This window comes from Besnoitia besnoiti, chromosome I, assembly GCF_002563875.1.
Source record: "Besnoitia besnoiti strain Bb-Ger1 chromosome I, whole genome shotgun sequence".
Classification (NCBI taxonomy): Eukaryota; Apicomplexa; class Conoidasida; order Eucoccidiorida; family Sarcocystidae; genus Besnoitia; species Besnoitia besnoiti.
The window spans coordinates 80,412-200,137 of NC_042356.1; the positions used below are offsets into that span (position 1 = coordinate 80,412).

Here is a 119,726-nt window from a genome sequence, read left to right on the forward strand (position 1 = left end):
TGACTTGCACACTGCATGCAACGCAGGGCAGGACATGGTATAGGAGTCCTCTCTTACGACTATGACAACTTCAATTTTCACTTCCTCGCAAAGACGAGGTTTGCGGTTAGCATCCCCCCTTCCCGTCAAAGGGTGGATCAATGTTCGCTCCAGTGGGTCGAGTTGACGACCCAGCAAACAAAAAGAAGAACCTTCTTTTCCAATGTTACGGTCGGTAATCAAAATGCTGTAAAACACCCACCACTCCACAAATGAGGGGCCCCCGGGCAGCGGCTGGACGGGGACCCGGAGACTTCGGTGGCCGTCAAAACGAACAGGAGTCTCCTTATTCTAACAAACCGAAACAGGCTTCCCCCAGGAGACCGACCGAAACAACCTTACCTGCGGTGCCCGCCTGGTGTTTAGAAAAGGAGGGCACACAAGAAAGAGAGCAACAGAAACAGATTCAGACAAAATGAATGAGAATGGGAGAAGAGGGTTGCAAGAGTACAAGCGATGCTCAAGGGGGGAAAAGGTGGGCTCGAGGCCACGCCAGCACCAGAGGGTACCACAACCTTGTGCAAGAGGCACTATCTTATACTTCGCCATAAGATATGCCGACCGGACTCGGATCTCAACATAGCGGATTTTCTCACTTAGAAAGGGGGTCATAACTATCGCCGATACGGGCGCGGAATCAGGAGTGAGCCACGAACACTTCACGCAGATGATCCCGTTGGACGAGGTGAGGCGTGCATGCCCACACATCCGTGAACGGATTGCTTGACGAAGGAAAGTTTTCAATACCGATGCTGCTGTCATCTGTAGCGAGACTCAGAATCTTTCGTTCGGAAGCAATGCCAGATTTGAGGAGAGCACGCGCAGTCCTGGCGACGTCCAGATAATATGGATAAGCGCATAGCCGTGTGGACAGAGGTGTTCTGCCAGGACACCGGTCAACCGTCCTCTATACATCAGCCGCGTACAAACCGTGCAAGTCTTTGTTTTCGTCCATTGTAAAGAGTTCACTATACTAACGTGAATGCTGCACACTGGGCGCATACGTAAGCAAGCGAGTATACGTCCCAGATTTTAACGTAAAACTAACGAAAGGCTGAAATTCCGAAACACACACAGACCGCATCAAACGCGTGGCAGGTGAAACACACCACGTAAGAGCTAAAGGGTGCAATTTTTATATCAGAGGCTTGCAAGATTTGAAGTGCCTCCCCAGCTACCCTCTTCCCGCAGGGGTCACCAAGCCGCCAGACCCCGGAGGAGGCTGAGCCGAGAAACAGAAATTTTTTTTTAAGCGTGTTCTCGCACCGGGCTCAGATGCGGCAGTTGCAGAGGAGTTTATTCGACCGGTTTTTACGTATGCATTGAATATATTTCTCGAGAGTTCGAGATCCCGGGAGACCTTGCTCAGTCAGAAGCTGGCACTGCTGTTTATCACTTGATCCGCATGCCTGGTGGTAGCTCAAGAACTCTGTTCGGCAGACTTTCTGTGTTTCCATTTTCTTTTCAGAACATGTGGCTCCGGCATGCGCCTGCCACACGGCACTGAAGGCATCACGCCCTCGCACGCATGCCCATGTGCACACGGGTTACACCTGTGGTCTTGAGATCGTGGAATCTCGCTCTCCTGATGTCATTCACTCAACCCATCGATGTGACCTTAATGAGGCGCTAAACAGCTCAGCAAAGGAAATGCCACAGCCCCGAATCTCTAAGAGCACCGAAGTTTCATTGCCGACGCCGTGTGAGCCAGCATTCCTTGATGCAAACTGCCAATAGCAGTTTTTGTGTCCTATCCCGTGGGTGCGGGAGAGTCATGACTGGCCGTGCGGACGAAAGTCGGTCGGATAAGAGGGGGCACCTTACGAAGCTTGGGGAGCGACTCTACACTTTTTGAGGTCTTTGCATTGCTCAGATAAAAATGAGGTTGCACAATAAATGAAGCAGCGTAGCGTTAAGGCTAACAGTGACGAAAGAGGAGCCGCATGGAACACGTGTGCGCTACTTTTGTCCAACGTATTCCCATTCTTGCTTCACTTTTTTTGGTTTCTTGATTCGCTGAATTCTTGTGATTTCTTTCGCCCCGGCACTTAGAAACCGAACCTTGTCAGGGATGCGGGATTATCTAAGGTCTTTAGTATGTCAAGGAATCCACTTGTCTGGGACACATTCGAAAACCCTTATTTCGATTATCGTCTTCTTTCTTGTTTTTGACTTCTTGGAAGCTCACCTTTTCACAATCAATGCCCCGTGTTCTTTGAGCAGTGGTGCCCATCGTATATGCCGGTGGATGACATACAGACAAGTCCTTCTTTGGCCTGCATCTTTCCGCAGAAGCATAAGTTGCATTCCTCGCCAGAGGATACGACACAGAGACAGTTCAATTTTCCTACTTGGTGCTATACGCCTACTGGAAACGGGGGGAGACTAGTCGCACCGTGAGACAGCAAGCGGAGGTAAGCTCAGTGTGGCAGACGCAGGCCGACCGCCACAGCGCCTTGATACAAGTCACTGAGCGATAGGAGACCTAGTAGCGGTCTGGCTCACGATTTTGGTCCTGGTACGAACAATCGACAGAGTGTAGCGTTTCTAGTTGCAATGAAAACCGCGTCCATAGCTCGTTTTCATACCTGGGCCGTGGTGCAGACTCCCCACGTTTGAGCCTTCATTCGTCTTTCAAGCGGGGAAGCCACCGTTGGTCCAATAGAGGGGCGACGGCGGCAAGCAGAGTAATATCGATGACTGGACTGCGGGAGACGCCAGCCCAACTTTTGCCTCATGCGTAGGCCGATAGCCGGATGCTCACGAATTTAGCCAAGTGTGCGCGCCTGTAGGCACGCTCCAAGAGTGGAGAAGGCCTCTTCGTTGACAGCTGTGCTTGGGCAGACTCGCTCAGTGCATGCACACTCGCATGACACGCCTCAAGGTGGAACTACCTGAAGAACTTGATGAAACCCTGGCTGCCGTTCGGGAGTCACACGCATCCCGCCTTTGCAAACCAAGGCGATCTGTATACGAAACTGAATAGAATGGCCTGAATTCGTACGGTGCCTAGTGCTCTCAGTAACCATCCAGCATACGTCGTAGGCCGACGAGCTGGGAGGGCCCTGATAAGGGCGGCAAGCAGCAAAGAATAAGAACCTACCGTTCCGAATTAAATTCTTTTGACGCACTCCGCTTGCATTTCAAGCGGCCTCTAGCCATGGCCAGTCCTGCAAATTGCAAGAGTCTTCCCCTTCCACACATCGTGCTTTGGGTCCACGTGTGATGCAGGTGAAAACGCTTGGCCGCACCCTTCCACGATAGCGGCTCAGTAATCAAAGCCGAGCTCCTCCCTTTTTGCGGAACACGAGGCTCTTGTGCCGAGAAGCCTTTCAGCGACCCAACGATTGCACTGACTCGCTCGACCTCTCCCAGGTCCAGCAGCTATGGGTAATGAACAAGCAGCGCTGGAAAAGCCTCAGGACCGTTTTGTTGAGAGGCCACCCCCGGGGTCTCAATGCTCTCAAGAAAGACATAAATCCGGAAACGCAATAAAAGCTCCTGAGGCACGAAAAGGAGTAGAAAGCCACGGACACGACTCCGTGCACACCAGTCCCGCTGACAATCCGCTGCACACAGGAGAGGACCCATTCTTAGAGGGTTCTGACAGGCCACACCGGTCGGCAGGAAACACCAAGGACAAAATGTGGGATGCAACAAGAAAAACAGCAGGAGTAGGCGTTGCTCCTGTGTGCGCTCGAAAAACGGGCAGAGGCTGCGAGAAAAATGATGCAGTGGGGGCTGCCGAAAAATGGGGGCCTAATTCCCTCTCACGGGAAAATGCAGATGGCGAAAATGAAAAGTCCCCTTCACTAGACAACGCTTTACCCGCCCTGCTGCTAACGAGGGGATGTGCACTCGGTGCCTCGACGACCTACAATGCCTCATTTGCTTCCTTTCCAACAAGAGACGCGAAGCAGCAGTCAAAAGGACCACTTGGTACAGAAACCGAAGGCAACGACTGGAAGCCAACCACCACTCAAGTTGTTAAGGAAACAACCGACTTAGATAAACACAGCCAGCCGCCGGCTCGGACGTCGTCACCCACAAAAACTGTTTATCCGTTGTCGACCCTTCTGAATGTGTGGAAACAGTGCAACAGCTTCTCAGGAAGGAAAACGAAAGTCGCACAGGAGGACGCGTCTGGGCAACCGGAAGAGCCTCAGGGCGGCCCCCTAGAAGACGCAACCCCTTTGGCTGACTGGCGACTGTGTGAGCGAGAGGCGTACTGCGAAAGCAGTCCCCCGTCAGCGCATCGAGGCTCAGTAGGTGTCTCTCCATTAGCTGGCACTGTGACCCCTGCCGGGCAGCACTATCGCATGATGTCCGCTACGACTGGAGCCGTCGGGACGTCTCCCAGTGGGGTAAGTCCAGCGCCTCGTCGAGCCCTCTGCGTCTGCCAAGACGCCGCAGAGATAGAGGCCACCGACCCTGTCCGGCTAGGCCGGGGAGGAAGCATTTGCAAGACTATTGGGGTCTCAGCTATCAGCGTCGCGTCTTGAACAGCCACCAAACCACGGAAGCTTCCGTTTGACCTCCTCAGTGACTGACCCAGAGAGCAGGGATGCCTTGTCTCTGCTTATAAGATTTGCGTTATACAGTTCTGGATCCCTGAGCATTTGTAGATGATGCGCGTTCGACCGCCAAATGTGCCCCAGTTCTTTCCTCTCCTGCACCACCCTCCCCGTGGCAGCTGACCTCGCGTGAATTCCTCCAGAGCTCCTTCCTCAACTCACATGCAAAACGCACTAATTACCTTGATCCAGACACAACAGATCCAGTGAATACTCGCACCGTTAATCAAAATGCCCCTCCGTTTCTTGTCTGTCCTGCATGCAGATGCCAGTTTTGGCTTCGTCCCCACTGACTGGTTTCCCCCTCCCGCCCCCTCCCCCGGGTTACCTGGCGCTTGGGGAGGTTTCGCCGCCCCATCGAGGACTGAGAAGCCCGCTGTTTGTCCCTTCGGCTTCCTATCATCCGACCCTTCGCAGTCCGACGGGGAAGCAGGCGGGGGCGCACGACTTCCGAGGCAGCGGGTGGCCGAGCAGCGTGCCTCTGAACCCACTCGCGCCCGCGTTCGAACCCCAGCAATGTTTTCAGCAGCAGATGCAGCTTCTCCAGCGCCTGCGAGCCGCATCCACTGCTAGTGGGGCCACAACATGCAGCGTGAAGAGCACAGACGGAGGGCCTTCGCTTCTCAGTTCGCCGTTGCTGCCGGACAACCGGGCTCCAGTGGGACGAGCTGTCTCCTCCGTTTTTCCCCCACAGCAGCACCCGGGCTCTCCCTTCCTTCGCTGGAGCAGCACCGGCCCTTCTGTGGCTCACAGCCGCCCCGTGGCTTCGCATCCTCGACTGGCCCGCCCAGGGACGGGAGGACTCAGCGCAGAAGTCGCAGACGTTTTTTTTCCTGGAGGCATGCTGCCGCGTGGCGCCCCGACTCCCGTCGCTCGCGAGTCTCCTGTGCCTTTTGGCCCAGGACCCGGCAGCGGAGGGGCTGGATCGTGCTGGCTGGGCGGCAACCGCAGTGGAGCCCAGACTTCTGCCCGAGGCCTGGACGAGGGACTGGCAGAGGTCTTGGATCCTGCTGAGGCAAACAAAATGCTACTCCAGCTGGGTCGCCAACTCCGGCTCACACATCTGCAGATTCAGGTGGTGGTAAGAAAGGCAGGCTCGGCGGGGCTGCGCCTAAATGACCTCCCCGCAGCCTTCCTGAAAGAACACAATGCCGTGCTCGACATCAGGAGCCTGGGCCTTCTTCAAATACGGGAAGTGATTGCAGGTATGGGTCGTTCGCTCGTGCTTCAGACGCAAGAAGAGCCCCCCTTGACGGGTCGAGAGGCGAGCCCAGTCGCCCCAAGGACAGAGGGAGACGCCTGCACTGGAGCGACTTCGGCGTTGCCTTCTTCGTCTTCTGCACTTCCCTGTTCGAACGCCGTCGCCGCGCCCGAGAGTGCAGAGAGCGGGGCGGCCGAATCGAAGTCCATAGAAGGCGGAGGCCCTACTCAGGGGACAAGCTCATCTGGGGAGACACGCGAGAGCAACGGTGCAGCACACAGCAAGACGACCAAGGCCATCTATTCGTCCTCCTCCCCCTCATCCAATGCACTGGCTTGGGACGACGAGTCGCGCCTGACCCTGAAACTGGGAAAGCCGCTGCCGCCAGTGATGAAGGAACTGCTTCAGCACTTGCTGGTCTCGCTTGTCGCCGACGCTCTGCACCACCTGAGCCCGGCGCCTTTCGTCGCTGCGCGCCCGGCTTCCTTCAACTCCCACCGCGGGCTAGGCAACCCGTCGGAGTCCTCCGCGCAGACGCTGTCCCCGGCCACGACCATAGGACCAGCGGGGAGCTCCCCTCGGCTGTTCCCCGCCTCGCAGTCTCCTGCGATACTATCTCCCAGCCCGCGAGACTGCAGCCATAGCGGCTCGCCGGCGGTGCCCGCCTGCCGCTCTCACTCAGAAACCACGCAAGCCATCACGGGGGGCGGCAAGGAGGAGGAGCCCCACCGGGGCCCGAAGGCAGCCGCTGTGGGGGCGCCGGAGTGCGAGGTCGGAGCTGGGGCAGGCATAGTAGCCGGTTCCCCCCTCCTCAGCGGGGCAACAAGCAGAGGAATTCCGCTCCAGTTGCTGCCGACCCTGTGGCAACTCAAATATGGGCTCCGCTGCAGTTTGTCCGCAATGCTTGAGACGTGCGGCTACACGTCGCTCAAGGCCTTCATTCTCGAAGAATTGCCTTGCCTCCGTATCTGCCCCCTTAGCTCCCAAGTAATTCTCTGTCTGACACCGACGCCACCCGCGCCTCTCAATCGCAAAGATCCCATCAACGTTACGCCTGTTCCATCTGCGGGCAAGAAAGGCGACCCCAGCGGACACAACACGCCTGTCCCCCCGTCGGGGCACGAGCTGCCTGCGCAACCCAATTCCACAGAGGCCAAAGGGGCCAACTGCCATGAGGGCCTCGGGCCCCCCAACTTGGACGCGCATCAGCAAGGCGCTACCACAAGCCCCCTTTCCTCAGTCAAAGCCAATCGCTCCACACTCGACGCCGTTGCCGCGGCGGCTGCTGCAGTCCAGGCCTCGGGGGTGTCTCTTCCGACGCTTCTCGTAGCCCTCTCCTCTTCGTTCCGTCCTGCAGCCCGCGGGTTTGCGGCCGGCGCGCTGGCTGAGGCCGAAGGCGACTGTGGGGCGCGGCCCATGACCAGTCTGCTGACTCAGCACATGTTGCGCAGGTTCACGCGGCAAGATGCACCATCAGAGCCTACAGAAGAGAGAGAAAACGCCACAGCATCCGCCGCCTCAGGTCTTGGAAGAAAGCGATTCCAAGACACCCAGCTGTTCAGCCACCAGGGGATTCAGACAGACGAGCGTTACCAACAGCTGCGAAGCGACGAGAGAAGGAGAACACCTCAGGTGCCCGCAGGGCAGCATCACCGTTACTCAGACTCCCTGGTGGAAGCCCTGGCGAAGACAGCTGGAGAGAGCGCGGTCAAGAGCGTGCTGTCGCGCCTGCATCCGCCCCCAGGACCCCACAGATCCTCTGCGCTCATGCCTCTCCCCGTCGTGTCTGGCGCCAAAGGAAAACCTATGGGATCGCACGCCGACACGTCACACTCCGCGAGTTTGGAATTCTCCTCCGACAAGAGTGTGGGCATGCTGCCAGCCCCATGCGCGAATTCCTCTCAGCTGCCGATGGCGTTCGCGACCGCCACGTCGGGGGCCCGGGGGCTCGTGTCGCGTCTCCATCTCCACCGGATGCTATACGAAGTCATCGCGATGGCATGCGAAAAGAAGGGTCGTAGGTGGGCGCGAGGAGAGGATTTGATCGAGCTGGAGGAGGAGATGCAGCAGTCTGAGGCATCCGCGTGGAAGGGCCGAGGCCCGCGTCCTGCGGGGCTCGGGGAGGCGCGCGCATGTCCGCTGGCGTCTCTATCTGACGTTCAGACTAGCGGAGCCGAGAAGGGAAATCCGGCAAAGGCTGCGTCGTTCTCGGCGTTTACGTTTTCTGCCTCTGCGGGAGCGCCCTCCAGGGAGTGCGAGGCTGCCGAAAGCGGCCGGCGGTCGATGCCGCCTTCGCTGTCCGCAGAGTTCTGCGACGACAGGGACGGGGACGACGAGGAAGACAGCAGCTCCAGTGGCGAAGAAGACCTGGAAGACCGGGCTGGATCCACGAACGGCTTCGTGGGCGCCTCGCTCGCGAGCGCGGGAGGCGACGCCAAGGACGTGGGGAAGACGGAAGGCGATGAAAACGTGGAAGACGCGACGCACGGCGGACCCGATGGGGCCATGACCGATGCCAGGCTGCTCAGGCGTCGCCTGAAGAAAAGGGAAAAGAAGGAGAAAAAGAGGAGAAAAAAAGAAAAGCTCAAGGCGCTCGATGAACACGAGCTGAAGCAAAAACGCCTGCTGAGTCTTGTGGACCTGCTGCAGCTCCCCCCGTCTCCCTCCGCGACTTCGCCCGTCCCCCCGTTGGCACCGCTGGCGCCGTCTCCGGCAGGACGCGGAGACTCGCTCGTCACCCCCACGTCGCGTGTATCTCTTCCGCAGACGCCATCGCACTCTAAACAGACTGACTCAGCGCCTTCGTCCCCCTGCCCTCTGAGTCGCCGCGACGCCGACAGCCCTTCTCCCCCTGAAGACCCCAAGCAGGGTCCTCCAACTTCACCCCCCCCTTGCGCGTCATCCGCCGCCGTCGCAGCAGCGCCCACGCCCCCCCCCGGCGAAACGGAGAGCGTCTCCGCAGCTGTGCTGGCGGACTCGAACCCTGCAGACCCGGTGGACTCGGCCAGCAAGGCGGCGGAGAGTTTGCTCCCGCCTCCCGAGTCTCCGCCGCCCTGTCCGATATCGCAGATTCTTCTCTCGCTCTCTGACGAGGAAGTCGCGGCGGAACTACAGCAGTTCCACAATCGCTCGGTCGGCGTGCTGGTCTCTGCGATAAAAGGAGAATGGGAGCGGCGCTTCGGGCCCCACACGCCTTCGCTGCAGGCGTACATGGAACACTTTCGCGTGCGCCAGCTAAAGTCGCTTCTCCTTGAGGTGCCCAACTTGCTCATTCTCGGTGCGGGGGGCAACATGCGCGTCTCCACGCTCGAGCACGCCATGAACTTCTGCAACCCTTTTCCGCCGCCGACGACAGTCTTCCTGTCACACACCGGCAGGAAGGTCACGCTGCCGCTGACCTTGACGGCCCCGAGCCCGCTGCCCTGCTTCCGCGCCCATTCGTACACGCATGAGGCGAGCAGCAACTGCGCGCTGACCCTCCACCGAGACGAGGCGGCAAGGGCTAAGGTAAACGACCGTGCCCGCAGTCTGCGGGGCCCGAAGCGCGAGAGTGGAGGCGAGCCCGAGGAGCCCAAAGGCCGCTGGAACACCGGGCTGGACCCCTCAGACCTGACGGGGTCGGGGGCCCCGCGAGATGGAGAAGAAACAGAGGGCGAGCGCGGCGCGGGCAGGACGCTGAGCGGCGCAGCGCGAGGGGCACGTAGTGACCGCGGAGCAACCGAGATGTCGATGGACAATGCATGGCGAGTCCAGGGGGGTCGGGGAGAGGCGCAGAGCGTGGAGCACGGTGAGGCGCGGAGAGACGAAGGGGCAACGGGAGACGGGGGAAAGAACTCGACACAGAATGTAGACTTCGCCTACAAACAGACGACAGGCGGGAGCGCAATTGGAAACGGATATTCTAAGGCACCCCTGCAGCTGTCGCCCCGTTCTCGAAACGTCATGACGACAGACATTGATGTCGCGCCTTCGGTAGCCCTGCCCTCTCTGTTGTCCTTCGGCGCGTCTCACCAAATCCCCGCAAGCGAGGCGGCCGACGCTGCTTTCTGCAGAAGTGCACTCCGCCCGGCGCTGGGGCCCCGAAGCGAAGGCCAGCCGCTCGTCGCCCCACCCACGGTGCACGCAACCTCCACTCGCTTTTCAAAGCATGATGGGCACCACCGAGTGAGAGCAGAGACCGCGGAGACCCTCTGGAAGGCGGCTCTGATGCGAAGGCACGCTGGCGACGGAACGTCCGGGTTCCCCTTGGGCCCTGCGAAACTCCAACCTGGCTATCGAAAGTCGTCTCCCGGGCTCGTGTCTCTGTCCCGGTCCGCCACCGAGTCTATTCAGGGCCCTGGTACAGCCCATAACTCTTGCAGAGACCCCATGCCGTCTTCTTCCCTGGCTCCGACGCCTCAATCCCACACTGGTAGCTCTGCCCACTCCATGTACTGTCTTTCCGGTACCCCAGGGCTGTGCTCAGCAGGGCCAGCAGACCCACGCAGAGGGCCCGCATTTGCGTACATGCTGAGCAAGAACGGGGAATCTCCGGCGGCGCCTCCCTCGGGGCTGGGCGGGCCTGTCGGAGGGCCCTCGCTGAGTTCGCTTGCAAGCGCCTCCAAAGGGTTTTCCCCGGAAACGATGGCGGGCATGGAGAGACTTTTGGCGCGTTTCCTTCTTCTTGACCCCACAGCCACCACGGCCGCGGCTGCCGTGGCCGCTGCGCTCGCAGCGTCACCTCCGACTCAGGGCCTCTCCAGAGTCGCCGCCGCGGCGCGCCCGCCAGCGGGCCCCGGCAACGCAGTTTCGGCACTCTCCTGTCTCCTCACGCCCGCCGTAAAAACCGGACACTGGCTGAAGCGCGGGCCCGAGGGGAGCCAAAAAGAAAAAATCCTGAGTCTAGGATCAGAGAGCGGCGTAGGCGACGGCGAAGACTGGTGCAGAGGGGGATTTCCCCACGCATTAGACTCCAGAAAACCCGCCATGCCTTCCTCGGTTGCTTCCTCCTTCGCGAGGCACCAGGCTCTGCCGGGTTGCCAAAGCCTAACCCGCGGCTCGCTTTCATCCTTCGTCTATCCTAGTCTCCAGCGCCTCTCGAAGGCGACGAGGGACTACGCGCCTCTCGAGGGCCCTGGGCCCGAGGAGGGCGCGGGGGTCCAATTGCCCCGGCCCGCCAGCCTCCCGCCCCCATCGCAGTTGCCCCCGGGGCTCGCTGGTCCGTCGGTGGCTGCCCCAGGCGCGGCTGCCCCGCCAGCCTACCGGAGCTCTGAGGCCGTTGCGAGAGCTCCAGAAGGCCACGATAAGAGTGCTGGGCACCGTCTGAGTGGGCGTGACGGCCCACGCATGCACTCCGGGGCCCTGCCTCGCGCGCATGCCCCAGCTCCCCTGGGGGGGACGCGACTTGTGCCAGGGAAGCAGTCTCCGCGGCTCCGCCGGAGGCGCCACGATCAAATCGCCGCTTCCTTGTCTGCATCGAGATCGTCGTACGAAGTCCTGGCAGAGTCTGCGCACGCGGCAGCCGCGGGCGGCGCGTTCCCGCCTCCCGGCGACAAGAGGTCGGAAGTGCTTGCGATGGACCAAGGCCCTGAAGGCACTGCAACCGCGGGCGGCAGCGAGGCGAAAAGACGGCCGCGGGCGATAGAGGGGTTGAGGGAGGCAAGGCGGGCCGGAAAGAAAGCTGCGAAAACGCTGCAGACGAAACACTCAGTGCCGCCGCAATCCCCAACTGCCCCCCACCCTGCCGCGCGCTTTGCTAAGCCAGCGCTTCGGCGCAGAGGGGGCGTCTTCGAACCAGAGACGCGGGCGCCGTCAGATCGTCAAGGGCCTCCCGGCCTCTCGGGCAGCGAGCCGCTGCATGGGAGAGGCAAAGGCGACCCAGACGGCCGCGAGGCAGGCGACGACTCAAAACGAAAGAGGGAGAGTTCAGCGTGCTTTTTGGGCCATGGCAACGAAGGCGATGCAGGCCTTCCAAAAGCGTTGGATGCGCACAATCGAGAGAAGGGGGATGTCGCTGCAAACGGGGGGCAGGCCGCTGCCGCATCCATCGCCCCGCTACCCTGGAGCGACGCCAGGAGCCCCTCCGTCCAGGCTCCAACGAACAAGAAACGATACACGCCGCGCAGCTTGCGGCCGCTGCGGAAGCACAAGAAGCTGTCTCGCACGTTTCAACCGCTTGACGCCTCTTCTCCTTCCTGCTCGCCGTCCCGCCCCTGGGCTTCCTCGTCGTCTGACAAGAGGCTCGACGACGCATCGACCTGCACCTCACGTGCGCAGCCCGCTTGTGAACCCGCTAGCTGCGAGGCCGCAGAGAGACAGGGGAGGACGGCGGAGACTGCGATTTGCAACGGAAGTCGCGAAGTGCCAGCGCCGACGGATGTGCACGTGCGTGGGGTCGGTTCGAGCCTCGAGAGCCAGGTGGGCAACGAGGACGGCGACGACGGCAAAAACGCAACGACCACGGAGCACACATTGGCAGAGAGGACAGTCGGGGGCGCGGATGCGGGAAGGGAAGCCCCCCCAGGCTCAGGAAGAAAGGAGCCCAGCGGGGACGAACACGCGCGGCCCAGGCTTGGAGAAGAGACGCCAGACGATGTCGAGCGGCGCACGATGCGGGGGGCAGACGAAACACGCCCGGGGGGACTTGGAGGCCATCGAGCCGGCCTCCGCACGCACAAGCTCAAAGTGAATCTGCCGTGGACGCGCCTCCATCCGCGCCGAAAGACCGACCGCCCCTCCCCGCGATCTGGGCGACGCAGGGCGCACGACGGAAAAACAGAAGCCACGGAGACAGACGCCGACGCCGTGGGGAACAAGGCGCCCGTGCTGGGGCTGCCTCCTGCGTCGCCTCTCAGCCCCGCCAAAACGAGGCGCTCGCCAGAGCCGAACACGTCTTCTTTCCTCGCGTCTTCGAGTACATTCAGGGCGCTTTCTTCCTCTTGTTCTCCGCTCTGTGAAAGAAGCCCTGGCGCAGCTGCTCAGTTTGTCGCTGGGGACGCTCGCGCGCAGACGATGACGCCCGCCGGCAAAGATGAGTGGACGGGGCGGCTGAACCGCGAAAACCGCCCTGGTCTGTCAGCTTTGAACAAGCTGAGGCGGGAGCCCCGGGGGCGGATCTCTCCACGTGGCCCAGGGGACAGAGAGAGAGGGCAAGAGGAGACGAAATCAGCGGGGCTGACGAGACCGGCTTCGCACGCCGGCGGGCCGCCGAAGGACGGGAGGCTGTTGGCGGCTCAGGCGCAGGGAAAAGGGAAAAGCCGCAGGAAGCATCGAAGCGTAGAGCACCCTGGAGCCGTGGACTATACGGCGGCCTCTAAAAAGGCCTCGCCTGCGCAGAGAGCGACTGAGAGCAACACCGGGACGCCGCAGTGGAAGCCCAAGGCGTCGGGCAGCTAGACGCCGCCGCCGTAACGGAGCCGCGCCTAGATGCCTCCCTCACCCTGCCGATGAGCGAGGGGGACATTTGTGGAGCGAGGGAGGACAGAAAGACGATATAGCCCATGACCGAGGGGGGGCGTGGAGGACTTGAGACCCCCAATTCTGGTAAGGGTGGGGAACAGATTGCCGCGTGAAAGGGGCCGATGCCGCCCTCCTGTGTGCGGTCTCTTGTATTGCCTACCCCCTACACGCGACTCCGTTTCCTCAGCTGTAAGTCGCGCTCAGCGCAGAACTCGATTCCTGCATCAAGGCTAGGAAATCAAAGCTGCGAATGGGGCCGGTACACTTGTCGTCGCGAATGGCTTTCTGACTAGCTCGTGAAACGCCCCTGCGCCTTGTGATGACACGCACAGAGACCCTGCAGTGAGTCTTCTATCTCCTGGTGTGTTAGAAAGGAGGTGCTTCAATTGGTTTGTCGCTTCTTTTCAGTGTGAGTGTGCTCGGGTAGCGATCTTTTCGCATCAAGCTAGACTGAGGGATGCGTCGGCTCCTGTTTTTCACTCGCCGGACCGCGGGCTTCTGCTGCTCAAAAAAAGCATGCGCTTCTCTGTTTTTCGAGACCGTCGGCGAATGCGGAGAGTTCTGCGCTCTTTTCAAGGCCTCCGGCTCCCTATCGCTCGAGCTGATCTTACCCGTTGTGAATGCCCGCCGGCCCCAGACGGTAGAAATGAAGGCGGATGTATGTTCGGCGTGAGGAGGCGACTCTGTGTGTGCGTTCCGACTCAGCGGCGGTTGAAACCCCACCAGAGACACACCCAGTCGCACTTTAGCCTCGCGGCTCCGTTTTTGGATCTCTTGTCTGGCGCAGAGGACGAGCCGAGGGAAAGACACACTAGAGTGCATGCGCCTCCCAAACCTTTTTCAAAAGGAGCAGGGACGCGCGGCGCGCGACTGTTTCGTCTCTAGCTCGAAAATAGGGTCACACGATACACGCGTGCTGAGCGTGCCTTTCTCGCGCGAGGCAGTCTAGAGAGGGGCGCGCGTGAGCCCGTTGCCCTTTCCGGGTCACACACTAACAGGGACCAACAGGTGCCCGAGGCCCCTATTGTGTGTTGGGATTGACAAGAAAGCAGGTGAAAATGTGTCGTGCTTCGTTTCTTTCACACACGCACGCCACGTGTGCTTTGGCTCCATACGCATTCCCAGGCACCTTGAGAAACAAAACGTGCGCTCTAAAAATCGCGTTGCCTCCCTTTTTGTACCGGAAGTGAAGAGAACACTGTCTCGATACTCGTCGCTATCCGCATGTTTTCGTAGTCCTCTGCGTCGTGCAGAAACGCTCATCTTGGTCCGCCGAAAACACACACGAAAAAGTGTCCAATGTTTTGTAGACCAGCGACAACGAACGGCCTGACGCTGACGACTCTCCTTCTCTCCTCAAACAAGAGAACTGAGTTTCGTTCTCCCTCATTACCTTCTGTTGCCATCTGCCTGTCTCCTCCTCTTCTTCCCCGTGCCTGGCTTCCCACCGCCTTCGCCTCTTTCTCTCTCCCGCGGCGAGGGGAAGCGGCGGCACTTCTTTCTGAGTTTGTATTCCATCAGACCTCTGCACGGGCATGAGCGTGGCCAAGGCACTTTTACCGTCCGCAGCGAAACTCCTGCATGCGGAGCTTTTGCCGAAGGGGTCTCTCATCACCGCGTAACCGCTCTTCATCTCGTTGCGACGCCAAGGAGAGTTACATCTGCGCGCGTGCCCGTTTCCCCTTTGGCGCGGAGTCCTCTTCAGCACCCACTGGCGAACGAAAGAAGCTGTTATTCCTGTTAGCGTCGTAGAGCGACGAGACGCCGTGGCGTTCGCGCTGGCGAGCAAGCTGCTTTGCTGCGCGCCTGCAGAGACCCGAGGCAGGACAAACGGATTCGTATGCATGTTCATTCTGTAAAAAAAAGACCGGGTTTGGATACGACCAGGACACGCCTCTTTTTGGGTTTTAGGCTGCCGTCTCAGCGCATGAAACCCGCAGCGAAATCTTGCGCTACCAACATAATGAAGACTTGTGCTCTAAGCCACCCCACGCGCGCTGCATGAAACGCCGAAACCCGAATCGACTCAGCACAGATGCGTGATGTCCTGACTGCCCGGCTGGGCATCTCGTGCGGACACTTCACAAGCGAAGCAATCCAACTGCCTAGTCGTGCTAGATTTCTCCCTCGTGTCGCTGTCGGCACCCCTAATTTTTGCCTCTTCGAGGTGGCGCGTACATTCTCGCTCGCTTGGACCTCGCGTTGTGAATCCGTTTCTGCAACTCCTGCATGACCTTTTCGGGGTCTCGTTGTCTCCGCGCTCTCTCCATTCTGGCGCGCAGTTCGTCGCCTACAACGTGCGGGAGCGTCGCTGCAAATGTGACCTTTATCTTCCTCCTTTTGACTTCTTCACTTGCCAAAACGGCGCGGGCAGCCCCAGACGGCAAATCGACCAGCAGGCCTTTTCGCGAGTAAGCGATGCGCCCGATATTCGAAGCGGGGGCCAGGTGCGGCGGCAGAACCTGATGCAGAAGAGACATAAGGTCTTCTTTCCGCTTAAAATGCTGGAAGAACGGGTCGTGGAAGAGAAGCGGAGTGAAATTGAAGCGCCCCGACAGAGCCGAGCGCCACGTGATTCGCTGCTGCCGCTGAAGCAGAAGCACCAAAGCCGCCGCCAGCAGACGTGGCCCATGCGTGGCGAGATGCTTAGACGCGAACGGCAGGAAGGGAGGGAGAAGGGACTGGACCTGAGGCGAAAGAAGCTGAGACTCTGCAACGCAAGCAAAATGAACACGCACACGGCGAAAGAAAAGCGAAAACGCAAATACAGCCGATACGCCGATAGGCTAGCCAGACGTCATACAGAAGAAAGGACAGTAACACAGAGAAGAGGCTCCACAACTTGGGAAGGCCGACGCCCACGACACACAAGAAGTCGCCAGCTAAAAGGCGATGAAGACAAAGATAACACACCAATGAAAAGATGAGACCACCCCTCGCGCCGAATAGTCTGGACACAGCTGCACAGCGGAGAAGGCATTTTCTGAAAATTTGCAACAGGAGCGAAGGGCGAAGGCCAGAAGGACACGCGAACCCACAACGCGGGCACTCGCGCAATCGACATGACACGCGAAAGCGTATGAACGCGAAGGGGTAGACAACGAAGGCATCCAAAGTGCACACGCAGGTAGTCGTCGGCGGGTTTTCGCATGTTTAGGTTTGAGACTATCTGCCGATTCGAATCATGAAACTGCTACCCTATTCCCCCCTCCTTTCTCTCCACCCCTCCGTACCAATCTCTCGCAGCGAATGCTGAACCATATCGTCCTCTTCGGGGGCATCGAGTTCCCGAAAACGCGCCTGGACGGTTTTCTCAAACTTCCGGAGAAGCGAGCCTTGCTGCTGCCCTCTGTCGAGGAGCAAAATCGACTCGCCGCGCTGTATGGACACACCCTGGCTGGCTTCACTCGTTTCCTCCAGGTCTGCAGTTGCGTCCGTCTGCTGCGGCTTCGTCCTCTGTTTGTTTTTCTGCCTCCCGAGGGTCGCGGTCCATGCGAAGGCGCCGCCATCCGCCGCCGCTGCCTCGAGTGGTGCCTCTGCGCTGCTCTCCTCTACTTCAGCGCCCTCCCCCAGCCACGCATCGTTCTGTATTGAATCTTCACTCTCCATCTTATCGCTGGGAGTCCCAAGTCCTGCGCCAGCCTGGACCTTCTGCCGCTTCTCTGAAAGGCGTTTGGGCCGACCCGTGCGGCCGGCACGGTGTACATACACCTCGGAGCTCTGCGGGACACCGTAGTGAACCACAAGGCCCACTCGGGGGAGGTCAAGGCCTCTGGCTGCGAGATCCGTTGCAATCAAAATCGGGAAATCACCTGAAAACCCACAACACCCCACAGGATGTCCCGAAAGATGTGTGCAATGTCGTGTTCTTGTGTGCCTTTCTGCTCCCTGTCTTCTCGCTCTGACGCCCCAGAGACACCTCTACTCGCGGCAGATTGACCCGCTTCACGACAGAGCAAACAACTTCCTTGCTTTGTTGTGCGGCTTTTCTTTTCCGAAGTTGCACCAAAACACCACAGCACTGCATTTTGCTTCTACGTCTCGCTCGATGGACGCTCCTTCTTCACTTTCGCTTTCTTAGCGCTTCCTTTTTCTTGACGTTCCCATCTAGACGCTTCTTGTATCACTGTAGCCCGTTCACACGCTTGCGTCCTGCCGCCTCGGGGTTCTTTTCGCTGCCCTACGTATGTCCGCAGTTCGCCGCTTTTTGCGGGCTCCAGCGTCGGCGCCTCCCTCACCTCGTGCGAACGCCCTGAGCGTAGCCGAGCGTTGACTCTGCGGCATGTCCGCATGCAGGGGCTTGGCTACTGGCTCCAGTAGCGGATGGTGCGCGAGGAGGCTGGCCTGCTGCCGCGAGTTGCAGAAAACGATGCCGCGGAGATCGGGGTGGGGATCCAGGAGGCGCGCTTTGAGCAGAAAGAGGAGCGCGCGAATGCGCTTTGCATCTTGCCGCGGTAGGCGGCACACGAGATGGGCGATATTCGGCTGACACGCAGAAAAGCTTGCGGCCGCGCCGCCCTCAGCGTCCGGTGAGTCTGCGGCCGCGGGGGACCCGTGGGGCCCGCCAGCGCCAGGCCCGCCCTTCGCTGGGGCCTTCGAAGAACCGGAGAACGAAGAAGAGGCGGATCGACACAAGTCGATGACGCGCAGGCTTCTCTGCGGTGACGAAGACGACGGAGACCTCCCTTCCTGACCGGCCTCGTGCCTCTTCTTCAGCGACGCGGCTTCCGCCCCCTGCGCCGTCACCCCCTCCAGGCAGTCGCCCAACCACTTGGGGAACGTCGCAGAGAACGCGAGGAGGCGTCTGTCGGGGTTCTGCGTGGCGCGGAGGATTGCCGCCACGTCGTCCACGAGCCCGCGGCTGAGGAGTTTGTCCGCCTCATCGAGCACAACGAATTTCTGGCGGTCCGCATGCAGCAAGACGTGCTTCTTTTCAAGGAGCTCGCGCAGCCTCCCTGGAGTCCCCACCACCACGTGCGCGCCCGAGCGAAGCAGGAAAGCCTCCTCGGCCTCCCGCTGGCGATGCGCGGAGGACGACGGCAAGGACGCGGAGGCAAGCGCTGACGACGATGCGCCAAAGACGAGCGAAACCTCCGTCGAGGGCGACGTTCGGAGTCTGCAGGGGCCGCTCAGTCAGTGTACAGGCACCACGAGACCATCGCGGGGGGGGGCGGGGGGGGGGGGGGGGCACGAGTGACGAATGAATCCAAACGACTCTTAGTCCCACGAAAGCCTCGCAAAGACACAGACAAAAACACCCTCCTGTATACGATCGCCGCTCTACACACACTACACGTCCAGGGCGGCTCCACCCTGCAGACCGTGCAGGAAAATCCGGTCCCTCCTCTCATTGGGGGGAGGTCCCCAACCTCTGCAACCTTCCTTCTACTGCCACCTTTAAATCCTTGTCCCTATCCTGGTGCGGCGCCTCGAGATACCATTCTTCTCTCCTGTCATCTCCGCAGCACATATTGGCGCCATTGTGTCCCTCCGTACGCGTTTATTTAATCCCAGCCGTCGTCGCCGCCACGCCTTCCCCTCCTTCTCCACTCTCCGTGTACGAAAGACGCCCTTAAGATCTTCCTCTACACCCCAGCAGCTGGCTACGCTGCCTCTCGCGGCCTCACGCTCAGCCCAGGGCTCCCTTCTCTCACCTCCACGCCTCAAAGGCGATTTGCTCGGCGAGTTCTCGTGTGGGCGCGACAACGAGAACCGGTTCAGTCCGCGGCCAGCGCTCCTCCTCGATGCGCTGGAGCAGCGGAATCAGAAATGCCAACGTCTTGCCGGTACCGGTCGGCGACAACACCAGGGCGTCGCCGCTGCCTGCAGCACTCGTAGTTGACCGAAACCGAACAACGGCACATATCGCGCATAGAAACGTATCTCTCCACAGGCACTGCATAGCATTTGAATGCTTCGTCCGCCATTCTTGACTGTGTTTTTTGTAATCCGCCTACTTGCATGCCCCTGCACATGCATGTGCATCTCTTGAAAATATAGGTGCTGCGCAACGAGGGCCCCACGTCTATTCCAGACTCAAGCAGCCCCCTGCGCCGAGGCAACATCGAACCTGAAGGCACTTATCTATCTGCATGTATGCATGAGCACACGTAGATACACACTCCAATGAGCCCATGCTTTACGTCTTGATCTTGATGGCCTGCTGCTGTAGCTGGCGTACGGATCACGGCCAGTGTGGTCAAAACGTCAAAGGGGAAACTGAGAAGAGCGTGGCAGAACGGGCGCCCTGCTCGAAGGCGCCGAGTCAGGAGCGAAGCATACCCTGCAAGACGTGGCTGAGCACCTGCCGCTGAACTGAAAAGAGAGACGACACTCCAAGGGCGCGCAGTCTGTGGACCACGGCGGGGCGAAGTAAGCCTTGCGTGCCCTCGATGCCTGCGTCTTCCACGTGCCTCAGACGCCTGTTTTTCCCGTGGGATTTCGCTTGCTTGATCTCCGCTCCGGCCTGCATGCCCACGCCCTCGCTGGGGCTTCCTATGTCGTCCACCAGGAGAGTGTCTTCTGGTGAGAGAGCCTCGGAAGACGCTTCCTCTGCGGAGGGGGCGTGGCTGCAGGCGTGGCAGCAGAAGGAACAGTGAGAGGTCGCCCAGAAGGGATGTCGGGTGGAGCGCCGGCACTCACATCCGGTTTCGTAATGAGTATCCTGCGCGGCCTGTCTGCGCTGCCCTGGATTTTGTCTCTTTGTGTGTTATCGTGGTCGCTGCCTGCTCTCTTCGTCTTGATTCGCGAAGAGAGGACATCTGCGGACCAGGCGCGGAACGCGTCGCCGTCGGCTGCCCGGCTGAGACCGTTTGAAGCGGAAGGAGTCGCCGAGGAAGGGAAAGGAGCAACAGAGTCCGAAGAGTGAGGAGGCCCGAGAGACGAAGGTAAGGGCCTGGCGCGTCGCGTCCCCTGTAGTGTGTCGCGCGCGGCAGCGCCGTCGTCGCCAGTCGGCTTTTTACTCACCCGCTTCAACGGAGCCAGAACGGGAGCCCGAAAGGTGGAGAAAAAGAAGCCAGGGGACGGGGTGGCAAGCTCGCGGGGGGGCGGGCCGCAGGCCGGAGACGACGCCGGGCATGCAATCGACTCAATTCGATGGGGGGGAGTGCGGAGCTGGCCGTGAGCCGCACTCCAGCCGCCGCACCCACTCGAGAGGAAGCGAAGGCCTCCGCATATTTTGCAGAGAGAAGACCACGGTGGATGAGTCGTCATTGCTAAGTTTGTAGATAGTGCTGCTGAGAATCCTACTCCCGTTAAGTTACCGTTGCATCTGGTCGAGTGAGTGTGGAGGGTGGCGATTTTGCGAACTAGCGCTGACTGACAGGGTTACTACCAAAAAGGCGAGCGGCTTGCTTGCCGAGGTTCACGAATTCAGGCTCAAGAAGGACAGAGTCCACGCACGCGGGACCTGAAGGCACCGCGCTCGTTGGGCGCAGTGGAACTTTTCGCCAACCACGCTTCAAATATGCTTGCTCTTCCGTCGTCGCGTACAATTTGCGAGAAGACGAAGGAGAAACGCAAGGTGCCGTCACAGATACTAAAGGCAGAACCTGTCAAGAAGATCTGTCCTGAAAAAACTATATTTCACGCATGCACAACACATGGAGACACGCGCTGTTTCAGGCCAGACATCGATCCCGGCCGCGACTTGCACGGAGACACGGCAAGCGCGGTCAGAGTGGCGCGTCGGCGTGACTTCGTACAAGGTAATTCAGGTATTGCTGCGGTGCTTTTCGCGAGACCTAGTTACTACGGCTTGTTTGTCAGAGCGTAACGAGGCGGGAAGGAGCGGGTCTTCGGTGTACTCCTGCCCCTCTCACATGCAAGGGCGTGGAACGCGCCAATCTAACCATTCGCAACTGCCGATACATTGCTATTGAAGTGAACCGAAAATACCACCGGATTGTGTCGAACCCACGAGGGCGAAAAACGTAGAATCGGCAGGCGAAGGATTACATCTGCGCAGGTAGACGCGTTTCATGTGTAGACCGCTGTTCGCCCCCCACTGCAGGGCGGCGAGCGCATCCTACGAGAGGCACCAACCACTAGAAGACCAGCACCAAAGAGACTCATGCCAAGTACGTGTCATGAAAGAGCACTGTGAGGAGATCCTTTTGCATTGCTGGAGTTTTTGGAAAAGATATTCAAACTGTCAACAGCCAGCCACCAGGTAGCGGCAGTACCCTAGCAACAAAAAATTGGAAAGGACCTCCGGGATCCTCGTCTCCGCAGCCCCTTTGCGCATCCGCCATGGGGTTCCGGCGAGCGTGCAGCAGCAACTAGGAAGCAGCCTGACTGCTTCGCATATTTTGCAAGATACACTAGCCGTACTTCAATACATGCAGCAACTAGACAGCACGCGATTCCCAGCATGCGGGCTCAGTGCGCAGTTCATTAGCAGAAAAACGTCATAGTTAGCAGTCATTCACAAGTGACGGTTAATGAAAGTGACGACAAAGACGATTGCTGGCTCGTTCTGTTGAAAATGACAAAGGAACCCCAGCAAAATCGGGCGATACGACGCGCAAGAGCCTCAGTGACGAACAAACTACACCGCCGAGGTTCGCGGTGGTTTTTACCATAAACATCCAGTGAATCTAGATGCCGAAAGAAGCGTGCCTCGATTAGGGTTTAGGGAATGGCATCAGCCTGTGACAATGGCAGGCCCACTATTTGACTGCGGGGACGTTCCCCGCTTGAGACACGTATAACCGAGGTCGTTTCTCTGGTACCGCTCCATGCGGAGGGGCGTTCGGATCGTCCGGCTGGCTATCCTGCCCCTTGTCTCCCCGTCGCAATCGCTTCGAATTTTGATCGTCGGTTCCTGGGGGAGGTGTTCTGGGTGCCACAGCTGGCGCTGCCTTTGCGATTGCTTCAATGCTAGGAACAACGAAACGCTCTGCGATGGAGAGCGCCTCATTCCACGGAATTTGTGGTCGTGTTTGAAGACCGGTCATGAGTCCCTGAGTGGCCGTTTGCGCTGCCTGGGAGGCGATCCCAGCGACAGATCGGACCGCGTTAGTAGCCATACCGGCGACGCCTGCTACGCTGCCAGCTGTCTGGTTCGCGACCTCTGCAAGAAGGGATGGAGCTGTGTACACAGGGTAAGGATAGCCTGTTTGTCCCCCATGCACAAAGGTGTATGCAGCTGGTGATGCGTATGGCTGAGCCATACCGCTGAGATAATAATCGTTCCCGCTGGAAAGTGGCGGATTAGGAACGGGATACGCCCCAGCTGGCAGCCCCGAGTAACTTGGGTGTGCTTGTGGATAGCCGGCAACAGATAGTGAAGGGTCGCCATAGTACCCGTAAGGAGCTGCGAGTGGACAGGCGCACGACAGACAAATGGCTCTGGCTAGTGCGGACCTCCAGAACACGAGCTGAAAATAAATTTCAGCTAATTGTGAAAGCAGGCCGACGTTGTAATACGGGAGAGGACAGCGAGGTTTTTCTGGTTTTTTAGAGAGCTAAGCGCAACTTGCCATTGACCGGTTTGGAGATATATGATTCGCAAATGAGGCCAAGTGCATAACAAAGTTGCAAAGTTGTCGTTTACTTACTGGTCATTGCTGAGGCGGCAGCTGCCGCGCCCAAGGCGTTGCTGACTCGGTTAACTGCGCCACGGACTGCATTGCTAGCTCCGTGAATGGCTGTCGAAACGATGGGGCGAACTACATACGCTGCGGCGGCCGAGTACAGGTTAGGGTTCTGAGCCAGGAGGGCCAATGCTGCATGGGTAGGATCATTCCACATTCGCTGTGGCGGACCTGATGCCGACGGCGGAGCTGCTTGACCTGATACAAACATGTGAATGAGAAATCGCATCTATAACTGCTGAGTTCCCTCAGGGTAAAAACACCGGAAAACCTCAACGATGTATGTGCCGAACATGAGATGGTGATAGCCGTTTCCTTCGATTCGCAATGCTGCGTTCAGCACAGCATTGGCTCACCTGCGGCAGCCTGAAGCCAGCCAGAAGGCACGGAGGCGATGAGGCCTCCTATAGTCGCCAACTTGTACGTTCGGCGCATTATCAATAGTCCCTGGAAGATTGTGGCGATGCTTCAAGGCCTTCTGGTTGAGGGTGAGCTGAGAACAATCAATGCAGCCGGAACCTGTGCGGCGCAGTGTGTTTTTCCGGCGCAGCTGCCGAACCTAGCAATGATTCAGCAAAACAGAACGAACTATGCAGAGCGACGAGGTGTTTTCACAATGTTGTAGTGCGATGAAATGGCGCACTGCTTTGTCAAACTAACAGTGTGACGGAGAAAATAGAACAGTGGTGAAACGCATTACAGTAGGACGCCATGAGTGCGGTCAACGGTCGAGACCGCAACACCGTTTGTGGGCGTCCTAGGAATGTTGTGGCCTCGCAACCTACACCAGGCGCAACGAGCATAGGCACCCGGATCCGAAAGTCAGACATATGTGCGCTCGGAACAAATCTTGCTCCAGCAAGCCGATTCACCTTCTGGAGGGCGGCGCTTGCAGGATTTGTCCGCCCAACGTCTGAATTGTCGAACTTTTTATTTCATCGCCTACACACTGCCGTGCCCACAGTCGGCACCAGATGCAGCGGCGGTTTTGCGTGTGGTCCCTCGCTTCCACGCGAATGTTACAGGGTTCGTACCCGCATTTAGAGTGCATTCGTGATTCGTCGACGGTAGCTCTGCATTGACCATCTGCAGTGAGCCGTCTTATCCGAAGCATATGGTCCGCAGTTGATAACTGTCCAGTGTCGCACCGATTTGTGCGTTCGCGATGCTAGAGTGGTCCGGAATATCCGAACCGCTCCGTTGCACCTGTCGATGCTTGCCTTGAAATCATGTAGTGCATTACCATTGTTGCGCATCGGTCGTGACCATGCCCGGCATCTGTCGGTCGAGCGGTAGATACCTGACCTTATTTCTCTGCTATGACTATTATGATTGCACGTCCTACCGGTACTAAGATTTTCAACTGTCACGAAAAGCACAAAAGAACTTGGATCCGGTAAACAAAGACCTTCAAGATCTAAATCAGTAGTCCAACTCGTAGTATGTACTCCCCAGAAAAAGGTAGTTGTCTGGATCCATGTTCCCACGGAGATCAACCGCGGGATAAAACTGTTACCCAGATCCTAGTACGAACGAATGCATCGTCATGGAAGCCATGGACCTTTGGGAAACGGTTATATCTACGCAGTTCTGGAGTTCAGTCGCACAACTATATCCCTTCACTTCAAAAATCCCAAGAAAACGAATGGAAATATCATTCTCACGACAACGGTACTCTGAGCATCTTTGTGGTTGAGTCGTATCAGAATATCCCTTCCCTTCAAAAGTCCCAAGACAACGGATGGAAATGTCACCTTACAACAACAGAATGTTCACAATACCTACAACACCTGCGAAATCCCTATTCCCGACAGGGGAGAAACCGACGACTGCGGCAGGGCCGTCCTTTCCAAGCGTCTGAGAGAAACCGTCATTCTTTCAATAAAAGGCCCATCTCCCTGGGGTCGCGAGCACATGCAGCCTTCTGGTGCACACAGTTTTGAAACGCGCCCTAGGTGGTGTTCAACGAATGCACAGCGTAATATGTAAGCAATTAATAATCACACAATATGGCGATCTGCAACAAATCCGGAGCCTTCGGCCGCCAGTGTTAGGCAGTCTTCGGCGCCCTCCTTGACACTGACGTGTCCATTTTTCATTCTTTCGTGCCTCCGGTACATGTAGTATCTGCGCAACGCAACCGCCACGAGTTGCCGGAGTCTCTGGGAGACTACAGGCTGAAGAACAGTTTCTCGGTATGCTTGCTGCTTCTGCAGTTCCTGTTGGAGCTGATGCTGCACTTGATTGAGCATGAGAGGTGGTTGGCCTTTCGGCGGCAGAAGAAGTAGATCGCGGCACCAGATATCCCTCAGAGCGAATAAGAAGTCGAAGAATGGAGGGGCGCAGACGAGGAGGACTTTCGGAGGGAGCAGCATGACCACGTGCGCAAACAATGCAGACGTGTCTTCATTGACAAGCTCCAAATGCCGCGCCATACGGCCCGCCGCGAGGAGGGATATGCGCTGCTGCCCAACAGTTTCTTGCGGCATTGCCGCAGAAGAATCGCGACACAAGGAGGAGATGCCATCAGCCGGCTGAGTTGCTCCCCCGCCTGGTTGCGACAATGAAAGCTCGGAGGCGCTGGCCTGCTCCATGCGTCCGCTAGAGTTCTGCTTCTGCGACGTGCCGTGCGCGACAAGAGAATGCGGCAAATTCCTTCGGGGGCCTGAGTCCATTGACCCCACTTCCTCCGTAGTCTTCGAGGCATCTCTGGCAGCGTCCTCTGCGTCGCCCGCCGACGGAGAGACGGGGCTGGGCGAGCTCGTGGACAAAGTAGAAGAACAAGTAGAAGTGAGTGGAGTACCTCCAAAATACTCCACGGCCTGCACCGCCTCCTCGGAACTCCTATGGCATTGGCAGTAGCGCCGCCCAGGGGCTGCTGCGGGCGCCTGCTCCCCTTCCTTTCCGTCCATGAGGCAGCCTCTGGCGCCCTCTCGGGGCGCCTCCCCTCCGTTTCCGTCCTGAGCAAACAGTACATTGCTGTACCGATGGGGGTGTGCGTCAGTTCTCTGAAGGACAGCGGCCTCGCTGCCGTGGAGGCGGCGCGCAGAACGCCCCTCCTGCTGCGCGGCTTCGCCAGTGTATGGTGCGGTGTAACTCAGCGCACCGAGGCCGCAAGCTCCTCCTGGCGGTGAATCGGGCGCGCGGAGAGCGGCACTGTGGGGAGATCTCTGGGCCATCTCTTCGTCGCTCGGCCTTCCGCCCCCGGAGTAGGGAACCCCGCTGTTGTGCCTGCTGGTCGCTAGACCGCCAGACACGGCTTGACGCCGCGCACAGAGCGAGTAGGGTTCCGCCACCGGCCCCGTGGAAGAGGCGACGCTTTGCCCACCTTCAGGCGCCCGGCTCGCCCGTAGCGGCCTCCCGTCGTGCTCCCCCCAACAGAGAGTCTGGGGCAAATGAAACCTCGAGCGAGGCGATGGCTGGCCTGGGCGCACGCCGCCGCTCCCGGGCCGCCGCGCGGCAGGCGACCCACCGTCAGGCGGAGTAGGACCGCTTCGGGCGGGGTGGAGGGGGAGAGGCGAGGAACGACGAAATGCCAGTTGATGAGAACTCTCAATCTCCTCGCCACCTGTCTCTTCCATTGGGAATGCACCAGCAAGGCCGCCATGTTCTCTTTGCTGCGCTTCGTCCTCGTGTGAAGAACGCGCGACTCGCGGTTGCCCCGTCCGGCTTTGATGATCACCGTGGCTCTCCCTGCCGGCTTCCCGCGTCGGTGGCTCTAGCTGGAGCCCCCCGCCGTCCTTCTCAACGTCAGACGCTGAATGACCTCCACAACGATCAGCTGCCTGTCCGAGAGAATATGGAGCTGGCACACCGGAACCAGGAAACGCGGAGTCCACGCCACGAGTCGTAGACTCCCTCACGTGGTATCGCCCCAAGATCCTTGCTGTCTCCGCATCGCACACTCCCCGAGCACCCTCCTCGCCGAAGCCTAGAGCCTGTCCCCGCGTCCTGATTTGGTGGATCGAGACAGTTTCCTCGCGAGGGGACCGCCCGTGCCTTTGCCTCCCGCTGGATTCCGTCGCGCGGTCTCCGGTCTCGTCCGCCGCATGGACACTCCCGACGCATCTTGGCCTTCCTCCACTTGGGGCGCATGCCATGCCAACCTCTGCGTGGAAGGGCTCCAAGATGCGGTGGCATTCGCCCACGCCATGCTCCTGCCCCCACGCATTCGGCGGCCGCGGACTGGGCAGGCTGTCCGCCGCCAGAACCGGAAAGAGAGAGACGGTGGCCTTGGCTGCCGCCTCAGCTGCCACTTCAGCTGCGGCCTCAGCGGCTTCTGCACGCCTTCGAGCAGCCACGCGGAGCGCGCGAGAGAGGGGCACCACGTCGCCCAGACAGGACAGCGCCATTTCTCTCTGGGCGCCGCCGCAGCGCCAGCAGCACGCGCCCTTTGGAACCAGCCACCAGAGCGCCGGACTGGCGTCGTCCGCCTCCTCCAGCCAGCGGTCATCGTCGCTGACGCGCCGCAGCTGTTCCTCCCTTTCTTCTTCCCACTCTCTCGAGTCTAAGGAGCGAGACGAAGAAGTCCCTGGCGGAGTGCCGCGCGCCGCAGGATACCGGCAAGTACCGGACTGTGACGCCACTGACGAAGACGGGGATTCACCCGCTGCCTCCTGTAAGAGATCGGGTCCGCCGTCTCGTCCTGCTGCGCCAATCCTGGCTTGCTCCGTCGTTCTGCATTCCTCCACTGTGGCGGGCTTGCTGGCGTCTTCCCTGTCGCCACTCCGGGGGGGATGGCCTTCCTCGTAGCCCCCCGGGCCCCCCAGCCAGACGCCGCGGCCGGCGTCCTGTGAGGCAGCGTTGTTCCCTTTCTCCCGGCCCTGACTCTGGAGGAGCTCCTTGCGTTCTTCTTTGGCATTCAGGAGCCCGCCGCAACCTCCCAGCGAACTGGATCGCGTCTGAGAAGACGCTGTGGGAACGCCGCCACTCGAGGGCGCCATTCGTTCCCAGTGACTCTGCCAGGTTTGCGCCCAGGCTTGCAGCCATGCCGTGACTTCTTCCGGAGCTGCCTGCCGTTCTCCCTGTTCGCTGATGGACCCGGGAAGGCGGTGTGAGGTGCTTGTATCGAGGCTGTCATCGTCTGTGGAGCCAGACATGCCGAGATTCGTGGAGCGCAGCGTAGCCTCGTCGAGGCGCGCTTTGCTGTTTGGACTTCCTTCCAGCTGTCGCGACGGCTTGAGAAGGCAGGAAGTTTCCGTTAAGCGATAGCAGGAGGACAGGTCCCCGGTCACCTCCTCGCGGGAGTCGTCGCGCTGCTCGGCTTCTTCACCACCCTGCTTTGAGTCGCCTTTGCTAGTGTTTTCAGTCCTTTCGTTTGGCGCTCCCACAAGTTCCTCCATCTTCCGCCTGTCCTCCGCTGCGCCTCCTTCGAGTCTGCCTGCATCTGCTTGTTCGCGTCCGCCGCCGGTCGTTGCGGCTGCACTGTTTGCATCGGCGTTTGCTGACGACGCTTGTCTTCCGCTGGCGCCAGTTCCTGCTTCTTCTTCCTTCGCTTGTTCAAGGCTCTCGCCTAGGGCCCAGCCGAACTGGCCATCTGTTCCCGGCCGGTGCAAGGCTCGCGCCTGAGAGCAAAATGCCTCATAGAGAGCGAGGCCTTGGTCTGTGTGGTGCAGGAGACTCACGGCTTCTTCACGGGTTAGGGAGAGGACATGCATCGCTTCCTCGATCTGTTTCGCTCTCACCCGGCACTCTGTGTCTGTGCACCAAGCCAGAAGGCGTTCTTGCTGCGTCTCGATTTGTTCCTGGACTTCTTGCTGCTGCTTGGAGACTTGAACCCACAACGCGTGGAGCTCGGGGGCCCCTTCGGACGGGCTTTCCTCAGTCGAGCTGGCAAGCGGAGCCTCGTCGGGAACGGCTCTCACGTGTTTCGCTGCCCCGGATGTCGTGCAGGAAGCCGCCAACAGAACGGGGAGATTGTGTTTCGCCTGCTCACTGGTATCTGAGGGCTTGGGTTCGTCGGCTTGCTCGCGGGGAAAAGACGGGGGGCATGCAGAGGGAGCAGCCAGCTTGGCAACGTTGTTCAGCAGACCGGGACGCTCCCCGGCAGCGGGAACAGTAGGAAGAGGCCGATGTGAGGCGTGACGTGGATTCACCTGTGGCGAGGCAAGGCACGGAAAAGAAAGCGCTTTCCGAGAGAGCGGCGGAGGCGATACGCTGCGGGCCTTCCACCTCGCGCCCTGCTCTCGCTCCTCTGCTGCCCACTGTCTCAGCAGCTCGCCTTCCGCACCTTCCAGCTGAGCCCTCAACAGGTCGCCCTTCGTTGTCTCGGTTCGGAGGAGCCGAAGCAAGTGAGTCTCCGTCAGGCCGCTTTCGCCCTCCTCGCATCTGATCTGCCCCGCGTGTCTGCAGAACGACGGCGTCTCTGTATCAGGCCAGCCGATGAGATAGTCCGCGTAGGCGCAAGACGCGTCCGGCCAGAGCGAGCTGATGGAACCTGCTTCCTGTTGGAGCAGGGCTGCTGCTTCCTCCAGTCCCCAGTGTTCTTCAGGGCGGCAGCCCTCGCGCTGCCAGGCCTCCTCGGAAGTCTGCTGAGCACGGGCGTCCGGCGGAGTCGGGATCTCCGCCTTCGCCGCGTCTCCCTCTCTTCCCGTTTCCCCCTCGGCCGCCAATCCACCTGCACGTTTGAAGCAAGCCTCTAAATGTCCGGAGCCTGCTTTGTGGCTGACGCCTGCTGGGGCAGGTTTGAGCAAGGAGGGCAGATGACTCGCGGATGAGTCAGCGAGCGCCACCGTCTCTCCACAGGCCGGCGACGAGGCAGACGCAGCCTTAGAAGGCGACACTGCGACGGATGGCGGTGCCTGGAAGGCAGAAAAGAACCCCGTGCTCGAGGCATTCACTTGCGCCCCGCCCTTGTTTCGTTTGAACTCAACAGCGGCCCAGCCGTGAGGGCGTCTCACCTCTTCCTCGGCTGCCGCCGCTTCACTCTCCTTCCTGTCGAGCTGTTTGCTCTCCATGGCGTCTTCCATCTGCTGCGCCAGCACCTCAGCCAGCCATGGAGTTTTTTCTCCCATCCAGCGAGTGGGCTGCGTGTCTGCTTCTCCCTGCGTTCCTCCAGTTACCCCGCTGCTCTTCTGGTCCCCCCTGCTATACTCCGCTTCCGCATTGCCCTCTCTTTCACGCCCCTCCGCTTCGCGCCCTTGTCTGGCGGTTTTTCTCCCCGGCCTGCGCGCTTCCAGCTGAGCTTTCTGCGGGATGTCCTGCTCAGTGCCCTCGCCGCAGTGCTGGGCTTTTCGCTCTCTCTCTGGTTCCGGCTCGTTCCCTTCAGCAGCTGTGGCATCTGCCTCGGCTGCTTCCGCCTCGGGGTCGATTTGCGCTCTGTCGAAGATGTTGGTTGGCAGCGTTCGGTCTGACCGGCTTGTCCCTCTTGACTCTTCTGGCTCGCGCCCGCCAACGCCGTCTTTCTGTCTCGACTGCATCGCCTTGGCCTGCAGACTGAGCAACATCCGCATCTGGTGGCGCTGGCGGCGCCGCCTAATCCGAACTTGCATTTTCAGCTGCAGTTTGGCCTCGTACTGGGCGACGAAAGCCTGCAGGGCTTTCCGCATCACGGCCGCCAAGATCTCCTGCTGCAAGTAGAAAGCGGGCGGCGGCTTTGAGTAGAGCTGGAGGTGCTGCGTATCCAGGTAGACAATTGTCTTGGACGCAGCGTCTATACACCGCAGGCAAGAGTTACAGGCAACCACCATGTCGGCCGCAGCTGCGGCAGCTGTGCCTAATGTTTCGGATGTCTCTTTGAAGTGTTGCTCGGAGCCCGCGTAGCCGCCAGCTGAGCATGCAGCAGAAGCCAGCGAAGGCTCTCTGCGTTCTCCTTTGAACGCTCCTGCGGAGGTAAAAGGGCTGTGAAGCGGGTACGGTGGCATGTCATGAAAGCCGGTGGAAGTAGACGTGCGGGTTTCAGGCGCCTGCCCGTGGTGAGGTGGCGGCAAGGCCCCGGCGTACGGAAAGACCCCAGGGCTGTGCGCAGTCGACTCCGCGGAGCAAACAGAAAGCCGACAGTCTGCGCGCGCTGTCCCTGAGCCTGGCGGAGACGTGGTGAAGGCCGCCAAGCCTCCTGAGTGGCGAGCCGGCCCGCGCAGACAGGCTGTTGAGGGCGATACAGAAGGCGAAAAAGGCGCTGCCGAAATGGAAGCATCGGTGTCAGGCGGCGCCTGGGGAGAAGCGTTGGGAGGGCAGTAGTCGCCGCTAGCTCGTCCATTTTCAGCTCGCGGGCTGCCGGCGATGCCACGTACGCCTGCTTGAGCAGAAGGCGTAACCGATGATGAAGAACCAGATGAAGCGAGCTGAGGCAAGAAATCCGAGAAGATCTGATTTGAAACCGTGGCGCTCGGCTGCTTTTGGCCGTTCCTCTCTCCCGTGTGAGCCAGCGCGGGTCGGCTTGAGATGTGCTGCGCGTCGGCAAGAGCTGCGTTGCCCGGACGCGAGTCAAAGCCTGCCGGCTGCCCTCCGCCGCCTCCGTGCCACGACGCTGCCTCTGAACTGTCACGCCGCCTTACCAGCGTCCCCCCACTACTCCCCGAGCTGTCCGCTTCCCCGGGGCTGGCGTCGTGATCTCTGGTTCGTTCCTGGCTGGGCTGCGTTCTCTGAGGCGCATGCGTGGCTAGTCCAAATCGCGCTGCCTGACACGAGTCCTCCTGCAGCCTCTGCTGGAGCCGGATCTCCTCGCGCTGGCTGGCGGTTGAGCTGGTCAAAAACGAGGCCGCCACCGCAGCTGTGGCTGCCACCACAGGGGAGGCGCCGCTGCGGTTCTGGCTAGGCTGCCCCGGCGTCGGCGAACCCTGATGGCTGCCCGGGCCGAGGGGGGGGATCGCGTGCGCGGCGTGCAGCGGCGCCTGCGACAGAGCGTGTGAGGCGCTCATGGCGCGCCACGAGCTCAAGGCAGAGTGGATGGCATGGGAAGGGGATAAGTGCGACGCAGGAGAGAGGAACGGATGCGTCGGCCCCGAGAGCGCGAACCCCTGGTCTCCGCCGCCCAGACCGAACGCGGCGGCGGGGCCTCCGCCGGCGCCAAATGCGGAGTGCCCGACAAAGTGGTGGGAGTGGAGGAGGGACGAAGGCGGAAGGCTGTGCGTGCGGGAGTGGAGATGCGGCGCCAGGGAGGACGGGTCGGCCGCGGGGTCAGGGGCGAAGAGCTGCGAGGCCGTAAACAGTCCGCCGCCGTGGCGAAGGTGCATGGACGCAAAGGGCTGCTGGTGGTGCTGCAGAAGAAGCAACTGCTGCTCTGTCAGCCCTCCCTCCCCTGGAGGGGACAGCATGTGGGAGGGCTGGAGCTGCGCCACTGAGGCGGCGTCGCGGAAACCACCCGAGGCTCCACTGCTGCCTCCGCATGTGCGCAAGGGCGACACGCCGGGAACCGCCAGCGGCATGGAGGCGGCCGGGCCGAGGCTCTCACAGGACGGGAACAGAGACACATGCCCCGCAGACGGCGGCAAGAGATGGTCCCCCGGGGCGCAGAAGAAAGACACCAAACCTCCAGCACTCTGCTCCGGGGTACCCGGAGCAAGACTCGTGAGGAAATCAGAAGAGTGCAGCGGTAGGCTGTTCACCCCGTGGCCATGCAGATAGCCAGGGTACGACCACCATGCAGAGGGAAGGAAGGGGGCTCTGTCTCTCTCCTCGGCCTCCTGCGGGGCGGCCGGGTCTCCAGCGCCTGCCACTCCACCGTGCATCTGTGGGGAGGAGGGGAGGGGACAGCTCGCGACCCCCGCCATCTCGCGAAGGCCCAACGACGCCAACGTGTTGTAGGCAGCAGGCAGCGCCCCAGACAGAGTCAGGAGTCTCTTTGAGTCCTCTTCAGCGCCGAGAAGCAGCTCCGACACCAGCGGGCTGGAGCCGGGGGCGCATGACACACTGAGCGCTGGACTGAAGAACCGCGGCGCCACCACGCACAGGGAAATATCCAGAAGAAGAAACGTGTGGACTTCCTTCAATTGACCCTTACAGTCATCCTCAGTGCTCGGCTCCCCTTCTTTTGCGATTGTGTAAACGCCCAGGCGGACGCTGACAGGCTCGAGGGCCTGGAGCGGCTCAGGCAGCAGCGCGTGCACCGGCCGTCTCGCCGTCCGCAGCGCATCCTCTTCGTCTTCCTCATCCTGTCCTCCATCGCCTTCTTCGCGGTCTTCCAAGCTCTGGTTCCCATGAGTCCACGTGGGATGCGCCTGTCCAAAGGAGGTACCTGAGCAGCCAGCAAAGGAGGCAGCGGCAGCAGAGGACACCGCAACGCGAATGTCCCTGAGTCCTAGCTGCCGCTGCACAGCAAGCCTTTCATCGTGCCCCACTCGTACGCAGGCTGTTCAAATCTCTTTAGCGCGAACAGAAAGAGCTGAGGCAGCGGGAGCGAAGAGACCAAACGCTTGTCGCTGCTCCCCCGTCCACGAGTGAGCAGAGCACGGCAGCGACAGCAGCGAGACAGGTCGCCTTTCTCCCGGTCCATAGGCACACACGTTTGAGGCCCGGCAAGGAATGAGGGAACTCTCACATTCACTTGTGCAGAGAGCCTTCGGTACCCTCTGTTTTCAAAGCAAGAATGACAGCTCTCTCCCGCTCACTCCGAGACGAACGCCACGGGAAGAAAAAGTGGGGGCTCGCGGTGTTCTAGCCTGTGCTGCCTCGGCTGTCTGTTGCAAGCGCTGCCTTCGCCGGCTGCGCCTGGATATCCTAACTGAGCACCGAGCTGTAATTTTCATTGAGATGGGAACAACTGACTCCACTAGCCAACCCTCCCTCCCGCCTCCGGTGTATTCACTCGGTACGAGCCCAGCCCACGTCTCGTTTGCCCAATTGAAATGAACTGCACGCCGACGTGGCCCCCTTGGCTTACTGTCCAGGCTCTGCGTCCTGAGGTACTCCTCCCTCCTCGGCAGAGAGAAGCTGTGGGACGAAGACCGGTAGACGGCGAGGCTGAGAGAGTTCTCCTCGCGGGGCCCCGTCGCAGGCTGGTATTGCAGGGGGTGAAGGCAGGCGCCCGCCATGCTGTGCTGGAGAGCTATTTGACCTTGCGCCAGCTGAAACGCCCGCTGCGCGCGGTCAGGAAGAAATGGCGGCTTGCGCATGTCCGCCTGTCTGGGGTCGTCGTACAGCCTGTAGTCCCCTCCGCGAAACCTCAGCGGGGGATGGTGAGGCCCAGCGAACTGCGCGCCCATGTCCTCGCCTCCATCTCGCAAACCGTCGGAGGGTCTCCTGCGGAACCCCTCTTGCAGGTCTCTTTGTGGCTCCCCGATCTGCGATGGTAGAGAGGGCATGGAGAATGGATCGACGGCTCTAAAGAGAGGAACTCGCCCGAGCGGCAACACAGCGTTTCTGCCGCCCTCGCCGCCTTCCTTCGAAGCGAAACTGCGGACAAAGCTCCCATTCGGCGTCTCCAGCGACTTTCGAGGACCGGCCTCTGGCCGCGTCCCCCCGGGGCCGCCTGCGAGGGCCGACAGCGCCCGGAGCGTGGGGGGTCGTCGGCTAGATACAAGGGCGTTGTCCAAACTGTCGACACGTTGAGCAGCAGCAGAATACGAGGGCAATGACAGCGCAAAGCCCTGCTGACCCAGTCGATGACGGGTTGGTTCGGCTCCTTCGAAGCACTCACGGTGGATGTGCCGCGGCCGGGCTCTTGTGTCCTCCTCGGAGAGAAAGACAGGGTCTCCTCCCTCGTCTCCGGGTCTGTTTCCGCCTGATGGAGCAGCTGGAAGATCTGAACTGGAACTGGCGTGGTGGTGCATCAGGACGTCTGAGAAGCGATGCAACGGCCGCGCTGGAACTGGCTGCCGTGACCGAAACGCGCCACTGTCTCCCCGTCCTCCTCGCTCACCTAGATTCCTTCTTTGGCCCTGCGAAAGTTGGAAAGGCATGTCTTTCTCTCGTCCCCCCTCCCCGGGACCAAACGTTTCTCCGCTTTTCTTGCCACCCCGAATGGGGGCGCTCAGCTTCGCAGCGACGGAGCAAGGCGGCAGAGCGAGCGGCACAGCGCCAGCAGACGCCGTGCGGCAGACAGGCGGGCCCTTCTGTCTGCCCAGGGGCGAAGGAGACAGGCGCGAAAGCGACGTCAACTTCTGAAGAAACGGCGACGCATGCGCTGTGGAAGCGACAGGCTCAGATGATGGCGAAGAATTGAGGAGCTTTCGGCCGAGACAGTAGTCTGCGAGAGCCTGAAACGGGGCAGCTGCCGGGGCAGCTGCCGGGGCAGCTGCCGGGTCAAAACCCGCCTGCAGCTCAGACATAGAGGCTCCTCGCCTGCCCGTCCCTCTGGCCTCCAGTCCTGCACCACCGGCCCCGGACACATTGCAGGCGTTCTGGTGTCGGAAGGCGGGGGAAGAGGCCAGAATAGACAGGAGAGCGGAACCGGAGTTCGCCCTCGATACGGGGGCAAAGACAGACGCGTTGGGCTCCCCAGGCCGGGAAGACCCTCGAGCCGGATGGAGAGCGTAAGAAGACGCGTAAGGGGGAGAAGATTGCTGCCGCTGGAGAACAGATTGTCGCGTCCCAGAGGCAGGGCCAGAGGAGCTGGCGCTGGTGCAGCTCTCGTGTTTCTTGAGGGGCTTCACAGGAAACGTGGCAGACAAGCCGCTTCCCGTTCCATCTTCTCTCGTGTACTGGCCACTGCGGGAAGGTCTGTCTGCAGCGGGCGAAGAGGAATAAGCCCCCGCTCCACCTGCGTACCTGCTGTGCTCCAGGGCACCTGTCGCGCCGGCGCCCGCCTTGCTCCCCCACGAGTTTGAGGTTTCGTGGCTCTTGCTCTCCTTCCGTCTCATGCTTTCACTTCTGCTTCGCTCAACGTCTACCTGGTGAAGGTTGTGAAGCCGCTTCAGCAGTCTCAGCTGCTGGCGTTGGTGCTCCGTAAGGGCGACCCCTCCAGACGCGGATGACACAGTGGATTGTGACCTAGACACCGTCGACGAGGAGGCAGAGGAGGAGCCGGCGATTTCGCCCGTTTCTCCTGAGGCGTCTTCTTCATTCGTCTTGTCTACACTGTTGCATAAGCATCGCGCTCCTGCTCCGCTGCCTTGGTCCACACGATGTGCCGCAGGCAAGGCAAAAGGCCTTTCACCCCGTGCTAACACTTCCCTGCTTCCTTGAAAAGGCTCTCTTTCTTCTCCATTCCCTGTCCGCTCGCTTGCACGACTTCCCCCGAGGTAGCGGAAGTCTCCACCCAAAGCGTCCACACCTCTGTGCCGGTGGTCTTTGCTTTTCAGCTTCTGAGAAAGCAGCACCGACTGCAGAGCCGACAGTGAAGCTGAGCCGGCTCCTCCGTCGCCTCTCGCTGCCGCGGCAGCCGATGCGGCAAGCAGACGGAGAAGTCCAAGCTCCGTGGCCGCTGTCGCTGCTGTCTGTCGCGAAACGCCAGGGCCCGCTTCTGCATACAAAGAGAAAAACCGGGACGGGGGGGGGGGGGGTATGGAGCCCGGGGATGCCAGAGGTTCAAGGCATGTGCGGGGAGAGTTGCGAGCGGAAGATTTAAACGATAGAAGGCCGCGAAAGCACTGCGACGGCCTTGCAATCCGTATTGAAAGTCTGAAGGGTGTGAACGGGGGGGGGCAGGGGGGAGGGGCGGGGCAAAGATGAAATGAACTGTGGTTCGGGCATTCGGGCACTACTACAGGATACTGGGGCGGTGGGTCAGCCGATGTCTCTGCTCATATTGAGACAGACACTCACAGATATCTATAAGTGACGGGATGAACCCAAACCTGCCTTACCCAGCTGACGAGATTAACCAGGTCCACGGCGCCTTAAAAATGTCTCACCTGGTGGCGGAGGCGTCGGAAGACCCCCAAGGCTTTGCTGCTCTCTCCGTCTCTGCTCTGGGTCTCTGTCCCTTGCGGTCGAGGCCGTGGGCGACTTCGTTCTTCTTCTCACACTCTCCCCTTGTGTCTGCGCGGGAGCCTCGAGCCCCGCCTCAGCGATCTCAGCGCCTTCGCCTTCTCGCCGGCGCCTCCCGCCCCGCTGAAGAGCCGCTTCGGCCTGCTTCTGTTGGAGGTTCCGGTACTCAACGAGCTGGCGCCGCAGGCGCTTGAGTTCGCGGCACACAACGTCGACGAGGGATTGCTTTTTCTCCATTCCGGCGTCGGGCGGCTCTTTCTTAGTCGCTCGTGTACGCCGCGTGTTGTCGTCGCCCCCTGCTCCGCCGTCAGCGGTCTGAAAAGTGTCTGCCTGGCGGCGCGCATCGGGTTTGAGAACCTGGTCTTTGAGCGAGGGCTTTCCATGTCCGGCCAGAAGTCGCTCCAGCGGCGAAAAAGAGAGCCGCCCTTTCTCCTCAGAGTTGTTATTTCCTGCCGCGAGCCAAGGCTCCTTCAGCTGCTGGAGCTGATGGCGCAAGCGCCGCTGAAAGTCGTGCTGCTGAGCCTGCTGAGCCTGCGGAGCCTGGCCGCGAGACGACGAACCTGTGGCGACGGCTGACGACGAGGCAGAAGCGGGAACAAAAGAAGCGAGAGTCGACAGAGACGCGTCAGTGTGCGAAACGAACTTGGACAGGCTTCCGGGGCCCGGAGACAGATGCATCGAGTACTCCGAGGGGGTTTCCGCATGCGCCCCGCCGCTCGCAAGTCTGCTGCATTGAGATTCTGAAGCCGAGCGCGGCAGAGAGGCGGGAGGCAGAGCCGCAGGCGCAGTTGACAAAGCCGGCCGAGGAGACAAAGAAAGAGACGAGACCGAAGAGGATGCATACGATGCAGGACGGTTTTGGAGTCCTTCGGGAATGAGCGAGGCCGCAGGCGAAGACAGATGAGCAGCACTAGTGGCTAGCAGACGCTGCAGGACATCGGTGAGAGCTTGCCGGGCGGCGTCTGGCTCTGTGGAGGTGCCTTGGGTCTTGTGCTCTCGGCCGCGCGGGCGGGAGTCGCCCTGCCTGTGCGCTTCCAAGTGCCCCTCCACCGCCCCCTCAGCTGTGCCACGCTGAAACTCGCTCCTCCATGAAGAGTGGGTTCTCCCGACACCCCTTGTCTCCGTCGTCGCGGCCGAGGCAGGTGACCGGGGGGACTGAACCCTACCCCCGCTGGCGTAAAGACCGCCTTCATCACAGCTCAAATTGGCGCTGCTCTTTCTACTCATCGGCGCCTCAGCTGTATGGCCTGGAGTTCCTTCACTGTGGAACGAGGCACGGTTCCGCCTAGAGGGAGACAGAGGCCCCGAGACAACGGCAGAGTTTGGCAAAGGGGGACGCTCCCCTGACACACCTTCTCCAGTATCCGCCTGGCAGAGCTCTGCGTTGCGCGTCTGTGAGCATTCAGGAGTTTCCCTGCTTCGAGCGCCACTCTCTGCGAAGGCGGGAGTCGCTCCTTCACCGCTGGGGCCCTGCAAATGAGAGACAGGGCGCGAAGCAGCTGAAGAGGTCTGCGGGCGACAGGCACCACCAGCGGGACTGTGAACCGGCCTGGCTTGGCGTTCGTCCGCTATGCCATCCGCGGTGGATCTCGGAAGCTCCGCCGCGTTGACTGTTTCCAGCGAGACAGAGGTTTGCTGTTGCTTCGGTTGCCGTGCTGCCCCTGATTTCTGTGCAAAGCCCTGAAGAGGGGCACAGCGCCCTGCTGGGCTGTGGGAGCGACGGCTAGATCCCTGTATCTGTAGCCCTGTCCCCTGGTTTGGCACCTCCTGTCTCTGTGAACGGGCAGGCATGACTTGGATGGCTGCGCGCGAAAGAGAGGAACGCGAGTTTTCCTGCCCCTCGCTGTCTTCTCCTTTGCCCGCATGCGCCCTCAAGGATGGAGCGGCAGCGCGTGCAGGAAAGCTGAGAGCCTCGGACGAGGAGTACGATGCGCAAGGGCCCCTCCCCGGTTCCTCGGGAGAGAATGCCTCCCCCTGTCCCTCTCCTCTTCCCTTCAGCAGGCCGCTGTTGACTCTCACCACGGCAGGCGCTTGCTCCACCAGAGAGTGCTCTCTCGGATGGGCTCGGCTGGCCTCCGTCTTTTCCAGACCTTCAAGCTCGTAAGAAGGGAGGCGCGGTGATGCCGGCATGACATCGGCCTTCTTCCAAGCGTCCCCCCCGTGTTCCGCCTCGTCGAGACCTCTCTGTAATTCCTCGCCTGCGCCGCTCTCCGCACCTTGAGAGGCGAGCGCCGCGGCTTGTGCGGAGGGATCCACAAGAGAAGGCGAAGCGGAAGCAGGCGAACGGGGATGCAAATCTCCCGCCTCTGCATGCACGTCTGTAGCAGCAGTTTTTATTTCTTCTTCCGCTTGGATGCCTTCGCCGATAACGGAGGTTCTGTTTTGCTGGCTTCCCGAACATATGACCCTGTTCGAAAAAACTTCTTGCCCCTCCTCTCGTGTGCGCTGGCATTGAAATCCAGTAGCCTCATTTCTGGGCGTGGTGCACTCTGCAACAGTACTGCCTGCGACGACCGGTTTATCCTGCTCTGCATGCTCTCCGCGGCGCGGAAAAGGATGGAAACTTTCGATAAGGACTCCGTCGTCTGCCACGCAGCGGCCGGCTGTATCAGGGGATACAGCGCCTTGGTCTTGGCCTCGCACATGCGGCTCAGAACTATCATCTTCGTATACTCCGCCACCCTTTATGAGATCACCCTTCCCACCCTCATTTTTGAAAGCGTTTTCGTCCCGCTTGCCACGCATTCGGCCCCCCTGTACCGGGCTTGCCCCCCTTTGAGTCTTGTCGCCAGGTTCCTGACGGTCGCGTGAGCGCCCGAGCTCATCTGTCCCTCTTGCGCTTGTCTCGTCTATATCCTCTTTCAGCTCTCCGCTTCGCTTTCCTGGCTTAGGCGTTTCATCGTCAATCCGATCCTCAAGACCAGGTGAGTGTGTGCCAGCTTCTCCACCTGGGGCAGGAGCGGGAGCCTGGTTCACGGCCTGTGCAGGCTCCTCGTGTGTTTGCTGACGGAGAAGGGAAAGCAATCTTTCAAAAAACGTCGCAGCCCTTGTCGCTACACGGGACATGCTGCTCTCTTCCAGTGCTTCGCTTGCTGTTTTGACAGAACTGCCCGTCTCTCTCTCCCCCGAGGACTCCCGGCTGCCCGCGGGGGGTGTATCTGCCTGGCGGCAGACGCTCTGAGTTTCCGAGGGCCCGCTATCTCTGCTTGCCGCCTGCGGCTGGCTTGCTCTGTCGGCTTTTGCCGACAGCGAGTCCTCACGGATGCACTGAGTATTGAGGCTAGGGACTGAGCCAGGCACGCAGATGGCAGAAGGAACTGCAGGCGTGGAAAGAGCGGACGAACATTTCCTCGGCAGACCAGCTGATTCTTCAGACGTCAACGAATGGCCCCCTGTGAGATCCCTCGGCTCCCGTTTGGTTCGGGAGACTGTTTTGTGCAGACATGGTGACGGCGGAGGAGACTGCAGCGGCACATCTGGGGCGGCCGCCAGGAGTCCCTCGACGGCCGTGTCTCTCTTCAGCCAGAGGCATACCCCCAGGGGGCCCCGGTCCGCCACGTCAGTATCTCCCAGATCTGCTGCTGGAGGCGCTTCGACACAAACGGCAGGAGCATGCTTCGATGCAGTCACACTCCCTACGCTCGCTTCTGCGGTTTGCATTGACGAAGAATCCTGGTCTTGCCGTGAGCGAGTGGCAGTCACTTCTGAAGTGAAAGAATCTTCAGAGGCGATCCCTTGAGGCGAGGGCGTTCCCGTGCACGACTGACTGAAAACGAGATGCTGTGGTTGTTCACTCTGTGATCGCTCTTGTGTGCCATTATGTGAGCGGCCCAGGGTAAAATCCTGCTTGTCGCCACCGGCTTTGACGGGGCTCAGAAGAGGCACACAAGGAGAGGTACTTGATGAGAAGGAGGCAGTTTTCTGCACAAGAGGACGAGTTGGAAGGAGACTTGCAGACGCCGCCGAGCCGGCATCGGTCGGCGAGGGTGGCCTTTCTGCCGCCGCTGGGGAAGGGAGTCTATGCGGAGATGTCTGTGTGTGAGCTTTGGAAGACCTCGAATTCCCGGTCGGAGACGCGTTACGACAGCTGACAGTGTTACTAGAAGAGCCTTCGGAAGGAGAAGATGGCAGAAGAGAGGAACCCGTGGGAGAGGAAAGAAGCGATGCAAGAAACTGGGAAGGAGCGTTCGCTGCAAGCTGTACAACGGCATTGGCAGCAATACATCGAACGCAGGAACAAGACTGCGGTTTCCGACAGGCGGCGCAGCCTTCGCCAGACACAGTGTCGCCCAGCTCTCGCAGCGTTTTTTGTTGCTCCTGGTGTACAGACAGAGGCGCACGCAATGAACAGCCAGACAAAGGAAAGCAGTTTCCTTCCAACGAAGACTGAACACTTTCGCTTTCTCCAGCTACCATTTGATGCCCTTCGTGTCTCTTCGGAAGCTCTTGAAATCTGTTGGTCAGATCCTTCTCTCCAAGATTTCCTCTATTTCGGTTGTCTTCCGTGAACTGTGGAACGGAAGCTGTTGAGTCTTGATACACCGCCCCGGGACCGTGGGCGTCTAGGACGAGAGCAGGAGACCGCACAGTGAGCGGCGGAACAGTCTGTTTCCTTCTGGCGCCTGCCGTGGGCGTTGTGATATGTTGATTTCGAAGTTTTTGCTCGGAGGGCTGACCTGGATGACCAACTACAGGTTTCGGTGTCTCGAGTAGGGTACCCACTGCCGGCGCCAGGGTTCCGGTCTGGAGCAGGCACGCAGAAGCGACGCGTTCATGCTCCGTGCCAGAAAGGTTTTGGTTTGGCTTTTCGCTGGTGTATGCAGATGGAAAGCTTGGCTTTGTAGACACTTCATGCCATGCAAAATGCGTACTATTGCGTACCCCTGTCACGGGTGTTAACCGTTTTGAACCTAAACCCTTTGCCCGTGGAGGAGATGGGCGAGCAAGCGTGCTGGAACCTATTCTCAGCGTGCTAGGGGGAACTCGTTGAGTAACGGGGTAGGAACCAGATAAGCAGATGGTACTGCTTGGTGCAAGACAAGAGTCTGATGGGACTTGAGTGGTGCGACGCACATTCCGCGCTTTGGGAGGGCTTCCAGTTTCCATGGCTTGCAGTCCCCTGGTTACTGCAGGTTGGCAGGTCTCTACATCTCCAGAAGCTGCCAAAGATGACTCATGGTCGATTAAAGAGGACAACAGGCTCAAAGCCTTCCTGCCTTGCCGCAGCCGCTGACTCACAGCAAAGTCATATTTCCTTAGACTATCTTGTTTGGCCATGGGGTAGCTACCGTTGCGCGGGACGCTGCTATTTGCTCCGGCAAAACTATACCTCGGTCGTGCGTCTTCGCTCCCGCTGCCAAAGACGCCCTTTCTCTCTACACTTCGTTTAGGGCCGTCGTCCACTACGGTAGTCCCTACGAGAGCTGCTGCTGCCTCGCCACAAGCGTCTTGCCTTTGCCGTTCACCGCCACCTATGTTTGGCAGCCGCCCAGCCTTCTCATGATGTGCCGATGCCCCGATTCCCCCCTGAGAAAGACACTCTGTTGGAGCTGACGCTCCTTCCACAGGACGAAGATCTTTTTGTGCTTGACTGTTCACCCGAGCTTCAGGGAGGGAGCTTTTGCTTGGCCTCGGCTGATGGCCCCGCGAAAAGGAAGTGCCTTCGGGCAGAGCACTGAATACGTTTCCGCGGGGGGAGCTTCCAGTCCATCGTGAAGCATTTTGATGAGCTCCTCTATTTTCTTCTCCTACCGAAACCACACCCTCTGCGAGGGCTCCACGTCCTGCGTCATTCTGGGAGTGGCCACGCCTATCTGAAGGAGCCGGACTGTTTCGCGGCTCGGCGTCGGAGGTGACTGCCGAAAAACAGGGACGCTGTGGAATTACGCTCGAAGGTGGGGGCGTGTGGGGAGAGAGCGAAACACCTCTTTTTCGCAGGTGCGCTTCTAGGCTCGGTGTTCTGCTAGATAATGTTCCCCGTCTTCCCTTATTGAATGAGGTGTTACTAGCTGCTGAGGGTGGAGACGTTGTGCCTGGAACGTCCGCACGAACTGTTGCCGCCTTCCACACCAAAGATACACGGCCACCCTCTCGTTTCTTAGAAGCTGACTTCAAGACAGAATGGCGCCGCCAGTTTTTTTTTTCGTGGTTTGACAGAAAAGAACTCGGTGTCAAGTGTGTCGGTGAGGCAGTGTGCGCCGTTATCAGATGGGTGGAGGGCACCACGGCCTCAGCGGCAGCAGGCAGCGGCTTGCCCTGAGATGCCGTTGAAGTTGCCGTTCCATGGGTTTGTCTTTGCCCTCGTCGGACAGCGGATGCAGACGGTTCTTCTGCATTTGTAGATTCAAAATGGAGCACGCTCCCGAGGGGGGGGCCACGCGCAATCGCCGGTGTACAGGCAGGGGCGGAGATTGCAACGTTTCGTTCCGAAGATCCTGCTGCATCGGGCGAGGGCGTGCCAAGGCTCCCACGGAACGCCCTGCGATGACTTGCCATTCCACGCCTCACTGCAGCTGTGTGCAGTCTTTCTGCTCGTAAATGTTTTGACGAAAGAGAGGGGAGGAGTACGCTTTCCTCTGGCGGGTCGCATGCCTCCGGGCTACGGCCTTCAACAGGAACCTCAGCCGACGCCGCCTCTTTTCTGGAGGCATTTCCTAGCCTGCGAGCGACACGCTGTGACACACTGCTGAAAGATTCACTCTGCTCTGAACTGATTTTCAAAGAGGGGCCGGAGGCAGGTCTGGCTTCTCCAGAGACTGTCGTCGCTTTTACAGAGCCTGTTACCGCTTCGGCGTGCCGTTTAACTAAAGAATCGCACACGGAACCCCCGTTGTCGTAGGAACCATGGGCAGCGGCTGATGCGGGGGGGGAAGGAGAGTTCTGCCTCCTCCCAGTCTGCCGTTTCTGGCGGAGTTTCCGTTTTTTCTGCTGCTGTACATGTTTCTTGCCTCTCGGAAGAAAATACCTAGTTCCCTCAGAGTCCCGCCGCCGGCCCTCCCCCGAACCCGAGGGGCTATCTGCCGCTGCAGCAGCGCTCCGTGATGCTCGCACCACAGAATGTGGTGTTTTAGCCGTTGTATCGTCTTTTGAGGACCATGCGGTTTTAGGTTCTTTCCCTGTGCGCTGTGCCACTTCTGTTCCTGAATCTTTTACGACGGGAACATACATAACGGATTTAGCCGGTCGCAGCGGCGACGAACCGCCTGGAAACCGAGGACTCGGAGTCATGGTGTGGCGTTCTTTCTGACTCACAGACGATGATGCCTTTTTTCAGGATTTCGTCGGAACGCAGGAGCAGACACGCCAGCGCCGAGTGTCCCTGTGACTGTCTGAAGTGTACTTTGGTCACGTACACCATGAAGAGTGGTATTTGGAGCGGTATTCGCATTGCTGCGTGCTCGGGTTTGCAAATGGTGTTGTTGACGAGGGGGCCCGTGTCATGCAGACAAAACTCGTCACGTGTGCGGGGAAAGGCACAACGTTGAGAGCCACTGCCGAGCGAGAAATAATTTGGAGGGTCACTAAGCAGCGCGGAAAACCCTTTCTGAAAAGAACCGACCTTCGAGGTCTGCTATATAACGATGACGTTTGCAGCAACCTCCTGTACACACAACTCTCTGCGTTATGCGGATTAGTCGAGTGTAACTGCCCTCGCGTAGGTTCTACATCTCCTCCGTAGTTTCGACACCCGCACCCAACACGCCAGGAGGAGTGTGGAACAACAGCAAAATCGGGGGTTTCCATGTGATTCGGGACTTGACTTCAAGCAAGTGTGACGTCGGACGCGTAGCCAAACACAGATTCTCTCAGACTTTCGGGCAGTTACCTCGGCGTGACAAGGACGTTCAGCATAGCAGGAAATTGAAACACAACGTAGGACATGCCGTGTTCGGTTTTTGATGAGCTGCATAAAAATCACGGCAAGCTTGAATGCGGCGCTCTGCGCTGAGACTATGCAGAATATAATGGTGGGGGGGCGCAAGCGACATCATCGTAGTCCTGTTGATTTTCCATTGAGAAACGCGACAGGCTCACAAATTGAGTCCTTCCACAGGGATTGCTGAAATCAAAAAGGAATGATGCACACGCAGTTCACGGAAACAAACAGCCTCGTCGCCCAAATAGGAATGTACCAAACGAAAGGGTTCCGCTGCAATTTCACCACAAACAAAAACGTGACGTCTCCGGAATAAAACTCGAAAGTGGGAATATCAAGTTCAGCATCCCTGGTACAAACAAATCGAGAACTGAATACACAGCCCCGTTCTCTTTCTCGTCGAGCGAAAAAGCGCTTCGGTTTTTGAATACGTTTCCCCCCTCTTGTCCTCTCTTTGGAGGGTCCTGCAGGCGCGATGCACAAATGACCGGGAATGACGACGTTCCGTCAACTATGAAGAAACTGAGCACGGCTTTCAGTCTGTATTCTCCGGGCCATCCCGACTGCATTCATACAATTTTTGCCTCGCCTTGCGCGTCGCTAGAAAGTTGTCTTCAGCGGATGCTCGCTTTTCCCGTAATTCCCATCCCTTCAGCGTTTTTGTTCCGCCATGAAACTGTGAAGCCACTAGGCGAATCAGATTGACGAGTGCATTCACTGTACATTGCCTAAATCAGCGAAGAACCCGTCCAAAACGACGGAACGTCTCGATGTGAAGTCTCAATAAATTGCTTAGGCAGGAGAGTGATGTAAATCCTAGTAAAACGAGGGCGCCAAAAACGCGCCTTCAGGCCTCTGAATACGACCGGAAGACACAGACAACAGCCGAGGAAAAGTTACTTAAGATGCCGAGAACAGAAGTCCGACACGAGAGTTAAGCCCCGTACTCGCGACTAACACACCTCAAAGGGCACCCTGACTGGGCACTCCCTTAACGCTGCGTTTACTGCTTCTGTTGAATGCCACCGGTGTCACCGTCCGTTCTCTACAGCCTGCCCTCCCCTGGGAAACGTCTTTCCGGTATCAACCAGGCTTCTTCCCTGTCTGCCTTTTCTGGGCTGAAATTTTGTCAACTTGTCTGTTTCCGCATGCCCTAACTGTGTTTCAGGTACTGGAAGCAGGGTGCGATGCCGCCAGAGGGCAGGGAATCACATGCTGCACACGAAAGTGATACAACAGCATTATCGATGCGGGGAGCACAAAGAGCGCCACTCCAAAAATCGCCGCTCTTCCGGTCTTCCGGCTGCTTAGGTAGTTGGGTGGCTCAACAAAGTGCAGAAATTTCGAAAAAACTCTAAGCACCAACTCTTTTCTATAGTGATGCGGGTTCTTTTACCGGCAAGCTTGCCAAGCCAGCCAGCATGTTCTTGCAAAGACCACTTTCATTCAGTATCCCGATACAGTTGCAAAAACTCTAACGCATCAAACACAGCAGGCGCCTCATTACCCTGCAAACGGAGACAATCCGAGTGTGTTTTACATACGAAAGAGAGCCGTCCACGTTGTTGTAACAACAAACACCGTCGGAATGTGACCGATAGAGTCGGTCGCCATCGATAAATAGCGAGAGGAAAAGTATGGGGACGGTGGGACCTTCGACAGAAGACTGGCTCACGAAGTTGATGAACTGGATATTCTGGGAATGACGGCCGTTACATGTCTGCGACGTTATTCATGTGCGCCAAATGGGCCTCCATCTTTTTCCGGTTGATAGCCTGAACAAGAAAGCCATTTCGCAGAAGGGCGAGGCATCGTGTTATTATGAATGAATATAGAAAGAGGATTTTTTTTGGGTGTACAGGGAGGTGGCAAGCTTGCATTCTGCTCCCGCTGCCACATGTGCCTGGGGCTTATCCTCAAATGGGGGTCAGCTTGACGCGTTTATCAGCGCACAACGCTTCACTGACAGAACGGATTAACCGCCCCACTGGTTTACGAAAGAAAATAACCTGCGGCACGAGAAAACACAGACAAAGCGAAACGACTGCTCACAGACGGCAGCTCACCTTCAGACGGCGATCTTCGTAGCCGTTTCCGCGGACGACGCCGTCCCATCGATAGCCTGGCAAGATGCCGAACCGGTTCCTAGGTGCATCGTGAGGGCATTTCGGCCGTTCTGCAGTATATGGCAACAGAAACACAAGAATGTATACTCTCGATGAAACGAACACAACTAAGTCGATCGCGCCTCGAGAGGGGGGGGCGGAAAAGGAGGGAGACGCACACATCATCGGAGATGAATCACCTCTTTTCGTGAGCACAATTCGTATTCTACTGTCTGCTGTACAGTAGCCCGAAAGCCGAAGCATATGGCTTGTGTTGCAGTGCTTTCCTCCATCGCTCGGATGCATGCTGATACTTCACAGCGGAAGGGGCACAGCAGATGTAGGCCCCGGGCCGCGCTGCATCTCCTCGCACCTCTGCTTTCCACTCTTACTTGTTTTCTTTGGCTGTTCAGGAGCGATCCATGGCGTTGCATGCTCGCTAGCTTTCTGAGGCACCCGGTTCACAGGGTCCTCCCACCGAGTTCGATCTTGAAGATTTCTGTCGAAGTCGTCGTCGATCTCGTACCTGAAGAAGATCGCAGACGGATAAGCATGCAACCCTGATTCGTGAATGCTCACTACTCGCTGCTGAATGCGGAACCTGATTCTAGAGGCGCGAGGTCTACGTTTCTTCCCTCATTCAGAAAACTGGCTGATGGCATAGAGGGGGAGAAGTAGCTGAGAGACTGATGCGTATACAGCTCGTGTATGCGAATGCCTCTGAGACCTCCCTTAACGGTAGTGAATGCGAGAACTGAATACGTCACGCACACAAGCATGTCACGTTAATCCATGCCAAGTCTTGCCACGTCGGCGAGTCTCAAAATCGGCATTCCTCCGCTCACCTCGTCAGTGGCTCCTGCGCGAGCTTTGCATCTTCTTGCGCCTTCTTCTCACGGGCTTCTTTTTGTACAAGGCCCCTGCCCCACTCAAGCTCAGGGGCGGGGCTGCGCTCCTTCTTGCGCTTTTTTCCTCGTCCCTCCTGAAGCACAGCAAATTGCGGCGCGGCAAAGTATGGACGAACTTTCTCAAGCTAGGGGCGCGACTCTCGCACGATGCACTCTTGGCGCAGTCTGCAAATCACCACGCACAACCTGCTCGTGTACGCGGCCTACGCATCGAGTTTACCGGGATTTCTTCTGAGGGAAAAATCGACACACTCTCCGCATTGAGAGTGTGCCACCGTCTGCTACCCAGCGCGGGCACTTCGGCGCTGGCAGCAGTGCTCACACTTCCCCCTGTTGTGTACCTCCTCCGTAATCTCAACGGCCGCGCACGCGGCGACGCAGTGAACACAGGCACGCTAAGAAGCGCACAGGAGCTGGCGCTGGCTGCTGTCTCCTCCGTTCGTACCTGGAGCTCTAGCCACTCTGCTTCTGTGATGATGCGGCCCTGTTTGTCACGGTAAACCACTTGGCGAACGGCTTCTCGTTCGAGCTGCTCTTTGGTGAGGAGGCTTTCCTCTCTCTCGATGGCGACGCCAGACTTCCTGTGAGGCGCAGGGCATGAGAGGGAGACCGCAAGCGAGATGAAGAAGAAGCTTACCGGAAAGCAGAACTAAGAACACGCAGGAAATTAGGAAGTGCGACACAGACGAGTGGCAACCAGAGGAGTCGAAAGAGAAGGCGGACACGCACAAAGGTGCACAGAAGAACCCGGGACGATACTGGGGAAGTGAACACAAAAAGCGAATAGACAGGGGCAAAAGTTGAGGTCAGCACCGAAGCGAGTCCTAGCGGAGATCATGGACGCGCACGTCCAAAACCCGTAAGGAAGGTAGTCCAACGAACGGGGAGCATGTGAGAAGCAGCGCGAGGGAAATACGTCGGGCTTTGGTTCCAACCGTACAGGCAGGAGGGCGAGGAGGCCATACCTGTAATCTTCGAGAGTCAAGAGGCCCGTTGACTTTTGCCCGTCTCGCTCATCGGGTTCGGTTCTCGATCTGCGGTCCGCACCCGCCTCTCCCGAGTCTCTCTCCCCCTCGTCCCTCTCCCTCCCTCGCTCCCTTCCAGTTCTTCGCCCTCGCTCCTCATCGTTCGATTTGCTCTCCGCTGCCCGCCGTCGCGGCGGAGAGAGGTCGCGATCTGTCCGCCTCTCAAGAGACCGCGGCCGCAGGCCCTCTCTAGCGGTGGCGAAGGATGCAGACGAAGAAGAGGATGCCGACACCGACGGTGAAGCCACAGGGCGCGGCGGGTGGTCGTGGGAAGCTGACGCATGCGCAGGTCTGCGGCGGGGGGGCGACAAATCCCCCATGTCGCTCGCCTTTGACCCCGAAGGGCTCTGAGACACTGGCATGCCGGGCTCGGATTTCATCCCGTGTACGGGACGCCGTCTCGGTGGAGATAAATCCGCTTGCTCTCTCGCTTGGGCTGAACTGGGGTCTTTGCTGGGGCCTGCGAGACCCGCGAGGTGGGGGCGCCTTCGTGGAGGGGATAAATCCTCAGTGTCTCGAGCTGCAGCCACACTTTTCGAATCCTGTCGGCTCGGTCGACGACGGGGAGAGTCTTCGAGGTCTGCGAGGGCGGTCTGAGGGCTACGATTCGCCCCTGCACTTGTACGGTGACGGCTCGGCACAGGTGCATTAAACACAGACAAGTCAACGGCGGCTCCTTCACCTCGGGCCGCCGCCGCGTGCGCCTCTGTCGGTTCGGCCGCGTACCGGTCTCCCTCCTGCGACTCTTTGTCTTCACGTGGACCCCAGGATATCGTTTTTTTCCAGGCGTCATCGACCTCGCTGCGCTCTTGTTTCGCGTGCTCTTGGGGGCACTCTCCTCGCGTCGCAGGATACTCGTCTCGCGCGTGTGGCGGACGCGCCTCCTGGGACAAAGAGGCTTCGACCCGGCCTCCGGCTCTCGCGCCTGGTGCAGGGAGACCCATTTCCCGCGCTTCTTGGTCTCGCACGATGGCGTGGACGCGCTTTGCCTGAGTTTCGTTCAGCGACACGTTGCGTCCGTCTGCGTCAACCACAACGATTTCTTCATCGGCCTGTTCAGAGCCGTCCGAGCCGAAAGCCGCTTCCTCGTCATCTTGATACGCGTAGGCCCGCCCGTGGGCCCCCGACGTCGGCTTGAGAACTCTCCCAAACTGCACCGCCTGAAGAAAGTCAGAGGCAGTCGCTGTGCGCTTGCCTCGAGTCGGAGGTCGGACGTCAATCTCGTCTAACGCGTCGTTCAGAACGAAGCCCCCGGTCACTCCGCCGCCGCTCGAAGACGGCGCTCCCGGCGCTTTTCTCCTCTTCTTTTTCTTCTTTGAGTCCTCGACAGCAGAAACGCCCCCTCCTTGGGTGGAGGCACTCCCGCCCATGTACTTCTGCAGATATCCGAGTTTGGAAGAAGACGCAGAAGGGGCGTTCGACGCAGACGAGCCCGACAACCCGAAAGCCGCAGGGGGTTTTTCCACGGAAGAATGCATGATGAAGCAAGCAGAGCAGATGTACCAGGCGAGACACGCCACGAATCACGCGGATGAAGGCAGGCAGTTTCTGAAATTCCGAAGCGCGGAGCCAAAGAAGAAAGGGTGGGCCTGTCTGAATCAAAACGGTCCTGTGATAGAGAAAAAACCAGGGCATACATCCGAATATAGTTGTGTCGAAGCAAGTGAGAGGAGTCGCGAAAAAGACCAGACGGAAGACACGCGCAATAGTAGACGTGAGACGTAATACCTAATACCCTCTTCCTGTGTAATCACGTCGCCTTCCCCATTTCTTCCGCATCCAACGTTCAGCCAGCATGATGAGTGCTCGTCGAGTTCATGGCTGGCGCCACACACTCTCACTCCTTCCGGTTGTCTGCTGGCTGTTCAAACAATAAGGAGACGTCGCCACTCGCTTGGTGTCAGTCGACTGAACTGATTCACTACGTCGTCGAGGGACCCATCTGCAACACACGGGACGACGGCTTCCGCGTGACACACGGGGTTGCCGTCCGCCCCGCTGCCTCCGCCCCCGGTCTGCGGCCACAACCGAGCCGCGTTCTAAAGGACAGAAATGAGTGGACGTGCAACATAACTCCCAGGTGTATGCAGCAAGAGCCGCCCCAGGGAAAAGATGGAAAAAGCACGCGAAAATGCCGCACAGACAAGTAAGAATCAGACGGCGGGTTAGGCCACTGCACTCCACTCGTGTTTAGGTGGAATCCCGTCGGGCTGGTAGTTTCGCTCACTGTGCCCGAAACTCGCCCAAGTTCACGAGCAATGGGCAAACTCCCTCAACGAACGCGACAGGCAGTTGTAGGCTGCGGTTCATAGAGAAAGCCTTTAGTGGCAAGTGGCAACTAAGAGTCAGTCGGAGAATCTGTCGAGCCTAGTTGCATGCGCGCATGCGCCTACGTAACCTTGAAGAGGCAGTTCGCCGACATTTCTCGGACTCCCTCGTAGCGGCCACGGGCCATCGTTTTAGCGTGGAGTGACTCGGATGGCACATGCCCGGAAGGCCGGTGGTTCAGTGATCCCAGAAGAGTGCGGAATACTCTTCGGTGTAGTGCTCACGGAAAGTCGTCTCCAGTCTGAACCGTAGCAACACATCCACATGACGGCACCAGGTATTTCTGACAACTGAATTCTTAACCGTGTAGGCTCACCCTCGCAGTACTATCAATTAGGAGACCGCGGTTGATCGCGGGAAAACTACTTTGAAAAAGTGCGTAAAGTCCGCAGGACGCAAACCGGTGCCGGTCACCGCGTGGTATTCCCTTCTGGTTTCCTTAGGCGGGTTTTGCATTTCTAATGACTACCAATTCCGATAAACACTGGATTGGTGTACAATTGTCGTGCTACATAACCCGAACATGTTCAATTGAACGACTCCTACCGATGGCTTGCCGCCACCACACCAACTTCAGTAGAGTTGCTCAATCAGTGGCTCTACAGTTCCAAGCTGCTTGCACACCGACAATCTCTTCAGGGGTATGTAACTACGAAAGAACGTTGTGCAACGAAGTTGTAGAACTAGTTACAGTTTTGATATTTACTACGTAGAATACTATGTCCATTAATCGTCACCATAGTCTACCGTAAAAATCAATGACGGTTGTCTGGTGGGCTGGGATCGAGCGTGAGCTACTGAATCATGGTTCAACGCTCCCAATAGGAACAAGGTTACAACTGATTGTAGTCTTTCTGATACGCTTGGAAAGTGGACTCCCGCACTACCTTTCTGTCAGAGGCTACATTACTTGGGGAGTCAGTTCATGAGAGGTATCCTGAGCCATTCGAGTGCAATGTCAGGGTACCACTGGGTGTGCTCTGCAAAACGTACTACATAGGACACTACGAAAACATGCTCCGATGCTATTGCTGTGGAGGTACATGATCGCTGCAGCCACCAGCTTAGAATGCACGCCGCCTTTCGGACAGGCTCCCTCCGTTTGAGTAGAACGGTACTTTACAAAGGTATCATAAAACGTTTGAGTGCAGTGTCGCAGTATCACTGCGTGTACTTTGCAAAACGCACCACATGGAACACCATGATAAACATGCTCTAATGCTACTCCTGTGTTGGTACAAGATCACTGCATTCACCGTGCTAATAATGCACGCAGCCTTTTGAGCAGGCTCTCTCCATTTAAGTAGCACTGAGCTCTATCTTGTCCACAGTCGGAAAACTCGCTTTCAAGGGCTTCTGTCATCCACTGGTCACTCCAGTCTCGTTGTGCTGGGTTTGGTACCCAGCAGTTCCCTGCAATAACGTAGCCACAGCCACGCCGAAGAACCAGTAACGCCACTCTGGTCTGCTACCGAGCGACAGAACCTGTGGCGAAGTCATGGACCGTTTTGAGGGCACCGCGGTGCGGCTCGCTTGCTGGTACAAGGGCGGCGCCTGCTCTTTTCCCGGGTAAGTCACCCGCTGGATCTCGAATTCTTCATATGCAGCGGCCCCCTGCAAAAACACAGGTTGACACACAGGCATCACGCCACGCTGACTCCACAGGGGTGCCGAAAATCATGAGGTCGTGCTTCCGAACACACAGAGCCTGTTCAACTCACGAGTCTTGGCGGCTTACGGCCTTGGCTTGGGCGATTCGCTTTGCGTCGTCCGGGATTATGGTATTGACCTGGGGGACTCGGTCGGTGCTTCGGGGGATTCGTTCAGCAGATCCTTGCCCTTCGGCGATCGCAGGCCGAATGGGGGGGAACAGCTGCATGGATGCATAGGTGGGCACTGAAGAATGCTCAAAAGTCGTACCCGCTCCCTCATTTGGAGCTGTGCCTCACCTGCTGCGGTCCCTGTCCACCTAGAGAGAGAGATATAACCAGCAGGTCACGCTTCTCACGTTCAGCGGCCCCGGCAGCCTCCTGCAAAGAAGAACCTTGGCCACGGGGACACCACGTCACTGTGGCACCGAAGGAATGACGAAATCGTGGCGGCCTGTCCCCGATGAGACAGATCCTGTTCAACGCCCGCGTCTGGGCAGCTTACGGTGGCAGTAGTGTGGGAGGCTCCGTCAGCAAAGCTGCGCATTCGGGCGGGCGCGCGAAAATTTGGGGAAACCCACTGCGCGGGACGAACACTGCTCGGCACTGGTGTACACGCGTCGGTCGGCATAGGCATGGGCTTGGGTGGTCGCGTGCTCAGTTGGGGGAAACAGCTGCACGGTCAGGACGCTGGAAGCATGGCGACCGAAAACGGTGATCGCGTGGCAAGGATGTGGATATATCGCTTGTCACTGAAGAATGCTCGAAAGTCGTGTCGTGTCTGCTTTCTCATGTCGGGCTGTGCCTCACCACGGCACCTGTCCTGGCACGGGGTAATTTCCGTACCGGCGATCATGTGTCTGATGTCCAGCGACCCCCTGCAGAAGAAAAGCAGATCCACCAGAAAGACACCGCGTTTCGAGTCAGGTCCGAGCATGGTGACCAGTTGAGGCTGAAGTAGTCCTGCAATGCTTTGATCCGCCCTCCTTGTGGCTCACGTTGAAGTTGACGGCATGCTGAGGGACCGGGGCTGTTGTGTGATATCCTCATTCAGAGGGGGGGCATCTGTACAACACGCAACACAAGAAAGGCAAAATCGTGTTTACGGTTGGGTGTCAGCAGCGAACCTGGTAGATTTCCGTGAGTCCGGCGAAGCATTCCTCGGCTGACCGGATGTGGAGCGTGCTCTATAGCGGAGTAGAACTGGTGTTGGGGTTGGCCTGGATTATTACCTCGACCTGGAGTGGCGTAGAGCTCGTGTTGACGTTCGCTCCGAAATCCATGGGAAGCCTGCAAAAGCGGATACGGTGGAGGATGCCCATTGTCTTGAAACGCCAAGAGAACGCGTCACGTGGACACGAAATGGCTGTAGACCATGCTCTCGTCTTCACTCACCTGGTTAAATGGTGGAGGCATTTGACCGTATCCTTGCACGACACGTTGTTGGACGGATTTTTTCGCAGGGGCGTGCCAACGCCGGGCCCTGATTTCCTGTGAGGAAAAAGCAACCTACCGAAGAAAGCCCATGTCTCGTGCGCAGGCTGGCGTAGCGTGTGCACGGCTACCCATACCATCCTGACTGTCTGAATGAATTAGCTAGTGGTCGACGACCGCGCGTCAGCGTGCCTCACCGTCGTCGTAGTCCTTCTTCATTTCCCACCATTTTGGCTGGGCCTCCTCCATCGTCAATTCCTGCAGGCATAGACACACAGCACAGATGTGGCGTCATCTCCTGGACAGAACTGCAAAAGACATTTCCTCCGGGAGAGACTTCAGCGAAGCCTTACCTTGCAGCAGACAAGAGACGTGGAAAGCCAAAGGAGATTCATGCTATCCAGCAGATCTTCTCCACCTTGCCGCAACCAGAATGATGGGATACGTAATACGACGTGCTGGCAGCAATTTTTCCCCGAAGCCGGCTGCTGTTTCGCCAAGGATGAATCAAGTTATATGCCAGCAGAAAAGTGCAGACTTGAGTGTTTCAGCTGTTCGCTGATGCCTGCTGATGTGCATCATGAAGCACCGGTTCTCGGACGATCTGCCAAAAGAAAAGAAACGCGAAAACCTCTTCAGCATTAACGAGTGGCTTCCCTCCACGTACGTTTCTCCCCCTTTAGTGCTGCAACAGGGAAACAGCAGCTGCGAAAACTGCACCACGAGCGATTCTGTAGGGTGGCCGAATCCAGCCGCCGCGGTTTAGTAAACTATTTATATCGGGTCCGCGTGCTGAAGCAAGGAGTGACGCGGATAGTCACCTGGGGAAGGTGAAGAGTATTGAGCGTTTCGCCCTGGCCGGCAGATGTTCTGAGAACCGGTGCTTCACGATGCGCGTCAGCAAACAACTGAACACTCATACAAGCTGGCGCGTAAATTTCCTCAGCAGTGTGAAGGCAGGGGCCTTCAACGCCAAGCATAAGGGACGCTGAGGTGCTGCTGTCTGAGTCGGTACTTTCTACGATCGACACTGGCATGACATATGTTCTGCGCGCACGGCGGAGCCAAGCGAACCGGGCTGAGTCCGAGGTACTGGACGTCTCGGATGTGGAAGGTGCAACACATCAGAGACAGCCCGTGAATCCTTCCACCTATGCACAGAACCTCTTTTGCTGCCAAATAGCGGTAGCAGGTGTGCCAGACCGGTCACATGGGTACCGGGCCATTGCCCGGTACCCATGTGACCGGTCCAGGATCTTTTGCGGAGTCATCAGGCCTCAAAATGGTGTTAACACATGTGAAGGATTGGTATAACGTCAAGCATGACATGTCATACCGCCATCGCTAGATGTTTCGGTACCCGCTAACCACGTGCGTAGAACACTGTGCTGCGTTGGGGTATAAGCCGGTCCTCAGACCAATGTTACAGTGGTACGCGTTTGATGTTTGGGCGCAAACCCTGATATATCGTGGTATCTCACTGCCATAGCGACCATATTGAGACGAGAAAGATGCGAAGGGAGCGGGCGTCGGGCGGGGCGGGCGGACTTGGGTGCAAGACACGTTAACGTACGAGAACCGGCTACCTGCTTCTTGTGGTTGCATGCTGCTGTTTCCCACTGCATGCTCTAGGAAGCCGACTGCTGCAATCGTGCTCTGGGGTAGATGTTTCATGCATCGGATGAGTTTTAGATACCATTTCCGATCATGAGCCCGCGGAACCTAGCCGAAAGTCCTGAGCGTCAACGCGGGCGTTCAGCCGGCAGAACTCAGCTGCGCGTTTTTGTCATTGTGGGCTGCGGCCATGGGTTTGCATCGGGCGACGCCCCGTCGCTCCGCTTGCTGTCGTCAGGCAGCTGTGCTTCGTTAGTCGAGATAAGCGTACTCCTAGCCCTGATTATATAGTACCATACAACTGTCTGCGTGAGAGTATTTGAGGACGCCGTCGCGGCCGTGCCCTTGGTTGTGCCACGGTGCAAAGGCGTACCACGCTACTGCACGCCTTTTGGCCTTTATCATGGAACTGCCATATTCTTGACTTTCTTGGTTAGCATTCCCGCTTATGCCGCTGTTGACCTTTGACTCGCACCGCCATCATTTTTGCACAGTTTAATCAAAGGATGTAGCTCGTTCTGGAGTTTGCCAGCAACAGCAAGCAAGTGACCTTTCTGATGCGCCGCATGCGCCCGGTAACGGGGGCCGCTCTCTCTTTTGTGTTCAGCATTTCTTCGTGGAGGCGAAGCATATTTCTTTCTGCTATATCGACAAAGTGTATCTCCTGTGCCTCCTGCAGAATAGAGCAACCTTTCGGAAGCATGTCGTCTGTCGTGCCATGTTGTTGCTTCCCGCTCCCTTTGTGTAGAGTGGTAAAAATGTCACTGGAAAGGAGAGCTAGACATTCACTGGACGTTCTCCGGTCTTCACTTCCTCCTCCTCCACCATGAATGTTTCCGTCTCGGTCCCTTCGCACTACTCTTATCGCCGGCAGCCGTCTGCACTTATCGACTGTCCACGCGAGCCGCGTGACTCACGACCTGCGACTATTCAGAGACAAAAACGCCCCAGTTCAGTTAAAAGCCTTTTGTCTCATCTTCCGCGTGCAAACTCTCTCGTTCCTCAAGGTCCCGAAAATGAGGAGACACACGGGCAGTTCACTTTTCCACCGGCGCCGTCCGCTGCGTTTGCCTCTGCGATGGCCTCCCCTCCACCTCGCAGTCCGGTGTCTTCGCTCAACCCGTGCGTCTCTCTCTTGAATGGACTGCAGGAGAGCGAGGCGCACGCTGTCGAGCGCTTCGCAGTTCTGTGCTGTCTGGAGCGGCGGATAGAAGCAGAAGCCGCCCGTTTGGCGAGGCTCCTCGATCGCATGCGTGCGCAGCGCATTCGCCTTCAGTTTCAGCAGCAGCAACCGAGGCAGTTTCGAGGCTCCGAAAGAGGTGGCGGAAAAAGAAGGTGGCGGGGCAGAGTTGACGAATGTGGCGGCTCGGAAAGCGAAGAAGACGAGGGGAAGTCCATGTCTCTTCTCCTCAACGAAGCTGGCCAGCCGCTCCCCAGCAACCCCGACGCCATACACATATGGACGCTCCGCAACCGCCTTCAACACCTCTCCAGAGGAAGCAGCCGAGCCAAGTTGTCTGCAGCAGCCAGCAAGGCCGGGGCCCTCGTGTGTCCGTCTGCCGCGACGGCGCCTGGAAAGGCTCGCGGCGAGAAGGGGAGCGAGGCCGAGAAAAAGATTCCGCAGTCGGCGGTATGGGAGCGTGGAGACCCCGGCTGGAGCAGCGCCATTCTGCGCTGGCAGCTAGAGAGGCTGAAGGTGAAGAGGAGAAGGAGAGTAAAAAAGGAAGAAGATGGAGGGGCGGGGGAAAAGGGGGGCAGTGGTGAGCCCGAGGACAGGGACGAAGAAGCTGAGGAGAGGGAGGAAGAAGAGGCAGCGGTGCGGGAACGCATGGCGGCGGCGGACTTGCGGGTCTTTCGAAGCTTCGTAAGAGAGGTGAGGAAGCAAAGAGTCGCAACGCCATTCAGGACAAGGAGAGCAGGGGGGGGGCAGGGCAAGTTACGCACCACGCGGGAGTCGCCCTGGAGTCGGGCGCCGTCTGTTCAACGCTTCAGGGCTGGTATGGCGTTGCTCGATACCGTCGACTCCAGTTTCAGCCAGTGGCACCTTACGATGCGGATCGTTCTTCTTGGGGCTCGGTACCCGTCCGGTACGGAATTACGAGAAGCGTCCTCCGTCGCTCGTGATGTCTAGTTCGTGGTAGACGGCGCTTTGCCAGTCCAGCGACGACGGCGCGGGCTGCTTTTCAAATTCCTCTCCGTTCCTCCATCACGCGTGCCCTGTTTCGTTCCCTCTTGCGTCAACTCTTCGCTGCCCCGGTGGGCTGCTCACTGTGTCTCTTTCCAGACCGGCTTCCGCCGCCTCCAGCGTGTTCGGGTGCCTGATTCCCTTTTCCACTTTGTGCAGGAGGATCACATGTCTCTCGCGTGCTGCCATTGGGTGATGCCGTTTTTCCTTTCAGCTGTGCAAGACTCTGGTCTCGATACCCATCTCTACGCACGCAGTCCGCGCGCTCTTTGACTACTGTCGCGTCCACTCGTCGTCTCCTCATGCACTTCCAGCGTCTTCCGAAGAGGCTTGGCTCCCCCTTACCCCCGGCGAAGTTCATCCCTCGAAGCTTTTGTATGCCACGCGCAGTCTGCTTCTCGCGAGTCGGCGTCTCTGCATGGGTTCTGCCGCTGCGGCGGGGGTCCATGTGCCTGCCCCTATTCCGACGCTGGCAGAGGTCCTCCGCGTTGTGTGCACAGCTGTGTCCGCGTCGCTGCCGCCGAGTGTGTCCTGGGCCTTTACGCCTGCGGAGTGCCTCACTAAATTCATCAACAGTGTGCAGGCGCGGGACGACCCAGTCTCTGGCTTCCTCTTCGCCTCTGGCGGCCACGATGCACGCGGTGCAGAGAGTTCGCTCGCAGTCGCCCCCTCGCACACTTCTGGCGTCGTCGGCTCTGGTGGTCCGCAGGTCACTGGCGAGAACCGAGGGCCGCGGCCTGCGGCGACTCCGAGCTCCTCTTCGTCCCACGCGCCTCTCGCGTGCCCTCACGAAGACGCAGCAGCACGCGCGGGCGCTCTTTCGGGACAGGACTTCCGGCTCCTGGCGAGCGTGGAGGAGGCGATTGTCCGTGGCCTAGGGCAGGTTGCTGAGGCCAGCCAAAGGACGGGGGCAGCTGAGAAGGAAGGCCGCGGAGAAGCGACAGATGAGGAGACCGGAGCGCTTCGCCGGGGTCGCCAAGCCGCGCACACAAAACCGGGGAAGAGTAAACGCGGGGAACGACCGCTGGCAAGAATGCGTCAAGAAGCCGACGCGAATGAGGCGGAAGGAGATCCCCACGCAGGGTTGCTGTCCCTGAGAGCACGCAGCAGCGCGGCGGGGGTCGGAGCAGACGCCGGATACGGCGATGGCCAGAGCGGCGCTTTCTATAGTGGAGCCACGTTGAGCGCAGGGATCCGGGCCGCTCTGTCGAGGTGCGACCAGGTTCCGATTCTCTTCTTCTCGTCACTGGTCGCGCAGCCAGTGACGCCGTTCTCCGTCTTCCAGGTGTACCTCCACCTGAAGAAGAGAAGCTCCGAGCAACACGACCTCGTCGCCCACCGCCGGTGGTGGGCGGCAGAAGAAGACGCCGCGCTCCTCCGCGCAGTCGAGTCCGTGGGCGTTCAACAGCGCGGGGCGGGCAAGTGGATGAAGGTCGCCGCTATGCTGCCTGGTCGCACCAATAACCAGTGCCGGGCTCGCTATCTCTATCTCTCCGTGGTAAGGCCCTTTTTGTCTTCTTCGGATTTCGAAACTTGGAGCTGGCCCTCTTGCGCCAGTCACCGAATCTGTATGCCTGACGCCTCCTTAGGGGTTTAGGGTTTGTTCCGGGGTGTCTTTTTTGCGGCTGGGAGGGTGTGTGCGTGTGACGGGGTCGGTCCTGCTTGTGCGCTCTCTCCACAGGAAGGGAAACGCCATGGGCTTTTTTCGGCGTTGGAGGACATCCGCCTGCAGATCCTCGTTTCGTGCTATGGCAGGGGCACCTGGGGCAAGATCGCGCGGCACCTTCGAGGCCGGACGGAAATGAAATGTCGAGAGAGGTCTGTCGTCTTTTTCCCAAAGGCTGCTTCGTGTTGCATGGTCCCTGGGATCGGCTCACGTTCGTGTGTCTTTCCTCTCGCGGCTCGCAAGCTTGCCGGCGTCTCACTCGGGGCGCCGGATTCGCTGCACCGCCTACATGTGTATGCTCATGCACACATGTGCTTAGGAGCGCTCGGGTATACATATATATATATATATATATATGGGCGATTCTCTTCTGTGTGTCTGTGAGCGACTTCTTCACGTCGTCTGAATAGGTGTCTCCATATATACACACATATTTGCATAGTGATTTGTATGTATGCGCACGAGCGCTGCTGTAGCGCTTTCCAGTGCTGGTTGTGCCGGTGCCCATTCGGCGTCTTTCTTGCTGGTGTGTACAGAAGTTGGGTGCGCCTGTCCGTGGCTTTTTTCCAGATACGAGAACTGCCTGCATGAGGAAGTCAAATCCCTGCCGTGGACAGTCAGCGAGGTCTCGCTTCTCCAGGTCGCCGCGAGCTTTTACCACCAAGACTGGAGGAAAGTCGCAGTAAGGAGGTTCTTTGTCGAACTTTAGGGACCTCTTGGCCATTCCGTTGTTGTCACGCGGCCTGTCGTGGGGCACTCGAGTTTTTGCGCATGCACATGCATCTGTGACCCTAGGGCGTCGACTTCTTCGCGCAGTGCCGACGTCGTCTCCGTTGTGTACCCCGTGCGCTGCGCTGCGTGCCGCACTACCAGTTCACGTGACTTCAGGTGTAGGCGTCTCCGTGGACATGAGCAAACGCTCAGGTTCGTCATCCACGGAGAACAGAAGTGGACTTGTGGCCTGACCGATTTCCCGTCCCCGGTCATTTTTGGATTCGCAGTTTGCCTTGGGTGCACCGCACTTTGTCCTGCCAGTCGCCAAGCGCGATGCAGGAGTTCACCATCGAGGGGGCTACCGCTGTCTCTCGCGTGTCAGTTTTTTCGGTTGGTTGTGTGGGCTCCTGTCTTGCTTGATTGTGCGTGTTGGACATTGTCTCGCTAACGTCGCTTCCCGTTGGTCTCGCTTCTGTTGGCGCAGCGCGTGGTCACGGGGCGACCGGCTGAGAGCTGCAGAGAGAAGTTCGAAGAACTCGAGGTTCACGCGGAACTGGAAAGGGCCTGCGTCCGCCTTCTTCGGTTGTCGGGGCCAGAGACCGAAGACGCAGGCGATGCCGCAGCAGAGGAGAGGAGCAAGTAGGGCACGGGACAGGAGAGGCGGTGGGGGGGTCGCAGAACTGGAGTCTTCTTGAATAGTATCGGAAGAGCTATTCCACAAGCGACTTACCTCTCATATGGTAGATTTATCTCTGCCGTAGAATATGCATCCACAAATAGGAGCTAGTCCGCAGGAAGATATCGCTTCTTCTCTGTGTATAGTCTAAACTGCTTTCGCCCACGTTTGCTTTCTTTTGGGTCTCTGCTGCGTCGGAATAACCTGAGGGCTGACCAGGGGAATCGGCCGGCGGGGCAGTCTACGGCGCAGAGGCCCCGAACGCGGACGCGCGCCGTGTTGCTGGGGGAGAGCGCGTGCGAGGTTTCGTTCGATGGCGCCAAACTTTTTGTCGGGTGGTGTCGTGTCGCGTCTGTTCAGGCTTCGTCTCCACTCAACGGAAGGCGGGGGGCGAGAGGGCGTCGGGTGGCCCCCCCACGGCGAGTCAGGGTCGCTGGAGACAGCGTCGCACAGCGATCTGTCTGTCGTCGCCTGGGCTCAAAGCCACGTGGCGTCGCTTCTTCGCCTTTTCCTGACCTCTTGTCCGCAGCTGTTCCCTGCCTCGGTGCATGCGGCTGTGATGAGCCAGCGGTCGTCCGCTTCTCCCTCTTGGCGCCCTTTTCCCGCCTTATCCAGCGAAGACGCAGTCCCGAACGGCGGTCGCCTTCTCAACCCGACAAGCGACGTCTGGCGAGCCTCAGATCTGGCGGAGACACAGGCCCCCGCGGGCGCCCAAGAGAGAGCCGACCAAGAGGGGGAAGGCGCGTGCAGCCACGCAGGCGGAGCTCGTTCCGCTGGTGCTAGAGGAGAAGCCATTCAGTTCGCGAGGTGAGTGTCCGCGGTGACTGGCTCAGGGTCACCACTGCAATGTGTTGAATTGAGACAGTTTTTTTCGTGCATATCTATCCGTAAGTGTGCATTTTCGTGCAGTGTGTGGCTGCGATAAGCATCAAGCTATCCTCCGTGGAAGAGGCCATACTGGCCTTTGATTTGCGGGAACGACGTGAGGGCGCCCAGATGAGTCACGCGCAGAATGCTGCCGTAGCCCGGCCGAAGCAGGCTGTCGCGGTGTGGAGTTTCCTGCTGACCCGGACGCTGCGTGCGAGGTTCCCATGCGCGTCTGCGCAGAATTTAACAAGTCGTCGCTCAGAGTTCACGTGGCACGTGTGCTACGGGTTTCTTTACTGCGTGCCAAACTACGGCATGAAGCATCGAAGGTCGACAGCGTGGGTCGGTGGTGTGGGGATCTTCTTTCGCGCAGGTACCTCGATGGCGTGTACGCGATGTTAGGTTTTCCCGATTCGCCTTCGAGTACGCCTCTCCGGCTAGATGGATCGCGTCACTGCGTGTCCTCAGTAGGCCGCTCTCTCTCTGAAAGTCCGGGGGGAGTAGCTGGCGGCCTGGGTTCTAAGGAGGGCGACGGCCGAGCGGGCATCAACCCCCAGGGGGTTGTTTCCTCGGCGCCGTTTTCATTTAGCGCTTCGGAAGCATCTCCATCCTTGAGCGCTCTCTTTTCGCCCTTGGCGTCCCTTGTTGAGGCCTCGCCGGGCTCCTTCGCAGCGCCCGGAGGCGGAGCCCCGCACGTCCCTCCTCACCCGCTGGCGCCGCCGTCTCCGTCGCTCCTCTGTCTTCCGCCGGCACCCTGTCCGCCGTCGTCTTCGAGCGAACCGCCTGCGCCTCCTGTGTCTGCACTTCCGGCGGGCGTGGAGGCCCCTGAGGGAAAGGGTGATGAGTCTCCGGGTGCGGAGACCGACGACGCCATCCCTCCTTCCGTCCCGCCAGAAGTGGTGAAGAGGGCGCGCGACACAGTGCGCGCCTGTCTCTTCCTTCTCCTCCGCCTGGAAAAGAGTATAGGTTTCGATGCAACTGAGCACGCGCCGCGGTTGATCGGGCTGCTGAAAGGGGCGGCAGGCCGGCGCAGTGGCGAGACCAGCGCGGCAAAGAGCCTGGCGAGGCGTTTCGAGGGACCGCTAACGGGAACAACAGGGATCTGTGGCTCGTCTCCCCTCGCAGGGCAGCACAGCCGCCCCAAGGGCGCGAGGAGAACTCGTGGAAGAGAAACCGACAAACAGACACACACGCAGTTCCCGCTCGTGTCTCTGCCGGAGTTTCTTGAGGGCGGTCTCCCGTCGGAACCGTGTCTCCCAGACCCGCGGCTCCCTGCGACTGCGCTTCTGCCGGTTGTCGAGGGCCTTCTGCGGTGGCTAGCTGCTAAACCCTCGCCGTGGCCCGCTGGGGGATCCCAGCGGTCGAGCCCGCACCGGGTGCCCAGGGACAGAGCCTCTCTGGATGGATGTGCGAGTCGGGCGGTGCGCGACCCCCTAGCGACGAAGGAAGGCGGCGACGAACTGTCAGGGCCTCTTGGCCCCTCGTCGGGGGGGGGTGGGGACGCTGGCGGCCTTTGGGAGTCCGCAGGATGTGCGGTGCCTCGAATGTCTGCAAGTCGGGCCGAAGCAGGTTTTGACCGCCTAGACCCGTTTGCGCCTCACCCAGAAGGACCGCGCCGGCAGTCTGCAGTTCTCACCTCCAAGCGGCTCGCCCTGAGGCGTCTGCAACGGCGCCCGCTGCCTGCCGCTCTGGTCGAGGCCGCGACGAAGGCGGCGGCCGCCGAGATGAAGCGACGGGGTCTGGATCAGGAAGCGCGCGTTTCAAGCGGTGTGCAGCGCGGGAAAGATGTGAGACAGAGGACAGAAAGCTTCCCTTCTGTCTCTTCACCTGCTTCGGCAGAAGACGGCAGCCAGCCTGACAATGTGGCTCCCTCAAGCATGCCGCAGGCGTGGCTATCATGCAGGGACGAGCAAGGCAGCGTGGAAGGGGAGCAACGTGAAGGCCCAGGTTTTGGTGACGTTCGAGGCGGGGGGTTGGCGCGCCAGGGGGGGTCGCCGAGAGACTCGACCACCAGACGAAATCCTGCACACGAAGACCGACAAGAAGACCTGCTGTGTGCGGATGATCACCTGATGCCGAGATGGAGAGACGGTGAGGTTGCCTCGATCTTGCCGGAGCCCGTCAGGCAGCAGGCAGAAGGCAGCCCGAGCGGCGCCTGCGGATTGGAGACACACAGCACGGCGGATTTAGCTCGCGAGCGAAGCGCGGTCGCCTGCGAGAGGAAGAGAGGAGGACGTGGCAGAAGAAACGCGCTGCCAAGGCGACAGCGGAGAGCCTCAGGTTGTTCTGAAAGACGAACAGGACGGCAGGTCCGTGCGTCTGAAGAAGCGGGCGAGAGTTTAAGGGACTCGCCCATGGCTCGACTAGACACAAGGGACAGTAGTACAGATGGCCCTCGAGTAAGAGCCGAGAGAGAGGAAGACCTCTCGACGGGTAACACATCTGATGCAGAGCCGATGGCAGAAAGGCAAGCAAAAGAGACGGCCAGAAGCACGAGGCGAAGTGCACAGCGCCAAACGCAAAAGGGACAAGGCAGTGAAAGTGAAAAAGGTGACCCCAGTGACCCCGGGGCAGGAAGGGGTCGTCAGGTACTATACGAAGGCGACATTGCTGAGGGTCTTGCCATAGGCTGTCACGGGGGAGACGTTGATGTGAGGCAGATGTGCGAACGCGTGGTCGTAGGCCTCCCCCTGATTGACGGTAAAACAGGGAAGGCTTTCACAGAAGGAGAGGCCCACAGGCTGGCCTGGGATGTTGCCGAACGCCTCAGAACGCTGGAGCAGGGAGACATGCCCTGAGGTTTCGGTTCAGCGGCTTCGCTCGCATAACTGTCGGTTCTATTTTGCACTTGAATGATATATGCAGCCGCACAGGCCGTCGGCATCCTTACACAGCACGTCGGAGCCCCGCAGAGGGAACCCGGTACAAGGAGCTCGACTGCTAGTGCTAGATAGTTATTCGAGCTCCTCATTATATTTTTTTCTTTGATACTCGGTTTCGCTCGTGCTGTTTTGCTTCCAAAGCTCCTGTTTCACACGGGAAGGATTCGCCTTGCAGGCCCGATGTATAGGTCACCCCCCATGTGTCTGGCGCGTGGAGGTTGCTACCCTTGTGTACCGTGGCGATGTATCGAGAGTGTAGTCAGGCTGTTTCGTGGCAAGAGCTTTGACTTGCTGAGTCACGTGGGTGAGCGTGATACCATACTTGTGAAATGAGAGATAGATATTTTTCATTCGTTTTGGAGGGAAACAACCGACAAATGCGTGAACGAAGCCACCCCCGCGGTAAGCCGAGGGTGCGCGCGGCGTTCAGATTTTGTATCTGTCGAGAAAGGGGAAGCACTGTCAGTCTCGGCACGGATAACGACTTGGCAAGCTACGAGAGTTGCCGCGAATCCACACCTGTACACGCCCTACCGGGGGCTTCACCAGAGATACTCGTCCGAACAGCACAGCGTAGTGTCCGTTTTTGCCTTCTGTGCCCGCTATGCTGAGAGCTTGGGACGTTGGCTTGGCTAAATTGCATACTGCACCCGCCCCCTTTCAGCTCAAGAAACCATATCACTGCAATCCGAGTAGGAAAGCCAATTCCGACATACACCCATCTCATAGGTGTACCGACGGATGCAGCCTCAACGTCAGCAGAAGCCCCCCACAGTCTTCGAAACATCTTGTCCTCATGGGTCATTTCTGAAGTGAATTATTCACTCAGCACGGCATGGGCACGGCGCTAGAGACGAAGTATGGCACGCCAGTCGCATATTTTACACCTTGTAACGAACTGACTACTTAGTCAGTTCGTTGCGTTCGACCCCCCTCGCCGAGACAGAATAGGGCGCCGCAATCAGTAGAACGCACATTTCGTCTTCCGCTTTACAAGGCAGAAGTAGTAGTGAGAAATCGCGGAATGATTGGTAAGAAGAACGTCTGAAGAGGGCAATTGTCTCCTGTTTGTTGCGCTCTCAATTGGGACAAGCATGTTATCCGTGCATGTGCATGCAAACATGCGGTAGGAAACTGAGTGTCTCGATTCCGGGTGAATTTTTCGAGGTCTTGTATATTATCTCTCCTTACAAAATATCTTGGCGGGAGGTTCTTGATGAATCATCGTCATGTTCGAGTCTATGGTATTTTACATGACAACTTTGATTAGAAAGGAAGCTGGGCTTCTGAGCGCATCGTGCGACTGTGCCCTGTTTCCTGTTCTCCATGGGCTTCATAGTTATTTTTACCGCGAGTCATCTAGATGTTTGATGTGCACATAGCTATATTTCAGGCCGTCTCCTCTTTCGTTTTTTCTTGGTTCACGGTGTTCGTGGCCGTGTCTCACAGTTGAATTATGGTGTTATGCGTCTTGCCTGCATGGGTCGCCTATTGGCTGTCGTCAACCGGACGTGCTCTGGCGCCGGCATGCACTTGTGATCTGCAAAGAAAGCGCTAAACCACTGAGGATAAAGTTCTGAGTTGGTGTCATGCGCGCCGATATTCATACGTGTTTTAGCTCGGAAGCTCTAGGACCGTCGCTGGGCTATGCATCTAATCCTTGTTGCGCAGCTCAGTAAATGTGCGGTACACGCAAGTTCTGGCATTAAATCATTCCTCCGCAAGTATAGATTGGTAGCTCGGAAGAGACATATCTTTTCGGCATACGCTACTTCGGTCTTTCCAGTGACGCTGCACAGGGACGTTCCGCCCCTATCGCGCTCGCGCGGAATGGAATAGGAGTTTTTCCGGGATGGTCCGACGGTGTGCCGCCCTTCTTCTATTTCACCAACAGCGTGCGTTCCGGCGGGTGCATGCCCCGAATGTTTTGCGGGGAGGGACCTGCAACCTGCTTGGAGGCCCCTCGCACGTTCTGAGACCAATTTTGCCCCCCTTGGGTGTCTACGAGTCTTCACTGTCGTCGTCGACGGCAGCACAAGGGCGGCCTGAAGATGGTACACAGGACAAAATAATATTCCTTGTATCTGGCGTTGATGCACGTTTCACTCGCTTCATGGCCGCAGCAGCAGGTCCTTGCGTGCCAGAAGCGTTTGGCACTGGACTACGTTTGTTTACCACCCGCAAGAGCTCGCCTGCAGAGGGGGCTAAGGCCCAGAAACAGAAAGGGGTGACGGAGCCGGAGGGAAACGAGAGCAGACATCACCGCCAAGAACAAACTGCGCATGACGGAGAAGGGACTGATATTCCGTTATCGGCACTCAACTTTCGTTTCTGTCGGTCGTCAAAGCCTGGAGGACAAAGTGCAAATAAAAGCGAAACCAAGGCAGTCTTGACGGTCTCCGCACATTCACTGAGCAAGTATATCAGTAGTGACTTAGTTCAGAAAGTATACGAGGAATATGGGCACTTGATAAATAAGAAAGGAGAGCTGGTGATATCTAGTGAAAAGCATTCGTCGCAGGTTGATAATAAGAAAGAATGTCTCAACCGGCTAACCGACCTTTTCCAACAGCTGCGTGACAAGCCCGAAGTAACGGGAGGGAAAGATCCTCGTGAGTTCAAAAGTGAAGAGGCACAACTCAAGTATAAGGCTAAACTCATCGCCAGCAAGAAAAAAGACCAGTACAACAGGAAGTGTGAAAGGATTAGCAGAAGGGACTTTTGACGGAAAAATGGAATACTATACCCGAAGAGCTCTATGAGGTACCGCCCTCCGCTGAGTCGCATACACTGTGCATCTGAAGACAGGGCGTGGTGTGTGTGCGTGCAACAGGACCACAAGTGCAATCCGCATGCCTTCCAATGCGCGAATGAGGTTTTCTCGCGAAGCATTTCTGTTGTGCATTTCTTAAAAGCTCAGAGCACACGCATGGCATGCGGAGGGGCACATGTACCCTTTGAAGAGCTCGCTGCCTCACAGATCGCTCGTTAGAAGGTGTCCTTGTAATTCTATGCATACAACGTGAGAGCGGAAGTCGCAGTTGGCAACAGTGCTAATGTTCCGCTTGTGTCGCGGATACCACGTACTACGGCCAGCTCACTAGTCGAAAAGGTCTACAAGAGAACGCGTGCTGAGGACCCGTTCAGCCGAAACAGTCCTGCAACATCATTCCCAACTCCTTGGGGCAGTACACGAAACCTCTGCGTTCGGCACGTCATCGCGTGCGAAGGTCCCTCATAGTATATTGGTCTTTCCCAGTTTTGTGTTCTGTAGGCGACTGGGTACGCTACGGGGTTCTTCTAGTGAAGTGTTGGAAGATAGTGAAGGTGACCGTGAAGCGTGTCCAAATGTCAGCTGAATGTGCAAAAAGTTGGGCCGTGAGAACCGCAAGGAGGTTCTGAATCTCTAGGCTCTTTTATGCCGGAGCCTTGACGCGTTCTCTTCTGTTATGATAATTCCGGTTTGGAAGTCGAGACCTTAAATGGCGTGCTTTGCTATGTCATGAAACATTTTAAGCGTCTGGAAAAGATGCTCTTCACTGTCAAAGCATGCACCACTGAAAAAATGTGTCCTTACCTTTCCTAGCATGCCCTTCCGATTATGATCTGATTTGCCGGTTTAAAGTTCTATAGATGTGAAGGTCTCGCTGGATCAATTCCAGGCACCGTGGGAGGTATATAGATTTCTCAGTCGAGGCAGCCCGTGTCGAATGTATGGTCCGGATCCTGCAACAGACAAGTTTATTCGCAGCGCTGTTCCCTGTAATCCCGCTGCCGCTGCCTGTTTGCTGCGGCAAAGGTTCCTTTCTTATCCCTTCCGGCGAACACTATGTCTGGGAGAGTCGTCACAGACGATGTCCTGGCAAAGCACGATGTATGAAGGTGTCGGAGTCGGATCTGTTGTTATGCAGCTGGGGGCTGTAGTGGTCACAAACTGAGAAACCCGCAGTCGCAGCGCGCGGTGCCGACCATGACATGGTTACAGAGTGAAGCGTCTACCCACGCCGATTTGTCTAGAATTCACAGGAGCGGACACGAAGATCCTCACGCACTGTTGCATGGTAGACGGCGCTCGTCCGGGGTCGCATATATGTTTCAACACAGAAACGTGATAGCCTGCACGGACACAAGGGAAATCGCTGACGCATTCTTTCCGACTATTCTCGCGGCAGCTCGTTTCTCAAAAAATACATCCATAGTCCACGCTTCCTAAGAGTCTTGCATGTGATACTGCTCTGTTTTTCATCCGTGGTTGTACATGTTACAGAAGCAGCTCCAACGCTGCAAGGCCCGTGCTGAAGAGGAGATGGCTGCAGTTCGGAAGGCGGCAGCAAACGTAAGAAAAGCCTGGCGCGAAAACTGATATGGGGATGGCATCCAGTACTGCTCGTTGAGTCGAAAGTCAAATCTGAGAGGCTGCGCTTTGTCAAGGGCTAGTTCACGAAACGCACGAGAAAAACTTGACCCGGGCTTCTCTTACGGCTTTGCTGACTACTTTTATCCCCTTCGTCCCAGCCTCGTCCATCATCCGCCGGAAAACCCCGTTCCAACAATGGTGGCCTGGATGCAGGATTCTCACACTTTTTTCAATCTATAACAGAGTCACTGTGACTGCTGGCAGCCTCTTTCGCAAGCTTTATTTACGCCCGTCCACGGGCTTAACTGTCTTGTCAGGCGGAAGAGGCCGCAGAACGAGCACGCCAAATGAGGAATGAGATCCAAGAGATGATCAGGACGAAGGAACAGGAGTTCAGGAAGCAGTGCTCCGTAATGTGACATCATGCGGTGCCGCATGGCTTTTACTTTTCCAGAGGATTGGAAAGGTACAGGTGAAATCGCGCAAACCTCGCGTCTCAAGGGGTTTGATACCGGAATAGAAATCGAGTTCAGCAGAGAGCGCTACAAGAGCATGGCAGATGGATAGGATCTGTCGGGTTCATGGCGTCGCAGCGATTGCTTGGTCCACGTCTCACCTCATTTCTCTAGATTCTTCCGCATAACACAGCATCCGTCTAGATGCTTGTACGGATAATATGACCCTGATAGTGCAAGCGTTTTATACCATGAAGATTAGTATGACTCATATTTCACCATGTTCTGCAGAGTGCTTGTAAAACTATTGAAAGAACTTTCCCACTACTCGATGTTAGGTTCATCTCACGCTGTCCACGTCCCGGAAGACCCACGAGCGCACGACGAAAGGAAAACAGGTCGCAATCCTCAGAAACAATTATGCTTACCGACTGTGATTTGTACTCAAATGCTGCTGCTTATGTCCCTCGTTCTGCCAACGCACGACTCCTTAAACTACGTCCGCCTGCTCCTCTGTCCGGCTCCATTCTTGCATGCCCATGGCGATACCCGTGTCTTGACTTACAAGTGTGTACGTCGTGGATTTGCAAGGTTAACCCTTCCTCCACCTCCAGTCAAAGGGCCTCTGATAATATAGCGTTCTGGTTCTAGGGTTGATGTGCACACTGCCATGAAGGTATGCCAGCCCTGGCTGGCTTCAGAGGTATCCCACCTGGATCGATTCCTGTGGAGCAACGCTAGAGAAGTACAGCGGCACCTCGATCACCTTGGACTGTTGAACTAGTGGCACTCGCCGGCCACACGGTCTCCCAACTGAACCACTTGCCATGAAGTCTACCTTCCAAGCCGTGGTCACGTACGACCACCGTATTTCTGGCGGTACTCCTCACACAATAAGTGATGCGTATCCCTTCTGTGGTACTGCCAGATGCGGTTTGGGCACTTCGTAAGGATTAAAGACGCACCACAAGGTACTATTTTTGTTCAGGCTCCATGGTAATATACAGAATGAGGGACAGAGGCAACAAAATCACAGCCATGCAAAATGAAAGGTGATGACTGCAAGGGCGGAGAATACCGATAGGTCTCGTGCATGCAGTTCAACCTCTCCCAAGCGTAGCACGCGTCCGTCGCTCGCTAGAGTAGCTTGGAAAGCGAAAAACCAGGCCGGGTCTACAGGGAAATCATGATCTTCAGATCGGACCTCACGCGATCTGTCTGTTTTATATTACTTTTCGGCAATGTGGTTGATGTGCATCGTCGGGGCTATCAATTCGAGAGTGAATGCATCTTGGCAGAGACATTGCGGCCAAGCAGGAGGCGCAGCCAGAGGAGCCCATGACATGCAGTTCCTAACAAGAGCGCTCGAAGAGTGAACGCACATCGTTCCTGAACAACTTTCCAGTACATCTCATTTTCTTGGTGTTTACAAACCTTCACCAGCGACTGCCGTGAGTCCGCAAAACGGTGGCTGCGCATTTCCCGTGGCCGTCGCTCCGCCTCGTCTGTGACCATCTACGTGTTAACTGAATATACCATTCCGCTCATGTTTGGGTACAAACACCACCATATGACTCATTTTTCAGAGGCGGACCATGCGTGGAACAGTCGTTGACGAGACACACTGAACGGAAGCGAAGGCACTAATTCGAGAAAAACATCTACTAATGTGTCTTGTGGCAGGTGTGTGTTCAGTCAACACTCGTTGAGTTCACGCTCTTGCGGCGGAATTGCTTTATATTCCTTGTCATTTTTCTTCTTCACAAAGAGCCGTCACATTCCAGATGTGCGGGACAGCAGGTTATGCCTTTTCTGCTCCCGTTCAGGCAGCTCTGAAATCTAAAGGTCCCTTTCCGGCTCGGCCTCTCTTCGGTTTTCGGCGCTTGCACAACCGGGAGTTCTGTTGGTGGGGGCGGCGAGAGGCCAGGAGGCAAGGACAGGGACGGGTGAAAGGAGGACTTTCGGGCCGGGGGGCATTTCTGGCTCTTCTGCCGATTGCCAAGTGTGGCGTCCGCCTCGACACGTTTCGTTTTGAACAGCCCGATGTTTCCCCTGTGTCCGCCAGAATGCAACGTGACGCCCCTGCCCCTCGTGGGTGTCTGCACACCCGCGCGAATGCGTGGCCTTTTGCGGACGACTCTCGAGGCCTGCACCGCTGCGAAATCTTCCTTGCCTCAGCGACCCCGCTCGAACTTTCTCTTCTTCGATTCTGAACAAGTAGGGATGCACAGGGTAAAAAGGTCTCTCACAACGGTTGAGACCTTGCGTATTCTCATGCAAGGCATGTCCTCCTCTAGGTCCGTGGGCGTCACCACTGGTCTCAGTTCAGAACCGTGCCGAGTTTGTAATCTTCTTACTTGTCCAGTAGCTCAGCATAACGCGGTTCGAGGCGACCTTGCGCAGCAGACTTGTATTCTCTTCTCACCGCTGCCTTGTGTTACGATATGCGCGACACGCGCCCAGGAGAAAGTCTATTCATACTTTCAGGCATCACTCAGAAGCCGGCAATTCGGCCCCGACCGTCGTCATCGCTCCCCCAATGCCGGCGCAGGTTCCCCCGCGTCCATCCTCCTCCTCTTGTGCGTCTTTCCATGCCTTCTGTTTTTCTGCAGGTTATTGCATCTCCAGGGATTCTGTCTCCTCCTCGTTGTTCTGGCAACCTTGTGTCCTCTTCACACGGGGGCGGCGCCGCCGGCCGGTCTCCTTCGCCGTTTTACTCGGGCTCGCTTCCGCCCTTCGCAGGCGGCGGGACCTCTTTCGCGCGCAGCGGGGAAGCGTCCCGGGGTTCTCCCTCTGGCTCGACCTCCCCCGCGGCTGTCGAGTCCGCAGCGCTGAGGAAAGGCGGTCACGCGGGCAGTGAGGGCGTAGCAGTTTCGCCGTCGTCCGCAGCTGCTGCCTCGGGGGCTCCGCCCTACGGGGCGGCGCCTCGTCCCTCGCTGGCCTCTGAAGCAGGCGAGAACGAAGGATTTCCCACCGCAAATGACCCTCTTGGTTCACCCTGGGGCGGATCCGGGCTCGCCGCGGCGCCTCCTTTGCGTGACCCCGAGGTGACGCTCGCCTCGCTGCGTCGACCGCCTCCAGCGAAAAAGAAAACGCCTCCAGCCCCCGAGCAGCTTTTAAATAAAGTGCGCCAATCCTCACCACGAGACAATGGACCCGCTGAGTTATTTTATTCTTCAAGTGGCCATCGCCTACGTTTGTGCACATGTCTCTGCGTAAATGGATGAATAAGTGAATATGTTTGTAGCTATAAGCGTACGCTGTGCAGATGTCGTTAATCCGGGTCTCGGTCTTTTGCGTTCCGGTAGGAAGTCTGCAATGATTCCTTCTGGCATGTTGGTCGTGGTAGATAAAAACGAAATTGGTTCCGCGAAGCTACACGGGGCACGGATGATTTCTGTGACGTTCCTTTTGCCTTTCTTCGCTTTTTGTCCGCTGTGTTTGTGTCAGGGGCTCCTTCGCCACGGCTGGCTGCGTAAGCAGCTGGCGGAGAAGCCCGCGGCGTACGTTCTGTGCTTCGACTGGCGCGAGGCCTTCGCGGATCCCGCAACGGCGCCGCCACCTGCGTCGCCAGCTGCACATCCGTCAGGCGCCTCCAATCTCGACACGCGCGCTCCGGAGGCGCCCATCCGGGAGGTGGCGTCGTTCGCTGCGGCGCCTGCGCCGGCCACCGCCGCGGGCTCGTCTCTCCCGTTCCCTGGGGCGCAGCCTTGCTGCAAGTGCTGTCCGTATGGCGGCGCCCGCCGCGACAGTGCCCAGCGATCCTCCGCGGGGAGTGCAGGAGGCGCCAGCTGCTCGAACTCGCAGAGCGGACTCGAGGCGGCGGGGAAGGCCGTGGGAGAGGAGGCGGCCGGCAGCGGGTCCTCTCCTCTTCGCCCCGTCGCCGGTCCGCTGGGCCCCGACGAGGGGACAGGAGGCGGAGGAGGAGAAGGCGACGCGCAGGGCGAGGCAGACCTGTGCGCCGCGGGGTCTCTCGACTGCTGTCGGAACAATCCCTGCCGCGCTGGCGGGGTCTGCGGCGCGCAAGCGGCTCGACTCGGCCGAGCCGAGGGCAGCGCCGAGCTGAAGAGGGGCGGCGAAGGCGGAGGAGACCCAGAGGCGTCTCTGTGGAGTCCGCCCCCTCAGATGCACTCGGGAATGGAGCCGCCGGCAGGCGCACTCGCCGCGAGCCTGAATGCCCGCGAGGCGGCTATCGCCCGAGCAGAGGCAGCCGCTCTCGCTCTCATCGAACGCGTTAGGGAGCGCGTTCACAGAAAACGACTCGCGCCCAAGATGGTAAGCGAGCAGAGGAAAGAAGAGAACAGAAACACGAGTAAACCCTAGACCCATTGTCTCCTGTGTGGTGTCGGTGCTACTTGGCGTCATTCCACGCTTGTTTTGTGCGCGCCCAGCGTTGTTTCCAGAGAAATACATCTCCTTTTGAGCTTCAGCTCGGCGGAGGACGTGCGACGTATTCCGGCACGTACACAGGGAAACAGACACAGATGCAAACAGGCCGGTCTTGCGCGTGCGCTCGTCGCGGGATCGACGGGTTTCATCATGGAGAGGCTTTTTTTCAAATTTCTGTGGCGTTCTCTCAGATTCTCTTCGTCATCCTGCCCACTGGACTGTCGGACCCCCAGGGAGCCGTCGGCTGCTTGAGGCGTTTGAACCCTTCTGAGATCGCCGCCCTCTTCGTCACCTGCGGCATAGAAGATATTCAGACCAAAATGGAACGACTTGAACAGGTGCTTGTTTTCTTCACACGGCCTCCAGTGCCACACAGCTACCTCACGTCTGCATCGCTGCACACTGGGGAATCCTCGCAAGCCTCCTATCACTGTATCCACAACGCGGCGCATATACATATATATAATATGGATGTGTATGCACATATATACATATATATATGCATGCAAACCCACACGCCAGTTGGTATCTGTGAGTGCAGATACGTCGTCTGTTGGCGAGTCCATGTGCCCCATACACCGCTTTTTGTGCCTCTTCCTCGGACTTCCCGTCCCCCAAAAAGGCTACTCTGTCTTTGTGCGCGTGATGCAGGTGGCGTACGACTGCGCGGTGGAGCACTACGAGAATGAGACGCGGCGTTACAGAAAGCAGATTCAGCACGCGCCCAAGAGTGCAGATCGCACTCAGGCTAACGCTTGCCACGTTTACCAGGTAAACGCTGCCTTTCCCGCCTATGCTTTGTCTCCCTGTCTTCGCTCCGCGCCTCAACCGCGGCTGTATCGACTCGCCCGCTCTTCTCCTCTCTCTCGTTACCTATCTCATACGTTTGGCTCTCTTCTCTCTCCGACTCTCCGTCGCCACCTGTTTTTCTCCTGTGTTGCGTCCTTGGTTCCGCGCTTCCTGCTGGGTCGTGCGGCGACTTCCTCTGTGAGTTGGCGCCGTCTCGCTCTGTGCGTTGTTGGTTGCACGCGCAGGCCAGGAGTCTGGTGAAGGCCGGCTACATGCTGGAGTTCGCGGGTCAGCCGCACGGGGCGATGAAGTCGTTCATCGCGGCGTGGCAGCTACTCACCACAGACAAGCAGATGGCCACGGCGGTGGAGCGGATGTCGCTGTGCAACTTGCTGTCGGTGCGCATGTACCACATGTACTTCCAAGCGGCTGAGCCCGCGAAGGCGGCGCACCACGCGCGCGAACACCGCGCCGTATTGCGGGAAAACCCCCCGGAGGAGGAGGAACTTCTGGGCTACCTGCTGCCGCAGTGGCTGGCGGAGCTCCACGAGCTGCTCGCCCATCTTCAGCAGGAGCGACTGACGGTCCAACACCAGAAACTGCGCCTCCAGCAGGCCTCCCAGCAGGCCTCCCAGACTCTCTCTGCGCCCGCGCCGCCGCTTCTCGCGGACTGGGGGGGCGGGCGGCGAGAAAGAGAGGAGGGCGCGGGCGTCGCGCAGTGGTGGGCACGCGGCGGCGCGAGCGGAGACGAGTTCGGCGCAACCGCCCCCGTGGGCTTGCGAGCCAGCGGCCCTCTCGCGGCGAGTCCAGGCTGGGCGGGGGAAAGCCCTGCGTCTTCGCTGTCACAAGTCATGTGCACCAGCCCTTCGCAGCCAGGCGCGGGCGGCGGAGGCGGAGGCCTGCCGCAGTACGGCTACGCAGACTTGCTCTCGCTGACGACTGAGGCCTGGGAGAACCCCGGCTTCCATTTCCAAGCCGCGGCGCGCTATCTGCAGGAGCTGCGCGTCTGGGTCCGACGCGCGAAAGTCCAGCTGCGGCCGCCCTCGATGAAGGGCGGCCTCGCAGTCTCCGCCGAGTGGGTCGGACAACTCGACACGCTGCAGGTGAGAAGAGACACGACACGCTGGCGCAGGCATGCATGCGCTCGCCCTCAGAGGAGCGGCGGGGAGGGGGGGAGTCGTCTGCGCGGACGGAGTGGGGCCGGCTGGAGGGAGGGAGACCATAAGAGGCGGCGACTACACGGCAGGAGAACGGAGTACGTGCTCGCGGAGATAGGCCGCGCAGAGACGCTGACGACCCCACAGAGAGAGCGGATACGGGGGGCTGTCTCTAGCGATGGCGTGTGCGGGAGACAGCGGAGGCGCAGAAGACGTAAAAAGAGAGAAGGATATGCGTTTGCCGGTAGCTGCCGGAGAAAACAGGGCGACGATGTAACGGCGCAGGGGTCTCTTTGCTCGCTCTGCCGAAGTTGTCTGCAGTGGGAAAGAGCTGCGCGTGTAAATTGTCTCTCCGCTTGTCTTGCCTCTTTCGTCTCTTGTCATTGTTCATCGGGGGCACTTCTGTGTATCGTCTCCGAGTGCTTCTCCGTTATGGCTTCTTCCTCCCTCTGCGGTTTTTATCTGCCGCCCGTCACCACCTCGCCCTCCAGTTCCGCTTGTTGTAGGTCGTTTTTGAGCTGTAAAATATTTTTGTTTTCGATTTTTCGTTCATGCTCACCTCTGCTTTTACCTACAGCACGGCGTGGAGGCGTTCAGCTTGATTCCCAACACGAGCCCCGGGGCGGCGGCGGCGTTGATGCGCCAAGAGGTCATTCTTCGCTGGATTTTCTCTGTCAACGAGCAGCAGGTGGCCATGCATGCGACGCACCTGCTCTCCAAGGCGCACGTTATCTACAAGGTAAAAAAGCCGCCCGCCTTAAGAGGCTGACATCGCGCGCGAATCTTGATGAGGCAGTACGCCGCGCCGACAGCGTTTTGTCTGTGGCAAGGTGAAGCATGGCTTCGCCCCTCGATTTCCTCTGTTTCGTTTTTCTGCGTTAGAAAAACCTCACTTCTGCGTTCCCCGGTGTCTGCCCAATTCGGCTCTTCTTCCTTTTTGCAGTGCATCGGCGGGACGCGGGGCTGTCCCACGATCGCGTGCCAGTTGGCGGACGCACTCTTTGATAGCGAGCGCATGCTCACGGCGCGGCAGCTCTACGCGACGCTGGCGCAGGCGCTCTCTTCGCACGTTTTCAGTCGGGCTTCTCTCCTGTCCTCTTCCTTCTCTTCGGGGGGATCTCCCGCGGGCTGGAGCGTCACGGCTCACGGGCGCGGCAGCCTCGCTGCGGAGAGAGGGGGGAGGGGCGAATTCGACAACGCAGCAGACGCTTGCGGGCGAGCGATCAAGCGGGAAAGCGAACTTGGTGGCGCGTTCGCGGCTCTGAGCTGCAGGGGGGGCGACCGCTGGCCAGGGGCCGCCGGCGGAAGGAGACTGGGGGGCGATGGAGAAACAGACTCGGAGGCCGAGCGAGGAGACGAATTAGAAGCGCGGAGACAACAGCTCTTGTGGCGAGCGCAGATCGCAGGAAGCGAAGAGTTCTGGAAGGGAGCAGGGCGCACAGACGGCTTGGGGCCCGGTGGCGACCCCCAGCTCTGGGCGATGAGGAATGCGGGGTGAGTCAGCCAGAGAGAGAAAGATAGAGAGAGTCGATCGTCCGCACGAATAGAGTCCCGCCGTTGGTTCCTCAGTGATGCGCCGAGAGGGAAAGTGCCACGCGGAGATGGAAGCCCCTTTGTGCCCGACCAAGGCGTCCGGCGCATTCTCCATCTGTTTACCATATATTTGAGGAGAAGTGTGAACGTGTCCCAGGCGCATAGAATGGGTTTTGCCTGAGGAAACCTCCGCCTTACCTGTGCGTGTGGCCTCGCTCCCTTCCCCCCTCCCCCCCCCCCCCCCCCCCCTCGCCGTGCCTTAGTTGAGGAAGTTGATTCCCTTCTGGCCGCTTCCCACTTCGTGCCCATCTTGCCGCCCCCTGCATGCTTCAGTCCCTCTCGGCTGATCTTTTTGCGCTTCTGTCTCTTTGCGTTACTTCGCAGATGGTGGCCTCTGCTGCTGTACGTCTTGGCGCGTTTGCTGCTGTCGATTTGCTCGCTGCTGTCGCTGTCTCCGCCGCCTTTTCTGTACGACCTGGCACACGTGAACCCGCTTTTCCACTGCATCGAAGCGCGCCACGCGCCGTCGCCGCTTTCGCACTCCGTCACGGAGGGCGCCAGTCGAGGGAGCTCGCCTCGCGCTCCGTCTCCCGGGGCGTTTTCGAGGTTGTCACTGAGCGGAAGCGCCTCAATGTTTGCCTCCGTCTCTTCGTCGCCGGACTTTGCAGGCAGTGAGCAGCCCGGCAAGTCCTTGCTGCTCGGCTCCGCGTCTCGCGTCGCAGAGCTCGAGTCTGCCGCGGCGGCGTCTGGGCCTTGTGGAGACGGAGGCCACACGCCCAGTTTGGAGGTCGATCTCATATCTGGAAGTGGCACAAAGGACCTGCGGGGCTCGGACCTGTCTCTGGCGGGGGGAAGTCGCGACGGCAGGCGCCCAGATTTAACAGCGCAACTCGGAAGTGGGGTGAGTGGAGGCGGCGGGGGAGCAGGGGGGGAAGGCGCGGGCCCCGCGACCCTTTCGGTGCCGGGAGGCTTGTCGCCGTTACCTTCTTTTCTCGACTTCGAAAACTACCGTATCGGAGTTTTGTCAGTCTTTGAGCTGATGAATCTTTTCGCCCTGCGCGCCGACCGCGACGACCCCCGCGGCGAGAAACGGAGGCAGCTGCCTTCATTCCTCTTGCTCGCCTTGCTGCCCAAGCTGCAGCACCTTGTCGAGCTCGCGGGGGAGCCGCAGCGGTCGCCGCATGGGGGGGACGACTACGAGGAAGGGCACAGCCGGCGCGCAGGCTCCGCTGGAGCTTCGTTCTCCAGAGACACAGGCGAGAAAGGGACGCGGAAGCCTGAGCATCTCGCCTGCGAGCGCGCGGACGACGCAGAGGCGCGACGCTGTGAGAAGAGAAGAGAAGCGGAACTGAGAAAGCGATTCACGATTGACGTGTCGCTGCCAGGAGTCGTCTGCTGGCTCTCGCTGCCGAGTGCAGATGAACTCCACCGCGAGGCAATGGCCCTATGGAAGATGGAAGACGAGCGCGAGAACGGTCCTTCAGGCGACGCCCGCGGGGCTGCAGGGGAGACTGCTGCAGGGCCCGGAGGGAGCGCGGAAGAGGCGCGGACCCCCGCAAGTGGTGGGGGGCGGCGCAAGAGAAGAAAGAAGCAGGTTGTCCAGGGTCTCCTCTGCGTGCTTCAACGGTTCGGACTCAGTCTGGAAGTAGCCAGTCGCGGCTTTTTGGCGACCACCCGCGGGCCGCTCCCCTGTCGCCTCGTGCCGCTCGTTCTCTCTCCGGACGAGTCGAAACGAGAGGAGGAACGAGCGCGGCGGGGAGGAGCGCCGGGAGGACAGAGGAAGGGACCACTTTCCCCTCTTGCGGCGCCCACGGCCGAAGACGCCGGCGCGCAAACTGAAAGTTCGCTGCATCACCCCGCGGCAAGCTCCCTGACTGCGGAGACGGCCTCTGTTCCCTCCCACGCTTCGCTCTCGTCCCGCTGTGCGCCTGCGCAGGAGGCAGCTGCCTGCCCACACAACTGCGACGCCGATGTGGTGGGTACTTGTGCCGGGGGAGCGTCTTCCACCGGCGTGGTCATTCCCTCTGGCCGTGTGTGTTGTTTCCGCTTGATCGTGAACCCCTCTGAGGCCTCGCGGAAGGCGTCCTTCTTCCCGTTCTTCCCGTCTGCCTCTTCCGTGTCGGCGCCCCTTCGCGTGCTCGGGCTGTCGCTCACCTGGCGCCTCTGCCGCTTCGTCTCCTTCTGTCTGCCCACGGTCGTCGCGCTGGACGCAGCCCATCCGCCGCCCGAACTTGAGACCTGGCAAGCGAAGCACATTCAGGCTCTCCACCGTAGACTGCTGAAGGCACGCGAAAAGGCGCCGCAGATCTCTCGACTTTATCTCGCTCCGGCTCCTGACGGCACGGTCGGAGGGGAAGGGGTGGCGAAGGCGGAGGAGTCGTACGAAGACATTGGTCTCGCCTTCGAGGGCTCTGAGGCGCGGGAGAGGGGAAGGCCAGACACGAAACGTCTTCTCGCGGCGTCCTCTGTCCAGTCGGCGGCTTCTCCGCCGCCGCCTCAGTGTCCCTCGTACGCGCCTTCTTTCGGGACTCTCCTTGACCAACTCGAAAAGGCCTCGCGCGGGTGCTGGCCGGAGCCCGTCCGCGCAGTCCTGCTCCAGAAGCGCCTCAGCGTGCCGCCTCCGCCGCTGCCGGCGCTCTACACTGGAGAAGACGCAGCCGCGCGAGCTTCCCCTCTCCTCTTCCTTCCCCGGAGAACGGTAATGCACGCTGTTGCGGAAATCATGCCTCGGGGGCGACGGTGACGGGCCAGCGAGTCGCGAGTCTGCGGTAGGGTGTTTCGGGGCCGTGTGTCGATCTGGATCGATACACATACATTTCCGCCATTGCAGCTGAATGTCATCTGTGTGAAGTCGCTTCAAGATTTCACTAAATGTCCCATGTCCATCCCCAGTTCGGGTTGTTTTTCTTGCGTGTCTTCTGTGCCCCGGGGCTGCCGTCGCTGGTATTCTCCTCTGCCGTTTTCTGTGTGTGCTTTTTTGGACATGAGCGGCCGCAGTCGTCTCCTTTCTTTCTAGGGTTTCGTTTTCCGCCTAGCTTCGGCTGTGTCTGTCCGCTCGTCTTTTCCGTTACAACGCTCTGCCCCCCGGGTGCTCGCCATCACGTTCATGCCGCATGTGTCTCTTCTCTCTGTGTTTTTCCGCAGCCACCGGTGGACTACCGCCCCGCTCGTTTTTTCCGCGTCGGGCTGTGGCACCCTAGATTCGCTTGGAAAGACGAAAGCGTTCCTTTTATGCTGCGCATTGCGGTGAAGGACCCCCACGCGCTTCCGCGGCACGTGACACGCTGTCGCGTGCTGCTCTTCGCGACTCACGAAGCGGCGGGCGCGGAGGAAGCGGCGTCCGCTTCTTCCGATCTTTCTCAGGGCAAGAGCGGAGCGGGTGGAGCCTCGGCGGATGAGAGAAAGGGCATCGCTGGTCACAGCGAAAAAAGCGCTTCACCTTGCATGTTGGAAGACTCGATCGCGAAGCGTGCGTCGCTCCTGGGGACCCGCGCGGAAGACGCGGAGACAAGCAAGAGGGGCGGCCAGACAAGCGGAAGGGCGACAGGGAGGCACGCGGCGGCAGGCGAGAGCCGAAGCGACCAGGACAGGCAGCGCGTGGAGATGTCCGCATTCAGGCAGGGGGAGGAGAACGACTCACACGAGGGAGACGCAGCCGAAAAAAGGAGAGGGAGGGAACAGAAGCCCTCTGCAGGACGCGAGGCGGAGGGGGAAGGCGACGAGACGGGACGGTCGGGATTCACACGCGGCGACACTGGCAAGGTGGAGGAGCAAGCAGGAGGCGACGAAAGGGACGTGGATGCGGTCTTGGGCGACGCGAGCCGTCCAAATGAGGCGTCTTCGCGGCTGCACAGACGGCAGAATTCGACTGCGAGCGGAGGGCCTCCACGAGGATCGTTCGAGAGTTTCGCAGGCCTTCTGGGGAAGGCTGAGGCTCCGGTGGTTTTCTCTGCTTTCCTGGAGGAGGGCGCGGCGGGTGGGGAAGCCCGAGAGGAGCGAGGACGGCTGGCGGCGAAAGGCGCAGCAGACGAGAGGGCAGGGCAAAGTCCAGGCGGCCCTCGCCCCCTCAGACGAGTCTTTCCTGTGTGTGTGCCTGCGAATCGCCCCGTTCTCTCGCTTGATTTTGCTGATTTGGGGAAGCAGGTGGAGAGGCGCGGAGAGAAGGCGCAAGCCAGTGGCCAGGCGGAGGGAGCCGCGACGTCTCACGACGAGCTGCCGAACGGAGTGAACGCGACTGAAAGGAGTGGGAGGCCGTTTCACCGTCACCGGGAGCCAGAGAGGCGAAGCACACCGACGAGAAGTAGAGCGGGACAGGGGGAAGCGCAGACGGGTTTCGCCTCCTGGTTCCCTTCTGCGAAGATGTGCGATGCCTCAGTAGCTGCAGGCGGCTGTCCAGAGTGTGTCTCTAGGGCGGCCGATCGGTACCGCGTCCTGGGCTACTTCACCGGCGAAAACGGGAGCGGCACCACGCGTGAGAGAGGAACGCGGGGAGAAGATGAACGCTTGGTTCTGACGCGACAGCCTGGCGAGGGATCCAGTGCCGATGACCGGAAGAAGGTCGGAAACGAGAGGTCAGCGGAATCACGTTGCTTCCTCGAGGCGAATTCCGCGTCGTCGTTCTTCTTTGAGAACGACGCTCGGTGCCTCAGAGGAAGACGAGGGGGCGACAAGAATGCAGGAGGTGCGTTCTCTCCGTTCCGCGTCTTCACATTCCGCCCGCGGGCCTCCGAGACTCGCCCAGCTGGGCGTGGAGAGGCTACTGAAGGGAATCGTGAAGAGGTGAGGGTGCCTCCTCGGTCCCAGATCTGGGCGGGCGGGAAGGCAAACGCGCAGGGGGATGCCGAGGACTTCAGCTGCCATTTCGCTTCCACACCCCTCAACGGCCAGACGGGCGGCGGGGCCGCAGCAGAGGACGGTGAACTGGGGGTCTCAGGCGCAGGGGCTGCTCCAGAGGGCGGGGAAGAGTTGATTGCGGTTCCGCTGCTGCTGAAGGCGAAGGCTCCGGGCGTTGTCCAGATTCGCGTCGTTTTGGAGTTTCCCCCCCGTCCTCGACTGCGGGGCGATCAGCGAGGCCTGCTGGATGGCGAGGGGATAGACGAGGAAGAGGAAGACGCGTTCCTTGACGTGGATCAACAGGACGACTTCTTGACAGCCGCCTGCAGCATTGACGTTCAACGACCGTTGAAGGCGCAGCTTGAGGCAGTGCCCTTCGCTTCCGCCAGCGCCGAGAAAAGCGGCTGCGAGGAGGACGCCTGCGGCTCGGGGGCCAGCGGGGGCCGATCCCAAAGAGGGGCGCCAGAGGAAGACGGCGCCTTTGGCGGCATCACGCCGTTCGCCTATCTGCACCTTGCGAATCCCTCCAACGTCGCTTTGCGGCTCGAAGACGTCCGCATTGTGCCGCTGCCAACAGCGGAGGCCCCGGAGAGCGAAGGAGAAGACAGAGGCAGCCAGGCGCGGACCCTGGAAGATCGAGAGGGTTTCGGAGATGCTAGAGAGGCCCCTGGAGAGAGGAGGCTCGTCGACGCTGAAAGTTTAAGGACTAAATCTCGTGCCTGCAGGTGGCGCTTCTGCCCGGTCTGTCAGTGTCTGTTGCCTCTAGAGTCTACGGCGACCGAACCGACGGGGGGAGCGAGAGAAGCCCGTGGAGGTGAACGAGAGGGGAGGAATCTCGAGGGCGCAGCTCTCGCTTCGCCGCTCATTGGTTGTCTCGCGACAGTGGACAGGCACGAAGCCTGGAGTGCGCTGGTCAACCTCAGAGCATTTCTTGCCCGCGTCGCAGCCACCGAGAAGGCAGGCGAAGGCGAGAAAATCGCCCGCAGAGGCGCTGAACAGAGCGACGGCCTTGACCTGCAGGCAGCGGCCTCCCGTTATGCAGTGAGCTGAGAGGAGCGAGTGAAGAGGGCGGCAGTCGAGGCACAGAAGGCACGAAAGCGCAGGAGGAAAGCGAAGAGAATGCGGCGCATAACAGAGGCGACGCTGTGCCAGGGAGCCGAGAGGGACGCAGGCGAGGCCAAAGGAGGAGGGGGGAGGGGGAGGGAACGAGAAGTTTAGATGCATCGGAATATTTCGGGGGGGAGACCTACAGTAGCGCTGCATGCAGTGAATGAGTGGTGGGCACGCAAGAGACAGGAGGGGCTCACACACGCATGGGGGGACGAGGCCTCATCCCACTGTTGTTGTGCGCGTTCGCCTTGTTTCAGGTCTGCGTCAGGTTCAAGCGAAAGGTGGAGTTTTTGCCTTACCCCTTCAACGTCTTCAGCAGCTTGTTGGAGCCGCATGAACAAGTGGTGAGTCGCCCCCCCGAGGCCGCGCCAGGGAGAGAGCGGGAAACGGTAGAGACGCCTGCAGACGGACGCGTGCAGCAGGGGACGGGTAGAACGAGTTCGAAGCGTTCAATGGACGTAGCGCGTGGGTCGTCTACAGCAAGCAAGCAGGCGGAGGGTTGACCTAAAAAAATCAAGTTCTTCCTGTTCGAGCGCCACCTGGCCTCGGCTACCGCGATATAGCAGGGTTTGGGATTTCGGTCTTCGGGCGAGGAGAGCACCCCCCCCCCCCCCCCCCCCCCCCCCCCCCCCCCCCCCCGCCGGCTTCTAGCTCCGGCGCGGATTCGTTTCCTCTGCTATCTCGATCAACGAGAGAATGACCGCCCATGACTGGTGCCGGCGGACAGAACTTCGCTTGTCCCGCCAACCGGTAAACGCTTCCCGTCGGTCGAGAGCCATGAAGGACTTTCTCTGGAGGCTAGTTGAAGGACTTCCCTCGGCGCGTGTTCGTGTGCGACGGTGATGTGCTGCTCAGTTCCCCTTCTCACTTCCGGCGCTCGCCGCTGCTTGCGTGGACGCGGCTCCTGTAACGGTCCGCGTCTCACACGTGGCTACCCCGACCGTTGGCGTCCCTTTCAAGCTTGAGGCCGTCATCACAAATCACACAGTTGACCCGGAGGTGCGTCTTCTGCCCGGGTGCAGGCACTCTAGGGTCGGGTGCCAGACTGCCTGGTTGGGTTCCTGAAAAGGGTATCAACAGGCCTTCACTTTTGTTCGCTGAGGGGGTTTTCAGTGTCGCGCGGGTGCTGGGACCTTGTTTTATAGAGGCCCCTCGCCTGGGTTCGGAGCTCCTTCAGGTGGTTCTCTGCATGAAGAATTCGTCGTGGCCTTATCTATGTTGACTTCGCACCAACACCCCTTCGCTGACGATGGTGGAAAGGCCCAGACCTCCTGCAGAGCGTGCCGATCCACGTTCCGGAGGAGGGAATCGATGTGCTTTCGCGTACGCGTACGTGTATACCTGCTCGGAGGGTCTTTTCCGCGCCTGCCTTGTTGTGTCTGCAAATGTGTACGCGTCTCCGCATCGGTGTCCCGACATCGTAGGCCGTGCATGCGAAGGAAAGCGCACAGCACGCTTGTCGAGCGTAGGAGACCCTACACACCGTAACTGATAGTGCATTGACCAATATATATTGGTACAAAGAAGTTACCATATCCTCCGGTATTGGTTATATATCTTTTTGACGATAATTTCCCAGCTGCGCTTTTCTCCAGGGCGAGTTTCCTCGAGGCGCGCAAGCCACAGATGAACCGTCGTACGCTTCCCTCTCTGAAATGCGCTTCCGCTCTGTCTGCAGGAAGCAACTGTGGAGCTGATGTATCCTCCGGCATCGGCGTCTTCAGCGGGGGCTCGTTTGAATGCAGTGGGCGACGTGGGCGATGGGGATGCTTCTCAACAGGCGACAGCGGTGGGGTGGAACGGACTCTCGGACTGTCCCTTCTTGGTTAGCGGCGTCCTGCGCACAGAGCTTCTGTTGTCTCCTGCGAGTGACCGAGTCCTTCAGTGGACGATGGTGGCATGCCGGTGAGCAAGGACACACGCGTGCAGGGCGCTGCGTCCTTGACACAGAGGCGCTCGAATGCTGCACGATGGCGAAAGCGTAGTTGAGGGAAGTCTCCTTTTTCAGAAGCTCAGGAATGACCGGGGTGTGCAAGACAGCTTGTATATGTGTAGAGTGAAGGCGCACCGTCACTCATCATTCCTCGATCTGGATTCCAGATGGCAGTGTTCTCTGCGCGGTTGAGAGACCGACGCAACCGGGTGGGGGGTTCAGTCGCGACGCTCGATAAAAGAATGCTGCTGGAAAGAGCGTGGCGCGCTATAGCGTCTAATGGACATGTGCTGCTCACATAGCTAGGTGTTCGCGCTGATTCGTGACACCTTGATACATTGTGGTGTGGTGTGGGGTGTGCATCGAACGGCGAGTGGTGGTGAATTCGAGGGAACGAGGCCGCTGTCGTGTCTCGGTTCCTCCTCCGTTTCGCCGAAGAGACGATGTCTCTAAGAATGCGGTGCTGGCCGTGCGAGTCTTGGTTTAGTAAGCTCTCGACAGGCGAACGCAGCATGTCCAAGGATGTTAGCAGCCACCATCCCTTTTTGTGGTGTTCCTTTTGCAGGGCCGGGGCATTCTCGGTGCCGACTGTGGTAATAAAGTGCCACCGAGGTGTTTCAGGGGCGCGGGACAGTGTGACGACAGCCCCTGCGGAGAACGGAGAAAGAGACGATGGCGCCGTCGCCGAGCAGCTGACTCGAGCTCTCAGAGAAGCCGTGGAGGGAGGAAACTCTTCGCCGGCTTCGGACTTGTCAGCCGCCACATCGTCGGTGTTTGTGTCTCACCTCACCCATATTGTCGTCTGCCCTAACCCTCAGCGTGTAGGGTAGGGTTACTCCTCTGTGGTGTGTGTCTAGGAACACATGGAACTCGATAGTGCATCGATTCATCAGCACTCAATGCGTACATACGCCGGCTATGGCATGTCGCAGATAGAAACATATATTCATGCATAAAAACCGCTTACAGGCGGCTGCGAGTGCCGGCGCTGCGTTCTGGGACTCTCTTCTTTGGAACATCGACGAAGCAACAAGGGAAGACTGGGGACAAAAAGTGTCTCGACCTGCAAGTTGGCAGTGCACTAGTGTGGGGCTGCTGTGGCACAGGAGCACTTTTGTCGTATGCGCGTGAATAAAACGAAACGAAACAAGGCAACAGGAGCGGTACGATTCTGCCCCCCGATGCGAGCTAGAGGAAGACAATCGTACCGAGTGACGTTTTCGTCGCCGGAAACGAGCAAATTCCTGTGTTGGGTGTTGGCAATCTGTCCCTCGCTCGGCGAGCGGCTTGCAAGTTCCACATAACCGAGAAAAAAGAGGATGGCAAGACCTCAGGCTAAATGTGGGTGCAGCGTCGCTACACATAAAGGCAAAGATTTTAAAAGTAAAGAACTATCCTATGAAGAACGTCAATACAGGAAAGCAGAGCTTAGGGCGAGTTCACACTATTGGACTGAGGGAAACAGCAGCCAAACGTGCACGACTCATTCGCCGGTTTGCAGGCAATAGGTGTCTAATGTAGCTAGACGACACCTAGTGTGGGCGAAGGACGTATAAACATTACCCTCGTCGGAGCAACGCATTATGAGTTGTCTGTCATCTCCCAGATGGCTGGCACTCTGGCTCTTCTCTCTAGCACGATCGCCGAGCCACCCATTCAGTGCCATATCCTCCTTCCCTGAGTGACAGAAATGTCTTCGCCAAAAGCCTGTGGCTGGCTGGCCGCTGTCTTGACTTCAAACGGCGTAACAAGCACCGGGTGCGGCACAAGCGAGAACCGAAAAACGAGTTTCTTTACAGGAAACGAGCGTGCAATCACTGGCGCGCCGAGTCTAAAATGCCGGAAAGTTCCGCTTGTCCACCGATCCACAGAGAAGCATCGTGCAGTAACGGTCAAAACGTCCCGAATACGCTACGAAAGATGGCACCCGTACGTAACACGGAAGTCCTGACAGGCTTGTGGAAGTGAAGGCAGCACTACACCCTTTTGTCCTCTGCCGGTTCGTCACGCGCGATCTGATCGGGTTGTCGCGTATTTGTCTTGCCTAATTAGGTACAAGCATAACCAGACTGAAGGCCCCCGGGGACCGCAGAACATCGGTGGGAAAGCGCCCAAGCTCATTGTAATATCTGACATCTCACGTTCGAGCCGCTGGTTGCAAGCGAGTGGAGTAGAGAATCATGTCAAATTACTATGGGGACGATTTTCACGTCAATCTTTGGAGCAACTGAGCCTCCCAGCTCAGCTGCACAAAACTTGGGCGCCACATTTCTCGGTCTGCGGGTGGTGTTCGTCGACACCGAACGGAAAGCTTAGAAGTCCTACACATCCTGCGTAGGTGTACATCCTAGCTAGGTCTGCACCAAAATGCTGCAGTATCGGTTCGTAGTCGATTCAACGGGCGGGTACCTCGCCAATAACGACATCTCACGCTGTTGCAGCCCTGAGTGAACACGAAGACAGGGAATGGCCAAATATTGATATTGAAAATGAAGATATCGAGCCTGAGAACTCTCCCACGGCATATGGAAGAGACCTCGTGGCACGACATGCTGGTCACTTACTTCGCCTTTTCAATATAAGTGAGAGCATCCTGGACAGTGGCAATCTTGGCTGCCTCGTCGTCGGGAATGCTGACCCCGAATTTCTCCTCGAAGGCCATGACCAATTCAACGCTGTCAAGGCTGTCAGCATCCAGATCCTGTAGGCACAGAGGCCACATGCATTGGATGTCACTAACACGCTTAGAGGGTTCATCGCTACAGTGGTCTGATTCAAAATCGACTCGTCCCGGTGCATACCTTGATAAAGTTCGATTCGGGAGTAACTCGCGCACGGTCGACACCGAGCTGCTCCGCAACAACGTCTTTCACTCTCTCGAGGAGTGGTTTTTCATCTGAACCGGCTTCTCCGGCAGCAAATAGAGAAGAGAAGCCGTCAGCATCGGAGCCAGCGCCACGAAGGCCTCCTTGGCGAGCAGAGAAAGCGCCTAAGGTTCGGCCCGAGGTCCCTACGTAGGATGTCGATGGAGCGGAGCAAATTCCAGTAGGCATATTTGGGCAGGTACCATAACGGTAGTTAAACCTGACCATCCCCGGAGAGACAAAGCCTGCAGACAAGCAGACGCGCATGCCACAGCAGGCCATGTCGCTGTATAAAGTGGCATTGCCAAGTCGCATCTTTCAAATGCTTGTCCATTAACATGAGAGACACCACCTGTGAATGGAATGATCTGAACGGAGCAGCCTCTTTTGCATTCAAAAAGGCACTTCTGCACTCCCGGGCTTTGTGGGAGCTCGGGACGAGCAAAACAGACTTTGCGTGAACAGCTGGTACGATGGACTAGAGGCATCCGCAGGTCACTCTATGAGTGTGAGTGTCTTTATCCTGCATTCTGTGTAAGAAGTCAGGGGATGCCACGGTAGTGTGCGATCCAGGCCGCATAAGAGACACGCGGCTACGCTCGGCAGTCGGCCAGACAGGGCTTGTCTCACGAGACGGCCGCTGGCTGGTGCCAAAGAAACGAGGTATGACGCGCAACTCCTGCATGAGGCTCCATTTTGATGGCACTGAGAATGTCCAATGTCTAAATGTATAACTTACCCTGGGAAGGTGCGATGGATGCCGCTACAAAAAGTACGACAGTCAGGAGTGATCTCCTGCAGACGCTGCGGGGGAGCATCTCCATGCTTACAAACGTGTGCAGTACCCTCGAAAACAATGTTTAAACCCAGGAGACAGGAAACAAAAGAGGCACTCTTTGTTTTTCCAACAAAAGTTAAAAACTGCACGAAGTTGAGGACGAGGGCAACAGCATAATCAAACAAGACAACAAGTGGACACAGCAGGTACACATTCCGAGGAGGCAGGAAGACGTCGATGTCCTGATCACGCAGCAGGTACTTCGTCCACGCGGCGACGCGGACGACTGTGCCCAACGGTCCCCACCCCCGTGGCGCGCGGGAGGCCAGCGGAGCTGCAGAAATGCTCACACTTTTTGTCTGAAGGGTTTCCACGCTGGCTCAGCTGGTAGAACTCCATGACTTCGGTAGTATAGATTGTGCTTGAAATGTGTGATGGCCGGGATGACAAAAAAAGGTGGGCACAGGACGAGGGAACCGTCTTCGACCGACAGCACTGTCTTGGCCTGCCGTCCTGGTGGGCACACATCGGTGCAGTTTTTCCTTGAAACCAGGAGCCACAAATTCGGCAAGCCCAGCCATAGATCGATCATTGGTGCCATCCAGGTTTCGAGCAGTGGATATGATTGCTTAAGATCAGAGACGTGTTGTGTCTTGAGAAGACGGTAGGTTGGACTCGCGGTCCTGCAGAGACTGAGAGCATGAACTCCTCTAACAAACATGTAAAAGGATGAGCACTGGGTAGTCTTGGGAGGATGAAGCTTCCGTGAAAAAAGTGCCTGACGTAAGTAGCGAAGGAGAACGAATTCGCTCACCTTCCGGGTGACGTCGCTGGTTCAGTCGCCGTGTAAGTACACTTGACGGACGATCGGGGTTTGTCCGTGGAACCACCTGAGAGTCCTTCAACAATAACCGGGCACTGTTGGATCGTGTCTGAGGAAAAGTCCCGGAACTTCTGGTCCACAGTGAACACTGAGTATGGGCAATGGGGCTACACAGGGCCTTATTTCTGTGGTGGCCGCTTTTGATGGTGTCGGTCACCGTGTCTCTTGCACAAGAGAATGCCTATCGTTTTATCAATAGTCAGGCGTCTTCCACACATGGACCTCAATTCGACGCCCTTCAAGCGATTCAGGCTGGCCAAGGCTACTGGTCCAGTTCAGGTCACCATTCTAACGACGAGGAAGGTATTGCAGCGCCGCGCCAGCTCTGAGAAGCAGGTCAATGTTTGGCATCGAGTTTTTTTTTTCAGTCACCTGGACAGGATTTTTCTCGGCACCAGCATACCTAAAGGGTCTTCGCGTAAGATGGGCGTACTCCCCTGAGGTGAGATACCAAAGGCAAGATGGCCTCAGCAACAGTCAAACAATCATATATGGTCATAGGAAGTACAAGTTTCTGTGTCTCCTGATGGGGCAAACTGGAACATTGCAATGCCCTACAAGAGAACTCCCAGCAATGACGGTGAGTACAGAATCATTTCCAATAGAAGTAAAATCACGTAGTGACCCTGTCTATATCTGTAGTTGCCTTCAATGAGGAGATGGTGTTCGATCATCCGCACACTGCGAAGGCAGTGAAGATCTCTATGCGCAAAGCAATTCACGACTTTTTTGGCATCAACGAGGTGGTTCCCCTCAGCGCTGGAGAACCGCTGGCGATGCTTATATCTGGTATCACCAGCGAAACCGGAGAAATGTGTCTGCAGGTAGCTCCGACGTTTCCCCCGTGGTGTGCCCCCCTAAGAGTAATTGCCGAGCACAGGTGGAAGGGGGCCAGTACAACCAGGAAGGTGCAACGGTCGTCCTCGATAGATGTGCAAGCGCTTTCGCGGCTGGAGACGGACGAGTATGTGGTCTCGCCTTTCCTGCTTTGAAGCTCCTGCTTGATCAGTGGCCCCTCAGGAGTTGTGGCGGACGAATGCAAATCAGCAGTTCATCGCCGCCAGGAGCAAGCCTCCTAAATGCATGACACTGCAAGACGGCAATACCGCCGGTGAGCTTCTCAGTGTGGATGCTGCCGTGCATGGTTACTGATTGGTCATCTTTCTGAACAGAGGGCGGTAACATCGTACTAGTTGACTGTCTACATGCCCTTGAAGAGGCCGACGGACGTTCCAGCTGGACCGTGGAGGCTAACTCACAACTTCGCCTACAGAGAACTGGCTCTTTTTGTTTAACGCTGGAAGACATCCATGGCAACCAACCCGGTGTCGGTGACATCGCGAGGTCGTTCGGGGCCAGCGCTACATCTTCCAGTGTCGCTGATGAGGCGCATAGTCCAGCGAAGGCTGTCGATGGGGATCCGACGTCTTATTGGGCATCCGGCGCGTTTGGTGATGCTGACCATCATCAAGTGGAGTTCGATATCAATTTAGGTACGCTTCACTTCTAACTCTGCGTGATTCACTCCTTAACTTACGCACTGGTATCAGGGAAGCCTGCAACTGTTTCTGGCGTGAGCATCGACTGGGAATACCCTGCCCTCGCCTACCGCATAGAAGGAAGCCTCGACGGGCATGCGTTCAGGTAAGTGGACTCCGCGAGTGTTTCGAGGGCAAAGGGTTGACACTGTCGCTTTACCAGCGAGTTTGCGAGCAATGTAGCTAACCCGTCGAATTCCACTCTCGAGGTGTTTGCGGGCCGGGAAGCGCAGGTCATCAGAATAGCTCTTCTACAGCCGCACTCTAAGCATGGGAAAGTTGGCGACAAATACGTTTACGGCATCAGAGGCGTTGAGGTTCTTGCCAACCGGCTGCAGACGGTTGTTGGCGATTGTAGGGAGGCGGCGAATTCCGCGGATGCTAGAGACAAGTTTTTTGTCGAGTCAACCTCGGCTTTTGATCCTGCATTTGCGGACAAGGTCTCGTCGATGGATTATGATGTCATCGATCGAACTAGAGCCTTGGGAAAAAAGACAGAAGAGTTGTACACTGCTCTTCCTCACGCCAAGACTTGCGTGTCCCAAAAAAAAGACTACGGGGAGCGGCTTAAAAAGGCAAAAGCCGAATCTTCCACTATAGCTGGGCAGTACGACTATTTTACGCAACTGCAGTCATCGAAGCCAGTGACGCACCCTGAGCTGAGCCCTGGTAAGAAGTCGCCATAGTGCACTCACTCCAGGAGCACTACACCAGGCAACGTTGGGGTCAGGTGATTCGGCTAGTTACCCTGCTGAAGATTGCTATGCCGTGAAGAGCCAAGACCCCGCAGCAGCGTCGGGATTTTACTGGTTAGTTGGGCCTTGTTACAACATGAAGACACCAGGTACAAGTACGGAGCAGGATCTTGCCACGCTGTGCTCCAGAGCCGTTGCGGGTGTACTGTGACATGAAGAGTGCCACTTCGATGTTCTTTTGGAATGGGGCTCCCGGTGCCAAACCAGCTGGAAACATCAATGACAAAGTCGATTCTCTGGGAAGCATCCGCCTTCGTTGTGCAGAAGTGGGGCTCGAACCGCTTGTGCTGCGATCGGCGGATCATCTGCAAGCTGTAAAGGATGCTATCGAACTTATCGGTGAATGACAGCTTATTGAAAGGAGATGCAGACTACGGGAAAAGGATGACTGAGCAGGTTATAGCGGATCCGGTGTAATCCCTCTGGCGTACGACTACGGATGCATCAACGGGCGGTGCACCGGAAGCTTTCGGGTAGGAAAACGGTAACAAGACATAATAGGATATTCTTCCTGCAGAACGCAGTCCGCAGGACCTGTATTCGGGCAGTACCGACCTTACGGCCCTACTGATGTCCCAGTCTTCTCTAAGCACGGAACTCGGGCGCATGACGCCTGCCGCAGGTATGAGGAGCTTTATACAGAAATATGGGGACGTTTCAAAGGAAAATCTGTATAGGCGTTGGGCTTGCTGGGAGTGAAACTTCATATTTCGACATGGACACTTCTGATATCGCGGGCATTGTCTGCTCGACGAATGCTATGGAAGGCGAAGACGTTCTGTAAGGGATGTGTTTTATTTCGCGGGGCTTGGGGAGCCGACAGCTGCTATTTGTAGGCCTCACGTGGATATCTCATGTGATGCAACTGCGGGGGAGCACGAGGCGTTTAGGGGCATCTTGAATGTAAGCTGTCTCGTTCACACAGTAGCTAAGAGTACCAAGGTTGCTGAAACCCTATACAGACAAATGTTGTCGTTGAGTGCCCTCCAGGATGTGAAGAACATTCAACACTGCCCGTGTATGGCACGGGAGGAGTGTACTCAGACTCCAGCTCTGTGTGCCGGGCAGCCATTCACGCAGGCGTACTTAAGTCAGGAGGGGTTGTAAGCGTTTCTCTGGAGTCACCAAGGGAGTCATACGAAGGGTCGAGTAGAAACGGCGTCAAGTCAAAATCGCTGAACACACCAAATATGGTGGAACTGGTAAATCTTGTAACCGGAGAAGCCCTCCGGGGAGAGCTTCCAAGCCGTTCCCGGGGCGTGTCTCTTCGAAGTATCCGAGTCGGTCCGGTCGCGAGGGTAAGAACCCCGCAAGACTTCAGGATTCGGACAATGTCTGCACGAACCCTATACAAAAACACAGGATTGTCCGATTGAAAGCTTTGCCGCCCCAGCGTCGTCATTTATCGAGCTTAGCTCCTCTGTGAGTCTCGAAGCTGGCTCTGAGGTTTCGGAGACCCCCATCGAGAAGCAAGAGGACGTCATGCTGGACCCTGCAGTAGCCCTCGTTATACAACAAATGCTGAAGGAGATGGGTGAGGAGCGGCGCACAGAAAGTCCTGCTTTCCTTTTCTATAGCTTTGCTCAGATGCAATACACGGAGTGGATCCGGCAGCAGTGTTCGCCTCTCAGGCTGAAGCGGCCGAAGCTGTTCGCCAGGTGAAGAAATACCTAAAAGCTGCAGAACTGTTACAAAGAAAACAGACTGGAGAAACAGAGGAACTGTAAGCGCATGCTTCTTTCTTTCCAGTGGAGCAAGGTATTGACAGAGTAGGACAACAGGTACGTCGAAGGCGAAGACCTGATGACCCGAGTTTTGGCCGAATCTGGTCGCTATTTCAACAAGTTGGAGGAGTTTTACGTTAAACTTGAACGAGCCGAGGAAGAGCGACTTGAGGAAGCTGGATTTTCTTCATTCCAGGTCAACTACGAAGCGATGCCGTTTTCGCAAACATTTGTTCTCTTCGACACACTTCGGACCAAAAACGGCCCAAGCAGCTGGGGATACTCAGAAGACGCGGTGGCAGGTCACAAAAACACAATAGTTCAGACATCAGGTATTCTCGGGACTCAAGACGGAGAGGGGACATTCGCGATGCTGAAGGGCCGCCGATTTTTTGACTTTGTCGCCCTTGCGGACTTCTACGTAAGCCCTGCTCGAAAGTGTCACTTTCGCCTACTATCCTCTTTGTGTAGGCTGTCGGCTCTGGTAGCGTCGGGGTAGCTGTCCGTATGAGAGATCCAAACAACCTGTTCTTATTTGAGGCCAACAAGGAGAGAGGTTACAAGAGATTGATGCGGATCGACAAGGGGGATGCTATCATTATCGCTCAAAAAGATGACGGAGGATACGATGAGGCGAAATGGTATCGCCTCAGAATCGAAGCGACGCATGGTTATATCAGAGTGTGTTTCGGGGAGCCTGATAGCAACCTCGGCGAGGTTTTCAGGTAACAAGACACCATGATGCAGTGTCGCGAGAGTTGGTTTTCACAAGTCTTGATTTAGTGTGCTAGATGAGCGGTTCCTCTCCGGTTCCCTCGGATTGTACTCATCTGGAATGGACGGGGGCGTGTTCTTCGATAACATCCGCGTCAAAGCAAAAGCCTGTTCCCACATCTCGAAAGAAGCCCCTCCTCTTCCACCACGCTGTGCACGATTCACCGAAATGTATCTAGAACAGCCGGGAGCTCTTTACGAGACAGTCTCTCTCAGAGACGTCGATAACAAGGGCGCCTGGCTCTATAAAGTAAGATGGAGTGCAACCGTGTCGTGAACATCCTCTGTAATTGTCCACGCCCCTTAGGCTCATGTAGCAGGCAGAAAAAAAGCGCTGCAACCCCCAGATCCGGCAGACGACGGCGCCTCCCGATCAACTGCTGTTTTGAGATCACCGAAGCTATGTGAGTTATGAACAACAATGACGAGATTATGGGGAGCTGCACCGTCGCTTATCAGGCAAAGATGGAAACTTCTTATTTGACTTCCACCACGCTTGCCCTGGCGGTGTCGTAGGAGCGATTTTCCGCTACCAGACACCGAGCCAACATCACGTCGTGGAAGTGACCGGATCTCAGTAAACGGATTGCACTCAGCCATCGTTTCATACGGGCGAAAGGAATCTTCTTCCAGGATGACACTGTATCGGGTGGAGAACAACACAAAATCAACAATAGCAAGCAAGGCAATCAAGCCTCACATCGGAGAGTGGAATACAATGGAGCTACAGTTCGATGGCCGGCACGTCGTGGCTCTGTTGAGTACTGCTGACGGACACCAAGAATCTCTCCGAGCGACCTTGCCAGACCGAGGCGGTCATGGCCACGTCGGGCTCCTCAGCGCAAACTGTCGCCAACATGCGTTTGACCGCCTCGCTGTCTCGCCGCCAAAAATTCTTGAAGAAACAGCGAGCCATGGCCACTTGTCACGCGAAAAAGCATGGTCCGTGAAATATATTGAGCAATTCTCATCATGGCTGCAGAGTGGCAAATGCCTTCAGGGTTGTCTGTCCGAGGTCTGTCCATCTATTGCAGCGCCGCAGCGAGTGTGAGAAGATGGCGCCGAATAAGAGTGGAGTGCACCAACTAGAGTGCACTAGTCAGTTCTGCGAGCAGTGCTGCCACTACCACACTGCGCTTCTCGGGAAAGGCGAGGAAGATGCATGCCGCAATACATGTCGCAAGAACGTGCCCATAGTTGAACGCCTTCAAACAAACTTCATCGGCAAGCTCAGACAGTGCATGGACGTTAATGGCGATGCGTTCAGCCACTGCACTGAGGTAAGATGCACGGGGGGGAAGACAACTATGATGTATGAATGGTGCTTTTGCAGGAGGATCTCGGATGCCCCCTGGAGGCGTGCAACTTCTGCTGTGCGACAAGTGAAGGAGCCGAAGACATCAATGGCATCCCAAAGAGTCTCGTTGAGGGCTTGAGCACGGCTGAAACCGAGGAATGCAAGTTCCAGTGTAGCCGAAAGTTTGACTGATTGCCCACTTCAATCTGCTCGAATCTTCACGCGCGATGACGTTCTCGTGTGCAGTATCATTTCCATCGCCGATGCAGTTTCCATAGTTCTAGCTTGGCCGCATAGTACGTAGACTGGGGAATGGGTTCTGATTACTAAAGACGATCACCATATGCTCCCACGAGATGTAACCCTGTAGGGGACACATGCGGCAAGAACACCCGCAAACACCCGCAGTTCATCTTCCCGCACCGCTGCTCATGCCTGACTAACTTTGAAGTCCAAATGCAGCCACAATCAGAAAAAGACACTTACCTTTATATATCCCATGCGAATCAAGTTCGCGCTGATACACGCCATCTGCACCACCCGGCAGAAGAAAACACACTGCCAAATGAGAGCATACAAATGGTTTCACTGCATCGGTTAGACCCGCACGTGGAACTGTTTCAGGAGTCCTTACTTCATCATCATCGAAAAGGGTATCGCTCTGCCATTTCAGCGCCGCTGAAAAAGCTGCAATCGGCACTATGTTCGGCTTCGACGCAAGCCCACTTTTTAACCACCATTCTTTTCTGAAAACATTAAACAAACATGGCTATTTTTGGATTTAACTCCACGACCCGCACCTGCGATTGGCGGGACAGATGCATCCCTTCCTCGTGGATTTGCGGCTTACACATGCTTCATTAACGTCCTGTAGACGATGAACTTGATCCTCTCAACACACAGGATGGTACCATGATTTATTAAAATTCGTTCGTGAGTTTCCTGCGAAAACAGCAAAAAAGTAATACAACGGAAGTAGTACATTCACTGACATGTTACGACAAGACCACACACTAGGTACGCGGACAGTTAAATATTGTTCCAACTTCCTGTTCCGAGCATCTGGGCTTGCGTGAGGGTTCTCGACGCACCAGCAGCCTCCGGAGAGAACGCGCCGTTAGATCACTCAAATCGTACAGACTACATGTGGTGTGGAGTACACCACACCCCCGACGCCTTCAGAAAGTGGTTTCACTTGATCCAGCTACACCAACATTCTCCGCAACGCGCCGTAATGCGATCATGGACATCACTTCAGATTACGCAAGAACCGCCGTACCATGGTTTTGTCGAAACTTGACACGTTTCCTGTTTTCATGGATGTAATAATCTGCACATAGTGCTCCATCCTGAAGGAAGACCGCAAAAACGGCGATGATACATCAGACATCAACCAAGGGCTTTCACCCTTCTCTTTGACTCCGGATTTGCCGACGCCGCAGCAACACCTACCTGTACGCCCGCAGTAGCTCTAAATGCGGTACCTTTCCCATGCGCAATCGCACGGGGATTAAACATTCTAGAATATTCCTGAGTTAAACAACATGAGACGAAACACGAACTGATTACAGCCCGTACGGACTGCTGATTATTTTGGGACCGCAACTGCTCGCGTTTCATACCTTCGTACGTTGATGTTTGCTGCCGGGCAATGAGTGAATGCCCACACAAGCTCTGCCTCTGCCTGGAGTTCACGCAGTAGACACATTCAGCCGACCCAGGATACATTCAAAATACGCAGGAATCGTCTGGTCTCAGCAATGTGGCAGAGGTGTCTCCCGTGGTTTGCGGACCTGTTCAAACTGTTCTTGTTGCATGTAAAGCTTGCCGAGATAATACCGGAAGTTAACGATTGGCCCACGAGGAACCCGCGAGAAGTTGATTTGCCTGTCAACAGCGCGTAGACACATAGACGGGGTGTGCAAACACCAGAGCAAGCCGTAGTTCTAGAGATGAACTCTAAACATGTTGACTCTCACTTTGAGTCGCACAGCTTGAGAAACCCGGCCGCCATCTGCATGTTTCCAAGCTGCAGGCATCGCTTGATTGACTGTCCTAGCAGGACAATGTACGCGCCATGGCGCTCTTCATCACCCCTGACTTTGCCTAATTTCGGCCGAATGGCATTAAGGACTTCCTTCGTGTATCTATTCTGGGTCTCCTCATCTTCCGGGACGTCGTCATCATCCATAAAATCTGCTGTCTCATCTTGAGCGTTATCAGCAGCGTAGGCGGCTTTGTTCATGATACTGCACAACGCTGCAAGTCCCGGGACAAGCCAGCCACAGGAGTCTAAACTCGGATCGACATAAACATCAATGTAAATATCGAGCAGTGCTATACACTGCTTGACGACTTCATTCCATCGCACTGGGTGGCGTGCTTGAAGCTGGCGCAGACGCAGAAATTCTTGAAGAAGCTTCTTGTAGAGGGATTCACCTCCCTTCGAAAGGCCTGCCTCTCTTAGCTTTCCATGAGGAATTGCACTCACGACCGCCTGGATCGATCACACCACACTAAGAAGCAAGTTAGAATGTTGTGGAAATAAGGTTTGCTGCTCCCGGTCTTATTGGATCCGAAGCGGAGTGACTGACCATCAATACATGCACAAGTATGCAAATACAAACATGAATACATTATTCATGACCTGATGCCTTCCCTCACAATTAGCGTTGGCGTACTTACTTCTGGCATACTCCGTACCTCGTTATCCGGTATCAGTCTTTCTTGCTCACGAATGAGATCAGAGAATAGCTCTCCGTTTCTCTGCAAAATTGCCGTGACCATTCCATTCATCCACTCTGCCGTAGACGCATTACGCCCGCCTCCTCCTGACCCAGCCCAGGGCGTCGACATCAACGAGGGGCCGCTTCCCTGTCGTCGCCCGCCGCCCCGGCGCCCTCGAAACGGTAATCCACCAGTCAACATGGATGCGTGGTGTCCGACTCACGTTCCATCTCCACTTGGAAAGCGCCCAAACGAAACGATAGTCCTCCGGATCTACAGAAGAAGTGACACGAAGTGGCAGTACTGGGACTTCCTGAGTGGCTCGTCAATCAGGGTACAGGCATACGAAGTGTTATACGTATTGTTGTTGCATTCTTATGGACGTGCATACAAGATGCGTAAGCTCTTCTATATACCACAAGGCGAAGCTTGCATACTGGGTTCGCGCAGTACGTGGTGACAGTCGGGACACTTTCGGTCCCGTATTCGCACGTACACGTCCAGATGCTGAACCTGCATGCGAGCCCCTGACCTTCGATAACGTAGACCTTGGAGGAAGAAAAAGTGCACAGACAAAAGAGGGCAAAGAGAACAATCAGAAGTCTTCTCTCGGCACACAATGACTAGCATGCCCCGGCAATCTCCCAAACATAATGTCGGATGTCTGTCGGCCTTTCCCGGCGGATGCTGATAATGGTTGCATGCCCTCTACGACCTGGTGCTGCAAATCGAATACCGACGTCGAGCCATGTAGTCGTGCTGTGTAGAGTGGGCTGCCAAAAGGGCCGTTGATGGACAGATAAAAGTGATTGACTGCAACTGATGGCCATAAATTTCATTCGCGTCTGCAGTTTACATGGCGGCTTTGAGGCAGTCACAGATTCACACGTGCATATTTCGGCGCTAGGCGGCGCCTGGCTTGTTCCTGTCGCCAAGCCAGGTCTTTCCCGCGACGTCAAGAAGCGCTTTGAAATATCTTAATGCGAAAGACCCGATGTCTGCCCTGAAGGCGTTGCCTTTGAATTACCAAGTCTTCAAGGTTTCTTGTGGCAAGTCTTGCCATTTCTCGTGAACTCTTTTAGGACCGCTTTTCGTTCCCGATACCGGGTCTACCCCATCGCAGGGCGGCCTTCCCACTGGCTGTGAAGACGCATCGTGCTGCTTACGTGGACTAGAATCGCAATTTTTACTCTTGAATATCTTGCCGACTTCCCCTAAGTCTGGCAGGGCTGCGCCATGTCCTCGCCACGGAGGCAGGCATTCCTTAGCCACTGTTGTCGGTGTTGCCTGCTGCATTCGTCGCACGCACACACGCACGCAAACACCAGGTCAAGCCTGGCCCTGCCACATAAGCGGCACTAGTTTTGTTGCACTGTGACTGCGTGTCATCTTCTTTGGATATGAACAATGGCAGACGCGGAGCTTCCACTTACTACGATGGCCTCGCGGGTTAAGGTGGAGGACAGTGGCAAAAGCAAGCTTCTTGTCAGCGAGAGCATGGCTGCTCACCCGTCGACACGTGAACTTGACGTTCGCCGCCTGCAGAGAACTGTCATTCCGATTCCAGCCCGCACGCTGGCTGGCATTGATGAAGACGGAGACTCTACCGCGACAGATATGGCGATCATAAGCAAGAATCTAGAACTGTATTCTCTCCTGATCGAATAGTAAGCATAATGTGGAATGTAGCATGCCAGAAGCTATCCCGCCACACCTTCTTGTTAGCGGGTTGAGAGCACGGATGCGCAGAAGCTTTGTTCATTTTGTGTCGCCCGTGTTGTGTGCGTGACTGGCGGTATGAATGGTGTGCGAATGTATGATTAACACTGCAAGCCGCAGCGTATCCTGCGTGTAGAAAATGCCTACACTTCCGTACATCTTTCCACTGTTCACGGCACTAACAGCTAGCCCGTGCTCGCGCATTTTCCTTGGATGCATCTCTTTATGCTGCATCTGCTAGGGTGACCTTACAAAAGCACTTTTAGTGCAGTAGCGAGAAAGCTGCATTCTCGCAAAGTAGAGTATGGTGCAGTATGCTGCTGTGAGTATTGCAACAACAGGCACTCTCAGAGTGCCTGGAGGTCTCCTATGCTTGCGGGAAGACGAAAGGAGTTTTGGTGAACTATACATCTACGCGAATGCGCCTTCTCTATTAGCTGTTATCATGGTGTGTACCCACAAGAATAATCGTAGTCACGTGAGCAGCTTGCGTAACAAGAGCGCATAAAGATCTTGCGTTTGCATGTCCTAGACTTGTCTTGTGGGAGGCCATTATGCGCGAAAAACTGACTAGACTAGGGCAAGCACACTGCATAGACAGATACGATTCCCGTCGTACCCCGACTTTCGTGGGAATAAAAGAGTTTCAGCGGTGGCTCTTTCTCGCTGTAGACAGACGGACTCGTAGACTAGGTAACTCGGTTTCGTGGAATGATTTGTCTTGGGTCGCTTTCCGGCTGGGCGCAAGGCGACGCTGGCGTTCCTAACTGCAAGAGGCACGACGGTTTGATAAACCTATTACCATTTTCTGTTATTCCATTGGAGAAATCAAGTAGTTCATAGTTTCCGCTCTGTCTCAGAACAAGAGTTGCTTTTTGTAGTATTGTGGGTTTTTCAGCTCTCAGACAGCGCAGTACTCACCTGAAGGTGTTTACTGTATGCCGACATGGAACAATCTGCGCGGTAAGCTTCATTCCCGTGCTACCATTCGTCACGGTAACTTGCAGGATGTTACCGATCGGCACAGGATTCAATTCTCGAGACTTCGCACACGATTCGTTGCAACTAGAATACAGTTGTTTTTTGGGTATCGTTGCTCTCGCGCTTGAGGTATTGGACGATGGCGTCGTTTGCGATGCACTGAGAATCCGGTGACCGCAGTGATTTTCGAAGGGTTATCATGGAGCCTGTGCACAGTAACACTACAATAAACACTCAGGTGATACGCTGTTCTGCTTCTACAGATGGTAATCCACATAGGCTGTGGCGTGCAGGGCGTCTAGAACCGCTGGCTTCTCATGTATACGTGTTTGCATAGAAGACGGGATTATTGCCTTTCTTGAGGACTTTAGCGAGACTGCCACGAGGTTTTATGTTCCACCCGAGACCATCTAAAAGGGTTTTTTTTCGTTCGCTTTCTTGTCTGGTTGCCTTTCTTCCCGCAGTCTGGGACGGCGTGATTTTACTGAGGCATGGCCTGTATCAAGGCGGTGTGTTCAAGTTTAAAATCAAGCTTACCCCTGCCTATCCTGCTGAGCCTCCATGTGTCATGTTCGTATCGCGGGTCTTCCACCCGCTGGTCGATCCTCAAAACGGCACTATCACCATCAAGGTTAGTGCGGCAATGCGAGTTATTTTGCCACTCGGATGTTTCAGAAAGGTTGCTGCTACTTTTTAGACAGGCTGCTAGAAATAGATGTGGTCCGTATTAGCAGGCCTATCCAATATGCGTACGACTTGGTGAGTAGCTTCCTTTTTGTTTGCTCGTCGTGCTTGTAGGGTTCCCATCTCCGTTGTCGTGATTGTAGTTCCACTCAGGGGGCTCCCTAGAAACACGGATGCTGCTTGCTTTCTTTTCTCCGTCTTATCTTGGTCGGTACCTCCGTTTGTCTCTCGGCACCTCAGCCGCAGTTTCGCAAATGGGACGGCGACAAAGACTACTTGCCGATGCTTCTTATGTACCTCAAAAGCATTTTCTACAAACGCGAGTTTCTTCAAGGGACAGACGAAGAAGAATCGTGGCTCAATCCCGAAGCAGCTAAGGTGTAAGTACCGATGTTGTTATCTTCTGGGCTCGGTATACAAATAGCTACTTTGTTTGTACTGCCGTTTTTTATACTCTACATAGTCACTGCGACACCAAAAGCGGCTGCACCCGTTAGTATAGTGAAGATGAACAGGATAACGTGGTATCTCCAACCGGCTGTGTAGGACACTGGAAACCTTTTTCTGGTTTTCCGTAGTTGTTAAGAAGACAGCTGATGCTACCGTGCCATGCGATATAAGCGTGATACTGCCGAATGCAAGCAAATTATGTACGCTTTCTCTTTTGCGTTCGGCAATCACATCAGGTTCCGCGGAGACAAGAAGGCAGCGTTGGAGAAGATCAAACAGTGCGTTGAAGAATCTCAGTCAAAACTGTACGCAAACGAGGAGGATTTCGTGTTCAATTTCATTGAGTTTCACCGGGAGAAGAAGCCTATCCTACAGGCTCTCAACGTTCTTTCCCACGACGTTACATGCATCGATCCAAAAGAAGTTTTTATTGACTGGTTTCTGGGAGAGTGGTCCAAGTCTGAGTTTGAGCCAGACGGACGCAGCGGTCGCGAGCAAACCGGCACCAAGGCGGCCCAATGAGTTTTCCACCTGGCGCGCATTTTGTTCAGACCAACATCTGTAGATGTATATATAGTTCTGCGTGCATGTTGTCCTTGGCGTGCCGCGTCTTTGCTGTCAGACTATAATGTACGTTTCGTCTCCATTACTATCTCTTCTTCGCATCCGCTCGCTTGGCCTGCTGGATGCTAATGCACCTGCGCTGAATAACAGAACTGCAACTCATACCCTGTTCTGTGCAGACACGCGTCCTCTTCAGGCGCGGACCGCAAACTGGTTCCATGCTTTACAGTATTCTGAGCATGGTTTATGCTTTTTACGTGGAACAAGACGCTGTAGTGACGGTTCTTGTGGGTCTCACCGGACCCGTGCCTTCGAATTGAGGGCTCGGCGTGACATCAACCAGCTGATCAATAATCTTGTGTCTGAGATGATCACTCCCCAAGTCCGATGCTGCTCATCTGATTGGTATTGCATGCCCTGAGTACGTAAGGAAAAGGAAAGGTAAACCGCTATTTAAACACAACAGTTACCGTAGCTGTAGATGATTGCTAAATCTAGAGTGTCTCTCCTAAGACACTGCATAACATATGAATGCACATACTAGCACCTGAGTAGTACTTTTATCTCGCGGACTACAGCCGTTCACAGTACGCCAAATCTCCCCCCCCCCCCACCTTACACGTTTAACGACCTCGGACGCACTTTCCTACTGATGCGGATTCTTTCGTTGTGATGTTTGCTGTTTTGCTCCCTGGAAGTCGGGCTTTCAACACGTTAGCACCACCAAATGCTATCGCTGCGCCTCAGTTTTGCTGTTTGATAACTAGTGACAGGGACCAGTAGTGACCAGGAAAGATGCACGGCTTCAACCTGAAAGTCACGGCAATGCCGCGCTGGACACAGGCAGCGCGCAAGCGTTGCCGCTGGATTGCAGTCTCTCTTAAAACCTCTTACGGTCGTGCGACAGTAGCAATGAGCATAGTACCGCTCGTCGTGCTTCCGTTGCCTGCCGCATTATGTATTCATGAATGCATCACACCAAGTGAAGAAATACGGCAACCGAGTATGGTCGAGGGCCTTCACACGGATCCGCTCTCTGGCCATTCGTTGACGCATTAATCTCTTACATCAGTCTTGGATAGTTGGTTGCACGACCTTTCAGAAAGTCGAAAGATTCCAATCCACATCTTCGGTTCAAAATGCTGAGCGCATCACGGCCTTTGTCCTTCGGGCCTGTCTGAAAGCAGGGCTGAACTCCCGTTCTTTCAGTGCACACGAGAAAAGCAGCAGTGAGAAATAACGTAACTCAACACGCAATAGATTCCATCATAACCAAGGCTACCGGAGGGAGAGGCTCCAAACTAAATTCCTTTAATGGAAATGCGGAGGCTCCAGCTTCGCTCTAGGCACAGACAAGGGATTCCCTCCATTTACATAGAGTTTGTGTCCCTCTGCCTTCAGCCGAGCAAAGCACTCCTTCTTGCACTCCAGGTCGAGCCATCTGCAGTCTTTGCAGCGTTCCTTAGGCTCGATGAACCACAATCGGCTCATCATGGTGAAGTCCTTCTTACGGCCATCAACTCCCGGAAAGCCTTCGTAAGACGGCGTAGGGCCCTTGTAGCTCAGGTGACTCATTCCCTGGAAACCCAGGTACAGCGCGAAAAGAGAGATAACGAACGCATTCAAACTGACAAACATTTCCTGTTTCCTCTCGAATTCAGTAACGAGGGGGGTGCCTTGGCGTCCGAACGCCGGAATGTCCAAAAGCCACTCTTTCCTGTTGTTCCAGCGCGTGAGAAATCCAGTGATGTCTAGCCACCGGTAGATTTTGTCTGAAATCGATTCGCCTGAGGGCGAAGTAGAAGGCGAAGACGCGCGGGACACAGCCGAATACGGCGCTGGGTCCGAGGATGCGGCGCGAGCGGGTCGAGAAAGAGAGAGTGCCGCCCCCTGCGAAGCAGAGCGCACTGACGGCGCCCCAGCAAAGCGGAGCAATAGAGATGGCCGCAACATCTTTAGAATACGCGTTAGGGGCACAGCCAAAACGAAATGTCACACGAACGGCGGAAGTGTTTTCATTCACGGAAGCCTACACCGCTCTCCGCTGCTCGGCGCACGCGTCGTGGCGGAGACGAACGAAAAAGGCCCTTCGTGGCTGAGGATTTTCGGAGAGCACAATCACACTGGAGAGACAATGTATGAGCACATTTGCAGATACCGGGCGGCGTGAAAAATACACATGTTTTCGCTGGGTTGGCGACGTGTCGCTCGCCAAAGCAGAAGTGCATGCGGTCTGTGCGCTCAGCCGAGAAGTCTGTGCTCGTAACAGGCTGCGGCGGACGCGTTATGAACGTACCCAGTCGCCCAATCGCATCCTACACGAGTACTTTCCTACGCCTTTCTTTCCGCTTCCACTGTTTGGAAAGTAGATGAGACGGAACGCTGTGAACGTGACACGTGAAGATTGCTCGAAACTGAAAACAAGGTATTTCTGTAAGTGGTACCATACGCGAGCGCCAGGGCCCTTCGCGAGCCTTGGAGCTACGCCCCGAGCTTGGGGCAGCACGCGGGCCTTGAGGTCGTGCTTTACCGGCGTATTAGCAACTCACCGTGTCTGATCTATGATGCAATTTCGTGTTTCAATTGCTGAGGCCAGACCAGACGGGCAGGGAAAACCGTGGGGGGGGGGGGGGGGGGGGGGGGGGGAGGGGGTGGGGAGGACGGGCGGGGAAGGGACCGGCGGCTGCGGCAGCTGTTGAGCGGTAACTTTGAATGACTCTGTCATCGATTCTGGCTCGCAGTGAGTGTCTTCTTTACAGACGGGTATGCTTCCAGGCGTGGAGCGAGCTGGCTCACTTGGACTTGCACCTCTGTAGTAACCGGTGCGAGGCGGGGCCCGCCGCCGGCCTGACCATGTTTACACTGTGAGTAGACTCAAAAGAGAACGTGCGCCCATGCAGTTGTGCTATTTAATACAGAAGAGAGAGGCGTACCCTCTTCGATGCAGAAGCCAGCAGAGCTAGGAAAAAGGCCCGCCTACACGTGGGTGCCCACCTCGTAGTGCAGAAGCGTATGAGAGAGATGTTCTTCCTGCGCAGCCGTTGGAAATTTGCTTTACCGCCACCTCTGCACCTAACTCGCTCAAATTATATCAGATATAGAGTGGGCTGTCCCCTGGTATTTGGTAGGCTGACAGCTTATCACAAATGGCGCCATGCAGCTGAAAAGTTCCTCTTGGCACGCTTCTGCGAGATCACTCTCGTACGCTCCCAAACCTCATGGCGTGGCCATTGCAACCCACGTGAAACAAGAAACCAGAGGACAGCGCAATTTGCAATGCAGTGAGCAGTCGAGGGCTACTTTCTGCTGCGGACGCACTGCTGGTTCCTCTGTAGTGCCCACGTAGACAGTCAACGTCATCTGTACGACGTCGCAACAGCTGAAGTCTAAAACCTCGTCCACCGGGAGTGGCCCAGTAAGTTCTACACATTCGTGCATCAGAGAAACTTCCTTGCACGGGCCACGGTAATGCTGCGGCTCACGACCATGCTCTCGACATCATAGGAAAAGTAACGTCCCGGCTCTAACACCAGGCATTCAACGCCCACCTCGTTCGTTTTAAATTCAGCAAAGCAAATCTGCTGCCGAAGTTCCGTATATATCGGTGCTGACGTCTCGGGATTCTACTTGCCGAAAAACTGTTCGACAAGTGAACGTAATGGTTACTACGAGTGACGCAGGTAACAGAGCACATGATGCCTGAAAATACTCGCTGGTCATAAACCTGTACACATATGCAGGAGTTACGACACTGTTCAGGCACCATCACGGCATGCTCCCACCTCTTTCCCACCAGTATCGACTCTTTCTCTCATGAGGCAACCTCCCCGCCGCTGGGCATTATTTGACAATAGCATCACCTCGTTGAGATTCCCACAAGACTAAAATTCGATACAAAACAGGGACAAACAGGAAACGAAACGCGAGCAAAAGCTGCGGAAAAAAACCTGTATAACAGAACGCTTGAGAGAGTATTTCTCAATGATATTGCCGGGACCGAAGTTGCCAACGTAAGAACAAATGTTCAATCACGCACACCAAAATATACAAAGATTTGGAATGTCGCAAATGTGGTCCCGGTCCGTTCAGCACTTCATACGATGCGAATGTTCTATATTCCTTCGGGCTGGTGTCCTCATCATACACGTCTTGCTTGCGAATGGATGTACACGTTTTTGCGCCTCTAGTGGCAAGGCAGGAACCCAAGACGTTTAGCATATCCCGTGCAGACTATGGCGAAAAAAGATGTTGGATAACGCCAAATGCCAATTGCCACAGACAGCCAAACTGTCACTAATTTGGATCCAGAGGATGGCCTTGCACCGCTTATGATCACGATCATCGTCAATCCTCTAGGCGTGGCCTCTGATTTTTGCATTTTTGCTCTAACTCGCGCTTCACTCTGAATATTTCTTGACGAATGCTTTGTAGAAGTCTCTGAACTTCCCCAGCATATCAACGAGCAAATGCTCCTCGGGCAATATACAAATTCGAACATGGTATGTGCCTCGTCTTTGTCCGAATCCACTGCCTGGCACGGTTACAATTCCCGTTGCCTCCAAGAGTTCCAGGCAGAACAGAAGGTCTGGTTCTACACGCTGCCGTGTTGCTTCCCTGAAAGCGCCTGTGCCAAGAACAGCAGACCGCTTGTCGACGTATGAATGCACCGGCTCTGACGCAATAATCAACCAAGGGTAAGAGTATCCACCACCACCACCAAAGATGTGTGATTTGCCTCAAAAGCAACTCCGTTCTCCATAATCTCAAATTTTGGATAACGCGGAACTAGAGGGGAACAAGATAGCTCTCGGATGCACAGCCCCATGCAAAAAACCACCGTGCCCTCCCGGGTGGCAATAACAGGAAAGCTAAGACGCTGTGTCGTCACCCCCTGAGGTCTAGAGGCAATCCGCTATGTGTCCTGTTTTCTTTAAGCGACCTGATGAAAGATATAGCTGCAAACGATCCGTTGCCAATCCATCCGCGAATCAGTACTGTGGGATGCAGTCACTCCCGAGCTCAAGTCTATGATCCTGCGTTATACACTAACCTGGCGGCATGACAAACTGTGGGAAACCGAAGACGGAGCCGGCGATTGGCTGACAGCAGACTCCATCGATTTTGTTCAGCTCGTCGTGGACAAGTTTGGCCTTGGTCTTCATGGAATTGTAGATTGCTTGTCGCTCTCGCTGAAACTGTTCGTACGAAGCATCTCCCGGCTTTGGAGGCGAACAAATACACGCCATGGCTAACTGGCCAAGGGTGTTCCCGCACATGAACATGCTGACCAATTTATACATCTCCATGCGGACATCCTCATCAACAGTGTCCACGTGTACCATGCCTCCTCTAAGTCCGCACTCTCCAACGAGGCCCTTGCTGCTGCTGTGAAAACTGAAGACTGAGACGCTGGCCTCCATTTGGTGCAGCACCTAAAAAGGAGGCATTGTTGGGGGAACCCAGCCACCACAAGACCGCATACACCAGTGATTAGAGCTGGTGCTACCTCCGTCCTGTGAAAGCGCAAGAAGCGTCGCGGGCGGGCACGCGACGTATTTGTTAACCAAATAAGTTCCATCGTTGTTGATATTTCATTGACATGTTAACATGAATAATCGAGAGAAGATATCTTCGTTCGCTTGGACACCACTTCTATCCGAAGGTGAGAAGGCCGGAACTAAGAGTTTGAAGGACAGATACGCTCTACCACACTCAAAATTCGGCGAACACATTGGCTGGCCTGCAAAGAGCGGAAACCACTTCTGACGTAACGCGTTCTATACTATGTGGTACGCTGTGCAAGAAACACATCAGAACCGTACCTTTCTGACGGAAATAAACGGGAGGCCACAGTACACGTTGTCCTGGTAGACTTCGTCTGCCAAGAGAACCAAACGTTCTCTTCTGCAGAGATCAATTACCTGCAAACATTCCCATTTGTTTTCAACAATTGTCATCCTTTTAGCACGTTCTGCTGCTCAAACCGAACGAGACAAGGGGTAGAGGCTGGATGCACCTTGAGCACAGCCCTGCCCATAGGGGCCCTGTTCGGTCAATCGAAAAACCTGACTTACTTGTCGGATCTCTTCTTCGGTCAGAACTGTGCCGGTCGGATTGCCAGGATTAATGAGAACAAGCCCTCTAACGCAGATGCCTCTGTCTTTTGCGTTCTCCATTGCTTCCTCAATCGACTGAATCGAGAGAGACCACCCTGTTTCTTCCTGAAAAAATAGCACACGAATCTACGCTTCGCCTAATGCATGTGTGTACTCACATCTCGGACGGTACTGAGAAGTGTCTACAGTGAAATGTCGGGAGCGGAGAACTCACACAGTGGAGGATACATTCAATTCGGAAAGCGCACGTATCTTGCGGTACTCGATGGACTGAAAAAGAAACAGGAGGCCACGTATGCTCGGACAATTGTCCTGAATCAACAGCCTCTTACTTCCAGAAAATATGGGAGAGCGAGGCCACCCATACGAATGACTAGACCGGCGTATAGAGGGTACTGTGGCACTGGTATCAAAACTCCATCGTTTGTTTGGCGCAAGAGGAGTTCCAGAGCAAGGCGAATTGCCGACGAGGCGCCTGGAAAAACAATACACGTCACAGGCGAAAGATCGTCTTGGCGCCCATATGTGCAAGAGTAGCCTTCGAAACTACCAAGTTCTGCGCTACGATTGATTGCAGAGAGCACGACACTGTACAACTGCACAAATATAATCGGAAGATATGCAACGCGCCTGTGTGCAGACCACCAGGACCAGTCGAGACCTACAGCAACAGTCCGTCTAAGCGTAACACCAAACTCCAGATCCAGAAGCCACTATTTAAGAGGAACGATCTGGATTACATCACGAAACGATGCTCTATCATGGAACTACCGACACACTAGCACATCGCAGCGGTAACCCCAACTCATTTCTTGGCACGCTCGCAGTCATGGTCCACTACCCGTCCCCAAGAATCCGGCAACGCGCCGTGTGGGGAGTCAAGTTGTTGTTCTCAACGTACCGTCGGTAAGGAATATATTGTCCGGGTTGGTGGGAATGCCATCTCTCCGCTCCATCCAAGCGGCGATGTCTTGACGAAACAAGGGGAGCCCTTGGGAGTGCGTATACGCGCCTATCGATCCCATGGCCCGCATGTAACGCCAACTCTTCTCCATGACGTCGTCGGGAAACCACGGAGATGCGGCAGCTGCGATACCACGCTCCTCCGCAGACAACGACTCTGTCACGTCTGGTTCACTTTCATTGGCGGCCAAATGGTTGTATCCAAGAGGAACACCCATCAAGGGAGGATACATGACACAAGCCATGACCTGAGAATAACGCAAACAGGGATGCACATTGTGTCGTCTAGTACACTTGCATTCTCGAACGATGTAGGCATACAACTACTACAGGTAGAAGTACCGTAAACAAAGGTTGAAAGGACACCGCGACATATGGATGGATAGTTTCTGAAGATGCCCGCGGTCAACACATTACTCAGAAGTCAGGCCTCCAACAGTGCAGCGCAAGGCTGTAGTAGATGTGTGATCTATGTCTGAATGAGTGAAAACGATTCAGTTAGAGCGTTTTTATGGCTCTTCACACAAGGCGATACACGGTTAATCCGACTTCCAGCTCCCGTTGGCACAGAAAAAGCGGGGACAATGCGGACCCGCATTCAGGCTCGTGATGTTGCAATACTGCATGTACTAAAGTAAAAGTAAAACTGACTGCCTCCTATATGACTGCCAGAGCGCACTGCGGGTAAACGGTGCGATTAGATCTACCTCTCGAGCTCTAACATCAAGTCAGTCTCCGCAGTAGGAGATCACGAGGGACTCACCTTCCTATAGTACGAAATCGGAAGCTGGCCCAATCCTTGTGGATCTCCCGTGTTGACGTGGATCAATTTCTTGAAAGGGAACGAGTTCGGCTCCGTTTTGAGTCCCTTTTGTAACTGGAGGGCTCGGCGCACAATGGGACCTCTGACTGCATACTGTAGAGAAGACAAGAAGAACAATCTTTGAGGCAGGAGATTGAGTGCCTGTTTCTTGCGGCATTCCCTTCTTCCTCTTCCCGTCCACCTTGCAAGCGCTTGTCACCTCTTCCGGATGCATGCTGCACATGGCGTCAAACTGTACGACATTGCCCCCCACTAGTATACAGTACGACTGAGATGTGTGCCATTGCAGCGGCAACCCACCTTGCAATCGACTATGCGCTTCGAAAGAGAAAGCAAAGTTAAAGTTGGCTGAGGGCTGCGGCGTCCTCCATTCTCTGCTTCTTTCTCTTCGATACTCCCCCGACCGTCAATATGTTCATCCTTCACTAGCCCGTCAGGACAGCCGCCGGAAACGGTCCCACAAGTTTTAGTTTCAGGCGGGGGCGACATAGTTGCCGGTGTCCTTGAACAACTGCGTGTCGGGGGTATCGACGATTCAGCAAGTGACCCTTTGAATTGCTGCTGGGAATGCGAGGCGATAGCAGACACATCGGCCATTATTGCCTTTCTAGGAAATAGAACAGAGAAGAAACTGATGCCACTACAACTGTAACGTGGTTCGACCTGCCAAAGGATGGTTTTCCTATCACCATCGGTGCACAAGCGAACTCAAACTTGCAGGCGTAACAGTGTTTCGACAAGACGCTTCACGGCACGCCAAGGAAGACAATCTATGAGACAAAAAAGAGACTCACAAAACATTGATTGTCGAGAACAATAGGGTCAAATGCGACGCGGACCCAAAAAAAGAAAGCGCCGCGTACGGCAGCGGGTATTGCCGAGTGCAAACTCATCCAGGAGAGTGATATCCGAATGTCAGGGCCCCGCAACTCGTTGAAACACCCGCAAGAGCGGGGAAAAACTCGCCACGTGTATCAGTGGGCTGCCGGGACTGTTCACAGACACCCTCTCCACAAAGCGGAGAACAGGCAATTAGAACACTGTCCGGCTGGAGACCAGGAGGATGTGCAACAGCTGTTAAAACCCGGTTCAGCAGCGAAGCACGTTTTCCGGCGCTCTCGGCGGGAGCTACTAGTTTCCAACTGTGCTCACACCACCTATGAGCTTAAAGCTAGAGCGGATAGTAATTTTCTAATGCCAGCTGATGAAGCCAGGCAGACACATTAAGAACCTAATGTCTCCTTGTTCGCAAAGGCACTGCATGAATGACCACGATCCGGCCGAGCGAACATCTTCCCACCGGTAGTGTCCGGAGCAGATTCCACTAGCCATTCTGTTTCACGGCATGTCATATTAAAGCAGGTCAGATATACAGCACACCTTTCCTGCGACACACGAGCAAACAGAATAAAGGGCCCGGCGGGACAGGGATTCACTATTGGTCCTGAAATAAAGGATTCGGGGAGCTCTCATTGAAATGGAGGGTGTTCGCCTCTCCTATACTTGGGTCCGTGCCCATACACAGGCACTGATAGATTCTTGCTTTGCCTCTGCACGCACGCGTACTCAACTGAGAACTGAACCACCTGTACAGACTCTGCGCGGAACCGCAGCTCGCCAGACCCGTCTCTCGTACTTCGTCTGTAGTCTCCGGAGCCGCCCTATCCGCTACGTGCAGCAAGAAAATACACGTCGCAAGAGCGCGATTGTCGTGAGACGCGATTCGACTCACTTCCCTGTGTGACACCATTATAGTCCAACGATGCGACCTCAACATAATGGCAAATTCATCGTGTGTGGCAAGTCCCGGACCGCCTGAAGTGCGCACACAGGGGGTACCCATCCTTGGGACGATGCTCCCCAAATCGCGGTCACCGAGTCTCACCTTCGCCGACGGCGTAGCTGCCCGGGGCGACGGCGAAATTTAGTAACGTCGGAAAACAACACACTCGTTTCTGGAATGTTCCCCTTGTGTTAGTATTGGTATTATGGACGGATCAAGGGACGTCGACCCGATGACGCGTACCGCCGCGCTGTGGTATACATGTGCAAATGCATCGTGATGGCGGAGTTACTGTTTGCATAGATAAACCCACGGGTACCAGGTGTACCGTGTCAGTAGGCGCATTCGCATGCATTTCGTCTGAACGAACGAGACAGGAACGCCGATATATTTTTTTTCTCTGTTGGTGGCTGCGACTTCCGCAGCGGACGTTATAGCGACGTGAGTAATTGTATAGAGTAAGCTCGTACACGCGTTGCATGGTACCCAGCCTGAGAGGACGTGTGCGTCGTCTTTTTTGGATCTTTCAGTACCGGAATCAGTGACGGCATACAGAGGTCGGCTGGAGAATTTCATCTTCAAGATTCTGCACCTTCTGTCTTGCAAGCTGCAACACGCCGAAGCCGCCCTGCCGCGAGTGAGGCAGAGCAGAGGTCTTCTTCAGTTGTAGGGGAAGCCAGGGACACGACGGTGGCGCTGGAGATCGCATGCAGTGAAGCTGCGACGGGAGATTCTTTGTTCCATGAATTTGCGAAGGAGCGTCACCTTCGCTCTAGAACGCCTGAAGCCCACTTGGATTTTTATACGTTTATCAGTTTCTGAACTAGAAAGGGGTGAGAGACTAAGTTTCTATTTCGGTTGGACACTTTTCGCGCTGTTCTATGCATTTTTATGATGGGGATAACCGGGTGCACTGAGAGAATGAGACTTGCGCCGGGGATCAGGTGAAACTGTATCTACCATTCATGGCGGAAGGCTCCAGCGGATTCCCCTTTGGAAAGTACGAGCTGACGAGGAAGGATCACGGAGTTTCTGCAGCCCACGGCATTTTTTGACGGCACATGGGGGATCGGCTGGCGTTTTTCTATTTTAGCCGGTATTTTAAGGGCGAGTGGCCTTACCGCAGTCCCGTATGCAGCCTCATCGCAGCCGCTTTCTTCCTTTGTACAACGCTCTTACAGATCCACCCTGCTGGATCCCTCTTCAGTGAACCTTCCCTTTCCTCGAGGGCCGCGCTTCCCGTTTTTTCGGCTTGGTATTGAGCTCCCTTTCGCCTTTTCCGGACGGCCTTCCAGCCCCATCCACGATTGATACCGGAAGATACTTCCACTGGAAAGCAGGAAACAAACACATGGACAAGCGTGTCCCCAGAGGATACTCCCTAAGACTCTGAGGCCCTGAGTTTTGCGGCATCACGTTGCTGGGTACCGCCGGTTCTGTTGCGGCGCTGTTGCCGCCTTCCGGAGCGCGTATTTCTGCTTTCTGCATATTCCTCGTGAACCAAGTTTGGCCTTGAAACGTTGGAAGTGTTGACATCGAAGGCGTCTGGCTGTGGAGGATCGTACACGCGTGCCGAAGCGAACTGTTTTTCGGCTACACTTCAAAACTACTCCAAGCCGCTGAAGTAGGCGTTACACGTTCACGGCCATGGAGCAACCGGAGACAACATCTGCCCCTGGGACGTCCTTGACGTCAGAAGGAGCAGAGGCTCCACTGTCGGCGAGCGCGCCCTCGGTTTCTGCCACAGAGGGATCTACGCCGGCTTCGGACCTTGCGCAGACATCCATAGGGGCTCCAGTGTCTCTGTCCGCCCCACCTGCCGGCGGCTTACAAGCGGCGGAGACGTCGTCGGCTTCCGCAGCCGGTGTCCGCCCCCCTGGTTCTGACAAAGTAGATGCCTCGATGGACCCTGGAGCCGTCTCGTCCTCTTTTCCTCTTTTGGACGGCAGCATTCACGGGCTGGACTGCGCGCGCGGCGAGCTTCTTCTTACCGAGGCGGAAGCGCGAGCGCTGGAGGAACGCTTGGCGGCTGAGTGGACCAAACAGACGCCGCAGGAGGAGGGCAGTGAGGCGAGGGATCCCACCAGTTTTCGAACGCAGTGGCGTTTTCAGCCGGCTGTGGCGACGGAGGCGTTTCGGGGAGCAGGCGCCAAAAAGGCGCGCAAGGGCGCAGGCAGCTCATCGCGTCGCGGCCTGAACGCTCTCTCTGGGCTCCTCGAGAGCGCGGGGCTGAAGCTGGAGCCGACAGAGCTGAGCGCCTCGGGTCGACCTCAGCGTGCGTCGCGCTCCACTGCAGCAGCGGCTGCCGCTCCCTCCGGGACGAGTGCGGCCGCGGAGCAGCCTGCGTCGCAGTCTTCTCAGGCCGCGCCGCCTTCGTCTGCGTCGCAGGACGCTTCAAGCCGGCGCGGAGGAGGCGCGAAAGATCCGCAGACGGGCTCTCAGCAGGCCTGGGTGCCGTCTCCGTGGGTCTGCTGGATGCACGAAGTTCTCGTGGAGCTCTGCAAGCAGCCAGTCTGTTTGCCTTTCTTCCCGCGCGTCTCGCCTCGCGACGCACACTACCCGGAGCTTGCGCGGAAGGTGTATCCGGCCGTGCCTATCACGCTGGAGAGTGTCTTGGACCGCCTGGAGCGAAACGAATATACCTGCACCGAGGAGGTCTTCAACGACGTATACACAGTCTTCCTCTGCGCATTCCGGTACTACGAGCCGGGAAACCAGTACTGGATGATGGCCCAAGAGGCCTCGATCGTCTTCCAAGCTCTCACGCAGAACAAGCCGCTCTTGTCGTGCGACTTCGACGCCGCCGTCGCTGCCGCCGTCAACCCCTCCAGCGCGTCGGCCGCCGCGGGCGCCGCGGCAGCCAGCGCGAGAGCCGGCGTGGCTGTCCCCAGTCTTCCGCCAGCCTCTGCGAGTGCGCAGTCCACTCTGGGCAAGCAGACAGCGAGCCGAGCAGAGAGGAAGGGGAAGGGTGGACGAGAAGCTGGCAAAGCGGGAAAAGGCGCGGCGCGCGGAAGACCGGCACTGCAGGCTGCCGCAGGCACCCCAAACGGAGGTACGACGCGACTAAACACGCGACGCTTCTCTCACGTGAAGCTCCGACAGGAAACCGAAGGGAAACGAGAGCTCTCGGCAGAGAGGCAGCGACCGCTGCGGTGTGGGGGCTGTGTCCGGAGACGGCGAGTGCCCACCGACAGAACGCGACGCCTTGCCTCTCTGCCGCCTTGCGAACTCTCTGCGATCAAGGTCTTTGCAGGCAGCGGGATGAAGGAAAACTTTCCTCTGCCGATCGCACAGTGCGGGCTCAGTTTGCGCTCCCACATGATTCCAGAACGCTCTTCACCCTCTTGTGCTGACCGTAGATATGGCGTCTATATATAACACATAATACATATATATGATATTATATATATATATATATATATATATGTATATATATATATATTTGCACAGCAGTCTCCGCGGAGCGTGGATGGAAGGCTGGTTCTTTGCACACGCTCCGAGTCCTGCGTGCGGGTTCCCCCATATTTTTTCTTTACATTTTTCGCACACTCTGCGGCTTTTTGCCTCTTCCATGTGTGTGTCTGGGTGGCGGCTTTTCTTGGTGCCTGCAAATCTTCAGTTTCTGCATCTGTCTTCTCGTTCAGACTGGGGATCCGCGGATGCAGCGACGGCAGTGCCCGGCGCGCCTGCGCTTCCACCGGGTGCCGGAGTGTCCGCGGCCGCGATGGGCGTCGTGACGGCGCAAGAGCGCGAGGCTTTCCAACAAATCCTTGGGCAGCTGGACATGGAAGTGCACCTAGAGGTAGGAAATCGCCGAAGACGCGGGCTCTTCGGCTGTGCCGTCTGCCGCTCGACATTGTCTTTGGGAGCCGGACCCCCCCCCGTCTCTGCATTCCCTACTCGTGGTTCACGTCGCAGACGCACGTTAAGTCGAGCTTCTCGAGGGCGAGCGGCACAAGGACGGCGTTCCTGGGGTTCCGCGCGACTTCACGAATGACACGAGGACGTCAGGCAGCGAGGCGTCTAAGTATAGGCGTGTGATTGCGATTTCTGCCCAAGCAGAGATTGGTGTATCCGCGTGGCTTCCAGCGGCGGACAGCGTTGCAGAAGACGCTGACAGTGTGCTGCCGTGTATCGTCCCGTGCGCCTTTAGCGGCTGACTGCTACGGAGGGAGAATACGCTTGCAGAGGCGTTGTGTCTGGCAGCGATTGCTGGGCCTATATTCTATGCAGGACACGCTCCTTCGTGAATTATGGCGAGGAACTAAGGGGGACAGGACCGCGTGGACTTCTGGCTTGTCGGCTCAAGCGATGTGTCCGTCCCATCAGCTGCATTCTGCCAGTCGCGTCTGTTTTCTTGTGTCCGCAGCTGTACAGCGTCTTCAAAGATCGCGCGATGTGGCTCTCGTTCGGTACCGGAGAAGTAGAACTCGACGACGCTAGTACTGCGCCAGTGGTTTTCCGGTGGGTTCCCTGCCTCGCCCATTTCTCTCCACGTCTCTTTGGAGCCACGTGCAGCGTCCGTTCACGTGAATTCTTGCGCGTGCTGCTTATTCCTTCTTGCTTCAGCTGCCAGAAACAGCCGACGACGTTACGCCGTAGATCGCTGGCGGCCTCGTCCACTGAAGTCGCAGCTGCCTTCCTCTCTGCCTGGCCGTGGCCTTCGGCCTACCAGCAGCTGGACTTCGAAGCTTATCATTTCTCTGCGTGTTCCCTTCATCGCCTCTCCGCAGAGTCCTCGTTTTGCCCGCCGTCGCGACCCATCGCCCTCAACTTCTTTTTCTCTTTTTTTTCAGGGAAATGGTTGCGTGGTGCCGCGGCCGTCTAGCGGAGCAGCAGCAGCGGCAAGCTGCTGCTGCCTCGCAGCATCCTCATGCGCCAAACGCACCGCCACCCGCAGGGCACTCAGCCCCCGCAGCGCCGGTGATGGGACCGGGTTCTGGGATCCGGGCGGCGTATGCCGGCATCCCTCTGGGCGCGAGTGACCCCGCGGGTGGGTCTCTGCACCCTGCCGCAACAAAGAGGCCGGCAACGGTAAGACGCCGCGTTTGGAACTCTCTTGACACCTGCGATGGAGTCTGACCGCCTGACGCGGGCCCCCCGCAGGTGCCAAGGGAGTGAGCTGCCTCTCTGCTGGCGAAGCGCCGAGGAGCTTCCCCCCGCCTGTCTCCTCAGGCGTCAACGGTGCGACCCCTGGTGTGCTTTCATTTTCATACGCACATTCGCTATTGCATTCCTGTGAATATGTCTGTCTTTTGCGCGTATGGTCTTATATGAGAAAGACAGACCTTTTTCGCACAGGCACGTTCGTTTATCCTTATTTCTCGAGGAGGTGTCAGACGCCAGTGACGCGCGAGAGAGGGAGTGTTTGCGAATCCAGAATGAGGCCCGCGTTCGGGGGAACCGCTCGCGCTGTGCAGGAGCAGGATTCGCATCAACGCAGAGTTAAAGGCGAGGCAGGGTTTGGCTGTTGGACGTCCTTTCTGTGCTGCTGTCTTTTTCCCGTGACGTGCGTCTCCTTCCACGGTCTTCTTGCATTCTTCGCCGCCTGCGTGTGTGGGTTGGCTGCAGAACGGCGACGCGGGAGCTCCGGCGCCCTCTCCGTCTCCCTCCAAGAAACTCCGAAGCTCGCTCGCAGACAGCGCGAGCTCGAGCTCGTCAGACGGTGAGGTCTCACTTCCGTCTCGAAACGCGTCTAGGCGCGTGACTTTCCGATGCAGTCTTCACTGCCTGTGGACCCGAGCCAGCTGCGGACTCCACTGGAGAAGCGGCGGCCGGCTTGTCTCTGCGCTTTCTGTGTCTCATTGTGTCTTTTGTTCCCTTGCGCCACGCCGTCGCGGTGGCCTCTTGCTCTGGAAGGATCTCGACAGGCCGGCTGCTGAAGGAGACTGACTCGACGTCGTCGATGCTCCTCCCATATTTTGTCTGCTTCAGGCTGGGATGTCATTAAATACATATGCGTGCATGTGTGTATTCGTACAACGACGCCGCCCGCGGATCTGACAGTGGCTGTATATAAGCAGATTTATGTGTATATACAGGGATGCGTGACCAGATTTGAGCGAACTTAGCGCTTCCGAGAGCGTCCGCTTTCTGTGTACCACTGGTGATCTTTGGTGGTTGTTAGCTCCCAGCCTGGATTCATCGACGCTGCTGTCCCTACCCCCCTCTGTGCCTGCAGACGCGAGCGACGACGACTATTGAGCCTTCAGAGGCGTGTGCGAGCCCCTCCTGTCCGCTGAGCTTCCCGATGTTTCGGGGTTGGTTGTCAGCGAGTGCGTCGACTTGAAGCTCAGCGTGTTGTGGTGCGATGCTGGGGGAGAGAGCGAGGCAGCATAAACGTGCATCTATCTTCTCCTCTGCGCTTTGCTGCCGTTCTAAGGGGATAGATAAGGGGTATCGAGCTCGTCACCGTTTTTCCACTTTTTTTTGTCTGCTCGCGACCGGTTCTTCGCGCTCTTTCGAGATCTTGTAAGCGCAGAGTGTGCTTCACGATGCGTACACCGACAATATTCTCTCTTTTGAAGACGTCTCCCCAATAAGGGAAGCTATAGTGCTTTGTTTTCAGTCAGATTTAATCAGATGCGAGGTTGTAGCATGCGACAATCTGGTTCGTCTGTATGCCTGTAGCATGCTCTTGGCGGTTTGAACATACTGGCAACTTCGGTTTTTTTTGTTCGGTTTTCTCTCTGTCGCTCTGCAAGCTATCCTCTCAACTGTGAACCGACTTCCGTCCTCTGATGTGGCAGCGACAAAACGTGCGTCTGAAGAATCTTATGGACAGCACCTTGTCTTCCCTGCTGCCTCGCATCCTTGCTCTTGCTCGCTTAGATCTCTATAGAGATAGTCGTTGATAAGTAGCCTTTATGCTCTATCGGACGACGTAGCTTTCTCTGCGTTTCTCGTTTCGCGTTGCCATCTGGCTGCTCGAGTTAGCTGCCCCGCTCTGGTGCTTATACGGAAACAGCAATAACCCTAGGAGCTAAAACTGGACATGCAGAGTCTTCTTGAGCCGAACCACAGCGACGAGCTCGTTTCTTTCTCAGCAGACTGTGCGAAGCTCGGCGGGCGAGAGCGAAGAAAGCAAAACGTTCAGGCCGTGGCGCGGCAGGCACACCATCTCGAGGCACACACCGTAGAAATGTGCTAGAGATCTCTCTAAAAA

At 57.1% G+C, this 119,726-nt stretch overlaps 16 protein-coding genes across 16 annotated transcripts; 7 read left to right on the forward strand and 9 right to left on the reverse strand.

Moving 5' to 3' along the window:
• Positions 1-4,361: 4,361 nt before the first annotated feature.
• On the forward strand, positions 4,362-13,188 carry BESB_000090 (uncharacterized protein; the record flags this gene model as incomplete). Its single annotated transcript, XM_029358764.1, has 2 exons — positions 4,362-4,403; positions 4,879-13,188. The coding sequence occupies 2 exons, from the start codon at positions 4,362-4,364 to the stop codon at positions 13,186-13,188; spliced, it is 8,352 nt and encodes a 2,783-aa protein (XP_029221676.1).
• A 2,210-nt stretch (positions 13,189-15,398) lies between these two features.
• On the reverse strand, positions 15,399-20,463 carry BESB_000100 (DEAD/DEAH box helicase domain-containing protein; the record flags this gene model as incomplete). The annotated part of the gene is made up of 6 exons (XM_029358765.1): positions 15,399-15,961; positions 16,485-17,063; positions 17,490-18,367; positions 18,906-19,074; positions 19,534-19,820; positions 20,021-20,463. The coding sequence occupies 6 exons, from the start codon at positions 20,461-20,463 to the stop codon at positions 15,399-15,401; spliced, it is 2,919 nt and encodes a 972-aa protein (XP_029221677.1).
• A 1,457-nt stretch (positions 20,464-21,920) lies between these two features.
• On the reverse strand, positions 21,921-23,058 carry BESB_000110 (uncharacterized protein; the record flags this gene model as incomplete). Its single annotated transcript, XM_029358766.1, has 2 exons — positions 21,921-22,567; positions 22,812-23,058. 2 exons carry the CDS (start codon positions 23,056-23,058, stop codon positions 21,921-21,923), a joined length of 894 nt encoding a protein of 297 aa, XP_029221678.1.
• A 1,789-nt stretch (positions 23,059-24,847) lies between these two features.
• On the reverse strand, positions 24,848-43,880 carry BESB_000120 (uncharacterized protein; the record flags this gene model as incomplete). The annotated part of the gene is made up of 3 exons (XM_029358767.1): positions 24,848-33,021; positions 33,667-36,186; positions 36,578-43,880. The coding sequence occupies 3 exons, from the start codon at positions 43,878-43,880 to the stop codon at positions 24,848-24,850; spliced, it is 17,997 nt and encodes a 5,998-aa protein (XP_029221679.1).
• Positions 43,881-46,241: 2,361 nt separating this feature from the next.
• Positions 46,242-50,045, reverse strand: BESB_000130 (uncharacterized protein; the record flags this gene model as incomplete). Its single annotated transcript, XM_029358768.1, has 6 exons — positions 46,242-46,304; positions 46,596-46,705; positions 47,027-47,160; positions 47,480-47,616; positions 47,988-48,123; positions 48,508-50,045. 6 exons carry the CDS (start codon positions 50,043-50,045, stop codon positions 46,242-46,244), a joined length of 2,118 nt encoding a protein of 705 aa, XP_029221680.1.
• Positions 50,046-52,254: 2,209 nt separating this feature from the next.
• BESB_000140 (uncharacterized protein) lies at positions 52,255-55,474 on the reverse strand (the record flags this gene model as incomplete). Its single annotated transcript, XM_029358769.1, has 7 exons — positions 52,255-52,509; positions 52,634-52,791; positions 53,355-53,422; positions 53,543-53,609; positions 53,672-53,869; positions 54,176-54,236; positions 55,460-55,474. 7 exons carry the CDS (start codon positions 55,472-55,474, stop codon positions 52,255-52,257), a joined length of 822 nt encoding a protein of 273 aa, XP_029221681.1.
• A 944-nt stretch (positions 55,475-56,418) lies between these two features.
• BESB_000150 (uncharacterized protein) lies at positions 56,419-64,498 on the forward strand (the record flags this gene model as incomplete). The annotated part of the gene is made up of 7 exons (XM_029358770.1): positions 56,419-57,465; positions 57,992-59,275; positions 59,459-59,595; positions 60,014-60,125; positions 60,642-60,796; positions 61,194-61,640; positions 62,074-64,498. 7 exons carry the CDS (start codon positions 56,419-56,421, stop codon positions 64,496-64,498), a joined length of 5,607 nt encoding a protein of 1,868 aa, XP_029221682.1.
• Positions 64,499-68,411: 3,913 nt separating this feature from the next.
• On the forward strand, positions 68,412-69,358 carry BESB_000160 (uncharacterized protein; the record flags this gene model as incomplete). The annotated part of the gene is made up of 3 exons (XM_029358771.1): positions 68,412-68,456; positions 68,850-68,918; positions 69,257-69,358. 3 exons carry the CDS (start codon positions 68,412-68,414, stop codon positions 69,356-69,358), a joined length of 216 nt encoding a protein of 71 aa, XP_029221683.1.
• Positions 69,359-71,437: 2,079 nt separating this feature from the next.
• Positions 71,438-85,968, forward strand: BESB_000170 (uncharacterized protein; the record flags this gene model as incomplete). Its single annotated transcript, XM_029358772.1, has 14 exons — positions 71,438-71,611; positions 72,007-72,519; positions 72,845-73,669; positions 73,975-74,121; positions 74,435-74,554; positions 74,818-75,675; positions 76,307-76,468; positions 76,673-77,223; positions 77,647-79,960; positions 80,407-83,136; positions 83,463-83,549; positions 84,061-84,204; positions 84,884-85,110; positions 85,704-85,968. 14 exons carry the CDS (start codon positions 71,438-71,440, stop codon positions 85,966-85,968), a joined length of 9,117 nt encoding a protein of 3,038 aa, XP_029221684.1.
• A 1,730-nt stretch (positions 85,969-87,698) lies between these two features.
• On the reverse strand, positions 87,699-88,191 carry BESB_000180 (acyl carrier protein ACP; the record flags this gene model as incomplete). The annotated part of the gene is made up of 2 exons (XM_029358773.1): positions 87,699-87,839; positions 87,940-88,191. 2 exons carry the CDS (start codon positions 88,189-88,191, stop codon positions 87,699-87,701), a joined length of 393 nt encoding a protein of 130 aa, XP_029221685.1.
• A 1,573-nt stretch (positions 88,192-89,764) lies between these two features.
• Positions 89,765-95,943, forward strand: BESB_000190 (F5/8 type C domain-containing protein; the record flags this gene model as incomplete). Its single annotated transcript, XM_029358774.1, has 26 exons — positions 89,765-89,966; positions 90,032-90,105; positions 90,165-90,243; positions 90,306-90,487; positions 90,544-90,627; positions 90,684-90,774; positions 90,836-91,156; positions 91,214-91,307; positions 91,365-91,870; positions 91,902-92,010; positions 92,063-92,295; positions 92,353-92,429; positions 92,488-92,578; positions 92,634-92,736; positions 92,793-92,859; positions 92,919-93,254; positions 93,319-93,490; positions 93,544-93,679; positions 93,738-94,101; positions 94,152-94,405; positions 94,464-94,704; positions 94,762-94,858; positions 94,914-95,031; positions 95,088-95,396; positions 95,455-95,734; positions 95,788-95,943. The coding sequence occupies 26 exons, from the start codon at positions 89,765-89,767 to the stop codon at positions 95,941-95,943; spliced, it is 4,776 nt and encodes a 1,591-aa protein (XP_029221686.1).
• An 88-nt stretch (positions 95,944-96,031) lies between these two features.
• On the reverse strand, positions 96,032-98,679 carry BESB_000200 (PCI domain-containing protein; the record flags this gene model as incomplete). The annotated part of the gene is made up of 10 exons (XM_029358775.1): positions 96,032-96,115; positions 96,238-96,282; positions 96,386-96,497; positions 96,602-96,693; positions 97,031-97,100; positions 97,204-97,281; positions 97,374-97,435; positions 97,545-97,638; positions 97,731-98,248; positions 98,437-98,679. 10 exons carry the CDS (start codon positions 98,677-98,679, stop codon positions 96,032-96,034), a joined length of 1,398 nt encoding a protein of 465 aa, XP_029221687.1.
• A 1,206-nt stretch (positions 98,680-99,885) lies between these two features.
• BESB_000210 (ubiquitin-conjugating enzyme subfamily protein) lies at positions 99,886-102,834 on the forward strand (the record flags this gene model as incomplete). Its single annotated transcript, XM_029358776.1, has 5 exons — positions 99,886-100,145; positions 101,096-101,160; positions 101,643-101,809; positions 102,103-102,242; positions 102,549-102,834. 5 exons carry the CDS (start codon positions 99,886-99,888, stop codon positions 102,832-102,834), a joined length of 918 nt encoding a protein of 305 aa, XP_029221688.1.
• Positions 102,835-104,187: 1,353 nt separating this feature from the next.
• Positions 104,188-104,829, reverse strand: BESB_000220 (uncharacterized protein; the record flags this gene model as incomplete). Its single annotated transcript, XM_029358777.1, has 1 exon — positions 104,188-104,829. The coding sequence occupies one exon, from the start codon at positions 104,827-104,829 to the stop codon at positions 104,188-104,190; it is 642 nt and encodes a 213-aa protein (XP_029221689.1).
• Positions 104,830-107,273: 2,444 nt separating this feature from the next.
• BESB_000230 (putative aminotransferase) lies at positions 107,274-111,375 on the reverse strand (the record flags this gene model as incomplete). The annotated part of the gene is made up of 8 exons (XM_029358778.1): positions 107,274-107,500; positions 107,927-108,308; positions 108,699-108,797; positions 108,951-109,097; positions 109,325-109,467; positions 109,894-110,203; positions 110,719-110,871; positions 111,079-111,375. 8 exons carry the CDS (start codon positions 111,373-111,375, stop codon positions 107,274-107,276), a joined length of 1,758 nt encoding a protein of 585 aa, XP_029221690.1.
• A 2,833-nt stretch (positions 111,376-114,208) lies between these two features.
• On the forward strand, positions 114,209-118,765 carry BESB_000240 (uncharacterized protein; the record flags this gene model as incomplete). Its single annotated transcript, XM_029358779.1, has 6 exons — positions 114,209-115,613; positions 116,206-116,363; positions 116,931-117,025; positions 117,358-117,595; positions 118,133-118,226; positions 118,689-118,765. The coding sequence occupies 6 exons, from the start codon at positions 114,209-114,211 to the stop codon at positions 118,763-118,765; spliced, it is 2,067 nt and encodes a 688-aa protein (XP_029221691.1).
• Positions 118,766-119,726: the final 961 nt, after the last annotated feature.